The sequence below is a fragment of the Gossypium raimondii genome, chromosome 9 (assembly GCF_025698545.1).
Source record: "Gossypium raimondii isolate GPD5lz chromosome 9, ASM2569854v1, whole genome shotgun sequence".
NCBI lineage: Eukaryota > Viridiplantae > Streptophyta > Magnoliopsida > Malvales > Malvaceae > Gossypium > Gossypium raimondii.
In genome coordinates this window covers 32,334,609-32,478,787 of record NC_068573.1, presented here as the reverse complement: position 1 = coordinate 32,478,787, position 144,179 = coordinate 32,334,609, and the positions used below count along the sequence as shown (strand labels likewise).

General features: G+C 32.8%; 10 protein-coding genes and 2 long non-coding RNA genes across 21 annotated transcripts; 7 read left to right on the top strand and 5 right to left on the bottom strand.

The window, feature by feature from the left end:
* The first annotated feature begins 29,730 nt into the window (after positions 1–29,730).
* Positions 29,731–35,653, top strand: LOC105799064 (protein PAF1 homolog). Its single transcript, XM_012629414.2, has 12 exons — positions 29,731–31,375; positions 31,930–31,998; positions 32,278–32,385; positions 32,477–32,657; positions 32,745–32,821; positions 32,931–33,050; positions 33,927–34,032; positions 34,447–34,533; positions 34,652–34,720; positions 34,812–34,883; positions 34,976–35,119; positions 35,215–35,653. The coding sequence occupies exons 1-12, from the start codon at positions 30,522–30,524 to the stop codon at positions 35,356–35,358; spliced, it is 2,031 nt and encodes a 676-aa protein (XP_012484868.1). The 5' UTR covers positions 29,731–30,521; the 3' UTR covers positions 35,359–35,653.
* A 589-nt stretch (positions 35,654–36,242) lies between these two features.
* LOC105799063 (hexokinase-1) lies at positions 36,243–41,546 on the bottom strand. Its single transcript, XM_012629413.2, has 9 exons — positions 40,973–41,546; positions 39,702–39,852; positions 39,434–39,616; positions 38,538–38,612; positions 38,245–38,400; positions 37,907–38,005; positions 37,685–37,812; positions 37,393–37,474; positions 36,243–36,859 (listed from the first exon to the last, which is right to left on the bottom strand). Exons 1-9 carry the CDS (start codon positions 41,242–41,244, stop codon positions 36,515–36,517), a joined length of 1,491 nt encoding a protein of 496 aa, XP_012484867.1. The 5' UTR covers positions 41,245–41,546; the 3' UTR covers positions 36,243–36,514.
* Positions 36,535–37,159, top strand: LOC128032467 (uncharacterized). The gene is made up of 2 exons (XR_008188644.1): positions 36,535–36,675; positions 36,758–37,159. It is a non-coding gene; the product is annotated as an uncharacterized LOC128032467 (long non-coding RNA).
* A 7,777-nt stretch (positions 41,547–49,323) lies between the features above and the next one.
* Positions 49,324–54,155, bottom strand: LOC105799060 (nuclear poly(A) polymerase 4). The gene is given in 12 exon segments (XM_012629410.2): positions 49,324–50,052; positions 50,304–51,068; positions 51,187–51,351; positions 51,439–51,768; positions 51,852–51,914; positions 52,033–52,146; positions 52,671–52,832; positions 52,918–52,980; positions 53,205–53,275; positions 53,278–53,311; positions 53,482–53,559; positions 53,678–54,155. Coding segments are annotated over 12 exon segments (2,193 nt in total). The 5' UTR covers positions 53,813–54,155; the 3' UTR covers positions 49,324–49,839.
* Positions 54,156–56,451: 2,296 nt separating this feature from the next.
* Positions 56,452–59,366, top strand: LOC105799059 (F-box protein SKP2A). Its single transcript, XM_012629409.2, has 4 exons — positions 56,452–56,613; positions 57,751–58,099; positions 58,170–58,311; positions 58,796–59,366. The coding sequence occupies exons 2-4, from the start codon at positions 57,764–57,766 to the stop codon at positions 59,164–59,166; spliced, it is 849 nt and encodes a 282-aa protein (XP_012484863.1). The 5' UTR covers positions 56,452–56,613; positions 57,751–57,763; the 3' UTR covers positions 59,167–59,366.
* Positions 59,367–75,009: 15,643 nt separating this feature from the next.
* On the bottom strand, positions 75,010–76,694 carry LOC105799058 (protein OXIDATIVE STRESS 3). The gene is made up of 2 exons (XM_012629407.2): positions 76,294–76,694; positions 75,010–75,841 (listed from the first exon to the last, which is right to left on the bottom strand). The coding sequence occupies exons 1-2, from the start codon at positions 76,587–76,589 to the stop codon at positions 75,565–75,567; spliced, it is 573 nt and encodes a 190-aa protein (XP_012484861.1). The 5' UTR covers positions 76,590–76,694; the 3' UTR covers positions 75,010–75,564.
* A 14,095-nt stretch (positions 76,695–90,789) lies between these two features.
* On the top strand, positions 90,790–95,553 carry LOC105799056 (protein HEADING DATE 3B). 6 transcript variants are annotated; one of them, XM_012629404.2, is made up of 6 exons: positions 90,790–90,956; positions 91,664–91,722; positions 91,813–92,055; positions 93,198–94,012; positions 94,206–94,257; positions 94,404–95,553. In XM_012629404.2, exons 3-6 carry the CDS (start codon positions 91,825–91,827, stop codon positions 95,388–95,390), a joined length of 2,085 nt encoding a protein of 694 aa, XP_012484858.1. In that variant the 5' UTR covers positions 90,790–90,956; positions 91,664–91,722; positions 91,813–91,824; the 3' UTR covers positions 95,391–95,553. The 6 variants fall into 6 exon arrangements, with proteins under 6 accessions (XP_012484858.1, XP_012484850.1, XP_012484851.1 ...); XM_012629396.2 differs by having other exon boundaries at positions 90,790–90,975; XM_012629397.2 differs by having other exon boundaries at positions 90,790–91,020.
* A 2,271-nt stretch (positions 95,554–97,824) lies between these two features.
* Positions 97,825–113,539, bottom strand: LOC105799055 (isoleucine--tRNA ligase, chloroplastic/mitochondrial). 2 transcript variants are annotated; one of them, XM_012629391.2, is made up of 22 exons: positions 113,343–113,539; positions 112,628–112,826; positions 112,256–112,410; positions 112,080–112,193; positions 111,156–111,225; positions 109,679–109,791; positions 109,414–109,482; positions 108,833–108,940; positions 107,888–108,038; positions 106,141–106,372; positions 105,726–106,012; positions 105,416–105,552; positions 104,571–104,718; positions 104,221–104,352; positions 103,596–103,724; positions 102,377–102,504; positions 102,114–102,278; positions 101,244–101,369; positions 100,738–100,811; positions 99,003–99,252; positions 98,712–98,891; positions 97,825–98,422 (listed from the first exon to the last, which is right to left on the bottom strand). In XM_012629391.2, exons 1-22 carry the CDS (start codon positions 113,430–113,432, stop codon positions 98,180–98,182), a joined length of 3,300 nt encoding a protein of 1,099 aa, XP_012484845.1. In that variant the 5' UTR covers positions 113,433–113,539; the 3' UTR covers positions 97,825–98,179. The 2 variants fall into 2 exon arrangements, with proteins under 2 accessions (XP_012484845.1, XP_012484846.1); XM_012629392.2 differs by having other exon boundaries at positions 112,080–112,181; positions 113,343–113,538.
* A 1,002-nt stretch (positions 113,540–114,541) lies between these two features.
* On the bottom strand, positions 114,542–119,086 carry LOC105799054 (uncharacterized protein At1g51745). 3 transcript variants are annotated; one of them, XM_012629388.2, is made up of 3 exons: positions 118,919–119,086; positions 116,109–117,109; positions 114,542–115,990 (listed from the first exon to the last, which is right to left on the bottom strand). In XM_012629388.2, the coding sequence occupies exons 1-3, from the start codon at positions 118,999–119,001 to the stop codon at positions 115,020–115,022; spliced, it is 2,055 nt and encodes a 684-aa protein (XP_012484842.1). In that variant the 5' UTR covers positions 119,002–119,086; the 3' UTR covers positions 114,542–115,019. The 3 variants fall into 3 exon arrangements, with proteins under 3 accessions (XP_012484842.1, XP_012484843.1, XP_012484844.1); XM_012629389.2 differs by having other exon boundaries at positions 118,973–119,082; XM_012629390.2 differs by having other exon boundaries at positions 118,617–119,050.
* Positions 119,087–124,378: 5,292 nt separating this feature from the next.
* LOC105799053 (ubiquitin carboxyl-terminal hydrolase 6) lies at positions 124,379–131,371 on the top strand. The gene is made up of 18 exons (XM_012629386.2): positions 124,379–124,491; positions 125,310–125,455; positions 125,622–125,657; positions 125,761–125,868; positions 126,557–126,657; positions 126,765–126,891; positions 127,348–127,407; positions 127,505–127,572; positions 127,860–127,910; positions 128,419–128,527; positions 128,943–129,031; positions 129,242–129,311; positions 129,488–129,568; positions 129,655–129,747; positions 129,837–129,885; positions 130,439–130,558; positions 130,655–130,729; positions 131,140–131,371. Exons 1-18 carry the CDS (start codon positions 124,482–124,484, stop codon positions 131,193–131,195), a joined length of 1,449 nt encoding a protein of 482 aa, XP_012484840.1. The 5' UTR covers positions 124,379–124,481; the 3' UTR covers positions 131,196–131,371.
* A 961-nt stretch (positions 131,372–132,332) lies between these two features.
* On the top strand, positions 132,333–135,692 carry LOC105799051 (subtilisin-like protease SBT6.1). 2 transcript variants are annotated; one of them, XM_012629385.2, is made up of 6 exons: positions 132,333–133,287; positions 133,388–133,516; positions 133,645–133,797; positions 134,089–134,205; positions 134,611–134,800; positions 135,192–135,424. In XM_012629385.2, exons 1-5 carry the CDS (start codon positions 133,201–133,203, stop codon positions 134,797–134,799), a joined length of 675 nt encoding a protein of 224 aa, XP_012484839.1. In that variant the 5' UTR covers positions 132,333–133,200; the 3' UTR covers position 134,800; positions 135,192–135,424. The 2 variants fall into 2 exon arrangements, with proteins under 2 accessions (XP_012484839.1, XP_012484836.1); XM_012629382.2 differs by having other exon boundaries at positions 132,377–133,287; positions 134,611–134,795; positions 135,192–135,692.
* A 637-nt stretch (positions 135,693–136,329) lies between these two features.
* Positions 136,330–137,695, top strand: LOC128032465 (uncharacterized). Its single transcript, XR_008188638.1, has 2 exons — positions 136,330–136,929; positions 137,255–137,695. It is a non-coding gene; the product is annotated as an uncharacterized LOC128032465 (long non-coding RNA).
* Positions 137,696–144,179: the final 6,484 nt, after the last annotated feature.

Below are 144,179 nucleotides of genomic sequence, written 5' to 3'. Positions count from 1 at the left end.
GAAGTCAGAAGTTTTCTGGGATTAGTTGGTTATTATCAGAGATTTGTAAAAGAGTTTTCGATAATAGCTACATCGATGACACGACTATTACAGATTTGTAAATTCTGGTAATGCTCCGTAAACTTGTTCCGGCGATGGATACGGGTTTAGGGTGTTACAATATTAAATAGAGTGTTTAGATTATTTAAAACTTAAAAATGGCATAATAAAAAAAGAATATAAGTTGACTAATGACACAACATCACTATTGCCTCGTTAGAAAAACTCGAGGTTCATGCTCTCGCCCAAATACCAGATCTTCAAGACATGCAAGATCCATAGAATATATATTAGGAAGACCCCCTAACGATACCCATTAATCCATCACGTCCCATAGACCTCTTTGTCTAGCCTCATTAGGTCAACTCTAACAATGCCCTAAACTAACACACGCCACCTTATGTTGGTACCCAGGAGAAGATAACTCAAGTGATTAGGACCAATCTCAGCTTCCATTTTCCGATGAATACACCCTCGTCACCACGATAAAGGAAAAAAAAACATACAACTCTTGCTCTATCACAAACACTCAAGTCTAGTGGTTCTACGCACCGTTCATGGTGTAAACTATCTTCATCCTAATAGCTCTCCACATCCCCACGGTTTGAACTACCTCCATAAGCCACCTATACATTTTATGTTGTAACAATTGGTGTCGTATATAGGAATGAGCAAAAAACTATGTCTCTACCCCCTAAAAGCCATAGTCACCTAAAGTAGGAAGGTTAGATTGCTCTCTACGATCCAAATCAAAGTTGCTCTCTACGATCCAAATCAAATTAGGCTTGAAAAGCAAAGCCAGGACAACATGGTGGAGGCTTACCACCCAGTTTACTTGTTAATCCCAGAAATGGATAATAAACACGTTTGTCCTTTTATCCTTAGACCTCTCAAAAGACCATCAAGAAGCTGCGACATTGAGGAGGTTAGGTTAAGTTGAGGTTAGGTTCAACTTTTGTTGCCTTCTTCCTTAAATTATCATACCTTCACCTAAGCCTCATTATAACCATATAAAGACTTAGTGAAATTGATGCATAATTGGAACCAATTTAAAGGAGAAGTAATAGATAATGAACTTATTATTTCACAACGGCTATTTGTTTATTGTTTATTATCTTTTTACTACACTAATGTTATTGCACTCATTAACACAAAAGTTTAATTGTTTTAATATTTTCTATCTGTATGAATTTTCTAGAGATTATATGTGTCGTTGTTTTGTCTTCACTCCTTATAATGTTTTCATTAAATTGTGTTAAGTACCTTAGGATTACATGTTTGTATTTAAATTTGTTTTGTGTCATTTTTCTTGAGGACAAGTAAAATGTGAGAGTTAAGGTATGATAAAAAAATTTGCTACAAAATTTAGGCTCTTACTTGCTCACATTTGCATTATTTCTAAGTAATTTTTAGTTAGTTTTGATTTTTTTTTCGATTTTACAACTAGTTGTAAAATTGTCTTTGTTTATTTCTAGTGTTTTAAGTTATTTTTATTAATTTTTATATACTTTTTTTTTATTTAATAACATTTATCAAGATGTTTTGTAGGAATTTAGGTCAAGCTTTAGAAAAGAAGACTGGATTCGAAAGTAGCGGAGCAAGGAAAAATTTGGAAAATGAAAAAAAACCACATTGCTATCCAAGCCACAGCTTGGACCTTGTGGAGTTATGCCTCGTATTTTTTGACTTTTCTTCTCCTAGTTAAACTCTAATTTTGGTTTCCCATTTAAACTTTGATTAGTGTAAGTTATTTTAATATTATTTGACCTGCAAATTTAGCCTATAAATAGATCCTTTTTTTCACCCTAGAAAAATAACTCATTGCACATTTAAGTATTAGCTTTTACAAGCTTTTAGAGAATTTTGTATTTACGTTTTGAGGGTTCTTATTTCAGGTTTTGGGGTTTAATTTTATCTCCATCTTTTGTACTCTTCATTTTTTCTATTTTAGTGAAATTATCTTTACCTATGATTTTTTTATCCTCTTCAGAAAGGTTTTTCCACGTAAAATATGTGTTCAATTTTTCCAATTTCTTCGTTATTTCACTTGTTTATTGTTTAAACCGAGTTTATCCCCAACAAAATGGTATCAAAGCTAGTTTGATTTTCGCAATTAACCTATTCAAAGATGGCAGCAATAAGGTTTGATATTAATAAGTTCGATGGCATCACAAATTTCAATCGGTGGCAAGTTCGGATCATGACAATTTTGATTCAGAGCGATCTTGAGAAGGTCCTTATAGAGAAGAAGCCTACAGACATGGATAAAATGGGATAAGTTAAATAAAAAGCCTATTTCCACGATTCAATTATGTCCAACAAATAATGTTTTGTAGGAGGTTTTGATGGAGAAAACGACATTTACTTTATGGAAAAGGTTAGAAACCCTTTACGCAACAAAGTCTTTGGCTAACCGATTAGTACTGAAATAACGGTTGTACACATTTTGTATGAACGAATGTGAGCACATTAAAGATCACATCAGTCAATTTATTACTCTTTTGAATGATGTAAAGAATGTTAAGGTTCAAATTAACGATGAAGATTAAGCTATGCTATTATTGTGCTCTTTACCTTATTCATACAAGTCTTTCAGGGAAACCCTAATTTATGGCAAAGATAATCTCTCATTCGAGGATGTGAAGGGTCATTTGTTGAGTAAAGACAAACTTGACAATGAGTTTGGTTCAGATAGCAAGTTAGATAGGCAAGCCTCTATAACGTCTCAGAAATCTAATCTTGAATTTGATAAAATTCGTCACAAGTGTCTGCTTTAATGGTTAAGTGCTCTAAAGTGTTTGAGATCTTGTGTTCGAATCCCCGCGTGAGCAAATGATAATAATTTTTGCTTCTGTCTGTGCATATCGTTTGTGAAGTAGAAGTTTGGTGGAATTGAAATTCTATAGTAGTTAGATGAGGATTAGTGTGTTGGATTTTGTGGGATTTGGTTGGTGTGAGGGTAGTGGGGAGTTGAGATTATTATTTTGAATTTTATTTTATTTTTGTTTGGTTCCCAAAAATCCTCTCTTTTCCCCACGTTTTTGTTTCTCTGCAATTTTTTTTCTTCTGACAATTTTTTATCCCTTCCCCTCTTGCTTCTTTATTTGATTTTGGCCTCTAATTGTTCGTTGGAATCACTGCGTTTTGGAGTCCCTTCTATTTTTTTTCTCTTTCGGCTTGGTAAGTAGGGCTTTGCTCTTCTTTATTTTCTGGGTTTTTGTATGTTTGCTTGGTTTAGGGATTTTGGAGTGGTGAAGTTGTGGAGATGGTTTTTGTAACAGGAATTAATGGTTGTGAATCTATTGATTTAGGTGAGAATCTTGAGTTTAACGCTCATTCGGCGAATAAATACTCGTAGGGAAGTGTTGTTCGTTCAAGGGTAAGTGAATCTGTCAATTTGGTATAGTTGTGGTTTTTGAAGTTTTGATTCATTAGGAAATTGATGGACTTTAATTTTGTAATTGGAGTGTTCGTAAGGAATAATTGTTAATTGTGATTTTTTAGGTATTGGGTATCTTGTGGGAGAGCTCGAATCGAATCTAGACCAGGTGTGTGACGAGAAACCTGAAAAATAGTGAATGGCGAAAGCTGAAATTGGGCATTGTCGATGCCACACGGCCGTGTAATAAACCGTGTGCTGGATTGTGTGTCACAGACGGTCTAGGCTAATTTGGCCAGTGTAGACCACACAGGTGTGGGTGAGCCCTGTGGGCCACACAAGTTGGGTTATTTGGGCCGTGTGAGCCACACAGGCTTATGGGCCCAAAATTAAAAAATTTTCCCTAGGGCCATACACGTCATCTCAGTCGACCGTGGGCTTTCTGTAAGGTCAGAAATGTATTTGAGTTGTCATATGATAATTTAAACTGTGAGTAATGTTATGTATGTATATGATTTGTATCTAAAATGTTATGCATGATTTATGCTCTGATTTTATCTGATTCTGAGGTGGGATATATTATGGGGAGGAAGTGTTTCTATGAGAGGCGATATCTCGCCCATTATACTGGCAGCACAGCTGCAAATATTCTGAAAAGTGTCATATCAACACTAAGTGGTGTGTAGGGCTGGATAGGTATTTAGCACCCTATATGGTGTGTAGGGATGGTCGAAGATAGTTTGTAACGGATGGGGGTAGGATTATAAATTTTTATATGATTCTGATTTTGTATAAGATATATGCATGTATCTGTTCTACTACGTAATAAATCTGAAATTAAATCTGTAATCCTGTTTTCTTTAAAGTTACACACTGAGTTATGAAAAACTCACTTCCTGTTTGTCTGTTACTTTCAGGTAACCCTCAGACTTAGGCGGGTCAGTGCGACGAGATCGATTATAACCATTTTTTCGTAGATTTAATTTATTTAAATTTAGGTTGGAAGTTTTATAAATTTTGGACTGCCCGGACATTTTTGGCTTTTGCACTTTAATTTTGTTTTTCATAAAATACTACTTGAATGTTTTATCGACAAAATTTGTTTTCCTACGAAAGTAACGTAATTCAAACAATAGACTGTGTTTAAAAAAAAATCAACGTTATAGAGATCCCGCTGTAAAACTACAAGTTTTATTTAGAAACTGTAAACAACCAACGTTTTTAATTAAATAGTTAAAAGAAATACATTTTTGATAAACGAGTTTTTGGAGTAATAAGAGTTTATGACGTTTTCTTTCTAAACATACAAATTCTGGATTTTTAGACGATCTATGGTGACACCTCCAGATTTGGCCATAACATCTAGGCCATGTTTGGGGTGTTACAGCCTTGATTTTGGTAGCATCAAGAAAGCAAGACAAGAGATATTTTTATTGTAAAAAGTTAGGTCACGTCAAGGCAGATTGTTACAAACTGTGAAATAAAAGGGCTGCTAAGAGCAACGAGGAAGATTTAGCTATTGCTAATTTGGCCAATGACAAGGGTGATGATTTCTTATTTATTTCAACAAATGAAGGCTCCGAGCTTACATCCGAGTGGATTTTAGATTCGGGGTGTTCTTTCCACATGTGTCCTAATAGGGACTGGTTCTCCACATACAGTTCAGTTGAAGGTGGAGTTATGTGTATTGGGAATGGTTTACCTAGTAAGGTAACTAGTATTGGTACTGTTCAGATCAGGATGCATGACGGGACAATTAGGACACTGCCAGATGTCAGACATGTGCCTGACTTAAAGAAAAACCTTATCTCCTTCGAAATTTTGGACTTGAAGTGTTGTAGAATTAACATCAAGTCAAACGACATTAAGGTATCTTATGGAGCTTTCGTTTTGATGAAAGGTAAAAGGATTGGCAGCCCTTATGTTCTGGAAGGATCAACGGTGACCGGTGAAACAAGACGTCCCTTTGTTTGTTAAAGAGCCAAAGTCGACTCGATTGAAGCAGAGACAACCTCATCATAGGAGGGAAATAAGTATAACTGTTTCATATAAGAAAGGTTTTTTTTATGCAGGTTTTGAAAAGATAGGGCATTGTGTTCATGGAAATTTGACCCGGGCCAGTTTTGATTTGGCAGTGCACAAGTCAAAGACTAGAGGACTTCCAACTTCTAAACACAACTTTGACTCTGTAAATATCCTGCATAGTTCGAGATAAGCCTGTGGTAGGCCTTGGCAAAGATGATTTTGTGAAAATACGAGTCAATGTGGAGATTTGTAGAGTCATGCCTCATTTTTTTTGGTTTTCTTCTTAGTTAAACTCTGTTTTTAGTTTCTCACTTAAGCTCTAATTAGTGTAGGTTATTTTAATATTAGTTTCCCACTTAAACTCTGATTAGTGTAGGTTATTTTAATATTATTTGACCTACAAATTTAGCCTATAAATAAATCCTTTTTTCCAACCTAGAAAAATAACCCACTACACATTTAGGTACTAGCTTTTACAAGCTTTCAGAGAATTTTGTGTTTACGTTTTTTAGGTTTTAGGGTATACTTTTATCTCCATCTTTTGTACTATTTGTTTTTTCCATTTTAGTGAAATTATCTTTATCTGTGGTTATTTATTCTCTTCGAAAGGTTTTTCCACGTAAAATATTTGTGTTCGACTTTTTCAATTTCTTCGTTATTTTACTTGTTCGTTATTTAAATTGGGTTTCTACCCAATAGCCCTGAATTTTGTACTTAATTTTTTATTTGTTTTTATGAAGGAAATGTGGTCTTTCTACATTGACTTGTGATTTTTCCCTAGAAAAAATTGTATAAAATGTTTCTTTAGTTCTTAGAGAGGGAGGCAATCTTAGTTTTAGTTTAGTTCTCCTTCGTTCGTTTTTCTTTTCATAGTTTGTAGGAAGAAACTATTAAACTCTCAATTTGTTTGTGGATTGCAATAACTTAATTTAGTTTTATTTAATATTAAGTTATACTTAGTTTTATTTATTTTTCTCTTGTTATGCATTATTTATAAGAGTGTAAATAGGATCAAATTGACTAGTCGGACTGCGAATCGACCAGCGTACTAGTTCGAAGAGAGGAGTTAGACTGCTTAACCTACAAATCACTTGAAATCTGTTGGATCGGACTAAAAAACCTATTGAACCAAGTCTAAATTCTATTTTTGATAATTTTTATTTTTTTAAAAAAATTTTAGTCATTTTTAATAATTTATTTAATAAAACTGAATTAACTATTCAAACCGAAAATCGACAATCTCACTTGTTCGATCACCAATTTGATTCTATAGATCTTACCTATATACCTTCCTTTATATAATATATATATTATTTTAATAAAAAAATTAGGGTAAATTGCACCCAAGGTCACTAAATTATTAGTAAGTTTACATTTTGGTCACTCAACTTGGAAAAATTATAAAATGCTGACCAAACTATTCAAAAAAATTTATTTAAGTCACTAGGTTGTTAGTTTTTTTTTTAAAGAATCCCACTAGTGAGCTCCAAGCGACAATCTGACGATAAGTAGAAGAACATACATTAAATCCAAGCTGATTGAACGATCAGTGTTGGAGATTGGAGAAGAAATATACTTAGATTTTTGTTCGTAGATTCATGATGTTCAAAGATGTTTCATGAAAAATACTAAATTGTAGAAGAGAAGGAGAATGCGAGCTTTTAGTTGGTGCAAATGGTGCGAACAGAGAAAGCTATACAAGACCGATTTTAACATCTCAGTGACTTAAAAGAAAAGTTTTGAATAGTTCAGTGACCAGTTTGTAATCTTTTGATGTTTTTTTGGTATAAACCAAAAAAGGTTAAGGCCACAAAAAGCTAATAAAAGTTTTCAAAGCGCATATTGCCAATTGTTTAGCTTCCCTGGATAACTGGCTATTGTCTATTTTGTATGACGACAAATTGGAGAAGCTGTCTAATATCATTAAATGTTGGTTGTAGTTTCCATCCTACCTTAGTGTGTCCAAGTATGATGTTCTGCCATTTTTTGTCATTCACAAGAAGGCTACAAGAAGCAATATTGTGAGTTTTCAAAGTTAAAAGATTAGATCGAAGAGTGAGAAGTCTAGCCTGGAATTTGCTTGCATATTTGATGTTTCGAATGGACAAAATTAAAAGCCTCTAGGTTCTTGAGTAATTGTAGCTCCGCCAGCCATATCATTTCAGCCATTATGGACAATGCAAAGTGAAAGAGTTCAGTGGGAGAGTTTTCCTTAAAGAATCGCAGGTGCTTGGATTCTTAGTTGATGAGTGATACAAGTCTCAATGCTCAATTTCAGGCCCATGGATGTGATGGGCTTACACTACCTCAAGGCCCAACAACAAGGTCAAAGGTCAAGCAAATCAAATCAAATCAAGTCAAGATTCAACCAAAGCCAGTATGTGAGGATGAATCTTTTCGAGTAAACCAGGAATGATACATGCACAGAATTGGTGAAAAGTATTAAAGTCAATTCAACCAAGCTGTCAATTTTCAAGCTGAAAAGATTAGTCAACTTGCGACAAATTTTTGGATGATCCATGTATTTCTGGATTAAAACGTCTTCATAGCGTTCGAATATCTATTTTATCTTCGAAACGCACTTTGAATCACACTATTTTGAGTTTGAGAACTCAAGTTATGATCGTTTTAAGTGAAAATTGCGCGAGCAAAATTTCTGGAAGCGATTATTACGGCAATTATGAGTTTCAGGCTTTTAATTTGAGTTTACATCATATTGGGTTCGGTTTTTAGGCTTAATTTTTAATATATATATATATATAAGCCCAATATTGTATTTATTAGCTCTTATTATTTTATTATTCTGAATTTTCAATAATTATTAAGTATTTTAAGTTATTTAGGAGTTTCATATTTATAAGAAAGATTAGTTTAAAACTACTTATTGTTTAGATTAATTAGACTTCTAGTATACTTAAGAGTTTTATTTAAATTTATTTAGCTAGCTTATATAAAAGCCTTTCCATTGTACAACAAACAATTGATTATTGTTAAACAACTTCTTTTTTAAGTTAATAAATTCTCTTTTAGTTTTTCTTTTCAAAAATTTTTCTTAAGTTTTCTTTGAAGAGTTTTAACAATACTTTCAGATTATGGGGATCATCTTCATTTTTTTTTGCCAAGTTTTCTTTCTTGGAGGAAAAATTAGAATCGTTTGAAGGGGGTTGTGGATTTTTTTGTTTCCAAAGCTCTTTAGAACTTCTACACGTCACGTTCTATTTTTTTCATCTATCTTCTTTATTATCTTTTTTATTGTCTAATCTTTGATTTATTGTTCTATTTTATTTATCATAATTATTTATTTTAATTGTTTCCTTTAATTTTTTTTATCTAACTTGGATTCATTTGCATTTCAGGTTGTGTCAAAATCCAAGTTTCTTTCTGAACGTCTAGAGCCTTATGTCAAATCTGCGACTTGGACAAACTTATGATCCTCTTCCGCACTCATTCGTATCAATCGATATATGTTATCAAATGCATACCTAAACATACAATGATATATGAATTGCTATTTGTTGGAAGAAATGATGGTATTTGACATTTATATGACATTATTTAGGCAAGCATGAAATTGGTTAGAAAATGACTTTGAATACATGATTTGATTATTGTTTATGATGGTGCCCTGTGGTCTATTGGTTAGAACTAGATAAATGACATGTTTTGGTATGTTTTTGGTGTGATTTGAAAGGTTGAATGATTGAAAAATGGTATACTTGTGATCTAGGTAAGCATGAAATGATTTAACTTGTTTTTGAAGGTACATTTCAGGTTACACGAGCTGATACACGGCCTAACACATGGCTATGTGCCATACAGGGGTTCTTGACATGGTTGTGTGGTCTGTGTAATTTAGTTTTCATTTTGTACACTTGACCACAGTGAGTACACAGTCTGGAGACACGATTGTGTACCTCATTCCATACGGTTTTAGTCTTCACACATGGTTGAACAACACGACCATGTCCTTTAGCACACACGGTCTAAACATGTCACACAGCTTAGCTACAAGGTCGTGTGACCCTTGTTTTCTGTTTTTATCTTACTTTTCTATTTTGTTTCGAATTAGCCTTTACTTGTTTCCAAATTTATTTTAAAGTTTTAAAACCACAATTTAAGTCCCATTTTTGTATAAATAATATGATTCTTGAATGTTTATATATTAATGAATGATTAAATTGAATTTTTGGATTGAAATTGCATATTCTTGACTGTTTATTTGTCGTAGCATCTCGTAACCCTAATCCAATGACGAAGACGAGCGAGGGGTGTTACATTACCGCAACATTAGCATGAGGGTGAAGCTCCACTTGAAATGTGTACTGCATGTTGCTATCATTGTAACACCCCAAACCCGGCCTAGATGTTATGGCCAAGTCTAGAGTTGTTACGTAATATGATTGAAAATTTGGTTTTGTTGAGTAAATGGAAAATCGTCATAAACTTTCAAAATCCCAGTTTTTATTCAAAATCATTTCTTATCATTTTATTTACAAAAAAAATGTTGTTTTGTTTATATTTTCTAGAACATATAATTTTTGCAGCGGAAGACTCCTTAAAAAGAAATATTTCAAATACACAGTTCGTTGTTTGAAAGCCTTTAATTTTGTAGTGATATGGATTTTTTCGACTAAAACATTTGAGCAGTATTAAGCAAAATACGAAAATAAAGTTTAAAAACTAAACAGTCGAAAAAGTCCAGATAGTCCAAAAATTTTCAGATCAAAATACCAGAATTTAATTAAATCAATTTAAATAGATTATGACATTAACCGAGCTCTTGTTTGCACCGACCTGCCTAAGTCTGAGGATTACCTGAAAATATCAATAAAACATAGAGTGAGTTTTTGAAACCCAGTGTATAACAAATAACTTAAAACAGTTAAATGCATATTAGAAAGATTTATCAGAAGTAGATTTATAACATAGCAGATACAGACATATAATCCTACCCCCAACTGCTATACACTAACTCCGTTCATCCCAACACACCATATGTGTGTAACTCACCCATCCAACCCTACACACCGCTTAGTGTCATTAAGATACTTTACAGAATAATTGCAGTTGAGCTGCCAGATCATTAAGTGAACTATAGCCATTTTACAAAAACACTTCCTCCACATATTACTATACCCCATCCTAAATGCAAATACAAAATATATCATATATCAAACATGCTTACAGTATAAACATATAGCATAACTGATACAGGGTTTAACCAACATGTGACATTTTAGTTATACGAACAGATATCAGAATTCATGAAACTAGTTAGCCAGATTTCATATTTTACATCACATTTAATCACATACCGACTAGGCGAAAAGCTGACGGTCGATCAGAACAACATATACGATTTTAGAAAAAAATTTAGATTTTTGAGCCCATATGCCTATGTGGCCCACATGGCCTCACACACGCCCATGTGGTCCACACAGCCCAAATAGCCCAGACCGTGTGTCAAACACAGTCCAACGCACAGTCTGTCACAAGGTCGTGTGTCACACATGGCTGTGTGGTGTCGACGATGAACTTTTTTGGCCGTGTGTCAAACAAAGTAATACTTGACAAATAGATTATGACATTAACCGAGCTCCCGTTTGCACCGACCTGTCTAAGTTTGAGGATTACCTGAAAATATCAGTAAAACATAGAGTGAGTTTTGGAAACCCAGTTTATAACGAATAACTTAAAATAGTTAAATGCATATTTGACAGATTTATCAGAAGCAGATTTATAATGGAGCAAATACAGACATATAATCTTACCCCTAACCGCAACACACCACCTCCAACCATCTCAACACCCCATATAGGTGTAAATCACCCATCCAACCCTACACACCACTTAGTGTTATTAAGACACTTTACAGAATAATTACAGCTGAGCTGCCGGATCATTTAGCTAACTATCACCATTTTACAGAAACACTTTCTCAACATATTATAATACCCTATCCTAGTGCAAATACAGAATATAACATATATCAAACATGCTTACAGTATAGACACATAGCATAATAGATATAAGGTTTAACTAACATGTAACATTTTAGTTATACGAACAGATATCAAAATTCAAGCAACCAGTTGGCCAGATTTCATATTTTACAGCATATTTAATCACATACCAACCATGTAGAAAGCCCACGGTTGAACAACATATACGACCCTAAGAAAAATTCCTGATTTTTGGGCCGACACATTCACATAGCCCATACAGCCTCGCACACGCCCATGTCGCCCATATGCTTGTGTGGTCAACACGGCCCAAATAGCAACATACGATATGTCACACAGGGCCGCGTGGCGTCGACAGTGAACTTTTTCGGCTTTCGTCGACTACTATTTTTTTATGTTTTTGGTATACACTTTAACCAATTTTGAAACGAATGCAACCATGAAGGGATCAGAACCTAAAATCAATATTCAAAACGACTTAATTAGTAAAAACTCCTAATTAAAACAATTGTTAAAGCAACTAAAGTAATACTTGACAAAACCTTGACATTCCCTAACACCATTCCACAACTTACCCAATACGAATAGTCCCTTCCTACACGAATCAATTCACCAGAGGATCGTTAAACTCGAGATTCCTACCTAAAACTATAGATTGAAGAGCTTAGTAAAGAGAAAAGACATGTTGAGATTGAAGCCAGAAATTCAAGTAAGAGATTGACGGGAAAGTCATACTAGTCAACATCAAAGAAATCAAAGAAATATCATGATCCTTCTACTACTTCTACGGGATACTCCAGTAGAGACAGAAGTACTCGACACTCCAGTCCTATATCTCAGACTACATCCGTAGCGAGTACGGGTAGTGTCAGAAACACTAAACCCAAGTGCAAACACTATAACAAGCTACACTTTTGTGAGTGTCAAATGAAGAACGAAGCTTGTTTTAGATGTGGTTCCTTTGACCACTGTCTTAGAGATTACCCGGAGAAACCTGAAAAAGAAAATATTCAAACTTCGAAGGCTGAACAACACAGCTACAAGAGGTACAACACCTCGTAATCCCAGAAATACAAGTGGTAGTCGTGGTGTGATAAAAGATTCCACTGTAAGATCTGAAGCACGAGCACCAGCTAGGACTTATGCTATTCGTGCACGTGAAGATACTTCTATGCCGGATATTATTACTGGTACTTTTTCTCTTATTAATACTGATGTAACTACATTAATTGATCCTGGTTTGACTGATTCATATGTTTGCACAAATTTAATGTCTAGTAAAAATTTACCTGTTGAGTTCACTGAATTCGTGCTTAAAGTATTGAACCCTCTAGGCCAGTATGTTTTGGTCAATAAAATTTGCAAGAATTGTCCGTTAATAATACGGGGTTATTATTTTCTGACTGATTTGATGTTATTACCGTTCGATTAATTTGATGTGATATTGGGTATGGATTGGTTAACTCTTCATGATGCCATGGTAAATTATAAACAAAAGCATATTGTATTGAAATGTCAGAATGGTGAAATGCTCTGTATTGAATCAGATAAATTGGACGGGTTGTCTAATGTAATATCAGCTATGACAGCACAGAAATATTTGAGAAAAGGTTATAATGCTTACTTTGCTTATGTATTGAATACTAAAGTGTTTGAGTCGAAGATTAAATCAGTGCTAGTGGTTTGTGAGTATCCTGATATGTTTTCAGAGGAGTTACCTGGATTACCACCGACTAGAGAAGTTGGATTTGCTAGAGATCTTATACCGGGGACAACAACGATATCGATAGCACCATATAAAATGGCTCCTATAGAGTTAAAGAAATTGAAAGAACAGTTGCAAGAGTTAACTGATAGGGGTTTTGCTCGACCTAGTTTTTCACCTTGGGGTGCACCGGTTTTATTTGTTAAGAAAAATATGGATAATTGAGATTATGTATTGATTACTGACAACTCAACAAAGTTACAATCAAGAATAAATATCCATTTCCCCGTATAGATGATTTGTTTGATCAGTTGAAAGGTGCCACAGTATTTTCAAATATTGATCTTCGTTCTGGTTATTATTAGTTACGAGTGAAAGACTCAGATGTGCCGAAAACAACATTCAGAACCAGGCATGGACATTATGAATTCCTTGTGATATCGTTTGGTTTAACTAATGCACCTGTGGCTTTTATGGATTTGATGAATAGAATTTTCAAACTGTATTTGGATAGATTTGTTATGGTATTTATTGATGATATTCTGGTATATTCTTGAGATGAGACTGAACATGCTGAGCATCTGAGAATTGTTTTGCAAACTCTGCGTGATAGACAATTGTTTGCTAATTTTAGCAAATGTGAATTTTGGCTTCGAAAAGTTACTTTTCTAGGACATAAAGTTTTGGATAAAGGTATTACAGTTGATCCGAATAAAATTTTAGCAATTGTTAACTAGAAACCACCGAAAAATATATCTGAGGTCAAAAGTTTTCTGGGATTAGCTGGTTATTATCGAAGATTTGTAAAAGGGTTTTCGATGATAGCTACACCGGCGACACAGTTATTACAAAAAGATGTGAAGTTTGAATGGTCTGATAAATGTTAGCAAAGTTTTGACCAGTTGAAAGCCCTGTTGACCAAAACACCAGTTCTGGTTCAACCTGAATCGGGTAAAGAATTTGTGATTTCCAGTAATGCGTCATTAAATGGTTTAGGTTGTGTTTTGGTACAAGAAGGTAAAGTAATAGCTTATGCTTTCAGACAGTTAAAGCCACATGAAAAGAATTATCCGACATATGACTTAGAATTGGCAGCTATTGTTTTTGCGCTCAAAATTTGGCGAGACTATTTGTTCGGTGAAAAGTGTCATATATTTACCAATCATAAGAGTTGAAAGTATCTGATGTCACAGAAAGATTTGAATTTGAGACAACGTAGATGGATCGAACTATTGAAAGATTATGACTTAGTTATTGATTATCACCCGGGAAAGGCAAATGTAGTTACGAATGCTCTGAGTAGAAAGTCTCTGTTTGCCTTGCGAGCAATGAATACTCGATTGTCATTGTCTGATGATGTCTCAATTTTAGCTAAATTAAAGGCTAAACCGATGTTTCTACAACAGATCTACGAAGCTCAGAAATGTGATAATGAGTTACAAGCTAAACGGGTACAGTGTGAGTCAACTTCTAATTCAGAACTTCAAGTAGGATCTGATGATTGTTTGTTATTCAGAGGCAGAGTTTGTGTAGAAATATCTAGAGCTTATATAGAAAATTTTGCATAAATCTTATAATGGTAGTATGTCAGTGTTAGAGTATGCCCAAAGATCAATTATGAGATGGTTGTAATAACATACTTGATTTATCATGTTTATTAATATAAGGCGTTACCATTATTATTTCAGTTTCTTTTCTGTGTGTATAAATAAATTGTTTTATAATAATGTCCTAAGAATAATATGATTATTCTTAAAAGTTCCTTAGTCAAGTATTATTGTTGGATAGGACAACGATAATGCATTAAGACTAACATGTAGTTGGTTGATGATAAAGAGTTGTCATTGATATGGAATGTCAGAATCGATGCATGAATATATGTGTTAGAGAACAACATATTGAACTGACCTGTTATGAGTATGTTTCTTGGATTATTATATAATTGTCACAACATTACTCATAGTGATTAATATGTATATGATCCTCAGATTTGATATCATCATAATCCCAACATCGTGAGTTGTATATTTTGATACAGTCAAACGTACACCGTAACTGGTTCTTCTATAAAGGTTGATGTTGGATATACCACGATCTATGTAGAGGGATATGGTTGATCAAGATAGGATAAGCCCCTCCTACATAATGGGAGTAATATTTAGGCCACTTGATTGAGTGAGACTAGAAATGCATGGCCATGCTCAAATAAGTTGATATGAGATGTCATACTAATTTGTATATCGTAGTCTGCTTAAGATATCAAGGAACATGAAATGGACTATGCAAGTGTGACTATTCCATGAATTGTGTCCAATCCAGAGATAAATGACTTAAGGATTATTGCATAAAAGGTTAATCATAAAAGGTTATATCGAATCATGATTTCTTGTGACTTAGGTAGCAATGATGCATTGCTAGATGCCACTCATTGTTTGTAACATTGGAATCGTTCTAGTATTACTACTAACGTTACAGGAACCTACAGGGTCACACCCTATAGTTGAAATGAACGGAATAAAACATAGTTGGTATTGTGTTTGGTTGTCGCTTGAATTAAATTAATTATAGAATTAATTTAATTGGGTAATCAAATATCGAACACATTATGTACAAGGTTGTTGTACACATTATGAGAACATGAATTTGGTTAGTATATAAATTCAAATAAATATATGGTTTACAGAAATTATATTATAATTAATGTAATTATAATTTTCGTTTTAAAATATTATTATATTTATTTTAATTTCTAGAAACCCTAAAAAAAGATATATAAGAATCCTGTTTTTTCTTTGCTTGGGTCTAGCAGCCGTCAAAGAAAATTCTTTTCAAAACTGTTTTAGGGATTCCTTCCGTTCATAATCAACTGGGTGGATTACGTAGATCCCGCGGTCACGATAGATTGCAGCTTGGTTCGATAGCAGATCAGACTACTCGTTGTTGAGGCGTTGTTGTCTACTCAGAATAAACATTCGGTAATTTCGTAACCTTTATCACCCCGATTCGTTCCTTACACATGGATCAGTAGTTAGGGTTGCTGAATTTTTATTTTTTCGCTGCGCCGTAGGGGTGCCGGCGATCCAACAGTCTGTTCATCTAGGAAGTAATAAGATGTACAATGATTTGAAATGGATGTACTGGTGGCCAGGAATGACATGTGATATTTCTGATTTTGTCTGTAGATGTTTAATATGTCAGCAAGTAAAAGTTAAACATCAAGTACCTTCAGGACTGTTATAGGAAATGATGATACTGGAATGGAAATGGGATAAAGTTATTATAGATTTTGTATTGGAGTTACCCTTATCTCCGAAAAAGAAAGATGTCATTTGGGTTATCGTCGATCGTTTGACAAAGTCTGTACATTTTTTTCAGTACGTACGAATTTCTCACTTGATAGATTGGCTGAGTTATATGTTTCAGAGATTGTCAAACTACATGGAGTGCCAATCTCCATTATTTTAGATAGAGATTCTAGAAAAAGTAACAAGAAGCTCTAGGTACACAATTACATTTTAATACAGCATTTCACCCTTAGACTAATGGTCAGTCTGAGCGTGTGATTCAGATTCTTGAATATATGCTTCGGTGTTGTATTTTAGAGTTCGAAGGCAATTGGGAGAAATATTTACCGTTAGTCAAATTTGCATATAATAATAGTTATCAATCAAGCATAAAGATTGCACCGTGTGAGGCTCTGTATGGTCACAAATGTCAAACTCCATTGTATTGGACTGAGCTTAATGAGAAAAAGATACATGGAGTTGATTTGATTCGTGAGACTGAAGAAAAAGTGAAAATGATCCGAGATAGCTTGAAAGCAGCTTCAGATCATCAGAAATCTTATGCAGATCTTAAACATAAAGAAATAGAGTTTCAAGTTGGTGATAAAGTATTTTTGAAATTTTCGCTCTGGAAAAAAGTTCTTTGGTTTGGTCATAAAAGAAAGCTAAGCCCGCGATTTATCGAGTCGTATAAGATTACTGAAAGAATTGGACCTATTGCATATTATCAAATGATTGAACAATCGGGACCAATTTTAGCTTTACCTTCAGAACTAGAAAATATTCACAATGTCTTTCATGTGTCTATGTTACAACGGTATCGATCAGATCTTTCACATGTTATTTCTCTGACAGATGTTAAAATTCAGCCTGATATGACGTACAGTGAAAAACCAATCAAGATCTTGCCACGAGAAGTGAAAGAATTGAGAAATAAAAAGATAGCTTTAGTAAAAGTTCTTTGGAAACGACACGGAATAGAAGAAGCTACATGGGAACCTGAGGAAACTATAAGAAAGCAATATTCAAACCTCTTTATTGGTAAGATTTTCAAGGAGGGAAATTCTTTTAATGGGAGAGTTGTAACAACCCGTTTTCAGTGAAACTGAAACAATGGTTTCGGGACCACAAATTCAAGGCTGGAAGAAAATTTATTTTAATATTATTTTATGTTCTACAGTATGATAGAAATATCGTATGAAAATTTCGTTAAGAAATTTTACTACTTACATGTTTAATGTGATAAAAGGATCAAATTGCATAAAGGGAAAAAGTTGAATTCTAGTAGCTAAAAGCGTCAAATAGCTATGGATTTTAAAATTTAAGGTCCTTATATGGCAAATAGACCATTTAGAGTAGTTAGTAGATAAGGATGATTATTCATCATTGGAAATTGAAGAAAATATTAAGGTTAATTTTGGAAAGATGATAAAATAATGATGAAAAATGAAATAAATAATTAAATTAATATCTTTTTCATCATCTTTCCTAAAACAAAAAATGAAAACCCTAGCCATGGAAGTTGAGTTCTAGCAAACTTATTTGGCTTAATTAGGTATGTATTTTTGTCCCATTTTTAATGATTTTTATGTTTCTGAGATCGTAATAGCTCAATCTAACTATCTCGGAGATTTATTTGCAAAACTATTAAAGTATTAGGGTTTTGTCATGGATGAGTATGAAATTCATGGGCTGCTATTGATATTAATGAAAATCGGCTAGGCTTGAAATAAGGATTAAATATTATGAATTTCATTTTCCGAGCTTAGGGATAAAATCGTAATTAATTAAAAGTATAGGGGCAAAATAGAAATTTTTCCAAAAGATGTGTGTTGGATTGAATTGAATATGAATTATATTAAACCGAGTTAAATTCATTCATATAGATCCGGATATTCATTCATATAGATCCGGATAAACCTAATATGGAGTTAGATCGAGGAAAAAAGAAAATATAGGATTAGTAACCTTTGTAACTACGAACACTTGTCAAGGTAAGTTTGTGTAACTAAATTGTATATTTGTATGTTTTGAATTGAATATTGTTATGTGTGTGAAATGTGTAGTTGTCATGTAAAATACTGATCACATATCCGACGAGTACTGAGTCCCGTTTGAACCTTAGAAGTTCGATAGATACAAATGACATGTCATTAAGGGTTCCCGATTGGTTGTTGTCCTGCATGTGTTGCGAATACACCACAGCTCTCACGAGCTTCCCGCTGTTTAGCTCTTATGAGCATCCTGATATTTGGCTCTCACGAGCTTCCAGATATTTGGCTCTCTTGAGCTTCCCGATAAATGGCTCACAAGAGCTTCCCGTTTACATACTCGTATGAGTACATATGTATATAAATTGACGGATTACAGTTTTGTACATTTAGTGTGTACAACCCGTGTATCCAACGATATTTTAAATGGTTCAACAGGCAATGTTCTATTATGAGACAAAATGAGTTCAGTATGAACTATTATCGATGTATACATGAAATACATGGAAATGTAAATACATGATACAATGAAGCATGAAATCGATGATACATGAATGTGGAACTTGATTAGTGATTGTGTTCATCCATGATTGTTGAATATTACATAAGTTTCACATGACTAATATGTTGAGGATATGTGTTTAGGCTTTTGGCCAAAATGATTTGGATATATTTTGTATGCTTACCTTAAATGCAATTGAATGGTAAGTTAATTTTCGTGTTATACGAACTTACTAAGCATTAAATGCTTACTCTGTCTTATTTTCTATGTTTTATAGTAATTCAGAAGCTCATTTTGGTTGGAAGCTGGTTGGAGCAACTTCACACTATCCATCGGCCTTTTCGATATATTTAGTAAATTAATTTTGGTTATAATGGCATGTATAGATTAATTTGGCCATTGATGGCATATAAATGTTTTGTTGGAACTAGTCATTTGAATGGCTTGTGATAGACATATTTTGATGTGTATATAAGTAGTTTTATCATGTTTGAAGTGTGAGTTTGATCATGCATATATATACATTTGGTTATCTAGATAAATATGAATATTTGGTTGACATGTCTTTAAATTGTCATTTGAGGTGCCTAAGGACATGATCTTGGCTTGTTTTGATTGCTTTGTTGTGGCTTGTTGATGTCCAAAAATGTTGATTTAGGTTGATGACAAATTGGGTAAGAAATATGGCTAGGAAAATAGCCTATTTTTGTCCACACAGGCAGAGACACGGGTGTGTGTCTCAACCGTGTGTGATACACGGCCAGATGACACGGTCGTGTGTCCCCTGTATCTTTTAATTTGCAAAATAGAATGCTCTCACGACCTAGCACACGGGCGTTTCGCTTGGCCGTGTGACCCAAGTCAAAAAGTTCACAAATTTGGGCACGGGTTGGGACACAGCCATGTGCCCCTATTTCGAGCACCCATACGGCCTGAGACACGGGTGTGTCTATTGACCGTGTAAGCCACACAGCCTAGCCACACGGGTATGTGTCCCCTGTACCTTTGAAAAAATTTTAATGTTTTCCAAAAAATTCTTTGAGTACCCAATTTCGTCCCGACTTGTTTCTAATACGTATTTTGGGCCTCGAGGGATCACATAAGGGACATTATACTTAATTTCGATTGGTTTTTGATATGAATGCTATATGATATGAAATATCTATTTATTTGTTCTATAAATTCTGGTAATGTTCTGTAACCCTGTTCTGGCGACAGATACGGGTTAGGGGTGTTACAATGTACCTCATTTTTAGATCTAAGTAAGACTTATATATGATAGAAGCTTCCTTAAGACGATCTTGAATCAGTCTAACCTTATCCTCAGTCTTGGAAATCAAATCATGACCCAAAACTTGTCGTTCACCAAACTCAGTCTAACACAATGGAGTACGGCACTTACAATCATACATATCCTTGTAAGGTGTCATCTGAATACTAGACTGGAAATTGTTATTGTAGGCGAACTCGGCTAACGATAGAAACTCCTCCTAACTACCTCAGAAATCAATCACACAACTCTAAAGTATGTCCTCTAATATCTGAATCACCCTATCAGATTGACTATCTATCTGAGGATGGAACACAATACTAAAGTCTACCTTCGAACCTAGAGCCTCATGAAGCTTCCTCGAAAACTAATAAGTGAAGCGAGGATCCCTATCATAAATAATCGAGACTGGAACCCATGCAGTCTCACAATCTTAGAAACATATAACTCGGCCAGCTTCTGAAGAGAGTAATTTGTCCTAACAGGAATAAAATGGGCAAACTTGATCAATCAATCCACGATGTCCCACACAGAATCCTTCTTAATAGGTGTTAAGGGCAACTCACTAACAAAGTCCATAGTTACCTGCTCTCATTTCTATACGGGAATCTTAACGGGTTGAAACAAACCTGAAGGCAACTGGTGCTTAGCCTTAACCTGCAAACATGTCATACAATGAGAGAAGAAATCTGTCACCTCCCGCTTCAAACTAGGCCACCAGTACAACTCACGAAGATCCCGATACATCTTATTTGTAACAGCCCGATTTAGGACCTAGTTGGAACAGTGGTTTCGGGACCACAAATCCGACGAGGAAAAATTTTATTATCAATATATTTTTAAGGTCTACAATTTCACGAAAAGATTTTGTGAAAATTTCATTCGAAAATTTTGACATTTGGGCACTCAATTTAGTCAAAAGGACTAAATTGTAAAAGTGAAAAAGTTGAGTTCTATATGTTAGAGGTGTCCAATTGTTATGAAATTTTAAATTCGAGGTCCTTATATGGTAATTAGACCATTGGTTAAGCTGGTAGACAAAAATGGACATGGTTAGGCATGTTTCCAAAGATTTTCATTAAGGGCATTTTGGTTATTTAGTTATTAAAATGAATTAAAAACAAAATTAAAAGCCCATTTTTGCCCATCTTCAAGCTAAGGCCGAATTTTACAAAGGGGGAAACTATAGTTAGGGTTTTCAAGCTTCCAAGCCTCATAATCAAGAAGAACGTGGAATCAATCTTAATAGGGGAAAGGAAAAGATTTCAGATTAAATTGCACCGAGGTAAGTTGTATGTAAATAATACATTGTTTATAATTATTTTTAATATTTTGTTATAATATATGAGAAATGATTGAATATGAAATAGTTATTTAACAATTAGAAATTTAGTATTGATAGTTGAATTGAACAAAATTAGCTTGAATTATGGATATATGATTGTCGAGTAAAAATTGAAGTAGTTCGAATCGAATTATTTAATTTGTTATGGTATTGGACTGAAATATTGGAAATTGTGATTTGATTTCGTATAAATTGTAAAATATTGAAAAGTGAGAATCCCTGTTGGACCGTCGAAATAGGAAAGGTTTGAATAAAGTACCTATGAACACGTGTGTAGTACTAAGTGAAGGCTACTATGTGTATCGATAGATAATGGTCACATGTGTAGTACTATTTGCAGGCTACTATGTGTACCGGATGGCCTTGGTCACGTGTGTAGTACTATGTGCAGGCTACTACGTGAACCGGAAAGCTTGACCACGTGTGTAGTACTATGTGTAGGCTACTACGTGTATTGGATGACAATGGTCACATGGGTGGTACTATGTGCAAACCACCGAATATTCGTTATTATTTCGACATGTTCAACGAGATATGAGTAATTGCAAACAAATATGAATATGTGATTGAAATGTAATAAATTGCAAAGGAGTAACTGGAGTGATAAAGTCTCGTACTGTGCCTACAAATTAAATTATTATTGAATGTTGAATAAATTGTTATAGTGTTATATGAATGAGTGAAATTGAAACAAAACAGATTTGGGCAGTGACAGTGATGTTAGTTTGAAAAATCACCAAAAATTATAAGAATTGAGTTAGTGGTTGAATGATATATGTAATTAAATATTAATGAGTCCATTTTCATATAAAAGAGAAAGAATAGACAAAACAATTATATATTCTGAGATATTGGAATTTTAGTGAGACAGGGGCAGAATGATTTCGAAATCCCCTATTCTGACTTTGGAAAATCACTAAAAATTGTACAAAAATAACTATGGTTTATAATTTACATGCTTAAATTTCTAAATGAGTCTATTTTCAATAGAAACAAATGGGAACATCATTTTAATTCTTTACAAAGAGATAATTAATTTTTAGTGAAGAGGGGTCAGAGTTGTCGAGCAGTGAAACAGGGGAAACTTTAAAGAATAAGATATACTAATTGGCTAAACCAAAAATTATGAAAATTTTATGGTAATAATATATATGAGTCTAGTTTCAAAGAAATTTTACAGATCTTAATTTGGAGTTCCGTATATCTAGATAAAAATAATTTAGTGACTATGACGCGAATAAACAACTTGCTGGAACTTGAATAAAGAATGAATTTATGCGTGATTATGATTATATTATCTATGGAAATATGCTAGAAACTTGTTTATCAATTACATACTTACTTACTAAGCTATATGCTTACCCCTTTCTCTTTTCCCTTGTTTTATAGTGTTACTAAGCCAGCTCGAAAATCGGAGGTTGTCAGAGATCCAGTCACACTATCAACTTCCTTTCGGGTATTTTAGTCAAAAATATTATTTTGGAATTATGACATGTATAGAGGACTTGGTCATTTTGTTATGTGTCATAAATTGTTCTGTATATACTATATAATAGTTTATTTTGTATAAGTCATCGATATGGACTAATATGGATTAAATTCCACGTGTATGAAATTTCAATGTTGTGTTGATAAATTTTAATGCAAGTATGTAAATGTTTAAATGCAAAAAGGGACTTTAAAATAAAATATGAAAAAAATTAATTTTGTTAAAGTTCTGTAATGCCTCGTACACGGCCCGGGCGTCTGACACGGGTAATGGGGTGTTACATTATTTCTGCCAGGATGCATAACATAAGGGTTACTATGCATTTCCCTTAGAATGGATTGTCTCAAATCAGAATCATTAGTTACACAAACTCGTCCTCGAAAACATAGAACCCTATCACTATTTAGCCCAAAATCAGTTGTACTTCCTTCCTCAACCTGACGAACACGCAGAACCAAAAAATCATCCCCCAACTGTTTAACTTGAACCTGCTCAATCTAATTCGGCTTAACTTGCAACATTGTTAGCAGACCCCCATCATCAAACAAACTTAGGCGAGCAAACATCATTCTCAAATCAGACATTGCTCTAGGACTAAGAGTATCGGCCACCACATTGGTCTTACCAGGATGATACTCAATAGTACAGTTGTAATCCTTAAGCAATTCAATCTATTTACGTTGCCTAAGGTTTAACTCCTTCTGAGTAAGGAGATGCTTGAGGCTTTTGTGATCGGTGTAAATGATACACCTCTCACCATACAGATAGTGCCTCCAGATTTTTAGGGCAAAGACAACCGTAGCAAACTTAAGATCATGCGTAGGATAGTTGCCTTCGTGTGACTTAAGTTTTTGGGATGCATAAGCCACTACTTTACCATATTGCATCAGAGCACAACCCAAACCAACGTGTGACTCATTACTGTAAATCACGAATTCCTTATTGGATTCAATCTGTATCAAAACAAAAGCCTAAGTCAAAATAGATTTGAGCTTCTCAAAGCTTGATTGTTATTCATCAGTCCAGATAAATGGGGCGTTCTTTTGTAACAACTTAGTCAAAGGAGTTGCGATAAGTGAGATCCCATTGACAAATCTTCGATAGTAAACCGCTAGCCCAAGGAAACTGCGAATCACAGAAACATTTTAAGTTGTTTCCTCTTAAGCACAACCTCAATTTTCTTAGGATTAACTCAAATCCCCTCAGCAGAAACCACATTACCCAAAAAAGTGACTTTCCTAAGCAAAACTCACGCTTGCTCAATTTAGTGTAGAGTTGTTTCTCACGGAGTATCTGAAGAACTACTCTAAAATGGTCATAATGATCATCTTTAGTCTTAGAGTATACCAGAATATCGTCAATGAAGACCACAACGAACTGATCTAAATACGGCTGGAAAACCCAAATTATAAGGTCCATAAATGTAGCTGGAGTATTCCTCAAACCAAAAGGCATGACTAGGAACTCGTAGTGCCCATAATGAGTCCTAAAAGTAGTCTTATGAACATCAACCTCCTTAACTTTAAGCTGATGATACCCAGAATGAATATCTATCTTAGAAAACACAGAAGCCCTACGAAACTGGTCAAATAAGTCATCGATCCTCGGAAGTGGGTATTTATTCTTTACTGTTAACTTTTTCAACTAACTGTAATCGATACACATTCTCATAGTACCATCTTTTTTCTTCATGAACAGAACTGGTGCCCCAATGGAGATACACTAGGATGGATGAATCCTTGATCGAGGAGTTCTTGAAGTTTTATTTTTAATTCCATAAGCTCTTTTGGTGCCATGTGGTAAAGAGCAATGGACACCGGAGCTGTACCTGTAAAAGTTCGATACTGAACTTGACCTCCCGATCTGGAGGCAAACCTAGTAACTCTACAGGAAAGATATCCGAAAATTCTTTAATCGTCTAAATGTTTTCAACAGAATAACCCACAGAAGTAGAATCACACAAGTAGGCTAGAAATGCCTTACACCCCTTACGAACCAACTTTCAGCCACAAGAGCGGAGATCACATTGGATAAGTAATGCCGATGCTCATCGATCATAATTACTTCCACATTATTCTCAGATTTCAAAACTACCCTTTTAGCTGTATAATTTAAATTGACCCGATGTTCCACGAGCCAGCCTATTCCCAAAATTAGATCGAATTCCCCAAATGGTAGCTCCATCAGATTAGCCGAAAACACAACCCATTGTATCTCCAATGATACATTCCTATACAGTCTATTAACCTGAACTGATTGACCCAATAAACTAAGTACAGTAAACTCTTCAGAAGTGCTCTCAATAGGAATCCCCAAATTTACATAAACATAGTTAGCTATATAATAGTGTGTTGGTCTTATATATATCAATGCAAAATATGGAGCAATATAAATAAAAAATGTACCGGTGATAAAAACTGCGATGTCTCTGTCCTCAGGACATCTAGCAGCATATACTAGTGTAGGCTGTTTCGCCTCAGTCTAATTAGTACCTCTGCTTGGTGCTCTCTAATCCCTCCCTAAACCATTATCGCCCCTAGCTAGACCGTGGCCCTAAGCGGCTATTGAACTACTCGCTGAAGCTGAACAAATCCCAGAATTGGAGCTTGTATATGATCAGAACACTGTGGACAATCTCTGATGCGATGCTCCATCGACCCACATCGTAAATAAGCTCTTAACCTCTTCCAACATTCGCCCGGATGACGTCTACCACAATCCCTACACGACTGAGCCATTGTAGCGTAACTAGAACCTCAACCCTTAGAGGCCCATCAGATCTGGCCCGTTTCTTAGGCATCTAAACAGAACTAGAGGGCTCTAAACACCTCTTATTCTTACCTCTATCACGTTCCCTATTTTCGCGCTTAATACATTTAACCTCCTCAGTAATTTTTGCCTTGTCCACAAAAACGGCAAATACCCACTCCCTCTGCAGAGCTATCAGAACCCTTAGATTATCCCTCAATCCATCCTCAAAGTGAATGCACTTTTTATATTCAGTTGATACCTACCCACGAGCATATCCGCTCAACCTCATAAATTTAGCTTCATATTCGACCACAGTCATATCTCCCTGGGTAAGGCTCATAAACTCGCGTCTACGAGCATCCACATAACTCGCCTCCATATATTTACTCTGGAAGGCGCTCTTAAAATGATCCCAAGTAATCTGATCAGGCTGAATACCCTTATCAACCGTTAACCACCACTGATATTCCTCATCGTGAAGTAGAGATACTGCACCGTTCAGTTTCTACTCAAGGGTGCAGTCGATGTCATTCATAATCCTCTGTGTGGCCTCCAACCAATATTCGGCCATAGTAGGGACGACTTTAGTGACGCCTATAAATAGTTCAACACTGTTAAATTGAAGTTGTTCAGTTACCGACCCACGGCTCTCAGAACCAAAATGGGGCTCAACGACTCTATCCAAAACTCTTAGTATGGCTTAAGACAATGTGTTGTCCCCAGCCGAGTGACTTTGAGACATGGTCTCAACAGAGGGTGTAGCCGGTGTCTCACTCATATCCGTATTGGACATACTGCCCATAGAGAACGACTCATCACGAGCCCCTCTACGACACCTATTGCGCCCACGAGTACCACGACCACGAGTTTCGTGTGCACTCATAGCTTGTTTATCTACATTACAGAGTTTTATGTATCAGTTCTAATGTTTTATTAACGGACATTTTATGCTCAAAATATTATCAGAAGAGTTTACAGTGTTTCTTTTCAGTTTAACTATTTCAGAATAGTTCTAATGGTTTCAGAGTTTCTTAACTAAGAGTTTAACTAAGTCAGAATTACTTACAGGATCGGCGTCGGAGACTCGGTATTTCACAGATTTATTTTTTCAAATTAATGCAAAAATATACTTTACTCATAAAATAATATTCACAAAAATTTTGAACCATAAATTTCATAGCTCGAGTTTTGCAACCTAGCTCTAATACCACTAAATGTAACACCCTAAACTCGGCTTGGACGTTCTAGCCAAGTCTGGAGTTGTTACTTAATATGATTGAAAATTTGGTTTTGTTGAGTAAATGGAAAATCGTCATAAACTTTCAAAACCTCGATTTTTATTCAAAATAATTTCTTATCATTTTATTTACTAAAAAAAACATTGTTTTGTTTATATTTTCTAGAACTTAGAATTTTCGCAGTGGAAGACTCATTAAAAAGAAATATTTCAAAAACACAGTTCGTTGTTTGAAAGCCTTTAATTTTGCAGTGATGCGGATTTTGTCGACTAAAACATTTGAGCAGTATTAAGCAAAATACCATAATTTTAAAAACTAAATAGTCCAAAAAGTCTAGAGAGTCCAAAAATTTATAGACCAAAATACCATAATTTAATTAAATCAATTTAAATAGATTATGACATTAACCGAGCTCCCGTTTGCACCGACCCGCCTAAGTCTGAAGATTACCTGAAAATATCAATAAAACAAATAGTGAGTTTTTGAAACCCAGTGCATAACGAATAACTTAAAATAGTTAAATGCATATTAGACAGATTTATCAGAAGCAGATTTATAACAAAGCAGATACAGAAATATAATCCTACCCCTAATCGCTACACACTAACTCCGTCTATTCCAACACACCATATGGGTGTAACTCACCCATCCAACCCTACAATCCACTTAGTGTCATTAAGACATTGAACAAAATATTTACAGCTGAACTGTCGGGTCATTAGGCGAACTATCGCCATTTTACAGAAACATTTCCTCTACATATTACTATACTCTATCCGAGATGCAAATACAAAATACAACATATATCAAACATGCTTACAGTATAAACACATAGCAAACAGATACAAGGTTTAACCAACATGTGACATTTTAGTTATACGAACAAATATCAGAATTCATGCAATTAGTTGGCCAAATTTTATATTTTACAGCACATTTAATCACATACCGACCAAGAAGAAAGCCCATAATCGATCGGAACAACATATACAGCCCTAGGAAAAATTTTAGATTTTTGGGTCCTCATGCTCATGTGGCCCACACAACCTCACACACGCCCGTGTGGTCCATACGACCCAAATAGCAGCACACGATTTGTCACACGACTATGTGTCACATAGGGCCGCGTAGCGTCGCCAGTGAACTTTTTTGGCTTTCGTCGACTACTGTTTTTTTCATGTTTTCGGTACACACCTTAACCGATTTTGAGACAAAAGCAACCATGAAGTGATCAGAACCTAAAATCAATATTCAAAACGACTTAATTAGCAAAAAATCCTAATTAAAACAATCGTTAAAACAACCAAAGTAATACTTGGCAAAACCTTAACATTCTCCAACACCATTCCACAACTTACCTAATACGAATAGTCCATTCCCACATGAATCAATTCGCTGGAGGATCGTTAAACTCGAGATTCCCACCTAAAACAATAGATTCCATAATCAATAATTCTTGCCACCGAGTAAAAACAAAACATTCATAAATCCCTCATCAAACTTAATATAAACACTTACCCCCTTGAGCGAAACCAATAGTACAAAGAACTTTAATTCAAAAAGGAGTAAATAGAACAACGAAATTGATCACAGATTGGAATAGCAAGAACGTAACAGCTAGAGAACAAAAAGCAAAAGAGAAAGAAAAATAAAGAGAGAAAAAAAGGAAAAAAATAGAAAAAGAACATATAACTAAACGTGCAACAAAAAGTGGGAAATAGATTTTTGTTGGGGTTATTTTTAAAAAAGTAAAAGAATATGATAAAAATGAAATCCTTTGATAACCAACCATCTTTTAAGAGTTTAAAACCCACACCAACACCACCAACTTGACAGTTGATCTAAGACAAACAAAATAAAATCACCCCACACCCTTGCAAAAATTCAAACCAAAGACCTCTACCTACACTGACGCCACTTAACCACTAAAGCAAGTACCAACCAATGACAAAATTCATCAAAACAAAAATTTAATATTTTGGGGCGTTACAATCGTTATTGGATGAGGACTCCAAAGTAGAACTCTTCGACTAACTATAGTCACGAATGGGGCTCTTGCTCATTTTGGGGGTGGTAAGGGTGAAAAAAAAGGTTTTTGGTGGAAAAATGTTAGCAATAGTGAAAATTGGGGAGGAGGAGAGTGAGTGACAGAGAAAATGAGTGAATTTGCTGAAAGATGACTATGCTTGCCAATTTTTTGGCGTTTAAAATGATTCTGAGTCCTAGAAAGTTAATGGAGAGAGAAGGATAACGACAACCCAATATTAAGGGGGGAAAGGATCTCGGGAAGCTAGAACGACAATTAGTAAATATGGGGTAATAGTGATTAAGGGGGAAGAAGATGAAAGGTTGAGTAAAAGGGGTGAGGAAAGGAAACAAAGAAAGAGGGATATAAAATGGTAAAGATAGAATAAGTTAATGCAAAAGAAGGGGAGGTGTCTTTGAAAGGGAAGAAATCAAAGGAGTAAATACAATAATGGTGTAACGATGATCGAGGAGGCCCTGATGGTTGAAGGGTTTCAGAAACTCCAACCGTCGTCGATGTAACTTAAGGTTAGCTCCTTGGCATATGGCTTTAAAAGGTTCTCTTAGAAGATTTTTTTTCTTTTCTTTTTATATATAATATCTAAAAATTGAGTGACTAAAATATAAATTTATTAATAGCTTATTATCATTTAAGAGTAATTTACTCAAAATATTATAAGCGAGAAGACTTAAATTAAAAATTAATTTATCGGAAGACAACCGCAATAAAACCGAGCTGTAACTAGAACTCCCCCTTCCTCCGACAGGCTTTTTTCCGGTCACTCGCTCTTTTTTTTTTTTTTTTTCTGTAATAATCGCTTTATAATATACTAATTATGTCAATGCACTTTCTTTAATTTTATCCTATCTTTATATTCCATTCATTCTAGGGTTTTTCAATTCCTCCCCAATTTCACTTTCAAGTTTTTTTTTTTATGATAATTTGTTAGGGTTTCTCTACATTCTTCTTGATTTCGCCCTAAAAGATTCCTACTTACCCGTTCTGAATCTGTCTTAAATCTTTTGAAAACTATAATCGTTCGGATTTTATTTTTATTTTTTTTGTTAATGTATCTGGAGCTGGTTTTTGGATTCAAGTATTTTACAGGTTAGATTCGAGTTCTCACTTTCTATCTATTTCTTAGGGTTTCTGGGATTGGGAACTTGAATCCTTGCTCTATTTAGCTTCTTCAACGGTTTATTTCTTTACTTTCTTTTGTTTGTCCGGTAAAATTCAAAATTTTGGCGGTTGATTTTGCTAGGGTTTACCTACTTCAGCTGAATTTTAGAAATTGGGATCAGGTCTTACAAGTAGAGAAATTGAAACCCGGAATTTGAAATCTCAACCTTTTTTTTTTGGTTTTATCTCCGTTTTTGGACAATTTGGCTCAGTTTCTGTTGGAAAACTTGGAAAAAAAGAACACAGAAGTCAAAATTTGAACCCTTTTTTTGTTCATTCTGTTTTATCTCTGTTTTTGATACTGTGATCGAAAAAATAAGTAAAAGAGCAAGAAGATGGCTTCGTATAGGCCATTTCCTCCTCCACAATCATTCCCTCCACCACCGCAGAATCAAAACCCTCTTCAACCCCAACAACAACAGCAACAGCAGTATGGTCAAAATTACAATCACATGAATCCAAATTCGAATTACGGTTACCCTCCTAGACCACCCCAACAACCACCACCACCTCCGCCTCCACAACAGCAATATTCTTATCCTCCTCCACCACCGCCTCCAGATTCTTCTTATCCACCTCCCCCACCTCCTCCTTTGCCTTCAATGCCACAAAATACGATCAATTCACAGCCACCAATGTACTATCCACCTTCACAGTATTCATCACAGTATGGTAGTCAAGCAATGCAGCCACCTCCCCCACCGCCTCCTCCGGCTTCTCCGGGTTCTTCAATCCCTCCACCACCACCTCCTCCGAGTTCTCCTCCTCCACCACCTCCTCCAAAGGAGAATGCTGGGAAAACGGGGTTGAATGAGCGCAATAAAGGAGGGAATAGGGACTATTCAGGTTCTGGAAGGCGTGAACATGGGCATTCCAATCATGGGGGTGGAGGTAGAGAGCAGAAGCCGATGGTGCCTCCTGTGAAGAAGCCAAATGGACCTCCAGGAAGGGTGGAGACCGAGGAGGAGAGAAGGTTGAGGAAGAAGAGGGAGTTTGAGAAGCAAAGGCAAGAGGAGAAACAAAGGCAGCAAATGAAGGAGTCCCAGAAGACCCAGATGATGACTTCTGGGAAAGCGCATGGTTCAATTGTAGGGTCACGGATGGGAGATAAGAGAGCTACACTGTTTCTGAGTGGCGAGAGGATTGAGAACAGGCTAAAGAAGCCGACTACATTCTTGTGCAAGTTGAAGTGAGTATATGGAAATGCAAGTTTTTTTTTCTGTTTTGCAATTTCCTTTTGGTTCTTACGTTACATCATGTTTAGATATTAAAATTATTGAGATTTCATATTTACTATATTGTCTTAACAATTTTTACCTGATTAAGGTGAATGGTGTTGTCAGCTTCGCCCAAAGGAACTTTTTTTCCCATTTTTTTGTGGTTCTGATTTGGGGATGAAAATCATTTATGATGACAGAGTAGGGGGTTGCTGGAACAAGTAGGTTGATGGACCTTAAGTTGAAAATTATCAATTCTTGCTCCTTCACATCATATAACCCATGCATATTGTTGCTAAATTTCTGATTTGGTTTTGTGAACATTGAGAAGCGAGTTTCCTTCAAATGTGTCTCTCCAATGTTCCTTGCTTTTAGATGTGTAGTAATACTTTTTGCCTGAGAACTGTACTTTATCGTTATTTGCTGCAATTTTGCTATATTTTACTTCTTTTTCATGTAGGGAAGTGTTCCTTTTGATTATCTATATTGTTTACTTCCAATAATGATAAATACTTATATTCTGTAGATTCCGGAATGAACTTCCAGATCCTAGTGCACAGCCCAAACTCATGTCTTTGAAGAAAGATAAAGATCGGTAAGAACTCGCAGTTTTGCTTTTAAGAAAGATGAGTATGTATCTTATCTTTCTAAAAACCAAGTTCCAATATTTTTGTTGGTTGTCTGATTGAATGCATTTACCTTTTTCTTTTCTTTCTCCCATTAGTGATGTTAGTTTTACATCTGTGGTTATTCTTACTTTGTTTATAGATAAAAAAATATTAGACCTTTGAAATTTTAAACTTAAAAGCTGCTTTTAGTTTTTGGGCTAGATGTCATAGTTAATCCCTGGTTAATATATTCTTCTTCCTCACAGATTTACAAAATATACCATCACTTCTCTGGAGAAAATGTACAAGCCTAAGCTTTTTGTTGAGCCAGATCTTGGGATACCACTGGACCTGCTTGACCTCAGTGTATACAAGTATCACATTTCAGCTGCTTGAACTTTGTTCTTAATACTTTGCTCTTTTATGCCACTTTTTTTATTCTCTCTCTATTGTTTGTTTATCTAGTCCTCCTAGTATTAGACTGCCTCTTGCCCCAGAGGATGAGGAGCTCTTGCGTGATGATGCTGCTATAACCCCTGTAAAAAGAGATGGTATAAGACGAAAAGAAAGACCCACTGACAAAGGTGTTTCTTGGCTGGTTAAAACACAGTACATATCTCCACTTAGTATGGAATCAACAAAGCAGGTAATTGCTAACTAACTTTTTCGTATTTGGTGTTCTTGGCAATTATTGTTGGAATCTTTTCGAAACTAAATACATTTTTGCTTGCAGTCTTTGACTGAAAAGCAAGCAAAAGAACTGCGAGAACTTAAGGGAGGCCGCAATCTTTTGGTGAACCTTAACAACAGGTTTGTTATACCTTCGTTTTTGGAATTTTTATTAGAAGCAGACTTATGAGACTTCTCTACTTCCATTTACTAAATCATGTTGACAACAAAACATTGACATTTTTATTAGGGAAAGGCAAATCAAAGAAATTGAGGCATCATTTGAGGCATCCAAATTACGTCCTGTCCATGCAACCAATAAAAACTTGGAGCCTATTGAAGTTATGCCCCTCTTACCCGATTTTGAACGGTATGGAATTAGTTAGTGCTTTTACATTTTTATGTTTACTTTCTTTCCAGGTTCTCATGCATGAAGAAAATCTTGATTGTGCATATTCCACTTAATTAATTCATTGTTACTATGTCTCAGTTGATAAATAGAATGAAGGTTGCTCCGTCGAGGAATTGTTGTCGGTTGTTATGTTATGGTTTGTTGATATATCTGTTCTTGTGTAGTCTCATTTTGTTTCTAGCGGAAGAATCAACATAATGTGACAGAGATATACTTTACGAGGTTCCCTTCTGGAAAGAAAATTAATTAGTAATCTAAACACAAACAAGAATATCGATGGCAAGCCTGTATTAGGTAGGTGAATCTAACGTCTTTTAGCTGTGTGATCCTTCAGACCTATCATATTAGGTAGGCTTAGGATTTAGGATAGGCTTTGCCATACTGCTTTGGATTGTCCTTTAATTGTGAAAACAAGATGAAAATTTGAGATAAAGACCAAAGAAAAGCCTCTAGTGTTGAAGCTGCCTGTTATCATCCTCACTTCCATTCTCAAACCTCTTTTCCAACTTGAACCTAACATTTGTTTTTAGGCATACATATTGACTAGTTTGTCTTCTCTATAAACTTGTATATTATTATATCTCGCTTTGCCTTCCAAAATGCAACAAAACAGCACGGTAAGTACTATACAAATGTGTATTTGAATATGCATTTGTAAAGTGGGATTCGGGAGTGTGAAATTGATGATCTATGGTCTCTACTTGAATTGTGAAATAGGAATTTTTAAAGATTTGATGGTTTGATTAGATTATAGAACTTTTAGAATCCAATAATTAGTTATCATGCTATATTGCAGCATACTCATATTTTTTGCCTGTGACCTGGTTGTACCAGGTACGATGACCAGTTCGTTATGGTGGCATTTGATAATGCTCCTACAGCTGACTCAGAAATCTTCAGCAAGCTGCATGGCTCTGTACGTGATGAACATGAATCGAGGGTGAGTTAAGAAGTGGTTTTATGGCATGCATGCTGGCACATTGATTGTGTATTCTGCTTATAAAATTAGTTAATATCCTGATATTAACATTGCAGTAGGATTATTATAGTTGATTGGTATCTTGCTTCCTGGTAAGTAGAAATCCTGTGATCGGGGCTTTTAGCTTGCCCGAGGATTTCTTTAATACATGTTAATCACCCATTTTTGTGCTTTTTGTTGATGTTAATAGTGCACTCTCGACTCACGGCACCCTAATGTCATCAATGAGAATATCACAAATAGTTGATAGCACCACTGGAACTTTTATTCGGAGGATGATCATAGTTTACTCTTCAATTTTATTTTAGGCATTAGCTTTTCATATATATTAGTTCATTTGATAGTGGTTTTGGTTCTCTTTTTCAATAATTGCAGGCCATTATGAAAAGTTATCAGGCATCGAGCTCAGATCCTGCTAATCCTGAGAAATTTTTAGCATACATGGTGCCGTCTCTTGGTGAGGTAGATATGCCTGACATTCCACATATTATATATAAAACTGCATGCTGGCTCAACTTTCAATATGTTGATTTTAAGTGAATTATTTTGTCATTTCAATTGTCGTTTTGAATGGTGGCAGCTATCGAAGGATATGTATGACGAACACGAAGACATCACATATTCTTGGGTTCGAGAATACCATTGGGATGTACGTAACCTGAAATTTGTTATGTTACATTGCACAAGCTGGAGCTAGCACTTTTACATGCTCAAAAAGAATCTTTCTGGTCCCTTTACAGGTACGCGGCGATGATGCAAATGACCCAACGACATACCTTGTTTCGTTCGATGAAGGAGAAGCTCGCTATGTGGTACATACTTGAACAAAATTTACCTCTTTGTCAATCCACTTTTTGGCGGAAATTCTTCCAATTACGCTGACATTAACACACTTCTCTTGCAGCCTCTTCCCACGAAGCTTAATTTAAGAAAAAAGAGGGCCAGAGAGGGAAGATCAGGTGATGAGATTGAACATTTTCCTGTACCTGCTAGAATTACTGTGAGGAGAAGACCAACAGTTGCAGCAATAGAACTCCATGAGCCAGAGGTACGTTCATAGAAAACCGATGTCAGACTTTGCACCATGATTATACTGATCTTTAATTCTTGTACATACACATATTTTTGCTGTTCTGCAATCAGGTTTATTCCAACTCAAGGGGTGGTATTTCTAGCTCAAAGATGGCAAGGCTAGATGCAGAAGATGGCCTTGGAAGACCACACAAGCTTTCACGACACCAAGATATTGACCAATATAGTGGAGCTGAAGATGATTTGTCTGATTGATGTATGCATCTGTAAATGACGGTAAGCTTTGTTTAGAAGTTTTCGAGGCTTGTGCACTAAACTGACCTTGAGTTATTATCTTAAAAGCCACAACCAAATAAATCAAATACAATGAGATATCCCCATATTTGTGTTCTCAGAACATGTTTTTATTTTTGGGTCTTTGAGTTAAATTCCAGGTGAAATTTAGGGTTTTTTTCTTGGATGCAATAGTTGAATGAGTAATTTGTTGTATAAAGATACTTTGATAAATGTAAGTTAAAAATGTGCTGTTTTGAATGTATTTTCCCAGAAACCTTGCGTTTTGCCGCCTTGCCATTTTCGGTGGTATTAATTGTGTTTAAAGGTGGTGGTTGGAGGGATGACAATTGTGTTTAAAGGTGTTGAACTTTGTGGTTAAATTGGTAATTGGTTAGACTGTTTGTACAACAATGATTGAATAAGTAGTTATAAAAATTATAATTTGTTAAGTTTTTTATCGCTTAATCTCTATTCCCTGCTCAGTATATCGATCACCGATCATTTCGTTTCAAATAACGCCGGTTCTAGCACTTGAATTTTGCGTTTAAAATATCAGCTGGGTCTAGAGGCGTCTTAACGTTACCAACTAATATGTCAAGTAGAGTTTGTTAGGTCTTTGTATTTTTATTTTTAAGAATTTTACTTTTTAGAGTTTAACTTGTTGCTATGATCTTTTGAAAACTTGAATTCTATATTCATCCCAATTTTTTTTTTTAAATATATGAAATTCTCGAAAAGCATACTCATGTTTGTGGATTTCAGTTTGTGCAGTTTTTTCATTTATGGGTTCACTATTTGTCAGTTACTTGGCTTTGAAATTTCAAACCAACCCAACCCAACCGTAAAAACAAATTATAGGAATGTGAGAAAGAAAAGGGTTAGCAATCTTATTTTCATGGCTAATCAGTCAACACTGGCAATCACCACAAAGATTGAAAAAGAATTAATGAACAACGTCACAGGCTTCCATCTCCTGCTTTTATGCATTTAATCCAACCTATTTTTCAATTATTTAAGAATTTTATTAGAATTTCCCGGAAAATATGATGAAAAAAAATGCTAATCCCCCAGGTTAAAAATAAATAAATTTTGCTGATAAAAAACTGGCGCATTCATTTTCTCACATATAACTCTTTCAGGACTCGTCTTTGAGATACTGTGAATGCGAAGCAGCAAGAAGTGCAGCTCCGATTCCGGAACCATCATTCGAATGCTCGATTTTGATGGTTTTGAATACTTCTTCTCCAAGCAATTCCTTTAGGCAGTTCTCTAAGCTGTTACGGTATTCCTCGTAATGTTCGTATAGTCCACCGTCCATAGCTATTACCGTCTTTTGTTTCTCCCCTTCCTTGATCGTGTCTCTTCCCATTTTCTTCAGAATGCCAAGTAGCCCGGCAGCCGAAAGACGAGCACCGCGTGTTGCGACAATGTCACAAAGCTGAACAATTACTTTTCTCATCTTCAGAGAGGTATTTGATATCTGAAATAGAAAACAATGACTCAGTTACCATTCCAAAGATTCAAATGTGTCGGATACAAATATGTTTATAACCCAGATATACTCAATTTTTTTCCCAGGGTCGTACTCCAATACCTATATCTAAACGTCAATTCCGAGTACTAGAAATAAATATTTTGGAGAGAGTTAAAAGAGTCAGAGTAACATAAGTTGCAAAGAAGCTTTCGGGCCATTGATTTTTGTAGGAAATGAAAGGTCCTGTTGTAAAATCGACTTCAAAGTGATTTCGGTTTAACCAAAATCATGAAACAACTATGTTAATCTGATTCTTCATCTTTCTTTGTCCGAGACCAGTATACGGACATGATCCTCCAAGGACTCCAAATATACGAAATGAATGGGAAGTTTTAAAAATACCCATATCGAAATTTAAATGCAATTCCAAATAACATAGACAAAAATCCACGAAGAGAATGTGAAGGAAAAACAAGAAATTCGGGCAAGAAAATAATAATGACGGAAAAAGAACTAAGATTTACAAGATCAAAGTATACCTCGAGAATGTCTTTCAAGTTATTCGCTACCACTTTGAGATCAGGCGAAGTGTCGTGATGCATTGCGGACATAACTGGCGTCCTGGATTGTGAACAAAGCTCAAAATTTTAATTTTCTGCAGGGCTCGAAGAAAACAATAGAAAGGTGCAGGAAAAAAATAACCGAGAAAATTTAAAAATATAATGAGAAGAACCGAATGTTCACTGTGCCATGGACAAGAAATACAAGGCTAGTGAATTTACAAAAGAAAAAAAAGAAAAGGAAATACCCTGAGCTTAGAAAATTTATTACCCCAATATGAATGGCTCTTTGAGTTTTGGTGGAACGATGTCACCAAAAAATGCTTCCTTAGCCATCCTACACAGAACTCTGCGAAAAATTTCTCCCAAATACATACCAGATATTACCTTCTCGTAAATCTGTGACAAAACAAAAGAATATAAGCTAAATATATGTTAAAGAGACAATAAGGCAAAGCTAAAGGTACCGCACAGTATGACACTGTGCACTTACTTGTTCACCAGGGTTTAAACTCTCTGCATCGAGTGCTTGGTCATACTCCGTTAATGGAAGATGTGATGACCTAAAGTTACCCCACTCCATATTGATAACCTACAGCAAAATATTAAATAGTTCTATTTCAAACGTACACGGATATCTTTATCGAGTCCGACACCCATATCCGACACATGTTTGGACACAAGTATAGAATACGATCCTCTAAGGATTCTCCAAATGCAAGAAAACTTAAAAGAAGATGAATACACCATGTTGGACACATAGTAGTGTCCGACACTCACAGCTGACTCCAAGTAACATAGTTTACTAATAGCAATTAAAAGAGAGCTAACCATCTCTCCTGACTTGGGAAGTAGACCATGCCATTTCGGAATTGCTTGTGCACGTTCCACGTATGCCGCATTTGATCCGGTACCAAGGATCACAGAAACAACAACATCATTGTTGGCATACTTGCCTCCAGCTAGCGTTCCGACAGTGTCATTGACCTGGTTTCAAAATCGGTTCAATAAGAATAACAATATAATGAAAAGCAAGATAATTATACCGTATCAAGTTCGAAGGTCAATTGAAGTATATCGAGGTCATAAACTGTTGACAAAAGAAGTCCATAACATAAGCTTACCAAAGCCGAGACCCGCATTTCAAGGCCTTGTCTTTCCAAGGCTTTAGTCAATTCTGCTACCACGTCTTGGCCAACCTGTTAATTTGGTACCCAGAACAGTAAGGAGATAAACGTTGGGGACAAAAGAGCAAATGATATGACAAGTTGCATTAATAATAACAAAGAACCCGAAGAGCAGCAATGCGTTCTGGCATATATATATATATATATATATATATATATATTTCTTCAAAAATAAAATATATGAAAACTTCTTTTAAATAAATTATTGCTTTAGTTAAATCAACTTTAGGGGGAACTAATGCATACAGGTGTTCATGAGCCACCCTTAAGTTTGATATTAACACACTTTATGTTTATCTAAGCACAACCTAACCCGATATATGGGTTAATATTTTGCTCAAACCCACCTTTATTTGTAAATAACTAACCCAAGCCCACTTTAAGCCCATCCATATTTTTTTTTAATTTTTTAAAAAATATTTATATTATTTTTAATTTAATATTTTATTTTTTTATTTATTAAATTTATATATATATAGGAATTTTAACATTTATTTAATGTTTACACTATAATAATATATATTACTAGAGATTTAGTTTTTATGTGTTATAAATTATCCCATATATATAAAAATAACATAACAAAATATATTATAAACATAGAAAACCGGCCGGGCTAGACTTGGGCCTTGAGTGTTCGAGCTCGAGCCTGATCCATATTTTAAACGGGACCTAATTTTTTTGCCTAAGCTCGTTTTTCGGGCCTAATATTTTTGTCAAAACCCTTCAAATTTCGGCCAAGCCTTCAGGCTTGAGCGGAAAACCCGACCTATGAACAAGTCTACGGAATGCATAATAAGCATGAAAACAAAGGGTGAGCCATTATCACTGACTGTTTCATCTATGGAGAAGCCTTTCGTCCACCTAAGTAGGGTTCCCGAAGCAATGGATGTTTGCATCACGGGGAATGAGAAGGTAAAACCAAGCTCCCTCGGCCTACCAGAAGTTGGTTTAAAATCATCTTCTTCTTGAGCTACAAATTTAGCGAGTTCTGCAGCAATATAGTCGAATAGTGCCTGAAATAAAAATCACCTGTTAGACATTAGAGATCTTATGGCTTGACCTTTTTCCAGTCATTTCTTGAGAAGCAAAAGCACTTACAGCTGAACTCCCTGTCATCTTATTCGGAGGAATTGAGACCTCCTTGAATTGTTGTTTGAGGATACCACCATCTTTCCCCCCCAATAGCACTCGTAATACACGGAAGTTAGTGCCACCAAGGTCTAATGCATAAAATAATCCCTTCTCATCCCTAAAACCAGAAAAGAGAAAAAAGGATTAAATTGTAATCAACTAGAATCTCTAATGGACAACCTATACATATATGAACCAATAAGCAAAAACTAGTCGATGTGGAGATCATTGTTAACCATTCCAAAGATATGTTAAACCAAAAATTCACCTATGTTGTCGCCAATCCAAAAGGCGTACATACATCAACGAAAGGCATTCAAGACAAAACACATATGAATGAACATTGATCTTTGAATGAATGTTAGACATAAATGATAAAAACATCAACATAAAATCCTAACACACTGAGATTATTACATGGTGTTCTGGTTTTTACATTGCGAAAACGCAATATTAGCAAATATGAATGAGCATTGATCTCTTTTAATGAATGTTAGACATAACTGACAAAACTATCAACATAAAAATCCAAACAAACATATTGAGATAAATACATGATGGCTTGGTTTTTTACACTGCACAGACACTTATACTAGAAATATATGAATAAAAATTGATCTTTTAGTGAATCTTAGACATAATTAATAAAACATCAACATAAAAATCAAAACAAATATATTGAGATTAATGCACGGTGGTTTGGTTTTTACACTGCAAGGACGCTTATATTAGCAATGTATGAATAAACATTGATCTTGTAATGAATCACAGACATAAGTGACAAAAAAACCAACATAAAATCCAAACAAATATGTTGAGATGGTAGATTGGTTTTTATACTGCACAGACACTTATATTAGCAATACATGAATGGACATTGATCTTTTAATGAATCTTGGACATAAGTGACGAAACATTAACATAAAATCCAAACAAATATTGAGATTAATACATGGTGATCTGGTTTTTACATTGCAAAAACGCAGTATTAGCAAATATGAATAAGCATTGATCTTTTAAAGAAAACATCAACATACAAATCCAAACAAACATAATGGTTTGGTTTTTGCACTGCACAAACACTTACATTAGCAATACATGAATGAGCATTGATCTTTTAATTAATCTTAGACATAAGCGACAAAACATCAAATCAAAAGCCAAACATTTCGGATCAAGTAAATTGTAAATACATAATATATATATGCTTTAAAACAAAGGGAATAACATTGAAATACCCAGTAGGCAAACTGTCGACATAGGTGATGAGCATCTTGAGTTTACTGCCACCTTCAGAGGCAAGGCCAGCATGCATCTCAACAGTCATGGCATCAGCCACTTGTTTCAGCTTAGAAATCGGAGTCCTACAGCTTTCTTCAAACTCTTTCACTATCTCCATTGCTTTGACCCACTTCCCTGACTTCTTCATTTTCCGATGAATCACCACCGCTGCTGCCGCTGTCACCGCCACCCCACATACCACCGCCACACAAACTGTCACCTTCCCCATTTTCTCACCAAAAAAAAAAGGGATTTTTTCCTGTGGTCCCCTAAAAAAAAAAGATCTTGCAAAAATAAAAGGAACCCTTTTTTGTGTGTGATCTAATCACAAATGGGAGTTTGGAGTTATGAGATTTGAATAATGAATGGTGGTTGAATCTTAAGATTAGAGCTTTGTGAGAAGAAAAAGAAAGTTAAAAATAAACAAATCAAAAGTAAACAGAAAGCAAGGATCTTGCTTTGTTTTGGAGAATGGAGAGATGAAAGAGAGAGGGAGAGAGCACAATCTAAGGGAATTGGTGTCAAGCTCTTGGTAAGTGTTCTTTTGGGTTAGTTTTTGTTTGCAAAGGTTTTTATAGTCTTTCTATGATGGTCCACTTAGCTCACTTTAAAGTTTGAAGGTTAAATTACTATTAGGTGCCTAAATTTGGCAATAATTCTAAGTTGGAAGGTTAAATCACTATTAGTTGCCTAAATTTGGCAATAACTCTCATATCAAAATTTGAATTTTTTTCTAAATTAATCTTTAAAATTGATAATTGTTCTAAGTAATTATTTTCGCATTGGGATTTTAACTTTTTTTTATTTAAGTTAGTCATTGAACTTGACAATTATTCTTATATCGGGCCTAAACTTGATAATTATTCTCACATTGAGACTTAAACTTGGTAATTCTTTTCATATTGGGACTTGAACTTGGTAGTTATTCACACATTGGAGTTTAAACTTTTTTTTTATCCAAGTTAGTCATTGAACTTGACAATTGTTCTCATTTGTTTAAGGAAATATCAAGGACTAACTCAAACAAAAAGATTTCAAGCCCAATGTGAATAATTTCAAGTTTAAAGACTAATTTGGATAAAGAAAAAGTCCAGGCCTCAATGTAAGAAAATATTTAAGTTTAGGGCCTAACTTTGATAAAAAGAAAAGTTCAGGCCCTAAAAGTGATTAAACCCAAAACTTAACTTCACCAATGAAATTCATACATTTAGATATATAGAGAGAGAAGGCAATGATAGAAATTCAATGATTTAGATTAGATTTTCTAAGAATAAAATTTGGATTTATTCGGGTATGACTCTAAACGTAATTTGTGGAGTTTTTTTTTCTCATTTTGTGTCGTGGATTTTATCCGAATTTTTTTACATTAGTTTAGCTTTTGTTAGGTTTTTCATTCACAGTGCATTGTATTGAATAGATTTTACACTGGATTTAATTAAATTTGTCATTTCTACTTGTAATTATATTATTTATGTACAAGTGACATTGGTAGTCGATACCGTTCCAATACTACTTATATCGAGTGGAACGCTTCATTTCAGTAGTAAATCGAAATAACAAATTTTAAATTTCGTTATGCTGCAAATTTCGATTCGTTTCGGCTGTACCAATACGTACTGGTTAATTTCACCTATATCAATTAGAATATGGTGTACCAATCGGTACCGGTAAAGATAATTTTAAAACATATTTTAGATTTAGATTTATTTTATATTATTTATTTGTACCAAAAATATTTTTTATTTATTATTTATTTTAGATTTGTTAAATTGTAAATTGTTATATACATAGTAGACCTGCTCATGGATCGGGTCACCCGCCCAAGCCCGAAGATCTACCCGAAAAATGGGCTTAGATAAAATTTAAGGCTAGTTTTTATATGGGTCGGGTCTTGGGCTAGATTTTTTTACCTAAATCTAGCCCGGCCTGACCCGTATATATATTATGTTATAAAAATATTATATTATTTACTTATGTTAAATAATAATTATATATATTTATATTTATAATCACTAACTCAAAAACAATTAAACTCATTACCTAAAATATAAAATTTTAAAATTATATTTAAAAAATAAAATATTTATTATATTTATGGTAGTGTTTTTTAATATAAATTATTTTTAATTGTTATAAATCTATTGATAAATGGATGCTCATATTGTTGAGTATGTCTCATATTTCAGTCAAATTTGAGAGATAAACTTCCAGTTAAACTTCGTTTATTTATTTTAGTTGAACTCGATTAGTCTAGGCTATTTTATTATTATTTGACCTATGAATTTGACCTATAAATAGGCTTTTTTACAACCTTAAAAAATACACTCATTAAAGATTAGAACTCATAACACTTTTGGAGAATTTTGTGTTTACGTTTTAAGGATTATTTATTTTTAGGTTTTGGGGTTTAGTTTTTATCTCCATCTTTTGTACTCTTCGTTCCTTTGCCATTATGGTAAAATTATATTTACTCGTGGTTTTTTATCCTCTTTGAAAAGGTTTTTCCACGTTAAATTTGTGTGTTCAATTTTTGAATTTCTTCCGCTATTTTTTAAACTTGTTCGTTGCTTAATCGGGTTGATTCCCAACAAATGATATCAGAGCTAGTTCAATTTTCGTAAATCAGCCTGTTCAGAGATGATAACAATAAGGTTTGACATTGAGAAGTTCGATGGTGTCACAAATTTCAATCTGTGGCAAGTTCGGATGATGACAATTTTAGTTCAGACTGACTTGAAAAAAGTCGTTATCGGGAAAAAAACCTGAAAATATAGATAAGATAGAATTGGAAGAACTTGATGAAAAGGCCTTGTCTATAATCCAGTTGTGCCTCGCGAATAGGGTATTGCAGGAGGTATTGATTGAGAAAACCTCATCCGCCTTCTGGAAAAAGTTAGAAACTCTTTATGCGACTAAGTCTCTGGCTAACTGTTTAATGTTAAAACAACGTCTATTTATGTTTCGCATGAACGAATGTGAGCTTCTTAGAGATCACATTAGTCAATTTATTTCTTTTTTGAATGATTTAAAGAATGTTGAGGTTAAGATTGACGATGAAGATTATGCTATGCTATTATTGTGCTCTTTACCCTCTTCATACAAGTCTTTCAGAGAGACTATGATTTATGGCAGAGACAAACTCTCATTCGAGGATGTGAAGGGTCATTTGTTGAGTAAATACAAACTCGACAATGAGTTTGGTTCGGATAGTAAGGTAGATAGACAAGCTTCTGTTTTGGTAGCATCAAAGAAGTGAGACAAAATGTGTCGCTATTATAAGAAGTCAGGTTACGTCAAAGAAGATGTTATAAACTGCGAAATAAAAAGACTGCTAAGAGTAACGAGGAAGATGTAGCTGGTGCTAATTTGACCGACGAAAGCAGTGATGATTTCCTGTTAGTGTCAACGAGCAATAGCTCCAAGCTTACATCCGAGTGGATCCTAGATTCGAGATGTTCTTTCTATATGTGTCTCAAAAGAAAATGGTTCTCCACATACCGTTCGGTTGAAGGTGGAGGTGTGCACATAGGAAACGATTCATCCAGTAAGGAAATCGATATTAGTACTGTTAAAATTAGGATGCACAATGGGACGATTAGGACACTCTTAGATGATAGGTATGTACTTGATTTACTAAAGAATCTTATCTTCTTGAGTATTTTAGACTCGAAAGGTTGCAGAATCAACATCGAGTCCAGCGGCATTAAAGTGTCTAGTGGGGATCTCGTTTTGTTAAAAGGTAAAAGGACCAATAGTCTTTATATTTTGGAAGGTTATACAGTGACCGGTAAAATCGGATGTCTCTCATCCGCTACAGAGTTGAAGTCAACTCATTTGGAGTGGAAGTAACTTGGTCATAAGAGGGGAAAAGGTATGACCATTTCGTTGAAGAGATATTCTCTTTTGGATGCAAGTTTTGAAAAGTTAGAGCACTATGTTCGTGAAAATCAAACCCGTATTAGTTTTGATTTGGCAGTGCACAAGTCGAAGGCTTGAAGTCTTCCAACTTCTAAGCACAGATTCAACTCAGTTAACTCCCTACATAGTTCAAGATAGACCCGTAATGGGCTTTGGCAAAGATGGCGTTGTAAAAATACGAGTCAATGTGGAGATTTGTTGAGTATGCCTCATATTTCAGTCAAATTTAAGAGATAATCTCCCAGTTAAACTCTGTTTATTTGTTTCAATCGAACTCTAATTAGTCTAGATTATTTTATTACTATTTGACCTAAGAATTTAGCTTATAAATAGCCTCTTTTACAACCTTAAAAAATACACCCATTAAAGATTAGAACTCATAACACTTTTGGAGAATTTTGTGTTTACGTTTTAAGGGTTATTTATTTTCGAGTATCGGAGTTTAGTTTTTATCTCTATCTTTTGTACTATTCGTTCTTTTGTCATTATAGTAAAATTATCTTTACCCTAGGTTTTCTTTTTATCCTTGTTGGAGGATTTTTTTCATGTTAAATTTGTGTGTTCAATTTCTCAATTTTTTCCGCTATTTTTTAAACTTATTCGTTGCTTAATTGGGTCAATTCCCAACACATATAACTCTTCAAACCTCCAAATTCATTCTTTTAAATATCAAATTGACTTGGTATATGATTTAAATATTTGAGATGGTATTCCTTTTAAGTTTTGATTCTATGGACTGTTTGTTGTTTTAAGTATATTATTTTTCATGAAAATGAATATTGATTGACTTATTTATGTCGCTATAATAGGTCCTATAATTAAATAATATATTTGACTAAAATATATTTAGTAGGCAAAATTGTATTGGTAAACTAATGAATTTTATTACTGTTCATATTTGATTTAGTTCAAATATAGATTATGTTCCTCTAATGTCTCTTCTTAATTTGGTTATACAATTTGAAATTTTTCAATATTAATACATGCATGTTCTAAAGAAATTTTTGAGGAATGTCTAAATTGATTTTTGGGTTGATTCTATTATAAAATTTCAAGTTTAATCACTTTCATTTTTAATTCTTGAATTATTTTGGTTGGAAACATTTTGTAAATTTAAAATTGAAATTGTTTATATTAATTTGGCCATTGGCATTTCTATGGACCTCATTTGTATTAATCAATTGTTGTTTGATAAGAAGCACAAAAAAAACTCGTGTGGTTTAATTTTGTAAATGACTTATATTTTTTCTATTATGCAACCCTAATAAACTTGCTACTTCTGTAGAGTTGTTAAAGGTAATTCATACGCTTTATATTATTTTCATAAATTATCTTCTAACCATTTCATTTCTATTCAACTACCACAAAACTTGTTCAACACATTGCCTAATAGTTCATTTAAATTGCATTCCAATCTCCAAAGCACACTACCTTCGTAACAACTGGCTTATCAACCGATAAATCGAGTTGTAATACTACATCCTCGAGTGTAATTGCACACTCACTACACGGAAGATAAAATATGTATGTCTCGGGCCTCTATCTTTCCAACAAAGCGCTAATAAGTGTAGGCTCCAATTTAGTCTCCCCGAGCATACGAGACACGTGCAAGAATCCTACCTCTTCCAAGTGTTCAATAACACATGGTGCCCTTGCGCTTAAATTGTGTATATATGTCTCGATAATCCGATCTTTGGTTTACTTATATAAACATAAAAAATTTAAACATATTAATAATATTAATAACTTAATAATTATATTATTTAAAAGAAAGAATGTAACAATATTTTCTTACCATTTGTAATTGGACATCGGAAATGTGTTTGTGATCCAAATGAATTAGAGGCATTAACATTTTTAAAATTATGAAAATAAAATAAAATCAAAAAAATTACAAAATAGAAAATTGAGACAAGAAGAATTTGGGAGAAATCGAATGAAAAAATTGAGAATAAAATAGTTGAGAGGATTGAGACAATAGGATTGAGTGGAAAAGAGAGAGAGAGAGAGAGAGAGAAAATACGTAGGGTATATATAGAGAAAAAGTAGCCGTTTGAAAAAAAAATTGACCTTTGGAAGCTTACCATTGGGACAAAAATGCCTCCTGCAGGAGACATTTTTAGCTGAGGTGGCAACATAGAGATTGAAAGTGCGTCTAAAAAAATGGCTTATTTCCCTAAATTTTGAGAAAAACCGCTTAAAATCTTAATTTTTGTTTTAAAATGACATACTTTCCTAATTCTCCCCATTTAAAATCTTTTATTTACAACTTCAACTAAAGTTTTATTATTGATGAATATGTTATATTTCAAATTTATTTAATCTCATTATTTAATTTTTGTAAATAATTTTATATACATAAATAAAAATAAAATAAATACGAAATGGTATACCAAATGCAGTTGGTATCGATGCATACCAATATCAATAGAAGATCGATATGTCCATTGATATAATACTAACTACCTTGAATGAAGGTATGAAGCTTAAAAATATATATAACAAAGATGTGCTTTTAATTAAAAATTTGAGATTAAGTCGAGATTGAGTTTAGATAAAACTCGTCTCGCTTCACCTGAAAATTTATCAATGTACTCATCTTTTAATTTTATAATTAATTTTATATATTTTAATTGAAAGTTTAAAATTTTATATGATTTTACAACATTTTAACTATTTTATATTTTCTAATTAGATTTTCTATAATATGTGTTTTATTAAAAATATGTAATATTTCAACATAAATGAGGATTAAGTAAATTTTTTTGAGTGGTTAAATTTTTAAATAAATTTAGGTTGGAGACAAAGGTTAGAGGTAGAGTAAGAGATAAAGTTTATTTTTATACAACTAGTTTCTTATATCACATATGTTACATATGCATTTGTTACAATTAAATAATTTAATTTAACTAAATTTCATTAATGTAAGTAATTATTATTTAAATATACATGATTAATTATATATAAAATATTTTCTTAGTGTATAAATAAACAATTTATTGTAATTTATGGAGTGTGGCTTACATTTCGGACGAAATAAGGTTGATGTGGGGGTGAGGAAGAGTCGATGTCTCAACGAGAAGATTAACCACATCTCGACGACGCAATGAATGACATCCCGACGAGGCAACGTGTTACCCACTAAATTGGATTTCTTCTCATAGTTAAACTCTTATCTTTTTTCAATTAAACTCTAATAGCTCTAGGATATTCTAATCAGATTAGTCACGAATTTTAGCCTATGAATAGGGCTTTTAGCATTCCTAGAGAGTTAGAATAACAACAACAAAATTAAGAGAGTTTGTGGGAATTTTGAGAAAATATTGTAATTCAAGTTTGGGGTTTCTTTGTTTCTCCATCTTGTAGTCTCCTTTTTGGTTTTTAGTGAAATTTTCTTTATCTGTGATTTTTTTGTCTTCTTTGAAGAGATTTTTTTCACGTAAATATTTGTGTCCAATTTCTTCAGTTCTCGTTCGTGTTCATTGCATAACCCGAATTTAACCCAACATAATTCAAGATGATATAAAATGTAATTAATATTGATCAAACTTTATCTATTAAAATTGTTAGTTTTAATATGATAATATTTTCATATGTTTAAGTAAAGAAAAATTTACCTGAAACTAGTAAGAAATAATTTAAGATAATATGATATTATTTATTTATAGACTTGAATAGTCTAAATTATAATAAAATGCGATTCAACATGAATATATTATGGAAGACTGTCTATTCAATATATTGTTATTCTTAATATATTAATACGTAAAGTAAGAAATAATTTAAATAATAAGACATTGCTTTGAATAATATTATTATTAGAATAAAATGCAATTCAGATTTTATCTTTTCCCAAACTCTCTCAATTTGAGTAAGTTTATATCCAATTATATTTATGATTAGAATTTAATATTGTAAATTATATTATAAAAATTAAAATGGGATTGAAATAAGTACAAGTAGTTTTCTTATGGAAATTGATTTTCCTAAAATTTAAGATACAAATACAATAAGATCACCTTAACATGAGAAGAAGAAAATAGGCTACTTCGTTTTATTGATTCGAAGTAGTAGCACTAACAAAATCCTACCCACTTTTCCATCCTCTGCAATCAAAATCACTACTATTATTAAACATTAAATAATAAAACCAAGAAATGATTCTACTTCAATGGAAATACATGTATTAAGTACCAAGTTTATTTCAAATTAGCTAATTTACTAATAAGTTAGTAAATTATCAAGTTCAAATATTTCGATTCATGTCTTGTGATAACCAGTGTTAACCATTTCTAAATGAATTAGTTTTGCCATTTATCCATGATGGAATTTCGTATTCACATTATGTACAAATGTTAGTAATAATAATAACCTTCCATACAATCCAAAATCCCATCTAACAATGTTATAATATTATATTAAAAAAATAAGGTTTATTACAATACATGGCAGCAAGAACAATCACCTCTCTACCCAAACTAAAAACTAGACCTTCACCCTTCAACCTCACCTACACCTTTTTTTATACAATTTACACATCTCAACCTTTCCTCTAAAACCCTGCAACCTTTTCTTCCATAAAAGAAAGTAAAAAAACTAGATCAAAACCTTTTTTTTTTTCTTTTAAATAATCATTGATTTTTTTCCCTTTTTTTCTCCTTTTTTTTTTTTTTGTGAAAACAAATGTCAAGTGAAAAAAGCTGTGCAGACAAGGGAAAAAAAGGTACCCATATCCCAAAAGATCTTCAGGTTCTGCCAAGGGACGTGTGCCTAAAAGTAAGAAACAAACGCCGGTACCTAAAATACTACTTACCAAACTGCTGGCTTTCTCTGTCGGGTTTTTTTTCTTGTCGGATCAACAATGGTTGCATAGATGATACACCGATCTAAACTCGAGATCCTTGCGTCATGCTGTTGATGCCAAACTCAACCTGTTATACAAAGCAACAACAAAAGAAACACCAAAAGAAAGCAGTATAAAGAAAAACATTGCACATGGAACACAAAAAAAGAAGTCTATTAAGATTTCGAATACAAACCTTATCACAGGATTCTGCACAGATTCTGAATCAACAACTCCGTTCATGGACTTAAGAACCACGCCAACCACAGTTTTTGGCTTCACAACAGAAAAACAACAAACAAAAACATATAGCTTAGGTAAAGAAGTTGACTCAACGGATCAAAATATAGCACGAGGAGGGAGACAATAGGTTATTTGAAGCTTGAACTAGTAAGAGTCGTTCATCTCGAGGATCATGTAGTGCCCAACTTGAAGTTTATATACTACTATGGCAACAAACATAAAAATTATGGAGCAGAAAAAACATAATTTTCATTAAGGAAATTTATGGAACTTCAATCCAAAACCTCTAAATCTTTCAGCAATCCATCTTGGAACACTTTGTTCTGATCAGCATGTTCGTCCTCCACAGAAGATTTTAGATCGTCACTGGAATCACTCTGAGAAGACGATGGGTTATCGTCACCTACATTGCTCCCTTCACTACTACCTGCTGTAGATTCATTCCCAATATCCTCATGTGAGCAAGAGCTGATACCACTGGAATTTGATGATGTATTGGCTTCAGCTAATCTATTCATTTCATCTAGATCTGATGTAGAACAACCTGTGCAAGCGCTGCCAAGCTTGCGACTAACAATCTCGGGAGAAACTGATTGATTCCTATCAGGACTCCTCCGTTTATCCAGCCTACTTTGCTCACTATTTTCTCCATCGGGATCCTTCTTCCTTTTAAGGCATTTCTCACCAGATTCAGCTTGATATGCAACACCATTGTTGCGAGATATTTTGTAAGACGGCTGCTGGGGAGTAAGGTGTAGATTCCGAGAACGTTTACAGCCATCTGGGTAAACATAAGCCGGAAGCTGCTTTCTACGGACATGGGATACATAGATTTCCATCCCAGGCTTCCAAAACATGTACATACTTATTGAATGGCGGAACTCATCAACTGACCCACGAATATCAAACTGTTGACCTTCTTGAACTATTTCTCCATGTTTCCTTTGTAAACCCATAAAAAATGCACAATGGGCACATGGCTTGGAGGCATCTACATAATCCTGAGCATAAGGATGGCACTGCAACTTTCCATAAGTGTCTCGCTCAATCTGTGAACAATACACATAAAATACAGATGAGATAAAAACAGAAACATCAACAATGATGTCTTTGTTTCATGAAGGATCACAAAATTTAAAAACCATGCTATAAAGGCACAAAAATTACCATCAAAGTCAGCTGCCTCAGACGGGATTCCACCCAGCCTTTCCAAGAACGTAAGTCATCAGCATCAGCTGCAAGAATGTCCACCTGCAGATAGTTGGTGTAGCTTTGGAAGAACAAGTAAGGCTCAAACAGAGCACTCCACTTTGCTTTATTCAGCTCAATATTCTGGATTTGAATTTGAAAGGATAAGGATCAGTATAATTGTTTGGCCAAAATTATCAGTAAAGAGGAATTGGTTCTCCATTATCTCACCTCACACACGTTGTTACCATATTGGAACTGCTCCATCATGACTCGAAGCGTACTTGTAGACACATTATAGCTAGAATTCATGCATGGATAGGCAGGTGTGATAATTGGCATATGATGAGTCCTATCACGAGGGTTTTTACGAGGATCCCAAACAGAAAATCCGAGTCTATCTTCTTCAATTGCACAAAGCATAACTGGGTTTGGCCAACGCCACTGGGTAAAGACCCTAAAAAATCGTGAAACAAGCATACTTGGAGCTGCATTAGGATAAAGTTGGCAAATTCGAGCTACAAGAAGCGCCCAGTTAACACCCCCGAGAAATCCAGTCACCTGAAAATGGAGATTTATGTTAAAATAAATAGAGACACTAGACTGAATAAAATTAGAAGAGTATGAAGGAGAAGAAGACTTACATTGGAATAAACACCACGCCTTTTAGCCCAAAACTTCAGACATCGGAGTGTTGTGCGAAAATGCTACAACATTAAAAGAACATGCAGCTTAGTAGATGATATAGACCATCAACAATTATAATATAAGACAGGAAAATAAACTAAATTTTGAAGATCAAGTATTTGATTAGCAGCACTTCACCTCAACATTCGGCACCAGTTTCAGAATTTGATCTGCAACCCTGCAGCCATTAAGACTTCGAACAGTAGGCTCATCAACATTGTACAGTACTGAAATGTCCGAGATGTCCAGATCCTGTCCCCAAGCAAGCATTTATCAAATATATGCTAACCACATAAAAATCAAGATAGTCTTCACCTACTTGTTCATCACAAAGCATAGAAGCTCAAACAACTAGACAGGAGTGAGAAGCAAAATAACTCCCTAGAACACATTTTGACTACATAATTCTTAGAAAGGAAAAACAATCAAACAAATAAGAGTGGGAAAAAATGGTATATTCTAACAAATGAAACATATTAAGTCATATTAGCAGACTTCTTAAAAGAAGCAATGTGAAGGACTGAAGGGAGGTGACATAGGCAGATACGAACACCAACAAAGAGAGAAAGGGCACAACTTTAGATGCTTGAAGACAAAATAAAGATGGGATATGGAGAGAAGAGAAGCACATTCATAACCTTCAATACAATTCTTAAAATTGAGCAAGCACTGATGAGCAATATCCAACAACAAGACACTAGAAATTAATGTACAGTAGCATAAACAGGTGCTTATTTCAAATAGAATTTTTAAAGTAAAAGGTGGTTCAGACTCACATGAGGGACAACCAAATGAGAGATGCTTGCATAAAGAAGATCAATTGGTATTCCACTAAACTTGAATCTCAATACAGGGACATGAGCATCCGGAACTGGTTGTAACTCTGTAACTTCTTCCCTTTCTGCCAGGATGTTGTGCAGTACAAAGAAGAAATCTTCCTGGTTAAGACACCAAATCAAGGGGTGAATAAATTATTCGTGTTTGCAAATCATTCAAAGAGTCACTAATGGATTAAGTATTTACCTCTCGGCTCACATAAGATGGTCCCACACATAGAGCGTCTATGTCAGATCCAGGTCCATGAACCTACACACAATAAAACTTAACCAATATATCTTCACACAGAACATAATTACAGCGAAACATATCATAAATGTGTAACAAAAAACAATAAAAAGAAGTTCCTAGTAACATCAGCAAGCTTTCAACCCCATCAGTCAACATTGAAGTTATGTTATAGCCAGCATAGTTATTCAAGTGTGAATACCATAAGCGCCATACAACAAGAAAGAAAAACATAAGACACTCACCCCAAGTCGATAAGAACCAAAAGTAAAAATGACTGCCTTTGCATCCTCAACCATCTGATCAGTGTAACCCTCAAACGAGTAAGTTGCTTAACCCAATTTGTCACAATCTGAACACAGTGAAGAGAGATATCACCAAAACTAGGCTACATTGAACAAAAAGTTCAACATATTTCAAACCAAAGTAACAATAATTGCTTCCCATTACTTAAACAATCTAATTGTAGGTAACATAGCACTAACACTATCTCTAGAGGGAGAAAATATTGCAGGCAATTACCTCTTGAATTTGACCAAGAACTTCTTCTCTCTTTGATGCTTCCTCTTTACTCTCATATAGCCCAGCTTGCACCAAAAACTGTAAACAAATTTCCATACAAAACAAACAAAAGAACATGAATAGATAAATAAATAAAATAAACAATACCCCCACCCTCCCCCCCCAAAAAAAAAGACAGATATTTCCCTACATATACCTTTTCCAAATCACGACTTCTTTGTATGTCGGCTGCGGTGGGGCCCGCCATGGAAATCGGCTTTGTCACACCATACTGCGTCACTGGCGCTGCTATCGGCGCCTGCGAACCACATAATCCCTCTGAACTCACCATCTCTAATCAATAGATAACCGTTTACCGCCAAAAAATGAAAACCCTAGAATTTCCGACTCAAAGCAGAAACCAATCGTTGCCCAAAAAGAAAATTTCTTCGATCGAGTAAATCAAAGAAGACGCAAAAACCACAAGGAAATTATGGGAAAGAAAGGGAAAATTTTGAAGGAAAAAAAAAAGGAAAGTTTCTCAAAAGGCAAAATTGAAGCCAAGAAAAAAAAACAAAAGGAGAATGAAAAAAAAAAGGAGAAAATTGAGAGAGGTCGGCAACGATGGAAGGGATGATTTTTCGGGGAGAATTTGTAAACCTAAGAAGAAATAATAAAAATGGGTAGATTAATTGGTTTAAATATCTTTTATCTTATATATATAGATGTGTATAATATATAATATATTTCTAACTCGTAAAGGAGTCTATACCCTACTCGATTTCTACTTACTTCTTGTATTCTGGATAAGTTGTATATTTATTTTATTATAATATCTTTTATAGTTTTAAATTTCAATCGTCTTCAAATTATTATTTTAATTTTTTAAAATTTTAAATTTTTATATATTTTTAGAATTTTCTTAAAATATATATTTTGAATTTTTAAATATTTTAAATTTTAAAAATTATTTTAATTTTTTTGTAATTTTGTTGAGAGAGATTAATTTGTTTATTTTCAAAATTATTAGGGACCTAAAGAATATTTAGGCCAATTTTTATTCAAACTATTCAAATCTTGTAATAATGCTAACATAAAAGTAATTCTAAAATTTAATTAGCTATGTCATGTTTCAACTTAAATCATTTTATAATTTTTATATTTTTATAATACAACATTTATATATAATTTATATATTTTAATTTAATATCATTTAATAATATTTTAACCTTATTTATAATTTTATTTTACATGCAAAAGCTCATTTTAAAATATAATCATCTTTTAAATAGTTTTACAACTATTTCTTTAATGTTTCAATCATTTTAATTAATTTTAAGCACAATTAAGTAATATAGATTTTATTTTAAACATTTTATAGTAATTAAAATAAAAGCTGATAGGGCGGTGAAATTAATTAAATACCATATCTCCGTCCACATTTTTTAATTGAAAATTAATTTTGTTATTTAAAATTTAAAAATATCAAATTTTAATTTTAATTCAATTATTAATAAAAATATAACCAATTATTGAAGAAAAGGATATATATTGATAAAAATGAATATGCGTTACATTTAATTAATTTGTTTTATAGTAGTTAATGCATTTATAAATAAATTGTTATTGTATTATATGGTATTGTTATTGGATTATATGGTGCATAGGTGAATTGTTATTGGATTATTGAATTGAATTGTTACGGTTTAGATTCAATATCGAGACAATGACTAAATTGAATATAATAGAAAGTTGTATGAATTGATTGATATGTGGTAATTGGTATGAAATGTATTTAAAAGCATCACACAACAAAAAGATTTTGGAGTAAATGTTTATATCAAAAGAATATAAGAAATATAGTTATTTGGTTTTTTTTTAAACAATCTTATTACAGGTTTTGATCATATCTGTTTTTTTTTTATAGTCTCTCCCCAACCCATAAATAGGAGGATAATGCGCTTTAACGCATCTAAACTCACATCCTCTTGTATTGACAATATTACTCATCGAACTAAGACTCAATCAAAAGTTATTTGATTTTTAAATATTTCTTATTGAAATGATTTAATTTAATTAAACAGAATGCAATTTGGAAATTGATAGATTATGACTACATCTTTTGAAGATTAAAAGATAATTTTAAGAAAAAAAAAGAGAAGATTTCCGACATTTGAAAAATAATGTAAAGATTAAAACAATTAAATTTTAATCGTAATCGTTATAAAAGATAATTATATAATCAAAATATTTGATTTGATAATTGCTTTAATTTATGTAATTATAATAACTTGTCATTTAAAATTAATTTAAAACAAATAGCATATTTAAGGTTTACTATTAACATTTAAAATTGGTGGGAAAATGAGAAAATTTTAAAAGGGAAATAATTTAAATATATTTCATTCAGCCTATTAAAAAGATCCCATTTATACCGATTTACTTTAAATTATGAAAATTATTTGGTTTAATTCAATTTATAATTTTAATATAAAATATTTTAGCAGCAAGTTTTAAGTCTCAAATTAGAAGAAATATGTTTTATTGTACATGTGGTAAAAATTGAAAAGGACATTAGTCCAACTGTCCAAGAACCAAGAAGTTTGTGATGCTTAAAACCTCATACCTTGGAATTAAATATTGATGTGAAATTAGAGCAGAAGTTTGTAATGATTATCAAGATGATGATAAAAAAATTTAAATAGAAAAATGAATTTATAATGTAATAAAGCATAAAGGCTTCGACGTAAAATAATAATAAGGGAAATGAGGTAGATTAAGGCCCCATCCTTCTACACGTTTTAGAAGGACTTTTGGCTAAAAAAGTCCTTTTCCCATAAAAGGAATGAAGAATAGCCTCCTTTTCTTCAGAAAATTTCACCATTAGAAAAGGACTTCTTTCCGGATGAAAAGCTAAAAATTTCTCCTTTTCTTCAGCTTAAAATGCTTTTGGCTGAAAATTGACCAAATTAACCTGTCGTCTTATCCCACAAACTTTCTTTCCCCTCCTCTGCTGGTTCTTTGGAACTGTCTTCTCTCACAAACGTGCTTTTGGCTGAAAAGAATAGATATTTGATTTCTCATTCAGGATAGCTGCTACTGCTTTGAGGCAACCCTCCAGTGCTTAAGAGCTTAAAAGATACCCAGGAGAAGGTACGTTGGTTTGTTTAAATACATAGCTATTTTTGATGCTCCCCAATTTGTAAAACCTGTGCTCCCCAGTTCTGCTGGAAACGCTACAGTCTAACCTAAATATGTAAAACCTTTTTGTATCCTATTTATGAATTTACGAAACTGCTTGATCTTTTTTTTTTTTTGAAAATTCATTTCATTTCATTGATTGTTTTGGCTCATGATTTTTATCGCTTTAAATGTTTCTTTCCTTTTTTTCCTCATCTTCTTTATTTGTTGACCTTTCTTGGTCGGCTCATCGATTTCAATTATTTGAGCTCTTAGAGTTGGATATTTTTAGATGCAAGCGTGACCTGCCTAGCTCTTCAATGTTTTCGGCGATTTGTTGCATAATTTATGTCTAAGATTAAGATCATGTTTTGCCGATTTGATTTAGTTTTTGCATTTTCTTTGTCTGAAATTATGACTAGCGAAGCTTCATCTTCTTTTTCTTTAAGATGTAATTCCCTTTGATTGAACCTGCATTTCCTACCCATCTTGAGATGTCTGGGTCAACCTCATAAAGTTCCATTTTCAGTTAGCCCTTGATTATTGCCTTTACAATTGCCCGTGTCACTTTCTGTTTTAACTATAATTAACCAGCAAACTTGCATGATTTTTTGTTGAAGTACCATTCATTTGGCTATGCTTTTGATTTTTGAACCTTCATAAATGATACGAGTTTACAAATAATATATTTGCCATTGTTCCCTTTTATGAATCTTGAAGAAAGTATTTGGTTAATTTAGGAAGATGTATTCAGTGTTCTCCAAGTTTGTAGCACCTAGTACGTTAGTTTCTGATAGGTAGGATAAAATAATGCATGACTTTGAAAACACTCTCCTAGTCGGGTTTATCAATTCTTAAATATATTTATCAATGTATATTAGTGGTTATGGTAGTATTTTTGTCCCCCCTTGATGCTTATTAACTTGCTTAAAATTTAATCTTAGTAGTAATGGTTAAAGCTTGTTTGATGTGGAGATGTTGAAATATCTTATATCTACCTTATTGGTTGGAAACTTTTTTATATTATGCTTGGCTGCATTTAGATTTGTCATTTTACTTGTGGTAGTTTACTTCCTCGCTAAAATTGGGTTGTGTGGTATCTTGCTGCAGGTGCTGGAAGAACATGAACAACTTGGTTCTATCTCTTGCTCCTAAATTTACCAAATTGCTAACTCTCGTGCTACGCCAAGAAAATCCGCAGCTTGAGGACACTGCTGTTGAGACGATTGCGAAATTCTGTCATGATCTGCAGGATCTGGACCTCAGCAAAAGTTTCAAGCTTGGTGATCGCTCATTGTATGCTTTGTCCCATGGTTGTCGTAATCTTACAAAACTTAACATCAGTGGCTGCACATCATTCAGTGATGAAGGTCTTGAATATTTGACTAAATTTTGTCGAAAACTAAAAATATTAAATCTCTGTGGATGCATTAAAGCTACAACTGACTGCGCATTGCAGGTATGAACAATACTATTATTTACTTGCTGATTAGAATGTTGACTTACTTGAGTCAGAAATATTGGTATAGGCTATTGGACAGAACTGCAATATGTTGCACTCTTTAAATCTGGGATGGTGTGACAACGTTGGTGATCTAGGAGTTACGAGTCTAGCATATGGATGCCCTGATCTCAGATGCCTTGACTTGTGTGGCTGTGTCCGCATAACAGGTATTGCTTTCATTGGGTTCATATTCGGTATTTGCAATGTAGTATAACTTATTTCTTTGACATTGAAATTCAACATATTGTTTCAGTTCCAAATTCCAACACTCTAGCTTAATTCATCCCCTTTTGAAATTTGACATGGCATTTTGCTTCCACGTATATCTAGTGAAGTCTGGCAGCACCTAGTGCTAATGGTTGTCGGTAGACACAATTTAAAATTATGCATTCGTATTCTCAAATGTGGATACCATCTATTTATTGACTTTAAATTGGCTTCCCTATAATCCAATTTAAAACATATGTGAAGTTTACATGAGAGTGGACTACAATATCAAGAAACTTTTACCGTCATTTCTAGCTTCTGAAGCAGGTTGATGTTCAGTCTTTGAATAACTAAGCTTGTTTACCATTTTCACTTTCAAGAACGGAAGGCAAACATTGCATGCTTTAAAGATGAGGACTGATTAGCTTTTACATTGTATTGCAGATGATAGCGTGATTGCTTTGGCGAGTGGATGTCTCCATTTGAGGTCGCTTGGTCTGTACTATTGCCGGAATATCACAAACAGGGAAATGTACTCACTGGCTCACAGCCGAGTGAAGAACAAGGCTTCAATTTGGCAGCCGATGAAGGGTAGATATGATGAGGAAGGTCTTAGAAGTCTGAATATAAGCCAGTATACTGCACTGACTCCTTCAGTTGTTCAGGCATTATGTGACACGTTCCCCGCTCTTCACACCTGCTCTGGAAGGCATTCCCTCGTCATGAGCGGCTACTTGAACTTAACGTCCGTGCATTGCGCTTGTGCGGTCCAATCACACCGCACACTAAACAGTATTCTCCATACAGCTCATTGAAAGGGGACGTTAAATCTAATGTTGATATTGTAAGTAAATGTACTACAAGGTCTTAGAAATCTTCAGGCGTTGTGATCTGGTCTGTTGAGTTGTGAATTATGCAGTGTTTCTCTTTCGGAAGCCAAACTTTGCCGTTTTCACATTGCTTATGGTCTTAATGATGAATTTGGGACTTTCTCAATCGTAAATATAAAATTAGTTAAAACACATGATAAATGCATGAACTGCAAATCAATTTCTTTTATTTCTGTTGACGGACACTGATTGAAAATAATGCACTGAAATTTAGATGAAATTGAACACGAGAATCACAACATTTAAACAAATTTATATGGAATCTTCACTTTATTTAAGTACTAAATAAAATAATTTATAACTATTTTTATGAAGTGTTTATTTTAAAATAATAAGAGTTATATATTCAAATACATTTTAAAATAAAATAATACAAATGTGTTAAAAGCATTAATTAAAAATAAAAATAATTTTATAATAATACAATCGTGTCAATATCTAATTACAAATATTTAATTTTTATATTTAAATATTTAAATATAGTTTATATATTCTAATTAAATTTTATAAATAATTAATATTAATTACTTATAAATATTTAAAATTAATATTATATATTAAAATATTAACAATAAGTCATAATAAATTATTTTTTTATATTTTTGCTAAAATATCATAATATTAACTAATTTGAACATTATTTAAATACATATTTGTTACTTTATAATATCATGTCTAAAATGGACATTTTATTCTTCAAAAGCACTTTTTGACAGCAATGCCAAACACTCAAATTTCTCAAAAGCACTTCTCAAAAGCACTTCTCAAAAACAATAAATAACTGGCCCTAAGAAATTGAAAAGTAGAAATAATGGACGGATGAAAATGAAATAAAATTGTTAAATAAGGGAAGAAGTAAGAAAAGAGAAGGTGGAGATAAGGAGAGAGAGACAAGAGGTTAAAGGGTTAGTTCATCTGGAGAGACCAAGAGTTGAGAATGGGAAAGAGGAACGGATTCGGGGCTTAAGGGGTTAATCTCTTTTCTATTTTTGAAAGGGTATTTATAAGAGAGGTCTTTTTGTCCTGTAGTGTGACGTGGTAGGCTCTTATTGTGAGCATACAAACATGGTGTACGTGAGGTGCCGATAAAAAATAGTGAACCAAGATCGTATTCAAATTATTTGACTCGATAAATAAAGATTTGAATTTGACATGAAAAAAAAACACCAAATAAATTTAGGAAAACAACAAAAACATAAATAACTAAAATAAGAAATTTAAGAAATATTCAAAACAATAAATAAAAAAATGAAAAAATAACATAAAAGTAGAAGATGGATCGAATAAACCGATTGATAGATGGATAAGTGTCAAATTGAACCCTTTGAGATATAACTCCCAACAAACTCAATGAACGGCTCTAATCAACCCTCCAAGAAATTATCCTTAGTGAGTTGAAGGATAAGAATGAATTCCCACAACTCCATAAAGAAAATCGAGAAGAAAACTATTTCTAATAATCACAAGAAAGAAATTTACATAAAGAAACTAACTCCCAGAGTAGAAAACAATTGTGTCTCTAATGAACAATAAAGAGACCTTTATATAAGTTAGCTAAGTACATACAAATAAAACTCTAATTAATCTAAACAAGTAGTTTTAAACCAAACGTTCTTGTTGACTAAGAAATATAAAACCCCTAAATAACTTGAAATACTTAAATAAATCCAAAATTCGGAATAAATAACTAATAAAATAATAATACCTAATAAATACAATATTGGACTTATATATAAAAATTAAGCCTAAAAATCGAACCCAATAGGATTTAAACTTGAATTAAAAGTCTGAAACTTGTAATTTCCGTAATAATCCTATCTAAAAATTCTGCTCACACAGTTTTCACTAAAACAATTATAACTTGAGTTTCCGAACTTGAAATCAAGTGATTCAAAGTGCATTTCGAAGATAAGATGTAGATCTTAGAACAACATGAAGACATATTAACCCAGAAATGTCTGAATTCTATCCAAAAAGTCATCACAAGTTGGCTAGTTAGATCTTAGAACACCATGAAGACATATTAACCCAGAAATGCATGGATTCCATCCAAAAAGTTGTCACAAGTTGACTAGTTTTCCAAACTTGAAAATTGACACCTTCAATGAATGAAATTTAATAACTTTCACCCCATCAGTGCATGTATCAGGTGTGGACGTAGTGGTTTAAGCAGTACAAGGTTGTTGTTATTCTCTAGTGGGGACCACTTATCATTGGAGGTTCATTCACACTTGAGGAGTATCTATTCCTAAAAAGTAGAACTTACCCTATTTATAAGAGCAGTAGGATTAGTTGAGGGATAATTTTGGTTGGATGGTATGCTACCGAAAGGTCTATACTTCTTTAGCCAAGGCGAACGGCTAGTTAGGTCACAACATTGGGTGAAATCAATTAGGAGGTCAAAGCCATCTTTTCTGCTGACACATGTATAGGTTGAGGAGGGGTTAACAATAGCCCCCCTAAGTTGAATGGTAGGTTACAAAGTGACCTTTTGTGAGACATTTCTTTGCTCACATGTTTTGAGATGGAAAAAATGTTCATTTTCGTCGAGAAAGATGAAAAATTGTTTTAATTCTTCTAGAAAGTTTGCCATAAATGCCAAGTTTCATCCGACTTCACTTAGGGGGTAATGGAAATGATGAAGGGTGTTTGACATGGTGCATGTGGTCAAATGCCATTGGTCATGGCCCTCAAACCTAAAACGGTGTGTTTGTGAACACCTTTGAAACCTTTTTTGCTATATTCGATTTTCAAGGTTTTCCTATGTATTTTCAATTTTCTGAGGTTCTTCTTTGGTTGTTAGAGTCAAAGGCTTTCTTGTGTTCATCATCAAAGTTTCTGTAGACATTTTTTTCTCCTTATTTCATTTGTTGTTGTTGTAAGGATTTAACCATGTCTAGGAACTAGAGATCAGGATTTTCAAGTGGAAGGAGTTGTGCTAAGGATCAGTCATGGGAAATAGGTTCATTGTTGTGGAAGATAGGCCCACCACCGTGGCGTCGAGTTCAAAAGGGGAAACCCAGAATATGAAAAGGTAGTGGATAAATTGGTTGTTAGTGGTATGTACAAATATAGTACCACGAAGCAAGAGATGTGGAAGGTATTGAGGTGCAGGGGGCTCCTTCAAACAATGTACAAAATAAATATGTCACTTCCGACATAATAAATTCATAATTTCATCATTCAAAATAACTATTTTCAATTTTAAATATTCATAGTAAAATCACCCTCACCTTCTTACTTTCAATTATTCACATAAAACCATTCATCGAATTATTTATAATATCATTCACCATTTACTTCATATGTAAACATAATACTTTCATCACTTAAATATAGAAAATAATTTTGCAAACTTAATTCTTACAATTTCACATCAAATTATACAATTAATAAATATAACATAATAATTTAAAAACTTACCCATGATTTCTCTCACTTCCATCTTCATTTTCAAGCCTTCATGGTTAGTTTGATATGAACGGACACTCTTGAATTAGAATTAGATTTGATATCTCACTTTAATTTCAAAGAAATTTTTTGTTAGTAATATGCTTGAACAAGAAAATGATCAAATTAGGGTATTTATAGAAGAGAATTATTTCTCTTCATATTTCTAGAATTTTATTTGTTTATCTTTATTTAATATTTAATTAATTTTTATCAAGGGTTCACATTTAATCACATGATTTTAATCTAATGGTTATAATTTTCCTCATAAAAGTATCAAATCTTTTAAATTTAAAATTGAAAATTAATATTTAATGACAAAATAACCAAATTGCCCTTTAAAATATTTTGACATATTTAAGACATAAGGGTTAAATAGTTATTTTACCCTTTTCCATCACTCATTTGTTTGACACATGACATACTTATGATTCCTAAGTAATAATTACTTATGTAGATATTATTTATTTATGGTATAATTGCAATTAAGTTTTTTTGTAAAATGGTAAAATTGTACTTTAGTCCTTATACTTTTCACCACTTTCGAATCTAGTCCACATCTCAATTTTTCGAATCCATCTATCAATTCATATCCATGTCATATTCATACAAAATATTCCTTAAATTTTTTCCTTTTTTCTAGAATAGTAAATTTGCACTTTTAGCTCTTTTTCATAAAATTTCAATCTAATCTTTATTGAACTTTCGCTATTCATAATTTCTTTTCATTGTCAAAATTTGACTTTATTGTCATTATTCAATTGATAAACTCTTACTTTTTGAAAAAAATTACTATTTATCTTTTGAAATATTAAATGTTTCATAACTTAATTTTTATTAATTATTTATTTAACATTAAATTAATAATTAAATATCAAACCATAAAATTATATTCAATCAATCAATTCTATTCATTTTAAATATAAAATTACCATTTTTAACATTTAATTTAATGAACGAAAGGAATAAACACTTTCACCACTGATTTTATATGCATGGAAACTAATGTTTAATCTTCTTTACAATTTTTTTTTTGGTGAAAAGACAAGAACTTGAAAAAAAATTACAATCAAATACAATTAGTTCCTCAATAGGAAACGTCAAACACTTGAAGATTTTCTCTCCTCTCTTGAACTAGTTTTGTGATTCCATTGGCCTCTTCATTCTCCTTCCTAGGAATATGTTAAATGTCCCAATGTCTTACTTGGCCAAATTTTGGAGAATTCTCCTAACCAGAGTTGAGACTAACTCATTAGGAGCCCGATTTTGGATAGCTAGAACTGCCTCTATGCTATCAATTTGAATCAACACGCTGTCATAATTCGCTGCAAAAGAAGCGTTAATCTATCCAAGATGTCCCACAGTTCAAATTTCATAACAGGGCAAAAGCCCAAATACCTGTTGTAGCCTAGGGTCCATATTTCATTCTGATCCCTCATAACACCTGCAACTGCAGCAAAACCAATATCCTCTTCAATGACACCATCAGGTCTTAAGCGAACCCAATTATTGTCTAAGGTCAAAAGTGGTGATGATATTTGCAAAGCCCACTTAGTTACCTTCATGTTAGAGAATCCATAATGTTTAACCCAACTGTAGGATACTTTGATAACTTTATTTGCACTAAAATTTTAAAAAATACACTAAAATAATCCTTTACAAATAATCCTTCACAAGAAATTAAATTTCTACATCTGTCAAGTTAAATGAAAAGAACTCAAGAAGTGGCATTTATCCCCACTCAAATGGAAAATTCTTTATATAATCCCTTTAACTTTTAGGAAATCATAAGTTAATATAATGATAAAATTATACTTTGTCACTCCAAATTTTTTATTCATTTTCACTCAAAACAATTCTTCTACCTTTTTTTTGGAAATTATAGATTGCAAATTAATTATTCATGAGCACTATTCAAATTAAAAGTGATGATTTATCATCTTAATTAATTTTTCATAAGCACTATTCCAAATTAAAACTGATGATTTATCATCCAATGAATACATTTCCATGGAACATGTTTCTTTCAAGAAGTATGTCTAAAATGAAAGGTTGTGGCTCTTAAAAATTGTATTCATTGAGTGTATATCAATAGAGGGACTATGGTGCTCACAAATTACATTACAATCAATTCAATTTCGAAAATTAGAATAAGAGTTAGGGAGTTCTTCGATTTTGCTAATCAAATGAAATTAAAAACTTCGTTGTATTCTGGGAGGACCTTTGTCTTAACCTCTAACAACTTTGTGCAGTGGCAAATAGTTCTCTTTGAAAAGCGTCACCCGCGACTCGAAATCTACTATTTATTTCCATATAAACCTCCGGTTCTATCATTTCCACTCAAATTATTCAACAATCAAAGAGAACTAATTTAGAGATGGCAACGGAGGCTACCACTACATTCAAAATGATGAACCAAGAGTTTGTGAAACTTGATTGATTTGATGGTTCAAACTTCAATCATTGGAAGGAAAATATGTTGTTCCTTCTTATTGTCTTAAATGTGACGTACGTTTTGGATCCAAACCTACAACCCGTGGAGTATCCCGCCCCAATGAAAACCCCCAAAAAATTGTGAAACTGGTCGAACTCAAGAAGAATCGTGAAAAAGACAATTTCACATGTCGAGGAAACATTTTCAACACCTTGTTTGATCGATTGTATAATCTCTACATGTCGATGCAATCCCTGGTGGAAATATAGAAAGCTCTTGAAGAGAAATACAATACCAAGCGACAAGATTTTTAGTGAAGAAGTATTTCAAATTCAAAATGCTCGATAGTATCCCGATCATGGATTAACTCCATGAGTTATAAGTCTTTGTAAGTAGGATTCATGACTTGAAAGTTGTTATTCCGTAATTGTTACAAGTCAGGGATATCATCTGGAAATCACCTTCATCTTGGAACAATTATCGGAAGAAACTTCTACATATGGTAGAGGACTTCACTGTGAAGAAAATACTTAGGTATTTGTGTATTGAAGAGGAAACTCAGAAGTGTGATGCGATGTATCTTCCCCAAAGTTCTAAAGTGAACCATGTGAGTGAGTCTAATGACTCTCGAAATGGTAAGCGAAAGGCCACATCTGAGATTAAGGACGTGCAAGACAAGAAGAAAAAATCTCGTAATTGTTATAATTGCAATAAGAAAGGACACTATATTAAGGATTGCAGACTTCTTAAAAAGAAACAAGATGCCACAGCTTACAAAGTTAATATGGTGGAGGACATGGACTTAGTGGCCATGGTTACGGAAGGGATCAAGAGTTTGGAGATTGGTATGATTACTAAACTCAACATAGCCATGACTGATAAATCTTGTAATTGGTGGCTCTACTGTCCATGTGTGTAATGACTGACAACAATTCAACAATTATGAACTAGTGGCAAACCATGAAGTGCTTATCGGTAACTATCAATTGGTTAAGGTGCTCGGCCAAGGGACGATGGAACTTAACTTCACATCTGGGAAGAAATTGACTTTGGCCAATGTGTTGCATGTTCCCGATGTGAGAAATAATTTACTGTCCGCGAGTATTCTATGTAACAAGAGGTTCATGATTATCTTAGAATCCGATAAGTTTGTCTTGTTTAAGGGTGATATTTATGTAGGAAAAGGATATTGAAACGAGGGTATGTTCAAGTTGAGCATTGATATGAATAAAGTTAATTCTTCTGCTTATATTGTTGAATCTTATCCTTTGTGGCATGCACGTTTAGCACATTTTAATTTTAAAACTTTACAATATATGCAAAAGAATGGTTATATAAGTTTAAGTAATGATGAGTTTGTGGATAAATGTGAAATTTGTATTCAATCAAAAATTACCAAGAAGTCGTTTCCTAATAAGTGTTAGATTCAATTTATTCGGATGTTTGTGAATTAAATAGAACTCTAACAAGAGGTGGAAAACGATATTTTATCACTTTTATAGATGACTTCTGTAGATTTACTTATGTGTATCTCATAAGAAGTAAAGACGAGGCATTTGATATGTTTAAACGTTTTAAAAATGAGGTTGAAAATTTGTTTAGTAAGAAAATCAAAGTGCTTCATAGCGATAGAAGTGGTGAATATTTTTCAAATGAATTTAATATATTTTGTGAGGAACAAGTTTTGGTACATGAGTGTTCCGCGCTTTATACTCTACAACAAAATGGTTTGGTGAAAAGAAAGAACTGTACTTTAGTAGATATGGTTAACTCAATGTTGTTAAATGTTAAACTTCTATATAATCTATGGGGTGAAGCATTATTGACTGCGTGTTATATTCTTAATAGAATACCATCGAGGAAATTTAAAATATCTTCATATGAGTTATGGAAGGGTCGGATGCGAAACTTAAATTATTTCAAAGTGTAGAGGTGTTTGGCTTACTATAGAGTTCTCGTCCAACGGAGAACAAAGTTAAGTCTAAGAGTTGTCGATGGTGCATTCGTTGGATATGCCCAGGACTCAAAGGCTTATTGCGTTCTTGATTTAGTGTCAAATACGATAATTGAAAAAAAAAGATGTATTCATTGAAAATAAGGTTTTCAATAATTCAACAAATTTAGAAAAAGAATATCAACTAATGATCTCAAGTGATCAAACCAAAAGAAGTCTTTGTAACAATAAGGATATAGAGCCGAGGAAAAGTCAAAGAGTGAGAAAAGTAAAAGACTTTGGTCCTGATTTTATTTCCTCGCAATCTCTAGCATTCCTTGTTGAGGAAAATAGAGAATCCGTAATTAGGAAGATCCTCATAATGTTTAATGTGGATGGTGATCCATAATTCTATGGTGAAGTCATGACTTCTAGGGATGCAACATTTTAGAAATAGGCGATCAATGATGAAATGGATTCAATATTATCCAACAATACTTGGATTCTAGTTTATCTTCCTCAAGGATCAAAGCCTATCAGGTGTAAATGGGTGTTTAAAAGGAAGAATACTCCAATAGGAGGTTCTCCAACTTTTAAAGCTAGGTTGGTGGCTAAAGGATTTAGGCAAAAGGAAGGCCTAGATTATTTTGACACTTATGCACCAGTGGCTAGGATGACCTCCATTTGAATTCTTATAGCACTTGCATTTATCCATAAGTTACATGTACATTAAATGGATGTTAAGACGGTTTTTTTGAATGGTGATCTCGAAGAGGAAGTCTACATGGAGCAACTAGAAGGCTTTGTGCTTTCTGGAAATGAACATAAGGTGTATAAGTTGATCAAGTCATTATATGGTTTAAAACAATCGCCTAAACAATGGCATGAGACATTTGACTTGGTTATCTTGTCATATGGTTTTTTACATAATGGTGCAGATAAATGTATTTACTCTAAATTTACCAATAGATATGGTGTAAGTATTTGTCTCTATGTAGATGATTTGTTGATTTTTTATACGAACATGGAAGGTGTTTATGAGACCAAAAAGTATCTAGCCTCGAATAAGATGAAGGATCTCAACGAAGTACATACAATTCTAGGTATAAAGGTGAAAAAGTATGAAAAGGGTTTTGCACTAAGCCAATCTCACTACATTGAGAAAGTATTGGAAAATTTCAAAACACTTGAATATCAAGGATTTGAACCCTCCATACAATTCAAACTTTAAGTTAAGTAAGAATAATGGCATAGCTATAGTGCAACTTAAGTACGCTAGTGCAATTGGAAGTCTAATGTATGTAATGCATTACACTAGACCCAATATCGCATTTGCTGTGTACAAATTGACGAGATATACAAATTGTCCTAATACTGATCATTGGAAAGGAATTTGTAGGATTTTTGGCTAATTTGTAGGATTTTTGGCTATCTTAAGAAAACAAAAAAATTGGGATTATTCTATAGTGGTTATCCCGCGGTACTAGAAGGTTACTTGGATGCAAGTTAGATTACAAGTCTAAGTGACAATAAGTCTACATCATGATGGATTTTTACGATTGGATATGGAGCCATTAGTTGGGCCTCTAAGAAACAAACTTGCATATCTTATTCAACTATGGAGGCTGAATTTATAGCCTTAGCGGCTACTGGTAAAGAAGTTGAATGGCTAAGAGATCTCTTGCTAGATATAAAGTTATGGCCATAACATAGGTTCACCATTTCTGTATATTGTGATAGTGAATCCACCATATCTCGAGTATACAATAAGGTGTACAATGGAAAGTCTAGACATATAAGTTTGAGACAATTGATTAGGGACGGTGTGATAACTGTTACCTATGTTAAATCAATTGATAATTTAGCAGATCTATTGACAGAAGGTTTGTCAAGGGATTTGGTTAAAAGTACCACCACTAATATGGGATTAAAACCATTCTAATCGTGTCATTGATAATGGAAACCCTACCTTGTTCTAGCCAAAAGTTAGTTTCGAGGTTCAAAGGGTAATAACAAGTTATCGAATGACAGTGTGTGTAACACTCGATTAATTTAATCCTATTTTTGTGAAATTTGACACAAATGTGTATCTGTTTCAGTAGCTAAGTGTTCTGGGTGTGTGTGTGAGGTCTTGGGTTCAAGTCTCACTTTTGGCAAATTCTATTATTTTTTATCCTAGCATTATCCCTGCTAGGTAGGCTTAGGTAATATTCTTTGTAAACCCATATCAAAATGAGCCTGCTGGTTCGAGTGGTAAGGTATTAGCTTGCCCTGAGGTCTCTGACGTTCTCTGTGTTTTTTTCCCTATCAAAAGTTTCTTATTTCTTTTCCTTTGTTCTGTCAAAATCTTTTGTTTCAAAATCACTGTGATACGAACCTTTGGTCTCTTCGTGTGTTTAGGTAAGTGAAGGTGGTGAGTTCTTCCTCATTTTAGAGGCAGTGGTTAATGATAATCTTTGTCGATATTGTTTTTCGTTAGTTTGATTTCTGGGTTTTGGCAGTAGTGATTGTGAAGAACATGAGTCTCCTCGTGTGGAATCGTAGTTGGAATCGTTCAGGGAAGTGGGTAAGTGTTGAACACTTAAATTGCACCATTTTCAGTATTGTTGATTTGGTTTAATTGAGAATTAAAACTGATTGTGGGAGCGTGTCATGTCGATTTTCAGGCGTGTGGGTTTTGGGCCAGGCCGTGTGAGCCACACGAGTAAGGCCAATTTGGGCATGTGGGCCCAAGATTCTGAAATTTTCTCTAGAGTCACACTGGTCATTCTGATCGACTATGGGTCTATCGTAGGGTCGGTAATGTAACACTCATAACCCGTATCCGTCACCGGATTAGGGTTACGAGGCATTACCGAACAAGACACAGTTCAGCACAGTCATTTATCACCTTTCATACACCAAAGAATAACGATACATTTATAACATTATGAAACTTGAATATCCTCAATTCACTTATTTTAAATTCAAATATATAAATGATAATTACAAATCAAATGAATCATACCTTACTAAGCATGTATCACAAATAAAAACATTTCAAAATTCAAACTAATTCAATTTAAACATACATCAAAGCTCAATCGAACATATTCTATAATTAACAAATTTGAACCAAACTTGTATACATCGAGTCATATTAAGTTATATAATACTTTCAATATTCGATTTCCTAAATCCATCGTATTAATGATATTTTCATAATTAAATCATATTCAACCATATATCTTCACTTTTCATATACGAAAAATATGTTTGTACATAATTTCACTATCTAAATATCAAACATTACATTTCATAACTTCTTTATATGTACATAATGAAATCAATATGTATACAACTTAATGTCCAATCACATATACAACATTAGTAACATTATATTATGGCAGTACATACCTTTGATGTCATTATATTATACACATATGACCATTTCAATGAAATCATTCAATCATAAACTATACACGCTCAATACAAATCAACTTATCCTTTAATCGACTATTCCAATAAATTTATAAAAGCTAAATTCAAACTTGTATTACTCACTTAACTATCATTACCCGAATTTGTATGTATCTTATTCATAAATTTTAAGCCTACTTTAATATCATTTATATATATATCATTTAAAATACCAAAAACATGCATATTTATCTATTACAAGTTTAGCATATGAATACACCATTTTAGCCATATCCAAAAATCCATACAATTCATATAATTTTACAAATATAAAATCGAATATTAAGTCCACTTGCATAAGCAAATCGTACCTTTATTAAATACTCCACATTCCTAATTTATTTCATAACAAATTGACATCCATAAATAACCTCATAAATTGTACAAGATTTAGCCATTAAATCATAAGTCAAAATATGCCATTTCCTAATCAAACCATATCGATTCAAATAATAAAATCATACATATCAATTCACATTTTCCAAACCTATATCCATACACCAATTTATAGCATAAAACACACTTCCAAAATAGGTCTAGGTCATGACCAAATATACACATATTCTTCCATACCTTATAACCGTACATACATATGCACATTACTAGTTTCTTTCAAATCAATTTATTAAAATATACTCTTACAAACCAAATTTAACTGTCATTTCATCTATGATTTACTTAGCATTTCACCTATATGCCATAACCGAGTTCACTTAATTACTAAATTACATAACAATACCTTAACAAAGCATATCAAACAAGATTCACATATATTTACTTATAAATAAACCATAGCAAAACACAAAGACCAAAACCAAACATATCACACATATCATATATATATATATATAACACATAACCAATATTAATTAAGCTTGAATATCATTTACCTCATTACCAAGCACATGACTAAAACACCATAACATATATATACCAAACTCACTTCAGTTATATGCTTTAACTAAGCTCACCTATGCCGAATTATTTACCACCTTCTTAAAAAAACATATCAAACATAATTCACATAAATAAATATGCCATAGCCGAAATACCAAAATCAACATATCTATCACTTGATCAAAAGCATAAAAACCATGCTTAACAAAATAAATAAGCCATTTTCGCATGGCTCATATTTACAACCCAAAAATCAAACATATTAACTAGACTATACATGCCATAAGTTTAAATTCAAACTCAGTAAAATACCGAAAACAGTCGATAGTGTGATAGACTTCTCTGACGATCCCCGTGCTCTTAACCAACTTCCAAATCTATAAAATTGAAAGAAATTAAACACAGTAAGCTATTAAAGTTTAGTAAGTCATAAGCAAATAAACATTTAATCATTTACGTAAATTAAGCTAGAAAATTAGTAATAAACCATTATAATTTCACATATAATTCAATTTATCAACTTATATATCAAAACTTATATAATTTGTAATAACTTCCCTTTTTACCGAATAATCAATTGAACATTAATATAACCAATCATCACTTTCCTCAATGCACATATACATCAAAGGTCGAATACATATATATTCAAATATGCAATCACATAATTCATATTTCACATAACTTCATATCATCAATTCAAGTATACAACTTACCTTATTTTCAAATAGGTAATCAACTATCACATACTTGGTCACTTAGCCTGATTTATACATTCGTACACAACTTATCTTTGCTCGTTGAACCATTCGGAATTAAAAAGGATACTCGGATAGTCAGAAGACTCAAACAATGCCAACGTCCCAGACGTGGTCTTACATGTAATCACATATCGATGCCACTGTCCCAGACAGGGTCTTACACAAATCAAATACGATGTCAATGTCCCAGACATGGTCTTACACGTAAACACAAGTCGATGCCAACGTCCCAGACGTGGTCTTACACGAAAACACGTATCGAAATCCTATGTCATGACATATGTATCCTAACTATTCCTAAGGCTCATACGGGGCTTTCGGACGTTGTAACTCAGTCAAAACGAATTCATAAACATAGCTGCCAAGCTTGTACACATTCAGCTAATACATATATTTATTCACATATTCACTTCAGCACATATAATTCACATTTAATTAAAATTAACAACGTTTATTTGCTTATAAACTTTAGTCCCTATTGCATAAAACACAAAATACACAAAATTTCATAATACCCATGCTTGGCCGAATATCACTCTGGCTCATCTAAGTCCATACATTTCATTTATTTCACATTTTAGTCCCTCAAAAATTTATTTTCACAATTTAGTCCAATTTACTCAAATTCATCAAAAATCTAAAGACAAAACATGATAATTTAACACATAAATTTAATATTTCATCATCAAACAGCAAAAATCTCAAAAATTCATCAATCGCACATTTCAAAATCACCATCAATTCACAAAATTAAGGCATGGGTTTTAAAGAACACGAAGCAACGATCTCAAAAACATAAAAATTATCAAAAACTAAAGTAAAACATATCTTGAATCAAGCTAGATAATGTCGAAACCTAAAGAAAACATGGATGGTTTCTTTCTTTTCTCCATTCGGCCAACAAAGATGAAAATAGCCATCTTTTATGTTTTATTTTATTATAACTTAATTTATTAACTAAGTTACAAAATTAACCTTTTAGTAATAAATATTTATAACATAAGGCTAATTTTGACCATTGCCACCCACTAACATTAAAATGGCCTAATTTCCACATAAAACCTCCATTTTATAAAGACAACAACAATTAAGCACTTTCATATTTAACCCTCAAATTTTTACTTTATGCGATTAAGTCATTTTCTCAAATTAAGCACACAAACAATAAAATTATTTCACGAAACTTTCACACATATAATTTCACACATATTTAACACAGAAAATAATATTAAAATATTTTTTAGACTAGGATTTTTTGTCCCGAAACTACTATTCCAATTAGGGTCAAAATCAGGCTGTTACAGGTAAGGGCTAATCAAACTCTTTTTCATGTGATCTGATATTCTGATAGTCTGATTTGAGTAGGAAACTGATATGTATGTCTGACTGTACTGTGTAAGTATGTATGTTAACTGTATACGAGCATGTTAAGCATGTTAAATATGTTATTTCTGTATCTATATTTTGTATTTGTGTTTGGGGTGGGATTTGTATATGCAGAGGAAGTGATATATACGGTGACCTTTAGCCTATATTCTGGTAGGTTGACTGCATATTATCTGTTATGTGCCACTTTGACACTATATGGTGTGTAGGGATAGGTAAGTGTTTTTAACCCCACATAGTGTGATGGGATGGACGAAGATGGTATGTAGAGGATGGGGGTAGGATTTTGTATATCTGTCTAGATTATCTGATTCTGAAATCTGTATCTGCTAAGGACTTAGGTCAGTATTTGTATCTGTTCTGCGTATAGGAATACTGTCTACATTTGCATATCTATCTCTGTTGGGTTACACACTGAGTTTATGAAAACTCACATCTGTTTGTCTGTTCTATACAGGTAACTCTTGGACATAGGCGGGTCGGTGCGACGAAGGCTCAACGGTGACCACTAGTTAAAACTGCCTTTAAGTTTTCGGTATTTTAAAGATTTTGGATTTATCTAAGAGTTTGTAATTTTTGGAACTTTTTAGACTGTATGATTTTAACTGTTGGTTTTGGTTTTGATTGTTTTTTATCCTACGTTGTTTGCCAAAATGATTTATGAAAACGACGGTTTTATGCAAACAAAGGGTTTTCTGGTAACACGAACTGGGTTTTTAAAATATAATGACTTTTAAGATTTTCGCTGCAAATTATGTTTTGACGAATGAATAAACTCACGACAGTTTCGATAATAAACAAGTAAATGAATATGTTTTGTAAAATATGAACACTTTATAACAAGTAACTTTTTAAGGTTTTTGTCGAAATAAAAACAGTTTCAAAACCCTTCTTTGTAACACTCTCAGATTCGGCCATAACGTTTAGGCTGGGTTTGGGGTGTTACAACATGTACTAAGAATCAGGATTTAGTGTTAATATTTTAAGAGGATGAGTTTTACTCTTAATGAACTGACATTAATTGTCATGAAATCCATCTATATGGACATGAAGTGGTGCCGTTTCAACGAGATTTTCTTTATGGTTTTCTCTTGTACATGTTCATGAAATGAGATGAGCACATGGTTGTAACGATGCTAAAACAAATAAACTCTTACTCTAATACTTTACAGTTATGTACGAAATTTTTTCGGTATTGACTTTAAGAGTGATGGTTCAAGGGACTAGCCACTATTCACTTTGTTGAAACTCTGAGAATTTGCACTAAATGAAGGTTCAATCTGCTGACACCTTTCTTTATGCATAATCGTTGTGTACTTATTTTTTGGAATTAGCAATCTAGTGGGGAATTGTTGGAAATTATAGATTGCAAATTAATTATTCATTAGCTCTATTCAAATTAAAAGTGATGATTTATCATCTTGCAAATTAATTATTCATAAGCACTATTAAAATTAAAAGTGATGATTTATCATTCCATGGGACATGTTTCTTCCAAGAAGTATGTCCAAAATGAAGGGTTATGACTCTTCAAAATAGTATTCTTTGAGTGCATACAAATAGAGGGGCTATGGTGCTCACAAATTACATTACAATCAATTCAATTTTAGAAATTAGAATAAGAGTTAAGGAATTCCTTGATTTTGCTAATAAAAGGAAATTCAAAACTTCGTTGTATCCCGGGAGGACTTTTGTCTTAACTCTGTAACAACTTTGTGTGGGGACAAATAGTTCTCTTTGAAAAGCGTCACCCGCGCCTCAAAGTCTACTGTTTATTTCCATATAAGTCTCTGGTTCTATCGTTTCCATTCAAATTATCTAGCATCTCTCTTGTCTTGGATTTGAACATTGTAAATGAAAAAAATCAACATTGAGAGAGCTTCCATAAGTAAAGTTTTGGGGTTATAATCTTATGGATCTTCCCGCATTGAGGAGTCAATGTAGCTCAAGTTCAAATATAGTTGAAATTCAACATGACTATCTAATACCGAAAATCTCGAAAATCAAAATTTCTTTGGAATAGGAATTAAGGGAGGCCTACCACCTAAAAAACTACTTCTAAGCTTCCTCCCTGGACATGATGATGAAAGCCCATGATTTCTCCATAATTTCTTACCAATAGTGGCCCTTGGAGGAGTGCACAATTTATGGCTTTTACATGCCTTCAATTTCTTCCTATAAAATGGGGTTTCCTTCTTTGCAAGTTCTTCAATGGTGTTCACATTTGAAAGTGATGTAAATGTTTGTGATTTCCCTTGAAAATACTTGGAAAGTCCCCTCCTGTAACACGAGAAAAACTCGATCGTTAAGCATTTGATATAAAATCAATTATCGATAATAGAAGAAAATATCTAAACACAGGGTTGAAAGCAAAGGGAGGCAATGGCGTTGGCTTCCAAAAAAGGGTACATCTGCTATTTAACTCTTCAATATATATTTATAAAATTACATTTTTACCTCCAAAATTTATGTTTCATCTCTTGCTACTAACGCAAAATTTTAACTTAATTCCTATCTAAATATATTTGACTTGGGATCGATTATATATATATATATATATATATCAGTTCTTGTATATGCAGACATGTTAAGCATCCATTGGATAATACAAGTAAAAATCTAAGCATATAACTTAGATGATGTGGGATAACACTATTTCATGGTACATAAATGAAGAAATATGCATCGAGAAATTTGTAAATTAGGGTTTATATATGTATGTATATACTTACTTGATGGGGAGTTGGGCCATGAGGTCAGATAAATGAAACAAAGGTCCATCAATGGTGGAAGAAGATGAAGATGCATCATCCGCCATATCTAATGATGATGATGATGAACAAGTTCTTGAATATTCATCCCCGATGAATGATGATGATGATGAACTTGTAACCCCATCATCATCATCATCATCATAAATAATGATATGATCATCATGATCCTTCATGTTCATCCATTGATCTTTCTTCTCAACAAAATCTGGAGTACTTGCAAACATTCCATTATTCATATCAGCTTCTTCACCCATTTCTGCAAATTCTTAGGGAAAAAAATAATTTATCAATGTTTCACAAAGTGAAAAGAAAAACCAAAGCAATACCTATAATTATGAAGAAGATTAAGATTTATATATATATTTATGTGTATATAATTTGAGAAGCTGATATGCATGACATGAAAGCGTACATCTGGATTAGGTTTGTTGTTATCTTTTTTATTTATTTTCAGGATAATGTCTGTATGACAGCAAACACACACTTTTTCCATGATATTTAACAAAAAAAATACATGAGATTAATTTTAATATTCAATTTGGTACTTAAATTTTTTCTCTCAAGTTTGACATCATTTTTCAATTTAGTACCTAAATCAAACAATTTAATGAATATTTGACATGTGTATTCTAGTAAAAAAATCAGAACTTACTAAAAGAAAAACTCTGGTACTAAATTAAATATTGTAGTCAAATTCAAGTATCAAATAGTATATTAACCCAAGAAACTATGAAATGTGACCAAAATTAACATTTAAAATTAAAAAATTAATTAAGAAAGTGAATGGAAAAAAAGAAAATCATTGTTTAAGTGTTATCAAAGAATTTGGATAATTTCTAAAATTAAATAAATTAAAAAATAGCCTTGGTTTAAAACAATAATAAATTTCATGTAAAAAATAAAGTTCATTAAATATTTCATACAACCAATAAATAAGCTTAAAATATGCCCAAATTCAGATTTTAATTCATTTACTTTTAATTTTAAGAATTTAGTCTCTCTATTTTTAAATTTCAAAATTCAGTCTATCGATTAATCTTTATTAAAATTATTTTATTAAATTCATGTTAATTCGATGTCATTCTTTTAGTTACATTGCTACCAAGTAAAGAAATTCAAAATGTCACACCAACAAATTTAATAATATTAACAATTGGATGTGAATTTTGAAATCTGAAAAGTCTTGAAAATTAAAATAGAGAAACTAAATTCCAAATGTGTAAATAGTAGAGGGACTTATGGCAGAAATAAAAATTAAGGTTGAAGGATATAGACGTGTTGTTTGTTGGGAATGGAGGTGGATGAAGTTTCCATGCCCTAAGAGGTTAGATTAGAAGGGGTCTTTGTCAGTAGTAAATTATTAATAGCTTAGCCCTTATCCATAAGATTCGACATTATCTATTTTGATTTTTTTTTTTTGACAAAATTATGTAGTAGAATAATTATAAAAGATGATAAGCTTATTGCCTTTCAATGTCCAACACCAACATTTTCAACATCTTTTAATTCCAAATTTAATAAAATTAATAATGAGCACTAGCTCAATTATTATATTAAAACTACTAAATTTTAAATTATTAATTATAAGTAAAGGCTTTGATCCTAAAATTGGAAATTTGAATTTTGATATTTTAAATATATAAAGTTAATAATGATAAAATTACACTTTAATTCCAAAATTATAAGGGTATAAGGCTAAGGCATTATCTATTTTAATGATTAATATATATTATATAAATCTAAGATGATTTGAAATAAATTTACGAGATGTAATTCCTTTTTATACAATACATAGAATTATTCATAGCCCCTCCTCAACTCATAAATAGAAAAATAATGCGTTTCAGCGCACCCAAACTCACATCCTCCTACATAGACAACAATGCCCATGTCAATTTTTTCAAATCGAATTAAGTTTTGTTCGTCTTTAGTCTAATTAATAGATATAACAAAGCTTTCTTAATCGAACCTATAGATAAATCGATCAGACCATCGGCTCCAAGTTCAACCGATTTAACTGGTTCAATTGGATAAATTATTAAAAAAGAAAGAAAAAGAAAACATGTTGGAATCCAACCAATTTAGTCCACATAAAGAAATAATCGTTGAAGGGAGGGCCACATTGTTTTTAGTTTCGGGTGAGTTTGAATAGACGATACGTTTACCAACGGTTAGTGTAAAAACAGCGATAGCAGTGAGATTAGATACTATAATAATATTATAGCGTGAGACAAAAAATAAACTAAACGCATCGCACCCAATCGCTCATTCCAACCCACCTTTCCTATAATAAAAAATTCACAAGCCGCTCTGATATTTTCTCTCGTTATTTCAGCAAAATACTAACTGTTTCGCGTGGTGGGTGGGGCCATCATCACCATCATCTTCCACGTAAGCATTACTTTTTAGAAATTATATATTATCGGTGGGATACTACGAATTACATGTGGCAGATAATTAGGTGGTGACCTAAATGGATAACTATCACCCATGTGGAGAAAATCTAAAATTTTTTATTAATTAACGATGTTGACCTTTGACTTTCCCATTCTTCTCTTCAAATTTTAGGTCTAATTATGGTTTCAGTCCCTTAGTAAATTTGATGAATTTGTATTTAATTTTAAAATATATTTTTGAAAGAACCATATATTTGATACTAATATGTTTACATTGAATAAGAATACTTCCATCCCTTCAATATTTTATTTTATTAATAATAAAATGTTTGACTATGTTAATATTACGAATTAATCAAATATCAATGTGGGATAAAGTTTTAAAAATTATTTTTTATATAAAAATATATTTTAATAGTTTATATAAAAATATTTTTATCCATATTTTGGTATGCCAAATTCTAGTCAACCATGAATAAGTATTGGATATGAAGTATACGAGAATATGTATCGGGGATGATAATGGATTAGGGCGTGATGAATATTGCCAAATCCACTATTGTTCTATTGTTGGTATTCTTCGCCTTGCTTTGTTGTGGATGTTAAATTTTAAATATTACTACCACCTTCATGGAAGTTGGATATATCCATAATGTCCATTTGGCCATGGAAACCATAATGTTAGGCTCAAAGTTATTTGGAGGGGTTGAATTGGGATTTGAAATTTCTTTTCTAAAGTTAAGAGAGGGTAGAAAAACTCAATGAGCATCAACATTATTTTCAGAGAAGGAGAACGTGGGTTCAAACACGTTGAAATGCGTTTATCCTCCTACTTAAGGGTGTGAAAGGATTATGGGTAGTTTTATACGTTGTATCGATAAAAAAAAATAGGATAGAAAAACTTGACACGATTGATTTATGGTGGTTCAGTTCCAATTACTTACATTTATTACCTTAACCTCACTTATAAGGGATTTTCCCAATTCTCTAACTTGAATAAATACTTTTGAAGAAAAAGTATTATCTTTACAACTCTCTATTTTTTTTTTTGGTAAGGCTAAGATAGAACATTTTTCTTTATTTTTCAAGGCTAAACTAGAACTTTTCTAATTTTTATAGCTCAACTGGAAATCCTCCCAATTTACAATTCAAGAAATTAAAATAAACAAAGAAACTACTTTAAAATAAGTGTTTACAAGATTTAGGGTCACTAAAAACTAGAATATAACTTAACCCAAAATTTTGCAATGAAGCACTAAAAGACTACAAACAATAAAAGATGAAAAAATGAGCCTCTAAGTAATTTTATCTCTGATTTGGTGTTTGATATTGATCTCTTTCATCTTATAATATTTTTGAGGTGTTTATCTATCAAGGAATTAATTTGTAACCGTTGAAGACAAAATATAGCTATTGCAACCTATGCTAACGATACCTCTAAGAAATATAGCTATTAGATACATTGTAGTATCGATACCATGAAGCTAGGTATTAATTAGGAAAATATTAATACTTTTCCCTCTAGTATTATTTGTGGCTACTAACTCCCCAAGGTATTGATATACTTTAGTATTGGTATTGAATTGCTTTAAAACCATTTTAAACGGTTTTAAAACAATTTAGTATCAATGCCAAAACATAAAATACAAGATAAAACATATTTAGACCATGTTTTGAGTATTTTAAAGTCTTGAAAATGTATAATAAAAATATTAATAATATTACATAAAAATAATTTAAATATATATAATTTATGTAAAATATGATGCAAGGTTTTATGATCTTTGTTGTTTAAAATACATATCAAATATAAATTATATGAAGAAATAAGGCAAAAACATGGACATCGAAATAGATAATTGCAACAATGGACATAATAGTATACATTAAATTTGCAAAAAACATGATGCAATTAAAACTCGAATGTTCGACCTTTTGTATGCTGCCATTAATGTCCCATGTGCAGGGTCGTGGAAGGCCTCAGATTTTCGATAAGTCAATTTACGCCACACGCCAATAAATTTTAAATTTGGGTAAACTATTAAAATGGTTACTTATGTTTGAAATGTTACGTTTTAGTCACTTACATTAACGTGTTGTAACATTTTAGTCACTGAGCCATTAATTGCCGTTAACGGTGTAATGGTAAGTTAACGTGGCACGTTCAATCATCATAGGTATTTATACCAATACCTAGAACTACTCATAACCCCTATATATTCTTTTGGAATTTTTTTTTGAATAGTCTTATTATAGGTTTTAATCATATCTGCTCTTTCCAACACAATACCTAGAACTACTTATAACTCCATCCCAACCCTTAAATAGGAGACAATATGCTTCAATGCACTCAAACTCATGTCCTCCTATATTGGCAAAAATACCCATGCCAATCGAGCTAAGACTCAATTGGTTGATATCATTCGAAATTATAACATTCATAGTTGAATAAATTTGAATAAATCTAAGTTTAGGTAATTTTGGCTTTTGGATTTGGGTTATTCCAATTTTCCACTTAGATTTGTTGGATAAGACTATTTCAGGTGTTGCTTGTTTAGGTAATTTTACGTATGGGTTTAAGTTTTTGTTGAGTTTAGGTTGTTGACTTTTTATAATCCTTTCGTGTTTGGATTTTTATTAATTGATATCAAAATTGAGTTGAAAGCTTACATAATTAATATCTTTGTTTCATGGACTTCAATTTGAATGTGAAACACAAAAATAGACATGTTATTTACTCAAAGTTTTGTGGCTACTAGTGTAATAAAATAAATAATAGTTAGTATAAATTTAAACTTGAAATTAGAAAGAAGAGTAAAACTCTTATACAAAAATAAGACTTCTTCAACATAAGCGAAAAATTTTCCTTTTCTTTGCTAAAATTAAGTTATGGGAGTGGTGAATATTATCAATTGAATTAGTTTATTACTAATTTATATATAAAAATATGTGTAAAAATAATACTTCTACCAAACGTAATAATAAAGTCATGTAAAAGTATTCGTAATGGGATGTACAATTTCTTTTAGTACATTACAATTTTGGGTAAAGGGTAATAATATTCACTCAAATATTCAGTTCATTCTATTTTGGTCACTTAACTATTAATTTATTTCGTTTTAGTCACTTAACTTTCCGAAATTAAATAGTTTAGTCATTCTTTTGTTAGTTGCCTAACAAAAGTCTAATGTGGCTTTGTTTTATTGGCCTAATAACAAATTTAACCCTCTTTGTGTCATTTTAATCCTAATTATAAAAAAATTTAAAATATTGAGGGCTAAATTTGTCATTTTAAGTTTTTAAATATATTTTATAATTTTAGAATTAGAACAAAAATAAAAAATTTTGTAAACGTTGAGGGCTAAATTTGTTGAATTTTTAGATGTAGGATTAAATTGATAGAATATGTAAACATTGGAGGGCTAGATTAGTCATTAGACCAATAAAAAAAACCCATGTTAGACTTTCGTTACTAAATTAACGAGAAGAGTGACTAAAATATTTGATTTCGAAAAGTTCAGTAACTAAATCAAAATAATAATAATTGAGTGACCAAAATAGAACAAACTGAATAGTTGAGTGACTACTTTTATACTTTACCCTATAATTTTTGAGGAAGGAGATGAATTGCACATAGTTTTGGATCAAGGAATGTAACATTATTGGAGGTAGGATTTCTACGTTTGGATTTCTAACATTAATTATCTTGCGCGAGTAACTTTATTTTCCCAACAATGTTAAAATTTTAAAATATAAAGGTAATTCCAATACCAAGTAGTTAATCTGACATTCTCATGATATTGTCATTTTTTTTTTGTTTCTTTACAAATTTACCCATATTTTTAGTCACTATAATAGAGAAAAGGTAAACTATATTGTAGGCCATCCTAAAATACTTTCTATTTTGGTTACTCTATTTTTTGTTAATTTAATTACTCTAATTAAGATAAGATAATTGTTCGTAATGGTTATTGTCGTTAAAAATTCTGTTAATCCACTAACTAACATTTCATTTTTACTTTTGATTAAAGATAGGAACCTCTCTATAATTAATTAAAAATATTTTTTTTGTTTATTTGTAACATGAAAATTCCAATGATGATATTGTCAACATTTAAATCCTCTTTAAGAAGAAGAAATCCAACGACAACAAGGACGAATCATGACCATGACTCCACCCTTTACGATGAACCCACCTATCAACATAATATATACCACCAACCATCCTCTGATGTGAATAAATTCTTCATTAAAAATGGCCAATATTTGTTTTTGGCATTGTTTCATCAGAGGTCAGGCAGCACATTCTTCCCAACCGGCCAAAAGGATAGTGTATTGGGCACAATTTTTAGATAATAATGGTAGAGCTGAAATGGGTGTAATAAAGAGTAAAGCATGGTAGCAAGGAAAGAAGTTGAAATAATTTAATGATACCGTTACAACCATAACATGGAGAATCACAGCGTACATCAAAATGATGAACCCTCCAAAAGAAACAACATTCATAACCAATGCAGAGGAAACGTATCAATAAATTACCTGAAGCCATTGGAGGAAGTGGTCGAGTTTTGCTTCCTCTCTACGTGCCATTTGTTAGAACATTTTCAAATATTTATAGTATCCCAATAACTATAAATGAATGGGTGTAATTAATCAAAAGATAAATCTTTTGGTCATTGGTCAAAAGTTATATCATTTGATTTTTTTAAAAAGAATTATAATTATTCAAAAAATATTATTTGAATAGTTATAAAATTAAATGAATAATTATTATTATATATTTATTCATAAAGACACCTATTGAAAGATGTCTCTATGAAGAGACAAGAAAATTCCTATAAATAGGAATGGATTTTCATTTGGAAATATATCAACAAATTCTAATATTATTTCTTCTCTTCCCTCATTTTCTAATATTATTAGATTATTCTATAAAGTATTACTGTAGAAATCCTTTGTAGAAATTGAGTTTTTGTTACACATTACTTAGTGCATAGTGGACTATTCTCGTCAGTGCAAAACGCAAATAGTCATTGGCTTCATTGTATCCTCGAGGTTAATTTGCTTAGAACTCATTTGCACACTGAAGATAAGTGGGGGAGAATATAACCTTAAAGATAGTGGCTTGATACACGCCTTGGAGCCTTGTTTTATTTCTTCTTTTTCTTTTCGAGTTCCAATCGTGTGTTCGAGATTTTCCTTACCGGAGTTTTGTAATAACAATTTTAAGGTTATTTTATGATGACTACCACAACACATGAAAGTGGAACACTAAGGGAGTTGGCTTCCAACTTTGTTAAACTTGATCGTTTTGATGGTGGCAATTTTCGACGATGGCAGAAAAAGATGCACTTTTTGTTATCAACTTTGAAGATTGCTTATGTTTTGGATACTCCAAGACCTGAAGAGAATGAAAACGAATCTGTTGCTGCAACCCGAGAAAGACAAAAATGGGACAATGCTGATTACATGTGCATGGGCAACATATTGAATGGTTTATCTGATGGTTTGTTCGACACCTACCAAAACGACGTCACCGCTAAAGAAATGTGACAAATTGGAGGCAAGATACATGACCGAAGATGTTACAAGTAAGAAATTTCTTGTCAGTCGTTTCAATAATTATCAAATGGTTGATGGTCATTTTGTTATGGAACAATTTCGTGATATTGAAAAGATGCTAAATCAGTTTAAGCAATATGATATGAAAATGGATGAAATGATTGTGGTATCCTCTATAATAGACAAACTTCCTCCATCTTGGAAAGACTTTAAAAGAAGTCTAAAACATAAGAAAGAGGAAATATCTCTTGAGGCTTTGGCAAATCATCTTCGTATTGAAGAAGAGTATCGAAAACAAGATCAGAACCTAAATTCTGAAAATGCCAAAGTACATGTTACGGAGGAAGTACAGACTTCTAAACCATTCAAAAGAAAGTTCAATCAGGCTGATAGAGCACCTAAGTTCAAAAAGAAACAAAAGGGCTCATGCTATCATTGTGGAAAGCCGGGACATTTCAAGAATGAATGTCGATTTTTAAAGAAGAAATCATCTTCTAAGGCTGATAATAACGAAAAGTTTGTTGCAATGATATCTGAAATTAATATGGCACAAGATGATAATACATGGTGGATTGATACCGGAGCAACCAAACATGTGTGCAAAGACAAAAGCATGTTCACAAAGTTCACACAATGTGAAAATGACAATGTCTTGTACATGGGAAATTCTTCCACCACAACAATTAAAGGCAAAGGGTCTGTTGAACTACAATTCACTTCTGGAAAGGTTTTAACCTTAAATGATGTATATTATGTACCAGAAGTTAGGAAAAATTTAGTGTCTGGAAGTCTGTTGAATAAGTTTGGTTTCAAACTTGTTTCTGAGGCAGATAAGTTTATTTTGTCTAAGGGAGGAATTTTTGTGGGAAAAGGGTATATGTATGAAAGCATGTTCAAACTTAATATTATTAATAAGAATAAAATACTATTTCGCTTATATGGTTGAATCATTTTGTTTGTGGCATTATAGATTAGGTCATTTGAATTATAGAAAATTGAATGACATGTATAAATTAGATTTAATTCTGTTTTTAATAATAATATTGAAAAATGCAATACTCAGTATGTTGACTAAAATTACAAGAAATCCTTTCCCTAAGGTTAAAAGGAAAACAAAATTGCTTGATTTGATACATAGTGATTTATGTGACTTGCATAATACTCCTACATTAGGTGGAAAGAATTATTTTGTTACTTTTATTGATGATTGTTCTAGATATTGTTATGTATATTTATTGCATTCAAAAGATGAAGCGCTTGATAAATTTAAAGTTTATAAATCTGAAGTTGAACTTCAGTGTGAATCATTTATCAAGTGCTTAAGATCGAATAGAGGTGGAGAATACTATAATCCAAGTTATTTTGAACTCACTGGAATTGTCCATCAAGTTTCAGCCCCTTACACACCACAACAAAATGGTGTAGCTGAAAGAAAAAATAGAGTCTTGAGTGAAATGGTAAATTCAATGTTATCATATTCGTGTCTTGGACAAGGTTTTTGGGAGAAGTCGTTCTAACAACTTGTCACATATTGAATAGAGTTCTAATAAGGAAACTAAAATAACCCCTATGAACAATGGAAAAGGAAACCAAACCTTAATTATTTGAAGGTTTGGGGTTGTAGAGCTATTGTAAAGTTCCAACACCTAAACGTAAAAGTTAGGTGAAAGAGGAATTGAATGCATATTTATAGGTTATGCACATAATAGCAAGGCATATAGGTTCATGGTAATTGAACCAAATGATTCAATTTCAATTAATATTGTTATTGAATCAAGAGATGCTATTTTGATGAAAATAGATTTAATTCTATATCAAGACAATTACAACCACAACAATTGATTCATTCTTCAAATGAGAATGAGATTCCATTGAAACAAATTGATAATAATGATGAATCTTGTCAAGAATTAAGAAGAAGTAAGAGGATTAAAAGGTAAAAGATTTTGGACCAGATTTCATTATGTTTCTTGTAGAAGGAAAAGGTGAAAGTATATGCAATAAGATACCTTATTGTTATAATACCGAATCTGATCCTATTACATTTGAAGAGGCAGTGAAATCTCAAGACTCTGCTTTTTGGAAATAAGCAATAAATGATGAGATGGATTCAATAATGGGAAATCAAACTTGGATCTTAGTTGATCTTCCACTTGGTTCCAAACCAATAGGTTGTAAATGGATCTTCAAAAAGAAAATGAAGATCGATGGAACCATTGATAAATTTAAAGCAAGGTTGGTAGCAAAAGGTTTTACACAAAGACAAGGTATTGATTACTTTGATACCTATGCTCCAAAGAGCAAGAATTGCTACAATTAGACTATTAATATCACTTACCTCTATATATAATTTGGTTGTTCACCAAATGGATGTTAAAACTGCATTTTTAAATGGTGAATTGGAAGAGGAAGTGTACATGGAGCAACCGGAAGGATTTGTTGTTCCAAGACAAGAGCATAAGGTATGTAAGCTTGTTAAATCTTTATATGGGCTTAAACAAGCACCAAAACAATGGCACCAAAAGTTTGACAAGGTTGTTTTAGCTAATGGCTATAAAATAAATGAATCCGATAAGTGCATATATAGCAAATTTGATAATGGAAAGGGTGTCATAATTTGCTTATATGTAGATGACATGCTCATTTTTGGCACGGATTTGGAACAAATAGAAAACACAAAGAAATTCTTGTCAAACAACTTTGCTATGAAGGATATGGGTGTAGCAGATGTTATTCTTGGGATTAAAATAACCCGAGATGAAAGCACTATAGCTTTATCACAATCACATTACATTGAAAATGTGCTTAAAAAGTTTGATCTCTTCAACTGTATACCAGCATCTACACCCATGGATCCTCAATTAAAATTAGTATCTAATGCTGGTAGGAAAATTGATCAATTGAAATATGCAAGTCTAATTGGTTGTCTTATGTATATAATGACTTGTACAAGACCAGATATTGCATATGTTGTTGGAAAATTGAGTAGGTACACAAGTAATCCAAGTAGTTTGCATTGGCAAGCTTTAAATAGAGTACTTAGGTACTTAAAGAAAACTATTAACTATGGATTGTGTTATAATGGATATCCTCCAGTTTTAGAAGGGTATTCGGATGCTAGTTGGATTACAAGTTTGGAAGATCATGCATCTACTAGTGGATGGATCTTCATTCTTGGTGGAGAAGTCATTTCTTGGGGTTCCAAGAAACAAACATGTATTACTGATTCCACCATGGCAGCAGAATTTATTGCATTAGCCATGCATCTAAAGAAGCGAAATGGTTAAGAAATTTGCTTTATGATGTACCTTTATGGCCTAAGCCAATTTCACCTATTTCTATCCATTGTGATAGTGAGGCTACTCTAGCAAAGGCATATAGCCAAGTATATAATGGAAAGTCTAGACACATTGGATTAAGACATAGTTATGTCCGACAATTAATCTCTGATGGAGTGATCACTATTAATTATGTGAGGTCAAGTGAAAATTTGGCAAATCCTTTGACAAAAAGTCTTGCTAGAGATGCAGTAAAAAGGACCTCAAAAGGGATGGGACTCAAGCCTATTAATTAGAGTCACCCATGATGGAAACTCGACTCAACGCTTGGTATAACGTCAAGTCTTGAGTTCAATGAGACAAAGTACATCATTAGTATGTGACTGTTAGCACTATAAATAAATTCATCCTAAGATTAAAGTGCTAGGTACCCGTAATGATAAGGGAAGGATGAGTAATATACTCTTAATGGACCCATAACATAAATATGTTAGAGTGTTATAATTACGGGAACACTTTTGATGGGATCTACCTATGTGAGTGGAAGTGTGGCGCTTCTAGGAGCTTAAGGGCTTGGCTCGACAAAGACTCATGAAAAGAGGACATAGACACATGGTCATAATAGTGTCCCTAGATACTAAGCATTGACCGATGTTGAAATCATTGTGTGAGATGTGTTCGATTAATCAAATGGAATAGTTGGTTCAAAGCTTAGTCTACCATGCAATTTCGATTAACTTTAACATGTTTTTCACTAAGTGAAGGTTCAATCGTAAGACACCTTTATTTATGCAAATTGATTTCCAAGAATATCAAAATCTAAATATTTTGAAAATGGGGAGATTGTTGGAACATTTTCAAATATTTATAGTATCCCAATAACTATAAATGAATGGGTGTAATTAATCAAAAGATAAATCTTTTGGTCATTGGTCAAAAGTTATATCATTTGATTTTTAAAAAGAATTATAATTATTCAAAAATATTATTTGAATAGTTACAAAATTAAATGAATAATTATTATTATATATTTATTCATAAAGACACCTATTGAAAGATGTCTCTATGAAGAGTCAAGAAAATTCCTATAAATAGGAATGGGTTTTCATTTGGAAATATATCAACAAATTCTAATATTATTTCTTCTCTTCCTTCATTTTCTAATATTATTAGATTATTCTATAAAGTATTACTGCAGAAATCCTTTGTAGAAATTGAGTTTTGTTACACATTACTCGATGCATAGTGGACTATTCTCGTCAGTGCAAAACGCAAATAGTCATTGGCTTCATTGTATCCTCGAGGTTAATTTGCTTGGAACTCATTTGCACACTGAAGATAAGTGGGGGCGAATATAACCTTAAAGATAGTGGCTTGATACACGCCTTGGAGCCTTGTCCTATTTCTTCTTTTTCTTTTCGAGTTCCGATCGTGTGTTCGAGATTTTCCTTACCGGAGTTTTGTAATAACACCATTCTCATTGGTGGCTTGAGTTGGCCAGTGACCAAAAGCACCACAGCGAGGTTTAATAAGGGCTTTAGCTGTTGTTGGCGGTCGGGTGGCCACTGGTCTTCTACTGGTAGGTTATGGTTCGTCATCATCATTGTTGGATCCTCTCTTCTAAAAAAGATTCAAATGTTGATGATGACATTATTGAAATATTTATGTTGCAAATAAACAAAAAAATGTGTTTTGGACTAATTATAAAAGGATTTCTAACTTTTGTCAAAAATTTTAAAAAAATATCACATTAGCAATCCGTTAGTGGATTAACAGAATTTTTAACGACAATGACTAATTCAAACAATTATCTTAATTAAAATGATTAAATTGATAGAAAAACTTTAAAATAACACTATTTTAAGGTGACATACAATATAGTTTACCCTAAAAAATGAATCAAATTCTCTAATTATGTGATATATTCTTCAATTAACATTGCAATTCTATTTATTTATATTATAAGTTGAGAAAAATTAACATTTTGTTCGAAATATTACACTCATAACAATTATTTTTATCAAATTTACCCTTAAACCATTACCAATAAAGTTTTATTATTTTTGAAAGCTAAAGTTTTATTTAATTTTTTTCCTTTGAAAACGAGTTTTATTAGGTTAAATTAAAGGTTAAGGGTTTATTTACATACAAATTAAAAATTAAGGGCTTATTTGGATACTAAATAAAGTATAAGGGCTTGCTTGAATACTGATTAAAGTTTAACTGTTTAACCTCAAGTTGTGGTCAGGGTGTTCACCTTCCTCCTGTAAGCATAAGGACTTAATTAAATATAATGATAAAGTTAAAGGACTTATTAAATATATTATCCTATTATTTTGTTTTGCCCGTGAATTAATCACGTGTGATTAAAATATCTATATACACGCACAACCAAGTTAAAACATAAAATCTTTATTTCCTTAACCGAGATTTGAGTTTAATTAATATCTATTCAGATGTTCATCTTTAATCCCAAGCACTAATAAAGGGAGTGACTGTCACGCTCATATATGTCAAGCCATATGAATCACTATTCGTCCGTGTAAACCACGCACCAAACATCCACGTGAGTATCAACCACGCAACTTTCATTGTTTTCTTGCAAAATCTGGCGAGAAAGTTAAGGAAAAACAAAGCAAAATCGAAACAACAGATTGATTTTTTTTTGTTTTTGGTCAAAATTTGATGGTAGTCCCTGTACTTTGATGAAAATTATAAATTTAGTCCTATACTTTAAAAGTTAAATTTTAGTTCGTTTTAGTTTTTTGATTTAAAAAATTCTATTCCTATCATTAACATTGTTGAAATTTATCTTTATTTTTTTTTCAATCATATGCGAGGCCATATGAGGCTAGTTTAATCAACAGGCTAAGTTGATAAATTTTGATGAAAAATATTAACCGATATCGTTGATTGGACTAAAATTTTTAATTTTAAAAAATAAGACTTTTAATTAAGGAAACTAAAACTCAAATTTTAATTAAGTACAAGGGCCGACTAAATATTTTAACCTTATTTTATTTTTTAAAACGGATTTTTAGTTAAAAGATTGGCTCAAAATTTTGAATAACAAATCACATTTGGCCATTAAATCCCCACACACCATCTCGTTAATTACTCACATGTTAATAAGACTCAGTCACTTTGGTTCTTCAAATTTACATGTAAATCTTCTATTTTCCTTTTTCCTTTTTACTATTATTACTCCCTGTAAATTGCTTGGATTTTTTTCCCCTTGTTTTATACCCAATGAAGCAATGTATGTCAGCAACATGATGGGTTACAAAAAAAAAAGCGTTCTAGATTATATGGCATGATCTTGTTTGTTCCATGCAAATTCCTTCAATAAAGCCATGAATATGAGCAACATGATGGAATAAAAAAAGTGGGTTCTTGATGATATTGTAAGATCTTGTTTATACTCAGTCACTTTGGTTCTTCAAACTCAAGTAATCTTTTGTTTCCTTTCAAAAAAAAAGTAATCTTTTGTTTTGTTTCTCTTTACATATTCCCTGCAAATTCTTAAGCTTTTTTATTGTTTATATACCTAATGAACAACTGGATTAGAAAAAAGTGAGTCATAGGTGATATGGCATGATCTTTGCTGTTTTTAGCTCTATTTAGTTCAATGGTGAATTGGTGATGGGGCCTGTTTGGGTGATAAGAAAGAGAGAGAGAAAATATCTTTCTGTTTGTGGAATTTTGAAGGCAAACCCTTTTCTCTGACAGAACCATTTTCTACATATTTATGTGTCTCCACCAGCTGTTTGTTCTCTTTTCTATATTTTTATTTGATTTTTTCCCCATTTTACTGGGTTTATGTTGTTAAAAAAGGAATGTTTTTAATTGTACTATTGTGATAGTGGTGGTGTTGGAATCTGAATATATGCTCAAATTTGTTCTTTTTTTTTTCTAGCAATAGAGTATGGATATTGGTTAATTTGTATATTATCATTAGTAGCTTTAATTTATTACAAACTTAGGGTAGTGTTCTTTTTGGAGCAAAAGTTTCATGAACTATTGTTTGCTGTTTATGTTTTTCAGAACAATTTTATCTTCTTTAATCCCAATTACTTCTTTGTTTGCAAATAGGTTGATTTTGGGTGAGAAGCTATTCAATTGCCAGTCGCCAATGCCATCAAGGGATCAAGGTTGGCTTGAAATGATGTTAAAAGGAAGTGTTTTTTAATGGTGGAATAAGTATAACCAGTTTTTGAATTGAATTTTTTGTGGTGAAAAAGGGCTTTGAAAAAATGATGATGAAAGGAGGAAAAGATGAGGCAAAAGTGATGAACCCTATGTTTCCTAGGCTTCATGTGAATGACGCTGAGAAAGGAGGGCCAAAGGCACCTCCAAGGAATAAAATGGCACTTTATGAACAACTCAGTATCACTTCCCAAAGGTTCAACTCAGGATCACAATCCATGTTGCCTTTTCCACCAAATAATAGCAACATCTTGGTTCCTTCAATGTCATCAAGCCATGTAAGTTTAGTTGCTTTTTAGCGATTTCCTGAAGTCATATGTGATGCAATTGTCTCCTTCAAGTTGCCTTGTTTATTAGTTATCTCTGTTTGTATGTCTGTTTAACTATCTATGTTACTCGTATTTAGGTGTTACTGTTAGATGCAGGTATGTTTCAGACACGGATATGGATATGGGTACTTTAAAAGAAAATGTAGAGTAGGAGCAACATGGTTAACCATTTTAGCCTTTGAACTTTGAAGTCCTTTTTGATCAGATGATACATATTGTATCATACGCATATTCATATCCAACACTCACATTGAGTGTGAGGAACATAGCTGGATTTAATCAAATGTTATCAAGCCATGTAAGTTTAGCTGCTTTTTATTGATTTCCTGAAGTCATATGTGATGCAATTGTCTCCTTCAAGTTGCCTTGTTTGTAAGTTATCTCTGTTTAACCATCTATGTTACTCAGATTTAGGTGTTGGTGTTAGATACGGGTAAGTATTTGAGGGTCTTTGGACGGTCATGTCTTTGTATTTATACCCGTGTATGTGTTGGATACAGATTAGATATGGGTACTTCAAAAAAATGTAGAGTCCGTGTAATACGGTTAACCATTTTAGCCTTTGAGCTTTGAAGTCTTTTTTCATCAAATGATACATGTATCGTACGTGTATTCATTTCTGACACTCACACTGAGTGATTTTTGTTTATAAGTGATATTTTTGAAGTCCTTTTTGGAGTCATATGATGCATTTGTCTCCTTCATGTTGCCTTGTTTATAAGTGATCTTTGTTTGTATCTCTGTTTAACCATCTATGTTACTCATATTTAGTTGTTAGTGTCAGATAGGATAAGTATCTAATATAGGTATCTTTAATTTCCTTTTAAGTTTTTCTATGTATTTGAAGGTTTTTAGACGGTCATGTCTTTGTACTCATATCCCAGTATGTGTTGGACACGGATATTAGATATGGGTACTTGTACCATACGTATATTCATATCCGACACTCACACCGAGTAACATAGCTGTATTGAATCAACTGTCATTAAGCCTCAGTCTCTTCCACTGCATTCATGGTTCTTTACCTTAAAAATTTCCAGTTTATACAAAAGAAAACCGTATGAAGTTCTAAGTTATGTTCATATTTTTAGGGTGGTGGTAATGAAAGGAACATGTTTATGCCATTTGCAAACTCCCATGAATCTTCAGTTTTGGCTGATGAGAAGTTTGATTCTTGTTCCATCCCTGGGACTAAACTAAACACCATGAAAGGAAATCAAGATCGAAAATCCTCGAAAACTACCAAGTGTCGTAGTTTTGATCCATTGCAACCACTTCATTTCTTGAACTTCAAGAAATTTTCATATCGGTCAGTAGGACTCGATGATGACCTTACGGTCCCAACCTCTATTCTGCCTGGGATGGATCGAAATCATGGTTGCAGCAAGCAAAGTGAAGGTAGGGAAAGTTTTTCTAAATCGAACTTGAGCTCTTCAATGCAGTTTTGGGCTTCTAATAAAAAGCAGATGAAGGAAAATGGAAGATTATGTGAAAGTAGTCAGGACCTCATGGAAAGGTCCAATTCAATCGTGTCAACCAGGGATGAAATATTGGCCGGCACGTCATTGGACCTGTCAACCAAAATCAAGAACCCAGGATCGTTAAAACGACCACATGCGGTGATGAATCAAGAAAATAACAGCATCACGGTTGATATGTTGAATAGTGGCGATGTTCCTGATGCAAGGTTGATATGCTCAAGACAATCACTTGGAGTCGATAATGAAAACAGAAATCTGGTGCATGAAGAAAAGACACATGGGGCTACCGAAGTTGAGGGTGTTAACAGACATAACAATGTCCCGGATGCATCAGAGTACATATCTGCTTCCGATATATGTCCCGATGATGTCGTGGGAATAATTGGCGAAAAGCATTTCTGGAAAGTAAGAAGAGCTATAGCCAAGTAAGTATCCTTTTGGTGTTGCTATCAACTACAGCTAATGAACATCAAAAGGTCTATTGAAATCGGTTTTGCATGACTGCATTTTTGTACCGATATTGAATCATATGAACACCAAAACTCTTCCCGGATGCATTAACATGTGTTGTTAGTTGTGCTTCTTAATGGTATACTAACATTATGTCGTAATTTTCAGCCAACAAAGAGTCTTTTCCATGCAAGTCTTCGAGTTGCATAGACTGATAAAGGTAGACATCTTAACATGATATTAATCTCATTTCTCAGTTTCTTACCAATCGGTGTAACATGAAAGCTAAATCACCCTGCTCGATTTTCTTATTTCTCGGATAGAACTGAAAGAAAGGGAATTTACATTGCATTGCTTTTGGAACAGGTTCAGAGGTTGATTGCTGGCTCACCGCATATGTTGTTTGAAGATACCTTTCATATCGACAGACCATCTTTCGATGTTTCTGCTATCAAGAAGTTATCTGATGATGTTCCTCAACCACCATTGATTGTTAAAGTAAAAAGTAATTCTCGAAAACCTGATACTAACATTGAATGTGCGAATGATAATGCATTTGCAGAGCTTCCTTGTGCTTCTGCTAATGATGAGACCAAAGGACTTGTTATACATCAGCCTAAATACGAGTCTTATTCTGGAAATGCCTTCTCAACACTGATGACTGCCAATTCCGGGTTGTCTCCTTGGTGTGTCTCACCACCCGGAAATCAATGGTTAGTTCCCGTAATGTCTCCTTCGGAAGGACTTGTGTACAAGCCCTACACATGGCCTATACCTCCAACTGCTGGCTTACTTACACCAGTTTATGGAAGCTGTGGTATTGTGAACTTAGGTGTAAGCGGTCGGGACTTTTCGAACACGGCTAAAAATCTTGCAGCTTCTCACCAACACGATATTGAAATTCTTCGAACTGACCCTCCTATAAGTCAGACCAACTTTCCGCATTATGGCATGCCGGTCATGAATCCATCAGTTACTGGCTCAGCACTTGAGCAGATGAGCCGTGTTATTGCTGTCCAGTCTAAGGCCAACTTCACCATGGCTCAACCGAGTTCATGTAACACGTCTAGCCAACTGAGTCAAGCAATCTCGTATTCTACTCAGAAACTACCTGCACCAAATGAGACCGAAATACAAGGGACTACTGCCAGTAGTCCCTCTGATAGAGCTAAAGTGGATGCACTTCCTCTTTTCCCTACTGAACCACCAACAACGGCAGCTAATTGCGATGCTCGGACTCATCAACAACGAACAAAGGTGATTAAGGTTATACCCCATAACCGCGTATCGGCAACTGAATCCGCAGCTCGTATTTTCCAGTCTATACAAGAAGAAAGGAAACAGTATGATTAGTGTTTTCCTTTTTATCTAATGAGAGTGTTCTTGGTTTTGTGTCTGAATATTTGATGTGTAATATTTATATGTTAATTCATGTACATATATGCAACATAAGGTTGAAAAGAACCAGTTTTTGTTCTATTCTATCCAATGCTTGCTTCTATGCTTTTATGATCAATAGGCATTTATTCGAGAGCCTTTTTGCAGCTGGGCTGGACCGGCCGGTTCAACTGGAAACCGATGATTCTTATCGTCCAAGACATCCTAAAAACTGAAAATTCAATGAATCGGTAAAAAGTCGGATTAAACCGGTAAAAGCTGGTTTTTGTTAATTTGAGATTTAGCTGCTACTTGCCTTTAATCAAGGCACTCAAACAGGGGCAAGCCCCTCGTTGGCTAAATGAGCAAATTGCTCTTTAGCTCCTCCTAAAATTAAAAGATTCAACGTACGCTTTTTTAACCTTTGATTAAATAGAAAATAATATATAATTTTAACTCTTTAGAAAAATTAATAATTTAATATAAGCATTTTTATCATAAAATTTGTAGCTTCCTGTACTCAAACCTCCAATTTCAAATTATTGTAATAACAACAGTGTCAATCAACAATAAACTTAAATAAATTTTAAGATAATTTTTTTTATCTAATTAGTAGTACACGAGTGCCCCAACTTTTCATAAAACTTTCATTGCATAGATTAGTGAAAACAAGATGGATAAGTTGATGTTTCTATCCATTTTATGAAAGCTATCTCAGTTTTGAATGGATGACGAATATTCGCATTTGAGTTCGAGTAATTAAAGTGAAACAAGATCAAGAAAGTGATGTTTTCTTTCTATTGTGATAGCTAACTTAGTTTTGAATCTATATTTCCAACATCCACATTCGAGTTCGAGTAATTAAATATACATTTCCTAAAACATGTTTCTGTACATTTCGAAACTTCTAAAGGAATGTTTACATCTGGTTCTTATTTTTCAATCATATAGAAACATTGTACTCTAAGAACATGAAAGAATTTAGGAAAGAAAAAATTTAACTATAGCAATGTCTAATTTCTTATTTCCTTGTTCTACTGACAAGGTACTCATGGGTAGAGCCTAAGTATAATCTTAACACATTTTATATTTAATTAAATCAGTCCAATCCAAAATATAGGTCTAAATTTTTGTCCAAGTCTGCTCATATTTATAAATATTTTACTCAAACCCATTTTAACTCGCTCATATAATTTTTAATTTAATACTTAATAATTTTTTATTTTTTATTTTTATTTTTATAATTTTATATACCGTCATTTTAACATGATGTATACATTATAGTAATATATAACTTACATAATATATTTTTACTTCAACGTATTTTCGAGTTTAATATTTTACTCAAACACTCTCAAATTTCGTAGATGATAACGATCTTTAAAATCTAATTTGGTTAATTAATAATAAAGGAAAGGAAGGAAAGTTGAAGAGAAGGGTAAAGGAAATATATATATATATATATATATATATATATATATATATATTTGGATAACTAAAATTAATAAAAGAATGGGAAATAATTTTAACATATTTTTATTTGGTTAAGACTTGAAAAGGAGAGTTAATGTAAAAAGTCATTAAAATAAACAAAGTATAAAATATCGTTTTAGAAATAAAATATAATTTTATTTCATTTTCTCTCACTTTCTTTCAAATTAGGGTATTGAAAGAATAAATTGATTGACTCTTAGCTTGATTGGTATGAATATTATTGTCAATACAGGAAAGCTGAGTTCAAGTGCATTGAAGCACATTACACTCCTATTTATGGATTAAAAAGGAAAGTGTGTAAATATAACCCGTTGTTTAAGAACTATTCAAAGTTCCTAGTGCTCCCTGTAAAGCTTGTTGGAAAATCCGTTGTCGGACTTGATTAATCGCTTTTTGTTGTTCAAAGTAAATGGTTCGTTTTTATAATTTTTTAGTTGTTCCAAAATCTTATAAGTTGAATTAATCAAATTCAATTTTTCTCGTTCTATCTCAGAGTATCCATTCACTCAAAACTAATCTGCCTCCATTTCTATTTTCCGTAAGCGGACCTGAGCCTTTTCCAGCCGTTCAATAACCCCTCCCCCCTCCCGCGCATAGTTCTTTTGAATTTCAAATAGTATTCAAAATCTTCTCTTTTCAATTATCTAATAAACCACTTACTGAAAATAGATTATCTTTCCATTTTTTTTTTCAAAAATTCCATGATTACCTTTCCATCATGTTTTTACATTATTCGGGCTCCATGCATTCCATTTCTTCCATTTAAATTTAACTTTTGAATTTGAATAATTCTAAATTATTTCGAACCATTTCAATTTGGGATTTTGATTAAGATCAAATCCAGTTAATCTATGCTTTAAAATTTGAATTAGAAATGGAGTTATTTTCAAGTCATTTGTAAATAGAGGGTTGTGGATTGGAAGAAATAAAATGAGTTCTTTTTACTATTCAAGAAAATGTAAAAAATATTTTTATATTGTACAATTTTTAATAATTATTATTAAATAATCGCTCAAATTGGACACTACTGAATTAGAAAACAATCTTACCTAAATCCAGCTCTAGTAATCTGTTCTATATTTTGTGTGCAAAGTTTAGTAATTTTGCAGAAAGGTCACATGTACGCAGAAAAATTGATTAACACTCTTCTGCAAAGAATGGGTAATACTTTAGCTTGGACGTGAAATTAGCTACACTGGGAAGCTCGAAACGAAGATCGGCCAACTTCCAGGTTAACCTCATTTTCAGCCGGATTTGTTTGAGTTTAGGTCTCAGCTGATGGCTGCTGCCATTGCAGGTGTTGGTTGAATACCAACAACATTAAAACAACGGCCACAAAGGGTAGGGTGCTCCGTAAAAGATCCAACTTGAGGCGAGTAATTCCAACATCGCTCACACTTTGAGCCGTCGGCCCTTGATACTCCAATCCAAACCCTGTCATCTTCGACAACGTACTCTCCAGTATGTGAAATATTTTGAACAAGTTCATGGTCTAAAGATGGAACTACCTCTACCTGCAATGTTTCCATTGAGAAGAAAGAACATGTGTTGAAAAATTATGCGTGAAGAAGTGTAATCCATGAAGTTAATAATAAGGTTTTGTTTCCAACTAGACCTGTCCAAGGGCCGGACTATCTGTTCAGCCCGAGCCAACCTTGGACGAGGAGAATTCCGAGTATTGGGGAAAATGGACTAACTACAGCTTAAACCGATTGGTGAATTCCTATTCGAACATAGGCAAGCCATCAAATATAACAGATCACTCAGTTCTAAGAGTATATATGTAAATGAAATTAAAATTACCTGAGACGTTAAGAATATGCGGTGTAAGGCGTCTGCATCATTGTTAACTGAACACATTTCGAGTAATCTAGATGCCAGGCTGGCATCAGATACATGTAGATAAACCTTTGCTTCGAGACTGGAACCTATTAGCTTCCCGGTACGAGCAATCTCCAGCACCTTGTTTACCTCGGTTCTCAGCTGGTATCAACAAGATAAACATTAGCCCTTTGCCAGTCTTCAATTTTAGTGCATTTCTCAAATAAACAAATCCAAGATTAAACATTTTGTTACGTTTAAAAGATTGGTTACCTCAAGGACCTTTCCCCAGAAATCAACTTCTTCAGCTGGAAATGCGAGCCATTTTTCATTCACAGATGGCCATTTTGACTCGAAAACAAAACCAGCAATAGAACCGTCTTTGATGGTATACTGAAAAGGAAGATTCTGCCACGCATCCTCTGCTAAATGTGGCAAAATAGGAGCAATTACCCTGGATAGGGAAAGGAGATGCGCAGCAAGAACAGTTTGACAACTTCTCCTTGTAAAACTTGTCGTGCCGCTGAAAATTGTCAAACTTAGTAAGGAAAACAAGAGAGAAAGAGAAAGAGATACTTTTTCATGATCACTTTCTTTAAGACTAGAGAATCTACAAAAAGTAAACTATGCATAATGGTTGGTTGTGGTTGAAACTCTTTACTAGTTATAATGCGAAGTACAGCTGGATAAATCCAGCTTATTCTTTAAATAAAGAACCAGCACACAATCCCTTTCCAGAAAACCTCGATACACCAAGGGCCATACTTAGATTTATTGGATTTGTTACTGAAATATCAGTATTAATCCCAAAACTACCAGTTGATGGCCAGTGACCCAAGGAAATGAAAGACTCAGTCACATTTTTCAGACTGACAAATGATTTGTGGCTGTAAATAAGAAATCAGTTATCCAAAAATGTCTTAATGCACATGACACACGAAGATTCTCAATCTATAGATATGAAGTAAAATGTTCCTAAAACTTGGAGACAATTTACCTTTATATAAAAAGCTCGGCAATTTCAAATAAGGGAAACAATATAAAATTATATGAAAAGCTCAGCAATTTCAAAACGGAGAATGCTCCAAGCAGCTTAAACAGTGCTCAAAGAATCAGTTGGGCATCAATTCCGTCCAATAATAAAATAAATGGAAACTAAAATGTTAAGTGATGGGTAAAACATATTAACTCAGCATTTGACTACTCAACCTTATTTTCCTGAAATAAATTAAAGAACTTTCAGGGAAAGCAAGAAGAAGAAACATTTGAACATGCACTCCTTCACTTTTAAGACTAGTTCCAAGCATATGAACATCCCAAGCCATGACTCATACTACCAGTTTATGTTTCAATTCAATTGATCAATAGCATATAGAACTCTTATCCTGCATCCATATGCTGAATGTCTGTTGATCAAGTTTATTAAGCTAAATACAAATGCATCACAATAACAGCAAACTCATTCCAAAAAAATAAAAAAATAAAAATCTATAGATGCATTGCATTAAGCACGGAAATAAACTGTTGGGTTATAACTTGTTCATGCAGAATGATCATGCCTGAATTGCCTAGATATAAAAGAAAAGAACACTAACCAACTTTCTTTGCAAGTAAAATATTTTGAAGCAGTCTTGCTCTTGATTGTGCAAGCAAAAAACCATAATAATGAGAACTCTAGTTTAAACTACATAGTTACTGATGGTAAATTACTGCAACAATAAAATTACACAGCATAAGACCCACAGTGACCTGTCTTTGCATATAAAAAGCTGGTACTCTGTCAGAATTTGTTTATACTTGGAGTAAAAGTCATTCTTGTTATTAAATCAATGCGAACTCCAAAAACTTGTCCAAGATGTGGAAAGAGGCAAATGATATTAACCAATATCATACAAAGACTCACACTCTAATCATCAGTTCAATAAAAGGGGGTCTACTAGAACACAATAATGAAGAAAAAGTAAAGTGGAACAGCTATCTAGATATGATACATTAGGGAAAGAATTACCCAACATAAAGTCGATCTTTGGCAATATCAAAGTAGAAATTTGACAAATCAACATTCACAAACCGTTGTACGATCTGAAATAGGGAAAAAGTTGTAAGTATTAGAAAGGAAGCAATAATGTGCATTTAGCTAAATACAAGATCTACTATATAGCAAATGAGTCAACTGTAAGGCAGCTACCAAAAACACCCAAGACTACCGTACGCAACAAAAAGCTGAAGGTTGGAACCATATTGCGATTTCAACTTTTTACTCACAGTATTGTTACATTGTCCAATAGTAGGATCTCAATAAGAAGAAAAACATAGTAGGATGTCTGTTAGGGTGCCATTATCATTGAGAAAAACTAACAGAGAGGAAAGTGTGTAGAAAGCATTTTCTGTGACCAACAACTTTTCACTGATTGTTGCACTTTAGGGAATAACTAAAACTCCAAAATGCCAGTTAGCTTGAAGCTAAACTTGCCAGAAATCATGAATTCAATATACTATTTGAAATATATATACCTGGAATATTTTGAAAAACTGATAATTTTCATAACCCTCCCTTATATTCTTTACAACATTTTCAAGCTGAAACAGTGCATGCCGATCAATCATGGGCAGTTCCTGGTAAGAGACAGCATTTTCAACCTGCCATGTAAGTAGGCCAAACTGTAAATAACAAATGATGTGAAACAAACCAAGAAATACAAATACGCTTCTCAAATTCTTCTTCTGAGTGTATCATATATTTATTGTTTTTGTGTAAGGTATGCAGGTTAGGTAGTGAAAAATCAACAGAATTAGCAAGTAATTTAATCATCTACTGGAGAAAATATAAGTGTGCGTTTTGATGAGGGATTTAATTCGCAAAGAAATTCACCAAAAAGAAAAAATAATAATAAAACTTGTTTGACATGATAAAAATTTAAACTCTCAAAACTCTTAGAATTTGAATAAGGGAATTGGATGACTCAAATTCTCATTTCAAATTCCACCTCTTGAGGTTAAACCTGTCAAGTCCTTTAAATGAGCATCTGTTATGTTTCATATTAAGCAGCTTTTATTTTATCTAACTCTTAACAACAAAAAATTGATTTAAATTATCTTCTTTTTTCTTTTACATATTATTAATAATATTATTTCACAAATTAAATGATAGCAGATTGTTCTTTTTCTATCTATAACATCATTACTTTCTACTAAAATTTTTATATCATCATATTCTAGCACTTAAAATTTCTTTTAAAAAAATATTCATCTAAACAGAGCAATTTTAAATGTTTTCAGTTCAAAATTTCAAAATCCTCATCCAAACCCACTGTAACAGGGAAAACGGGGTAACAAGTGAAGCCGGGACTTTGAAGGTTGATTTTAAAAAGAACTAGAACATACCTTCCAGTCATGCAGATTCCCAAGGAGATATCTCAATGTTCCTCTCAGCTTCCTATATACATCAGACATTTGACGGAGGATCTGTGGCCCAATCATCACATCACCAGTATAATCTACACTAGAAACCCAGAGTCTCATGATATCAGCTCCATAGCCAGGTGCTTCCTACCACCATGAGATAATTATCATCAGAAGCTATATCTATTGAAAGAAACAGGGAAGAAAGAAAGAATTTGGAGGGGATTATATTGCCAAAAACTAACCTTCTGGTTCTTCCCTCCCTCAATAATGGTATGAGGATCTACAACATTCCCCAAAGATTTGCTCATCTTTAAACCCTTCTCATCCAATACAAATCCATGTGTTATAACACTGGAATACGGAGCCTTTCCTGGATGGTAGAGAAGAAAGAACAACCAATCAGGGTTACATATCCAAACTGAATGAACGACATTGCAACAAGAGACATGCTGGAATCTATTACATTGCAGTAATATAATTCTATTCAACAAGCAAGTTTAATATCAAATCAGAGAATTGGTAGCAACCACTAGTGCGCCGCAAAAGTTCATAAGGACTACTTATTATAGAAACCAGGTGTACTTACAGTCATTGATGCAGAATAGGAAGAAGCTGCATGAGATATTTCAGTATTATTAACTACATGGATATATTGTTGGGTTTACTCACAATTGTTATATATATTGAGAATAGCATATTATTTAGGAAATTTAGTGTTACTGTTTCGCTTATTTTGAGATGATAAGTCATCAAGGTTATATTTGGAATTTTGTTTGGTTTCTTGTGTACTCTACAACCTACAAATTGCTTCCTTATCTCACCAATTGCACTCGGTAATCATGAATTAACTGATATTTCGGTCCATTTTAATCATTGAGATTTTGAGATTTAAGGTATCGAAATGAAACTTTACCCTCTTGTTCTACTTTCCACTTTCCCTCAGTTTTCTCTCCAATCTGTATCTCCTTGCTCTCTATCAGACACTCTGTCTCATGGTGATCGCTAGTTATGAAAACATAATATAATAAGGTTTATTTTATTTTTGATAGTTGTATTTAAATGCTTTGCTAAAAATGGCAAGGAAAGAAAAATAAAATACAAGAATATAGTTACAGTCATTCTGAAAAATGAAATAACATTGTCATTTACTACTCAAAATGGAACAAGATAAGGTGACAAGTATCCACAAGGAGACCAATGCTAATAGAGTTAAATATAGTCTTAGGGAAATAAACCATCTCTGTTTCTTCCATTTTTCCTAGCAAAATTCACAAATGTTAACATATGGATGCACTTCTCACTTGACCTTATGGCTAGAATAATTCTTTTCGACAAAAGGATCAAACTTGAAAAAGAGACATACCAAGAAAATAAAAGAATGACACCGTGCAAAACAAAAGAATTATGCATTTTAAAAACCGTTTGATTATAGGGTTAACATTTAGTTTTCAACATTGATACCTTTTGCGGCAATACTTGTTAACAAGGAACTCTGGAACCACCCACGGTGCTGATCTGTACCCTCAAGATACAAATCCGCAGGAAAATTAAGGCCGTCTCTTTCTCCCAAGACAGCAGCCCAAGAGGAGCCTGACATATATGAGCAGCTATCAAACATCAGAAAACTATATAGGAAATATTTCACAGCATTAACCATTTCTCAACTATAGTAACAGAATTCAAAGCTAGGAACAGTAAATGAAAGAAGGGAAAATAATTGCATAACATTTAATGATGTCCCGGTGTTACCTGTAGTCTAACCAGAAAAGAGGTCCTATGAAGTTTAAAAACAATATAATCTATTTCATATCATAAATCTAGCATACAACACAAGTAAAGCTTTCTTCCTCATTGGTCAGCAACCTTCGGGAAAGCTTTGCTAAAACTCCACGCCAAAGAATTTCATCTAACCAGCTGTCCTGAGGTACCACAATCCCCTTCCAATGCACAACCATAACAATTTAATGAGTGGCAATGACAGCCCAACCTTGCGATGATGCTCAAGCAAGACCAAGCAACTTCTACATTCTAATCTATTTCTCAAAAGCAGCAAAGCACTTGAAGGTTGACCCCTAAGTGAACAAACCTGAGTCAAACCAGACATCCATGGTGTCTGTACCCTTTTCATACTCTGATGCTGTATCACGATATTCCTCAGGTAGCAGGTCCTCCACTGTCATGTACCACCATGCATCACTGCCTTTCTGGGCTATAATGGCTGCCACAATAAATGACCAAAATATCATGGCATGAAATCTTAATAACTCCACAGAAGTTTAAAAGTAGCGTACAAGGGCAATAATTACGGACTGTCATAGCAGTGGAAAATAATCCAACTTGAATAGAAATCCAAAAATATCACTAATGAATCCTTGAAAGATTATCAAGTGAGGGAAAAATATAAACTAAGGCAGTAAGGTTTAGAGGACATCTTACATTTGATATGATCAATAGTTTCTTTGTTCATAAGAGGTTCCCTTGAAGTGACATGATAAAAGACAGGTATAGGAAGGCCCCATGTTCTTTGCCTTGATATGCACCAATCAGAGCGGCTGGAAGTCATGGAAGATATTCTATTTTGTGCCTAAAATGCCATTAACAAAACATACCAACATATAATTGTCAACATAAATGATACCATTTTTCAAAAGATAAAATCAAGGCTTTGCTTGGTAAAATGGAAAGAAAATTGGAAAGATGAAAGATTGAAGGAGAAAAATGGAAAGAAAATATTTTTGTCCTTTCTGTTGGTGCACTAGACAGGAAAGACGGAAAAATAGAAAGAAAAGGTAATTATTTTCATCCATTGATTGATAGAGTAGAAAAATGAGAGGAAAGCAAATTAAAATTTAAGATGTGAAAGGCAAATTACCAATGAGCTTGAATATATTTTATTACTTTACATAGTGTTAAGCATCCAACCTAAAACTACCTGGCAGTATATAGGGAAACACAACTTGAATATAAGACAAGAAACCAAAGACTTAACAGACGTGAGGCCCTCACGAGCTCAACAAGAGCCCACATGTGAACAACCTCATGTTAAGCATCCAACATGAAACCAATTGAAAACAAGGTGGAGAGACTCAACTTGAATATAAGACTGCAGAAGACCTAAGTCTTAATCGATGTGGGATAACATTACATAACACAGAATTCATATTCAATCACATTATTCACATAGGCTCAATGAAAGGTGCGTACATCTGCTGCTAAAAGTCAGGTTTGAATCTCCTTCTCTCTACTCAAAGATTACTTCCAACGCCAATTAAAACAAATACCTGAGCAGGAATCCATTTTACATGACCAATAGCATCCATAGCAGCCTGACGAAAGCCTTCCACTGATGCAAACCATTGTTCAGTTGCCCTAAATATAGTAGGCTTCTTTGTACGCCAATCATATGGATACTTATGTTCTGCATAACAGAATAGGTATGGTGATTACTGGCATGGCTACCCTTTTTTGTTTAACAATACCTCAGAAAAAGAATAGCAGCCAACAACAGACCTTTATAAAATTATCACAAATAATAATAATAACAACAATAATAGAAGTAGTAGAAAGATGGGCTTTAAATGAAAAACCTACCATATGATTCTTCCATTATAATGGACAAATTTTCATCCAAGTATTTGACAACTGCAGCATTACCATCTCCAAGAACATCAAGCCCATTAAACTGCCCAGCTTCCTCAGTGAACTTTCCATCATCATCTACGGGAGAATATATAGGCAGTCCATATTTCAGACCAGTCACATAATCCTCCTGACCATGACCAGGGGCTGTATGAACCAATCCAGTTCCTGATTCTGTAGTAATGTAATCTCCTCCGATGACAACAGGACATTCCATGTTGTTAATTGGATGAACATACCTGAAACCACAAGTAAAATCTATGATCAGCAAATTGACAATTTCTTTAATTCCCCAAACATGCATTGTTAAATGATGCACTGGATTATTTAGTTCAAAAGTAACTACATATTTCAGTTTTAATTCAACCTGCAGTTTTCAAGATCAGAACCCGATAGTGTTTTCTTGACAATGAGCTTAATTCCCCATTTTGCTTCTAATGTTGGGACAAGATCAGAAGCCACTATAAAGAAAGGCATCTTTGGTTCTGTCACAATATTTCCAAGTCTTTTCTTTTTATTTCCAGCAGATGGGTGGACATCTTCTGACAATGATTTTGCTTCAACAACAGCATATTGAAGCTTGGCATTCACCGCAACAGCTGACAGGAAGTAGAAGAGAGATGTCAATTCTTTCTCCAGACTAATGAACAAAATACTTGTTATCAACCTAGACAGCACAAATTTAACAGGTAAGTACAGTGCCTCAAACATTCAAACAACCAAAGTAGCAAGAATTTATAGACTAGCTGCTTATGCATCTTCAAATTCAATGATAGTTTTCCTATAGTACCATTGGCTTAACATAGACATTGAACCAAAACCAAATAACATGATTTATTTGACAATAATTTGATTAAATAGAATTAGTAACACGTGACCTTTCACAAGTTAAAAGTAAAGCAATAACCATAAATTTGAAAAATCAAATAGTCATTAAGATCGCCTGTATCTTACCCTTATCATATCTGTGGCTAATAATTTGCAATTTAGATATACCTATAATGATTTTGTAGGCTGAAAGTGCATGTATAGAAACTACTGCTATGATCACTAGTCACTAGAATTCAATATATAACTTAAATACCTATACAAGAAAGTACCATGGTATGCATCCACCCGGTCACAATTAATATATAATTTTTAAAACCAATTAACACGTTTTCTTATATGTCTATTTATACATATTCTTTTTTACACAAATTATTTTTAAAGAAATCTGGTCTTTTAATGTGGATAATCAAACACTTGAAGAGTAAAAATAACATGAAATTTCTAGCAACATCAGATATTGATAGAGATAAAGTCATATCAAGGCTGAACAACAACAATGTAACACTAAACCCACATACCTGGTGACATAAGACCTATATAGACCTATCAATTTGGCAAGTAGAGTCGGTTTCAAGTTGCACCAATCTGGATCAGGTCAAGTCAGGTTTTGAAAATTTCAGGTTCAAGTCAGCTTTGGATTGGTTTAGTTTAGGTTTGTCGGTGGGATTTTCGGGTCAGGTGATTTCGGGTTTAACATTCAAGTTTGACACTTGAATTTAGGTCATTTTCCGGTTCAAGTTGCTGATTCTTTTATGGTCAAATTGAGTTCGGTTGAGTTCAGATTCAATGTTATGACCATGTGTTTGAGATTGAAACCTTTCATCTCATCAAAGGTGACTAAAACCTTAAGGTTTTGTCCTTGATAAATTAATTTTGACCACCATAAATAAAAGGAATAATAATTATCTATTTACACGGCTATTTACAGGTAATGTTAGTTTGATTGAAATTTTAAAAAGGTTAATGGGCCATTTGCTATACGAAACATAGAAGTAAGAACCAAAGGTAGATAGGTTATAAGCATATTTTCCTAATAGGATATTTGTACCAAAATCTCTCTTTAAAACATTTCAATGGTGACAAAAGACTACCAAAAGGCCCAAAAATAAGACGCCTACTCAAGTTTTAAAAAGGAGCCAAAACTGCCATAATTGTCATACAGACCACCATTCCAACTTAAAGAAAGGATGCGACATTTCTGTAAGATGCATGTCTAACAAGCTGAAAAGGACAAGTATGACAGTGATATGGGCAAATGCAGGGAAAAGTCAAAGAAGACATACCAGCATTGGCTGGAACAGTCCACGGAGTTGTAGTCCATATTGCTAGGCATATATCTGGAAAGAATTCTTCCAATAAGCTATCTTTACTTGAAGGTGTACTGACCATTCTAAAAAGAGCATATATGCTTCTTGAAACATGACCCTCTGGATACTGCATTAGGACATAAATGAGAAAATTAGAAACATAGCAATCCTAGAAGAAATGCATGAGGAAACAAGAATAAAGATCAGTACTGAAAGAAGAGTCATAAATCATTACAACAATAGTTTTAAAAATAGTAATAAGAAAAATAAAAGGGATAACTCTTTTACATAAATATGATATTCAACCCTCCAACTTTTATTCCATCCAAATAAGCATATATCTCTTTTCACATACTATTAGTCTTTAGCTACTATGATGAGTGTGATGCAGCATAACAGGAAAGTACTCTTTTTTGTTTCTTTTTGGATAAGCAACATTAACCCTTATTACTTATGCAGAGTTATGCTTGGCTGGCACCCAGATGGTAATTATAAACAGAAACAATTAAAGCTGAGAATTAAATATACTTTTTTTCATATTTCATTTCTTTGGGTCCTTTTCTCTTTTTTTAATGTGCCAGAAAAAAAGAAAAAAATCCAACAACATGCCAACTATACTTGCTGTTCTTAGATCTCCATAGTGAAACAGCAAGGGAAACCACAATGTAGCAGACATGTTTAAGTACAGTGACTAGTCTCTAACTACAATGGAATCTCTTTGGATACAATCTAGCATAAAACATAAAAGTAATACCAAATTATGTGATTCAGAATGACATGCTTATACTGCCCCAGTTTCCTTATTTCTCTTTTCTAGTTTTCTCTTCTTTCTTTTTTTGTAAGGTCTTTTTTATGTTTCTATGTGTTGGTTTTTTCTTTTTTTTTTTTTTTTGGGGGACACTAGGAAAATAGATTTTTTACCTCCAATTCAGCCTCTGCAAGTGCTGTAGATGACGATGGACTCCAATGAACTGGTTTCCTACCCCTATATATATGACCTTTAAGTGCCATCTCGCCAAACACTTCAATCTGGCAGATGTAGATACAAGAAAAAACAATTACTTAGTTAATAATACACCACTTTCATTAGAGATTTTATAAGGGTACCCAAAAGGCATCTTATCAGGGCATGTGCTAGAATCAGAACTTGAATTACACATTTTCTCATGGTAGATCAGTAAAAGAAAGAGTGGGAGATAATTTAAAGGTCTCAAAGAAGAGAAACAACAGTTAACTCTAATGTTGGAAAGAAATCATAGGAAGGTAATATTTTAGAATTATTTTCCTTTATAATTCACAGCAACTCTCCTTTGTATCAATGACCCACTTTTCTTCCTTCTTTCCCTTCTTTTTAGCAAAATATGCGAAGAAAAAGAAAATTCCCATCCTCTTACCAAGTTTTGACTTAATTTGTAAATCTTATTGCAGCACACAAAATTTGCACGTTTGTGATTTATGATTAGGTACTCGTTAGTAAAACGATGAAAGACTGTACCAGATACCTGGGCAGCTTCATATTTTGGATCTAATGTTAGATAAGGATTATTCCAGTCTGCCCAAACTCCAAAGCGCTGCAAAAATTTAAAATTCAAACTACTCAATTGCAAATTTTAGTCATCTATTACCAACATTAATAAATGGAAAAACAAATAAATATATCATCAATGTGACTATTAACCATGAAAAGCTTTAAAAGGTAAGTTCATTAAAAAATCAGTGATTCATTGATAACATGAATCAACTAAAACAAGCCAAACTGGTTAACACCTGAAATGATGACATTTGAGCTTTGACAGTTGCTTTGGCAAATTTCGCAGCCTTCGCTCTCAATTTCAGTGGTGTTAGATCCTTTCTGGCATCTTGATCCAAAGATTGAAGAACTGTTACAATTAGAAGTAATATAGTCAACTTAGAATTTCAACTGGGAAGATTTTGAGCTTCCTCATAAGTCAGGTATGAATGACCCTGCTATGAAGTTGTCATGAATGAGACATATTCCATTATGGCCAATATATCTATTATTGAAAAATAACATTCAATATTTACTGAAGTTGACCCAAACCAGAAATACCCGCCCCAACCCAATTTGACCCAGAAAAATAAACCAAAACCCACCTAACTTGACCCCAAAATTTAATGAAGTATAATTTTTAACATTTAAAAAATATTAATGTTATAAAAAATAATAAATATAAGATATTATATTAAGAAAATATAACTTTGATTATTATCTTCCATAATAATAATTCAAAATTTGAAAAGAAAATTTATCATTGTAACAATTTTTAACTTAACAAAATAATATATATCTTCAAAAGTAGTCCAAAAGATTACCGTTTAGTGAAAAAAAGTAAAACAGCATATATTATCTATTAAAAGATTAATTATATTTTAAAGCAAACAATGTTCATAGTTCTTTCCATGTCTTTTAGATGTTTTTTTTTAGTTTTGTACCTCTTAAATAAAATTCTACTTTATAAATTAAAACTAATAATTAACACCATTCAAACTTTTGGAGTTAAGTTTGATTGTGTAAGCCAAAACATACAAGTCTTAACAAAAATAATAATCAAGCCATGAAAATTGAAAACTAAATTAAATATCAATCCCTAAAAATCATTAATACTTTTTACCAGGAGCATATTGTTAATCTTTTCTATGACATAAACATGCATAAAGGAGTATAATATTAGCAATTTGCATTTAATGCACTTGTTATGATCTTAATTTTACATAATTCATTGACAGTTATGTTTAAGAAAAAAAATTATCTTTATGATACTAAAAATTTAAAAAAAGAAATTGAAAGTATGTGGCAGGTCCACATGCCCCTAGTTCACTTAAATAACTTAATTACCATTGATAAATTTGAACTTTATTTGAATAAGTTGTCCAAAACCAATCTGCACTGATATTAAAAGTTAACAAAATGGACACAAATTGACCCGTAACCCAAGTATTGAACCCGAAATGACTTGAACCTAAGACAACTTGAATAAAAAAAATGACCTAAACTTATATTCACTTTAAATAGAATTTACTATGGCTTGAAACAACTCAACCCGAACTCAACTCAACTTGCCTAAGTGAAAACTCTAGACATATAGATTCATTATCAATAACAATTCCAAATTTTATACAGCTACTTTTCTCAAATTTCTAGGTGCACCTTTTTCAGTAGCATTTGAATAAGGATCACTTTAACATCTTAATAAACAGAAGCAGCGACCTTAGTGATACTTGCCTTTCAACTCAATTGGCAGGCCATGACAATCCCAACCAGGCACAAAATGAACTTTATAATTTTGAAGAAGCTGTCCAAATAAAGAACAAAGTAAAAACAGATGATGACTGTTTGATTTGAAGTTATAAGAAAGAAAAAAATAAGGTACTTGAAAAGAAAATATAATGGGGAAAGATCAAAATAAATTACAGCAAATATCGATGATATGATGCCATCACTGCAGCAAAAAGTGTGTTTATGATCTGATAGTCAATAGTTTGGGCCAATACCAAACAAAACTATCTTGGTTAGACAGATGTTACAGATACAGAAACTTGAAGACTTCATTAACAGAATTTGAAACAAATTTAAAGTACCATGCTCCATAAATAAAGCCACAATTAAATCACTAGATCTAGACAATAGACAATTTAAACTGCCTCAGAAAAGTAGATCAGGCAGAGAGTTGAAGCAAGAGTGTTCTATAACAATAAATAAGTTCTCAAAATCTAAAGGAAAAGTGTCATTCAGAGATACTACAGCAACTTATCAGTTTTAATTGAGTTTGAGTTTCAAGTTCCTTATCTTTTCCATTATTTTTGCTGAAATGAGCATAATTGAGTTTGAGTTTCAGGCCCAAATTGGCATTGTGTTTGTGACTAAAAGCAAGCGGAATCACAACACAGATCTCTACCTGCTTTTGCGATTGCAAACAACACATGACAGATTCTCAGTCAAAACTTTGTCTTGTTTGACATTGTGTTTTCAATCAAATTCAGCGACCACAATAAAAAGCATTTAGATCACAATGGCTAACAGACTCAAATTCCTTGTTTTTATTGCTCTTCTGATCTTGTGCACCCCACAACAGAGAAAAAGCATCCATAAATCGAAATTCAAGGGCAACAAACTAGATTTCCAAGGTAAAGAAGCCAGAATACCTACCTTATAACGGTTAATTATATCCTTTAATATCTTATTTAATGCATGACCCATGTGTAGATCACCATTGGCATATGGAGGGCCGTCATGAAGGACAAAATTTCCCTGAAAAAGTAACTAAATCTAAGATAATAAGTCTATATAAATAAAACACAGGAATAAGTGTATGGTAAACCTACCCCGTCATTTTTATCAACAACTCTCTTGAACACTTGATGGTCATCCCACAGTTTTTGAATTTCAGGTTCCCTCACCAAAGCATTAGCCCTCATGCCGAATGTTGTCTTTGGTAAATCAACAGTATGCTTGTACCTTCCTTCTTCTTCCTTTTGACCTGGATGATTGCAAACAAGCTAATTAGTTATTAAAAATCTAAAAGTGTGAAAAAGTGTGTGATCACGAATGCACATTTGTGTATGTGCCATTGTCGTGGGGGTTGGGATGGGGGAGAGAAAAGGAAAGAGATTGGTGAACAAAAAGATAAGTTAACAGCCACTGTCTGATTAACTCGTTAATGTCTCCCATTAAAGAAAATATATGATGAACCTGACCTTGAGATGCTTTCTTTGCAGCCATAACAGGTCCTCTAGATCTTCTCTTTGAAGAAGAATAAAACTCCTCTCTGGAACAACTTGAATAGCGTGCAATATTTAAGAAAGAGAAAACTCTAACTGAAGAGCTTCCTCTGAAATAAAGTAAGTTAACAGAAGTGGTTTTCCTAAGAGATGAACCAGCTCTTTGCGACAATACCTGTACATACATAGCATGCTACTATTAGTACAAAAACTGCACTTATTTATTAACATATTCTGATGAATTTCTGAGGCTGAGGACCTTTCCACCATAACATTATAGTAACTTGCTTTGAACAATCAATTTGAATAATTTCAAGCAAAAAGCAACATCATAGTTCAGAGCAACTTTAATCGCTTTCAGTAACTCTTCATCTAAAAGGAAAAAAGCATGACACAAACACCGTGCATCTTACAAGGTAAACAAGTAAAAGACCAAAGTCCACAACAATAACAAGTAAACTGATTTTTTCGTTTTTGGGATTAGAATTCACATGCAAACAACACTATTTCTTGGTACCAAAGATTAATGAAGCAACATCAAAGTCAATAAAAGAGTAAGGCTGCATATGTATCGCAATTGTCAGTAAAAGAAATAAAGACCCAATGGCCAAAAAGAAAACCCTTTGCAGTCTCTACGGCATTTTATCGAACACTTTGCGTGGCACAAAGAATGGATGAAGAAGATGCTTACCCTATAAGTAGAAGGTTGCCGCATCGCCATTTTGGCTTCCCTGGGAGTGAAAACAGACGAATTTGCCGCAACTGATTTGAAGAAAGACATTATTGCTTTCAATTCTCTAAAAAAAATTGCTTTGTTTTTCAGCTATGGAAACACTCCATCTATTGCCAGGATTGAAAGGTGGAGTGAGAGGGAAAAATAAGTGGATAATTACGAACCACTTTTTTTATGGTACTCATTTTAGCTTTAGGACATGGAGATTTACACCCGACCCGACCCGACCCGAAATAAAATTTTAATAATAAAATGGTAGAACTGCATCTTCAATCCCTCTAAATTTCATATTAGCAAATTGATTCCTTTAAAAAAAAAGAAGCAATTTAATTATTGCCAAATTTTTTTATATCATGTCTATGGTTGGGGTTTGTCGTTCATGGTTGGCCCGCCCCACAATGGAGTCTCCAAGATTCAAACCTAGGTCTTTCCCTTAGGAGTGTAATGTGTTTTACTATTTTATCCAATCACTTGTTGATAATCCTTACTAATTTTGAAAGTGAACAGTTAAGGATAATTAATAACAAATTTAGCCTTTATTGTTTTATATATTCTACGCAAATGTGCTAATGTTGCAAGCTAAATTTGTTAAAATAAGACCAATTTGAGAAAATGTTGCGGACTAATTTTGTTAAATCAAAAATAAAGTGAGAGAATATGTAAATTTTGATGGCTAAATTTGTTATTATAGTAATAAAAAATATGTACCGATCGACAAAAAATTAACACTGTGATTAATTGTCTTTAATTGCTCACTTCCAAAATTGACACAGCTTTGGCTTTTTTTAAAGGGATCAATTTTCTCAATATCAAATTTGAAAGAAATTAAAAAAATCTTTTACCTAACAAAATTAATATTTTCATTACAAACTATAAATATGAACATATAATTTTAATTTATATATCACAATAGTACTCAGAAGTTACAATAATTTTTTATTAAAATCTCGTAATATTAATGTATTATTTAAAATGCATATTTTTACTTTCATGTTTGACGGCAGTACTAAATCAAGTAACTTTTAAAAATATTTTTCAAAATCACATTATTCACTATAATTTACGAAAAAAAGCTAAACAAACCCTAAATAACGTGAAAACCTTGTTTATGAGCCATTTATGAATAATAAACAAAGAGAGGTATACTTACAATGATGTAAAGCTCAAGTAGTTTCTTTCAAATTTTTAATATGCTTCAACCAGTTTTGACCAATGGATACAAGATTTTGATAATTTAAAATTTTAAAGATTTTGATAACCCTAAAATAGTACACCATTCCAACTACATACCAATATCAGAACAAAAAGGGTACGTCTAATACTACATTACTAACTACCTTGCCTTTACACCTCAACAAATGTTACATTTTCATGTATAAAAAGAAAAGCCTAATAAACCCATCTTCGTCATCCTTCATATTCCAACCATGTTCTTTTTCTACAACAACAAAATGCTAATTCAATCATACAACTGGGATTCCTTCTACCTCCCGCTGAATGCAACGGTTCGGGCCGCTGCTGCTTCTATTCGAGGCTTTGAAAATGAAACAGCTACCAGGTTTTTCAAATGAATAAAAACACCGAAATGGCGACAATCATTATAGTAAGGACTACCTATTCATGAATTGCCAGATGTTAATGACGCGGTGTGTTGGTTGTGTTGGAGTTGTTCAATGCTTCGTTTATCCTACTGAATGCTAACTTTACAGCAACGCAAGCTATTTCATGACCCTTGAACTTCTCTGTCACCAGTTTCCAGTCATCTACGCCTGGCTTTGGACCAGTCAGTGAAGACAATTTCCGAGTCTTCTTAGATGATAATCCAGTTTTCTTCACCTTAGCTGATTTACGTGGCGGGAAACGTGATTCCATTTTCATATTCCTTGTAGAGATTAGTCCACCGGGATTTTGCTTCACTAAATGACCAACTTCGGTGCACTCGATAGCAACTTCATGAGTCAAATCGCCGTAGTAACAATCATCACTTGAAACCTCAACTGTTAGAGGATGACCAATTAAGGCTTTCCCATTTACTTTACTCACAAGGGAAACTAATTGAACATGCTGTGGCCGGTAGTTAGCTTTCACCTCGATCCTAACATCATATAATGATGAATCAGTAGAATCAGTTATTCCATGAAATTCTGTCATCAGATATCTGGAGTTAACAGTATAGTGACAATGATCGGTCAGAAGTGACCTTCGAGGAGTCATAGAACGACCAGGTAGTATTTTTGCCTCCACCATCGGCCCCTTCACTCGAGGCTCCTGAGACATAGACTTACAGTCCCGGAACCCATCGAGCTGCTCTTCAACTTTCTGATCAGAACCCCGAGAAAACCCATACGAGTGTTTTGATTCATCATCCATGTCCACATATTTTCTCAAGCCGCGCTTATGAATTTTACTTATTTGTCTCACTTTTCTCTTTCCTTTTAACTGCCATTCCGTGGCACCTTCCTCCATTCTTTGGCTAGTACTATTTGTATCAATAGCAACTAATCTCGTAAAACCAGACTCATTATGTCCTTCAATTTTAGCTCGCCTTCCCAAATCACCAACTTCAGGTATCGCAGATGGACATGATACAAGTATCGGAGAAAAATCTGCCATGAGAGTAGAAGGTCAAACAATACAAATGTAATTTTATAAATGTTTATGCACAAAAAGAGATGCAATGATAAAAGAATGCTATATTTGTTATAAACGGTCAGTCTAGAATACCTGCAGATGGTTTATCTTCAACAAATGGGACATCAAATAGCTGACCTAGAATACCTGGTATGCCGAAAATTTCATCATCTTTTGTCGTATTACTAATTTGAGATACATCAGCAACATGTTCAAAAGCATTTGAGACACAATTCTCACATGAAACTCCAGTATTATCCGAGTTGTTATTAGTATTGTTGTTGTTGTTGTTGTTAATTACTTCATAAACACTTTCCCCGGATTCATTAAAATCCATTCCTGGAAACTTCTTGTCAGAGAGTCCCATAGGGGACAAACCACTTGAACTTGGAACTTCACCACAAACAACAGGAACCGACACCATAGCTGTACTTGCCAAAACCTTGGTTAATGGTCGCCAGTGATATTTCCTTTTCGAGAATTTGTGAACATTTGCCAGTTGTGATCTCTTTCTTTTTATCAATGATGAATGGTCTCCGTTAGAGAGGCAATGGCCGTTGTTTGAACCATATAATGAAGCATTATCTTGTTGAACTAGCTCAAGCAAGCCTGGAGCCTCAGCTTTTCTTTTTGATTCAACACCCAAGCCTAGATCCTCAAGTCCTCTCATTCGCTTGTTTCGTTCTGTTCCATCATCCTTGGAATCATTTGGTGTGTTTGTTCTCTTTACCAACATAGAGTGCATCTTAGTACCGTTAATATGATTTGGCTCTTCAAAGGATATGAAAGGGCTAGATAATTCCAGAGCTGAATCTGAGTCATTGTCGGATTCACTCATTTCATCAGTCAAATACTCATTTTCTTTCCCAGAATAAGAACCAGTAAGTGATTCTCGGGCCGAACTACAATGATCCTCAACTAAATGTTCACTCTTGATCTCAAGAGCATGGAGAATAGCATATTTTCTTTGAGCATATTTCACTGCTTTCTTGCTAGAATTTGTTGCCGCAGCCATTGCTTTCTCGATACATTCATCATAGTCTCCACTGTGAAAAGCCTTGACCCTCTTAGGCTTTTCAATATCACAGCAGTCCCTAAAATCGAAAAAAGCCAGGAAATTAGTCAACAAATTTGAGAAATAACAACACTATCAATGGTGATCATATGACCAAATTTGTATATTCCGAACTTCAAAAACAAATCATTCTAAAGGGAAGGGGGTTTCGATCATTGTAGAAAATAAAAGAAGAAAATGCATCACAACATGTGCTTGACTTGTAAACAATTCTGCATTTAGCGAGGTTTAAACTTTACATAACATAGATATAAGCTATAATGGCAAAACCATGAATCTAAATCGATATATGTAAATATAATTTTGTTATTTTCTATCGGATCAAGAGATAGTACTTAAGTTACACAAGGTGAAAACTGCAACAAAGGGATGGTTACATCCTCCTATGTAGCTCCAATTCTACATTTTCTTCAAGTACATGTGTCCGGTGCATATTTAGTTAATACATAGGAAAACTCAAAATAATTGAACAGAACTGTATCTGAACTTGTACCCAAGTCCCGGTAACATAGGCAGCCTCTACTGACAAATACTCACCTAATGAACTGATTTAGAAATTTATCTTTTGAACTTAATTAACCAATGCCTATACACTATAACAGTGTAAACCATAATGTACCACAGCAAACAAGCAGGCCTTTCAATGTGATGCAAAATGCTGAACTTTCCACCATATATTGCCACAAAAAGTAAAACAATATACATGTAAATGAAAGTGCGCCATATAGGTTGAAACTGCAAGCTTGCAATCTTCTCCTTAGAAACAATATATATATATGAACTTATATTTGATGCACTGACAGGGTATAGATTTACTATATTACTCAGACCTGAATGTAAGTGTTAGATACAGATATGTATTCAACACTGGTATGCTCAAGTTCCCCGTATATATGGAGCTTCCTTAAAGGGTCATATCTACCATGTTGAAAGCAGATACTTAAAGAAAAATAAAAAGTCAAAGCAACATAATAAACTTATACAGTGTCATGAAACAAATAATGCCACTTCACTACAAGTTTTTCACACACACATACACTTCACTACAAGTTCTTCAAACGCTCGTGTGCACACACACATACATATATACACATAAAGCCAATAGAGTAAGAGAAAACTAAATAGATCCAAGTGTTTTCACTTTTTTCAGGATCTTATTTATTAAACAATATCAAAAACAAAAGTTCCAAAAATGCTATGTTACTGTAAATTGAGTTTGAGAGTTGGATATGAAACTTGTCCAACATAGGTATGGTTAAATTTTTAAGTTCTTCATGTACTCGGAGAATCTTAAAGGTCAAGTCCTTGCATTCATGTGTCGCTCACAAGTAGTTCAAGAAAAACAAAGAATTCGAGTAACATAGCAAAAATGACAAAGAAAAAAACAACCAAAACTAGTAACAATCAAACTTGAATAAGAGAAAAGTAGAACAACGAATCATCAACATAAATGAAAGCTACTAAAATTACTAAGGGAAACAAAAATGCTAAACAGTGACCAAGAGATTTCAAAGAATGGGACTCACATGCTTGTTAATGCCCTTTATGTTGGATTCATTGGAGCTCCCCACAGGGAACCATTTCCACTAAATTGTTCTAAAAACTAAATGCCAAAGAAAAAAAAAATCTGATTTTTAAGAGCTGGTTCTTAAACTCCGTTTTGAAGCAAACCCACACTCTAAAACCACCAAAAATGTTGATTGCTTGAACAAGTGCATATGCCCTTTAAAACTTGGAAAAGAAATTTTAAAAAATAACAAAAAAAAATGCATGCAATTAAAACCCATAAACCAATAAAAGATAAGAGGCTTAAAAGAGAAATAGAAACCTAAACTCGAAGGGTTTTATGTAGGAAAAAGGTCCTAGCTGGAGAAGAAAAAACCTGTGTTCAATCATTAAAGAAAAAGACATCCGAGCTTTGCATTTCTATTTTCAATTAAACTATTCCTTTTTGGTACAGATAATGATGAATAGCAGAGATAGAGCGACGAAATGATTTTCGGTAAACTTTTTGCTTTAGTTATTGAAGTAAATAAAAGTTACAATTTGATACTAAAATTTTTAAATTGTTTTTTTTCTCACATTTTTAGTTGCTATAATAATTTTAGCCCTGATTTTTATACTTTCTATCAATTTTACCTTGATTATATATAAAATATTTTTAAAAATTAGAAAATTCTAAAAATTAAATAAACATAGATAAAGTGAGAGAATATAAGAGAAAATTGTTTTAAACCTTTCAAATTTTCTTTCTGTAATATCTGTGTAGAAATATCTAATACTCATTCTTTAGAAAAAATTTAAAAATATTAAGCAAAATTATTGGTTCTCTAGTTTTTACCTCTAATGATTATTTACTTAGCTTTTTCGTTATAAGAAAAGGAAAAATTCATAATATAATTTGTTTTCACAATCTGAGTTTTGAAAATTGATTTAAATGAATTGAAATTTTAAATTTTAAAAAATTATATAGAATCGGGTCAAATTGAAAAATATAAAAATCGAGGACTAAATTTATTATTGTATCAATTAAAAAGTATTACTCAATAATTAGGTGACAAAAAATTCGAAAACATTAGTGATCAAATTGTAACATTTCTTAGTTATGTGACTAAAATGAAAACTTACTCATAGATTAGTGAATAATAGTGTAGTCCCTATACTTTGTGAGAGTTATGAATTTAATCTTTGTACTTTAATTTGACCAATTTTAGTCCCTATACGTTTTGAAATTTGAAATTTTAGTCTTAACTCAAACAAAGAAGAGTTAAATTCAAATTGGTTAAATTCAATTACTAGTCTTGTACCTTGTGTACAATTGTAGATTTGGTCCATATTATCCAAATGAATAGTTCTAAATCTATATATTTTTGAATTTTGAAATTTTAGTCTTGACGTAAATAATAGTCATTAATCCATTAACTAGAATTTTTATGAGTAACATGTGGAAATGATAAGTTAATATGGAATTACACGTATGATAATATATAATTTAATAATTACCATTGGCGAGAATTAAATTTTAAAATTTGAAAAGTATAAAGACTAAAATCGACTAAATTAAAATATAAAGATTAAATTCACAACTTTTGAATAATACATAAATTAATAGTGGAATTTAACTCTTTTTTAAAGGATTTAACCATTTTTCATATTTAATTTTATTTTCATCACTTCTAAATTATCTTCTCCTTTTATATGAAAATTAGTAGAGTATAGATTAATACTTAAACTATATATATTTTTGTTTAATATAATATTTGGTACTTGAACCTAATATTTTCTCTAATTTAGTACTTAAACTTACACTTTTATTAAGTTGGTACTTACTCATTTTGGAGGTGCAATTTGGTATTTGAACTTGACGTTTTCCTAACTTAATACTTTTTTTGTTTGATTTGGTACTTGAACTTATTAAAAGTTTTACAAATTACTTTAATATACTAAGTACTAACAATATTATTTTTTATGAGGTAACAAAATAATCAATGTATGACCGACATGTGACAAATGATATGATATTTTTTATATTTTATATCTTCAATTACTTTTACTTTTATTTAATTATTTATTTATTTTAATAATTAAAATAATGAATTTCTTTTAATTTGGATTTTAAAACTCTTTTTTCTTATTTAATATTAATTCATTAAGCATAATTTAATATCTATTTTAACATGAATTTCAGATTGACAATACTTTTGTAGCATAACAAAAAAGTTAACACCGTTAGTGTTTTATGTAATTTGTATATTTAAATATCAAATTGAACCTAAAAAGCCTAGATACCAAATTAGGGAAAAAGTGCTAAGTTTATGTACCAAATTGAGCTCAAAAAAATTTAAGTACTAAATTAAAAAAAATGTTAAGTTCACGAATTCAGCCAAAAAAATTAGGTTCTAAATTTTTAAAAAAAATACCAAGTTTAATACCAAATATTATATTTAAAATATCAAATTTCCAACTAATTATAACATGTCATGTTATGTCATGTCATGTCATATAAACTTCAAGCTTAAACTAATTATGGGCAATGTTGTGTTGCCTTTGCCTTCTCAAATGACTTATATTCACTTCAAAGACAGCGATTTCGTTCCGTTTGTCGCCAAAGAGTCGACAGCAGATTTCGACCATCTTATTGGCGACCATTGACTACGTGTTGAGGAGATCCAAGCGCTTCTCCCGAAATTGCAGCCTGCAAATACGAACTCAAATGGACTGAAGAAGTTGCAAAAGCGTCTCACAACTATTCAAGTTACCATGTTTCCGAATGCAGGGATTGCATGCATTAGCTGTCTTAAACTACTTGGGAGGTAGTTGTATTATAGAGACTACATTAAATTAGTTCTTTTATTATTAAAAAATTAATTTTGTCTCTATATTATTATAAAAAATTAAATAAGTTTAAATTGTAATAAAGTTAATATTTATTGTATAAAACATGTTTTAATTTTTTTTCAATTTCAATTCAATTCCAAACAAATAATTTTATTTATAGAACTCTAAAACTTTAAAATATTAACTTCATTAAACAATAAATAATATTATTTAAACAGTAAATCTTAATTCTATACCAATTTGATCTTATTTGATTCTTTTATAATAGTATAAGAACTAAATTGATCCATTTAATATTAGAAAGACTAATTTTGATTAAGTCACTATAATAGAACTATCTCTCAAAAACATTCACCCACATGTAACCATGTTGTAGCTATCGGTAGCACGTTTATTCATTTAATGAAGTCATGTGAATTTATCCATGGATCCCAATAGGATACGAGTTTTCTCAACAATTCTCCATACGTATGTATGTGCACTTAGGATATTTATGCAAAGAAAGCAAAAGGCCTAAGGCAAAATTGAGAAATACATTTAACAAGTATTGCACTCAAATCCCAACCTTGCTAGAATCAAACTCTTAAGAGAAATGGCAAAACCATTTTGTAACAGTCACGTTTTGTCTTGGAGTTAGATACAGTGATGAATTGGATTACACGGTCATGTGACCCAAGTCAATGAGTTACACGGGCAGAGACACGGGTTGTAACACGACCATGTGTCTCAAGTCAGTAAGTTATACAGGTAGAGACACGGGTGGGATATGGCCATGTATCCCAACTTCGAAAGCCACACGACCGTGTGACCCCTGATTCTAAAATTTCTGAAAATTTCTCCAAACCCTTTTAAATTGTTTCAAATTAGTCCTTGTTTATTTTCTGATTATTTTTAGGGTTCTGAAAACTCGTATTAAGGATTGTAAGACTATTTTTACTCTAATTTAGAAATGAAATAGCAAATCTAAATTAGGTGAAGTAGGTCATTCTACTATTATAATCGAAGGTAATAGTCAGAGTTTAGTTCAATACTTTGATGCTAATAATTGGAATAGTCTTGTTATGTAGACAGTGGAAAACCAAGTTTAGTATTGCATATCATATCTCATCACTTGGTTGTTCAAGATAATTATATGGAAATATTAAATTAGCATGTACTGCTCATTGTATAATATGATGTTAATGGTCAGTTTGCACATTTGCTTATGTTGTAATTAAATGCTCTGATTGGTTAGTAATGCATGTGACCCTAATCTGATGACGGATATGAGTTAGGGGTGTTACACGGATTCAGGATTAATTCATATTAGGTTCACTCCAATGTATCATTCTACTAATGAATTCATCTATGTCTCTACTCGTGGAGTCAACTGCTCTGATAGCCAAGACTAGCCATCTCCCCAATTGGAATTATAGACAACATAATAATCCTTATCAGTATTTGAAACAATTGCTCACTTTGATTCTTTTACGGAATTACAGACTCATTTAGATTATCTACTGAAGTAAATTGACTTTCTCGTAATGTAAACATTCTTTACAATGCCACTTATATTTAATTTGAACTTTAGATAATCAATGAGCTAATATTTGTTTGTCACATTTTTTCTATGCATGCAAAATATAAAAGACATAAATACAAAAAATATAATAATAAAATGTGAAATTAATTTTATTTATTTATTCATCGTTAAAATAAATAGAAAACAATTATATATTTACTACAATATGGACACGTTTCCCAATAATCTCCCACTTGCCTTAGTGAAGTAAATGTGTCATGTTTCGTATTCTCATATCCTCGACGTGTTTGTTAAAACTCCTAGTTACAAGAATATTAATAAATGGATCGACAAGGTTACTTTCAGAAGTTACTTTCATAACATCTACAATTCCTTCAGCTACTGCCTTTCATATCAAGTGATGTTTCCAAACAATGTGTTTCGTCCTTTTTTGACTTCTCATTTTCTTGGTATTTGCTATTGCAACACTGTTATCACAATACAATGTTATAGTTTTTTTTTCCATATCAGGAATAACTTCAAGTTCGATTAAGAACTTTCGAAGCCATATTGCTTCTTTCGTTGCCTCAGAAGTAGCCACATGCTCAGCCTTCATAGTAGAGTCAACAGTGCAAGTTTGTTTTACACTTTTCCATACTATGACTCTACGGCCAAGAACGAAAACATTTCTCGAAGTCAATTTCCTTGAATCTTTCCAAGTTTGGAAGTATGAGTCTGTGTATCCAATAGGAGTAAGGTACTCCCCAGAATACACAAACATATAATATCTGGTTCTTTTAAGATACATTAATATGTGTTTTATAGCTTGCCAATGTTGAGACCTGGATTTGTCTGATATCGACTAATCATTCCTATTGCGAAATAAATATCTGAACGTGTGCAAAGCATCACATACATAAGGTTTCTAATTGCCGAAGCATATGGAACCTTACTCATATGCTCACTTTCTTCCTCTAACTTAGGACAATATTCTAAAGAAAAATGAAAACTTGATGTAGTCGGCTGAACGCTTGGCTTCACATCAGTCATTACAAAACGTTTCAGTACCTTATTGATGTATGAAGCTTGAGATAGAGCTATCATTTTATTCTTTCAATCCTTAAAGTTTCAAATTCTAAGAATATAACTTGTAACATCCGTTACCCGAGACCGTCGCCGAAATTTTAAAAATTGAAAAGTATAGGGACTAAACTTGACCAATTCAAAAAGTATTAAGGACTAAAATTAATCAAATTAAAACATAAAGACTAAATCCATAAATTTCTTAAAGTATAGGGACTAATAGCTAAGTTTAACCTAAAAAATCAAAACCTTAGACCCGTTGAAATGAACCAAACCGAATCCATGACAACCAACCCGGACCAATGAGAACCGGGTTCGTACGTCTCCTCTCCATCTATAAAAACAAAATATATCGCAAAAATAAAATACTTTTCCCCTTCTTCAAGCTAAAAGAAAAAACTTCAAATAAAAAAAAAAACCCTCGAAATTTCTCGTTCTATCTCGGTCGATCCTCAATACTAATCCAATCATGTTGACAGGTTCATTGCTCTAAGCTCTTTGCTGAATTTTTTTGAACTGTCGTTCAAAGTTAATGCCTCATTTAGGTTTACCTATAAAGGGTTTTCAATTCTGGTTTAGTATTATTATTATTTTATGAATGGAACTGTTGCAGCTTATTAATGGACTTCATTTTGGATTTTTTTTTGTAATGGGTCTTTTTTATTTTTCGATTTTCTATCTGGGTTTTTTTGGGTGGGTGGGTGGATGGGGATTCGATTCTATTGTTCCATGTTTGTTCCATCTTATGATGCGTGGGGCCGTTTTTATGTTGAGTATTTGGATTATACTATCTGATATTGAATGAAGCTAATCTGGGTTCCCGTGGTCTTAGTGTTTAATTTTGAGGGGTGTAATCTTCATTTATATTTTTAGAGTTAAGTGTGCATTATTAAGGTGTCTATATTTCGTTAAAAAAATTGGACTTAATATACTCTAATTCTGCAGATGGTTGATCCATCTGACATATTCGAAGATCTAATCTTTACGAACTGAGTTTTTACCATGGGACAGAGTTTTTAACCGTATAAATAGTAGGTTTTATAAATTGTATGGTGAAAATTAGATTGGCACTACTTCAGAATAGCTGGAACTTTGATCTAAATTCAAACGTCAAAACTTTGTGTTGTTAATTTTTGTAAATGTGTTTGCTTGGTGGTTAGTTAGGGAATGAATCATCAATCACTTTTGAGGTGTTATATGTTCCATGGTGCCCTTGGTTTTACCCTAATTTTAAAGGCATTTGTATTTATATTATAATTATTTTGGACTCTTTAAGTATCCTCTTTGAATTTTGTAGTGAGTGTGAAATGGCAAAAGGAACTCTTGAAGGCTGTGGAAATTGACACCAGTCAGCCTCCATATGTTTTCAAGTGCCAGTTGTACGATCTGACTGGAGTACCTCCTGAAAGGCAGAAAATTATGGTTAAAGGTGGCTTGTTGAAGGTACTTGGATGATTTTTTATGTAATAGCTAGCAGAGTTGCTTTATAAAGTGCTTTGTGCATTGCGATTAGTGTTGCTTACCCTTTATTTGTCTGGTCATGGTTTTCTAACTTGCTTATTTTGAGTGTGATTCATGAATTTCTAAAGCTTACCCTTTGACAATGTAGGATGATGCAGATTGGTCAACAGTTGGACTGAAGCAGGTGAGCTATCTTGATAGCATTTACCTTATTTCCCCTTCATCTCTAACTTATGGACAGTTTTCTAATGAGAATGCTGCGCCTTGTGCCATAATGTTTCTTCTAGGGTCAAAAGTTGATGATGATGGGAACTGCTGATGAGGTTGTTAAAGCCCCAGAAAAGGGCCCTGTTTTTATGGAAGATCTTCCGGAAGAAGAACAAGTGGTATCTTTGGTAAGTGCCAATCTAATTCCATGTTCTTTTTCGCTTTCAAATGAAAAATATGTTCTTGCATTGGGGATTACATAAAAAATGTAATATGGCATTATTGTAGTATGCCTTGGTATCATGGATGCTGTCTGATTTCATTATAAGTCCAGCTTGTATCTAATAGTTTACTTGTGATTTACGCATTATTCAATTGTTTCGTATCTTTCCTTTGATTTCATTGAACATGAATTCATGCTAATTGTTAGTTGACATGTACTTGTTAAAGAACTAAAGTTAAGTATGGAGCTATTCAAGATGTCAAACGAGACTTAGATGAACATTGTTTTTAGCTTTACCATGCTTGCCCTCCTGGAAAGCATGGCAACATAGTAACTCTTCCTCATATTAAAAGAATATTGATGGATTTGCCTATTCTTTTGTTAAAATATGGTTAGAGATTTGATAGTTATTATATTCTCAAATCAGGCTGGCCCAACTGTTGGTTGTTTGACCTGAGATTATTGAGAGCAATTTGTTGCTGATTTATGGGTTGTTAGGGATTAGTTGCAATAACTTGACTATGCTCTTGTTAAATATTATTTTGCCTTCATCTTGTGTTAGTACATGGTGGGTTCACTCTCAGTCTATAATTTGTTCCTTGTCTTTAGCCTTGCAACTGAGGATTGTACCTATTTGATTTTTGTACTTTTAGGGTCATAGTGCTGGTCTATTTAATCTGGGAAATACCTGCTACATGAATTCTACTGTACAATGCCTCCATTCTGTTCCAGAGTTGAAGTCTTCTTTAGTAAAGTAAGTGCCTTCTTTACCTAACAATGCATTATGTGAGAATATGGCGCTGGATTTGTATGTTTTTTGTATGATGCAGATGTAACGTGCACTGTCTTAATTGTGATCAGATATTCACATTCAGGAAGAAACAATGACGTGGATCAGACTTCTCATATGTTGACAATTGCCACACGTGATTTATTTGGTGAACTTGATAAAAGTGTCAAGCCAGTTGCACCTATGCAATTTTGGACGGTTTGTTCCCTTTTTCCTTGTCACTTGTATTTTGAATCCCTGTGTTCTCTTTGATCTCTGAAGCTATAGGATATCACTAGATGGAAGAAATGCATCTACTAGAATTTAGGTGAAATATTTTTATATTTCATGCAACATATTTGTAGGTGTACCCGATTTTATTTTGGTAATTTTATTCACATAAGGTGAAGTCCACGAAAACAGTATTATTGTGCCTTGTTTAACCATATTTGCTGATTCTGTTGAATTCTCTTTCCTTAGTGATCTAATCTTTTTACCATTTATTGCTAGAGGTTCATGCACATATTTTTCTATGCTGTTGTCAACAGAATTGTTGCGCTGTACTTCAAAGTTCATTAAAGGAATTTCTCTTTTTTTCTGTTTTTTGTTGCTATATGGCACTTAGTTTGATGGAAGGTATGGAGAACTTATTGTTTATGTGTATCTTGGTTTCAGTTGTTGCGTAAAAAGTATCCTCAATTCGGCCAGTTGCATAATGGTGTCTTCATGCAGCAGGTTTTGTTCTTTTCTAGTTTTTTTAGTCAACTGTACCCAATACTCTTTTGTCTTAGATTTGTTTAAATGCTGATATGTAATTTGGGGTCTTTTACAGGATGCTGAAGAGTGTTGGACACAACTTTTATACACCCTCTCTCAGTCTCTTCGATCAGCTGGTTCTAGGTAGGTTTCTTGTTCTTTGTCATTTAGATATACTGAGTTATACTTACTGGGAAAATTTGAGCAAGTCCATGGTGCCCTTAACAACTGAAACAGTTTGAAGCTGTTGCTTTTGGTTTATCAAACTTTTTCTTCAAAATTAGGGATCTTTTATTTGGAGCAGTGTTACCTTGCATAGTTCTTTTGCTACTGCAATGCTTCTCTAGCATATATCTTTCTAATTTAGTAGCAAACATCTCTTTTAGAAAAATAATTCTAATCTCTCACTGTCATTTTTTTTCTTTCTACAGTGAAAATTTAGATACTGTAAAGGACCTTTTTGGTATTGACCTTGCAAGCAGGTAGATATCTACAGATTTGATAGTCATTTTTTTTCTTTTTAATAATGATGACATTACCTAGTTAGACAATTTATATATGCTGATTCCATGTTCTATAACTGTTGAAGAATTGTTGCTGCTATTCAAATTTTCAAATACCACTGGTGCAGTTCATGTAAGAAATACACGTAAAAGTATATCATCTTTATACTGAGGGAAAAGATAAAGAATTTCAAATTTCAACTAGTCTGAACAAGCAAAACCAGAACATCCTTCTACTTATGCCTACATCGATATAGTTTATGCAGTTTTTAAGTTCAAATCTGTATTCCTTATTTGGTTTATGCTACTATTGAGAAAGTTATTTACTCGATATTTGGTTGATTTATCTGTATGCCCCAAGTTCATGTATTACTCATCAGTGCATTGTATTATTTGCTGCCTTTCCTATTTTTCTGCTTCTCTTTTATCTGAAAAGTTCTTGATAACTTTCCCTTCCTGTATCATCTAACCTATGTTTGATTGCTAGGATTCATTGCCAAGAGAGTGGTGAAGAAACCTCTGAGACAGAATCGGTTTATTCACTTAAATGCCACATTTCGCAAGAAGTGAACCATTTACATGAAGGTCTAAAGCATGTAAGCTATATCAGCTACCTTCTTTTCTGTTCTATATAACTACATCTTGTGTACGATGCTTTTTCTTGATATGGTTTTGTCAACTTTGTGGCCTAACGGAACAGCTTAGAGTTTGGAGCAGTTACTTTGATCAGTGACATTGGTGCTGTGATTGGACTTGTAATAGGCTTTAATTAAGCCTTTCTTCTCTTTTCCTTTTTAAAATATTGAATAACAAATCTAAGCTGTTGGAAATTTTTTTACCTTGGTTCCCCCCCCCCATGAGGGTTTTGTCCTAGCCACTGTTCCATGCAGATCTCATTACAAATTAATGATTCATCCTTCTGTAGCTTCATTGGCTTCCAAATGAAGAATACTATTCCTAATCATTAACGCATTTATTGTTAACATGAGTTAATAATATTTCTGTATGTAGGCTTTGAAATCAGAACTGGAAAAGGCTTCTCCTGCCCTCGGGCGCAGTGCAATTTACTTGAAAGAGTCCCGAATTAATGGTTTACCAAGGTAGCTAATAGCTTTGTTATCGCCCTCTCTCTCTCTCTATATATATTGTACTGTAGTCTGCTAAAATGAAAGGTGGCATTTCTTCCTCATGTCACTTCTCTGATGTAGATTCCATCTGCACTTATGATTCTTCATACCTTCCATGTTTTCATCCATATTTTTGAAACAAAGAACTATTTTGGTGACTTGTTTTTCTGGTGAATTATGAAGGTATTTGACTATTCAATTTGTTCGTTTTTTCTGGAAGAGGGAGTCAAATCAAAAGGCCAAGATATTGCGGGTATGTAAATTTTATTTTCCGGCTTAGTCTACATGATTTTTATAAACAAATATCTATTTTTGATTTAACCAGCTGGAGATGACTTGGTGAAGGCACAAGAAATGCCAAAACTTGTTTGTTTGCTTATCAAACTATGTTTGTAATTGCATTGTATGATATATGTTTCCCTTTTTCAGAAAGTTGATTATCCACTGGAGTTGGATGTTTATGATCTATGTTCAGATGAACTTCGCAAACAATTGGAAGGTCCTCGTCAGGTAGCCATTTTAACCTTGTCTTGATGATTAACTAAATTTTAGTTTGCTGTGCATTGACCAACAGTTTCTTGATATGCAACTTTTAGATCCTGAGGGATGAGGAAGGTAAAAAGCTCGGTTTGAAAGCTAATGAGAAAAGCTCCAGCTCAAAAGATGATGTCAAGATGATTGATGGAGAGGTGACTAGGCGACTTTGCAATAAGTGCCGATATCAGTAGCAATTCTGAGTCATTGTGCTTGATACTGTTTTTCAATGTTTTGAATGCAGGGGTCATCCAATGCAAGTGGAGAATCAACTGTGACTACATCTCAAGAAGGTAAAACCACTTTATGTCCATTGTTGTCAATCGTCCTCAACTGGTTTACATGAGCTATATGTTGCTTTGACTTTTTGTTTATTTTGTAATACCTGTGCCATCAAAATTTTGGAAGGGGTATGGGGATATAACCCTCCGAATACATAGAGAAACTTTAAAAAAGTTAACATACCTGTGTTGGACACATCTTTATCCAACATTGACACCTGAGTTTGAGTTGCATAGTATGTGAACACTTATTTGCAGTTCATTTTCCAGATAATATTCTATCAAGTAATTACGATGAATGCAATTCTGGTAAATGAATATCCGAATTCTGATGAATAAAATTTAAGTTTTTAAAGCCCATTTCACAGTGACAAGTTTCCTAGCATCAGATTATTATCAAGCTGCTATGTGTAATAATTTTCTAATTCCTTCTAGCTGTAGGGAATCTATTGCATACATAATTTGAGTAAAATTATTACCATAATTGTTCTGTGATAATGCAGCTATATTCTGAAATCAGATACTAACACTTTTGACAATGGTTTCTCATACTGTTTTTCTCCAGGGGTTCCCTCTGACAAGGAAACACGTTTAACCGGGATTTATGATTTGGTTGCTGTGCTGACCCACAAGGGCCGAAGTGCCGATTCAGGGCATTATGTTGCGTGGGTCAAGCAAGAAAGCGGTTAGTTCCCGGAATAGTTTGTTTGGCACTGTATTTCTATGATATTTAGTTTATGTATTTATTGTTTTACTAACTAGTAATTGTTGCTAATCACAGGGAAATGGATCGAGTTTGACGATGACAACCCTATCCCGCAGCGAGAGGAGGACATTGTTAAACTTTCCGGGGGAGGTAAATCACAGCCTGAACTTCTATGAAATTACTGTTTATAATTAATTGCATTATTCTGGTTTGGATGTGAGTGTCGGATGCGAGCATCTGTTCTCTACCAGTATGTTCTATTTTCCATTTTTTCTTTCATTTATTGGAGGGTCATGTGTTCAAATGCAGAATGTCTACTTCAAGGTTATGTTGCTCTAACTTTCCATTTTTCTTAAAAGTATTCATGCTAACACGTGTTTTTAACACATTCAAACTTGAACACGGGATGACTCTCCAAATACATTGAAAAAAAAAAGAACTTTCGAAGATTGCACATTCTCATATCTAACACTCGTCCCATAGATTGGGTATACTATTAACATGAACATACGCATTTGGCTATTTCTTTTAATTTTTTTTTTAAAATTTTTGGGTTTTAGGTGATTGGCACATGGCATACATCTGCATGTACAAGGCACGCACTGTTTTAATGTAATCTTTGTTTTTATTATGAACTGTACTTTTGGGTTTTTTCCCCTTTTTTTTATTTGCTTCGAACATGAGAAATTGTGAAATGGCCAAATAGATATTTACTAAATTGTGTTGTACTTTTACTTTTTTGTTAATTACATTCAGTTTGATTGAATGTTTAAAATAAACTTTCATTCCTCAGTTATGGCAGCTCTGATTAGATCTAAGTTTCAAACCATATCAATTTATTTTTTCTTTTAGATTCTTGTATCGTTTAAATAGTTTATTCGGATCAACTCGAATATAAAATTAAAATTTTGATTTAACTCAAATATGAATTATACAATTTGAGTTATTCAAAATTCGAATAAGAAAAGATTATGTCGTTTTGATAAATGTTTACTTATAAACTTTATTTTTGTAGTGAAATAATGCTATATGTCAACTAATAAATAATCAGTTCATATAAGCGTAACATTAAGTGTAAATAATAAGATTTATTAACTCGACTTGATTTGAAAAAAATTCAAATTGAGTTTGGTTGTTAAAATATGAGTCGTATTCGATCGGATGTTCATCCCTACTTAAATTATATATTAATTTTTAGATTAGCCCTTTTTGTCAGAAGTAGTCTCTAAGATGTTATGGTCCTTGAATTGTAACTTGTTAATCAAACCGTAATCAAACCGTGACAGTGGTTAAAAAAAATTATTTTACGTTTCCCATCTTCCCCCCAAAATCTTTTCTTCTCCTTGCTCTCTGTCCCTAGTAAATTTCCAAGCAATATTTCTCGAAAATGTGCTTGCAATGTATCATTCATACTCATTTTATATGGACTTATCTAACAATCAAATATGCCTCAAGTTAAATGCGGGAGGAGCAAAATAAATAACGATGGCAGCAAGGGATAACAAATGCCAACTCATGCTTTAAAGGTTGTACCGGAGAAAGACTTAGGCTCTGCTAGTGCTCAAGTAAAGAGACAAAATATGCAATGGTGTGTGCAACACTAAAGCGCTCTATGTCATTAGTCTTGATCAGGCTGTAGGTAACTTGAAAGAAGCATATTACATGGAAGTAGCAAACAGGTATTGCATTTGGTAATTCTTTTCTCCATCTTTGAATGTTCCAAGCTAATTAAGTTTTGTTCGATACGGCGTTAGTTTCTTAGAGAACATCACGGACGTTTCTTTGTATAAAGTAGCAACAAAAGGCCAAATTGAAGAATTCAACGGATATCGGAGCTGAAGACCTCAAACCATGACAACATACTCCATGTTAACTCGGCAAACCACAACATCCAAATCATATTTTGTCGAACAAATTCTTACCCAGTGTCCATCACTGCTACTCCAAACAATGCTAAACGTCAATCTCCGTTTCATGTTACAACAAGGTATGGACATTCTGATTCCGTGAAATTCTCACCAAGTCTGGCACAAAAGCTATCATTTGGTTGGGTGTATTGGATTAGCCAATACATCCCTAATCCGTGGGCCCCACTTAAGCCTCTCTTAAGCAGGTGTTTGGTTCAATGTATTGCCTAATACACCCCTAATACGTTACGCCCTTAATCCCCGAAATTCTCTGTTTTCTAATCCCTGGATTCTCCTCAGTTTACATCCGTTTTATTTTTCACGCCCTAATTTGCCCTCTGTTTCCTGGGTCTGTCTCTTTATCTCCTTCATTGCTTGCTTCGCCTTCGGCCAGTAGCCCCAATTTCTTGTCGAGCATGCCATAGAGAAAGGCAAGAAGAGAGCTGCTTCTGTTTTTCTTTCTTTGTTTTCTGTAACAGACCCAGAAGTTTTAACCCAGAAGCCCCAAATTCTTCTCTTTTCTTTCTTTGTTTTCTGTAACAGACCCAGAAGCTTTAGATTGACGAGGTTGTCGGAAGCTGAAGATGCAACAACTCCCTCTCAAGCTTTAACCGAAGAAGGCAGAGAGTTACCTCTTCCTCTTCTCTCTATCTGAGGAGGGCATTTTCCCACCAATGCAATCCCGCCACACCATGCTCTCTGCTCAATCTTTTGATGTCGTTTAGTGAAAAAGAGAAACATTTCCACCATTCGGGTTTAAGTAATTCCTCACTTAATTGGAGTCGCCATCTTTTGATGCAGGTAAACATTTTAATTCGATTAACTAAATTTCCCAAAGCCAAATTTATGAGAATTTAAACGAGGGAGGAAAGTTATGGAATTTCTTATTTTTATATCGCAGAGGTCTCAAGTTACTTCCTTGTTCGGAGCGGATGCTCTTTGGAGAAAAGGGTATACCGGTGCTAAAGTCAAAATGGCTATTTTCGACACTGGAATACGTGCTGATCATCCTCACTTCCGAAACATTAAGGTACATCATTAGTGGGAAAATGAAGTTAGTTGAACTTTTGTTGGTGTGAAATTATTTTCTTATTGAAAATAACTTGTTGGTCTTCAATAGGGAGTTCTGATAATCACTCTTGCGAGTAAATTTTTCAGGAACGAACTAATTGGACCAATGAGGATACTTTGAATGATAATCTTGGACATGGGACCTTTGTGGCTGGTGTTATTGCTGGTGAGGACGCAGAATGTCTTGGCTTTGCACCAGATACTGAAATTTATGCTTTCCGTGTTTTTACTGATGCACAGGTAACACAAGTTGGTGTTGGATATTTTGTTTGTTTTTGTATTTTGATTGGATGTTGCACCAGGCCTTTGCAAATCTCACCCTTTTTGTTGTTGGTTTCCTTTATATTTGATCCATTTGAAAATTCCTAGCATGCACTACAGAAGTTGGAAGCTCTTTTGAACTGTTCATTACTATAATTAGAAGATATATATCATACAGTATATCCATCAACCTAAGGACTTTCCCTTTAACATTTGTTATTCTATAAAATTTGGCTGGATTATGAGAATTTTGCTCTCAGCTTATTGCAGGTATCATATACATCTTGGTTCCTTGATGCTTTCAACTATGCTATTGCAATCAACATGGATGTGCTAAACTTGAGCATAGGTGGACCTGATTACTTGGATCTCCCATTTGTAGAGAAGGTATGATTCCCATGGCCTGTGGTTTATTGGTGTTCATTTGTCAAGCATCATTAATAATTTTGTTTCAAAACTGCAAAATTGTCTAAGTTTGGTTGTAGTGGCATGCGGAAATGCTTCAATCATAATGCATTCACTTGCTTCCCACAGGTTTTTTGGCCTCTCTTAAATCCCATGAACCATGCTATGATCATTCAAATTCATGAGTTGACTTCCTCTTTCAATATTTTGCATTTTGAAGAAGTTTGCTTGTTTTCTTTGGACATTTATTTCCAAATATGGAAGGATTAGCCAGTGAAGTTACCCACTCTGCTGTTGAAACTTCCACATTCAGTTTTGCATGCTTATCCTTACATACAATGGAGCTGAACGTTTTTGGTTAATGCTTGCTGCTTTATGGTTCTCCAGGTTTGGGAAATAACAGCCAATAATATTATTATGGTGTCAGCCATTGGAAATGATGGGCCATTGTATGGCACTTTAAACAACCCAGCAGACCAAAGTGATGTTATTGGTGTTGGTGGAATCGATTATAGTGATCACATAGCCTCATTTTCATCACGTGGCATGAGTACTTGGGAGATTCCTCATGGGTAGTGTATTGCTCTATTCTACGATATTAACTGTTCTTCACTTTGTTCAAAACATGCTCTTCTAGCCCATAATCATTTTCATTTTAAGAAAAAAAAAAGAGGCTAGGACGCCTCTCCTGGAAAGTTTATTTTGGTTGGGGGTGTAATGGTGACAGTGAAACTTAAAATATATTTAATTTTGGAGTAGTCACTTATTAATTTAACTACTATACTATACTTTTTCTCTGAAGGTATTGAGGTCTTGTTATCGGCCCCTTCTTTTTAGTGTTGATCGTATGAAGGCTTTAAATTATTTTCAATTTCATGTACTTTATGATATTCCATGTGTAACTCCCTTATTAAGCAAGCTTTATTATCCTGATCATGAATATTAAACTTGTTTGATTATCTTTGCAGTTATGGTCGTGTCAAACCAGATGTTGTGGCATATGGGCGGGAAATTATGGGATCCAAGATCAGTACTGGTTGTAAACAATTATCAGGCACTAGTGTGGCAAGTCCTGTGTTTGCGGGTGTTGTATGCCTGCTTGTTAGTATCATTCCTGAGAACAGAAGAAAGGAGATTCTAAATCCTGCAAGCATGAAACCGACGATCAGCGGTGTCGAAACTATTTTTTTGAAAACAAAAATTTAGTTGTCGACTTTAAAAAACAAGAATTGGAGTCGCCACCGATTCTTTATTAAGGTGTGATCGGCTCACCTTAAAAACGATTCTGGTCTACGAAATTTAAAAAAACGGGTTCGGGAGTCAGTTACGCACGAGGAAGGGTTAGCACCCTCGTAACGCCCAAAATCGGTACCAAATTGATTATTTTATGTCTTGGTGTCGAAAATTTAAAAAGATTTTGTTAAACTCAAATTTTGAAATCTGAAAAGGATAATCAATTATTCAAGTCATGCGAAGAAATTGAGACCTAATACGTTAGGGTACAATTTCTCAATATCCCCGAATTTTGAATATTACCTTTTAATTAATTTTTTAAAGAAAATCTTCATTTTGAAAAAGCAATATGTCATGCCAAATGCGTTAGGACATAACATATTGAATTCTTGAAAATGATTTTTGTTTATATATTTTAAGTAACGAATATTCTCGGTTATTTGGAATTAACAAAGAAAATCGGAACTCAATATCGTTTTATTTTGAAAATCTTTGAATCATAAAAATAATTTTAATGTTTTGACAAAATCAAAATGTATTTAAAAATGTATTAAAAATGTCAATGCGATATGGAACAAATATTTTAATTTAAATTATATATATTTATAAGTATAATATATAAACAATTTTAGCAAATAAATATAGGAATATGAGGGAAAGGAAAGAAAAAAAATGCGCAAGTCATAAAAATAATAATAAAATAAAACACACATAAAATATATTAATACATGTTTTTTTAAAAAATATATAAATATAATGTATTAGTAAATATAAAAACATGGAAAATGTTTATAAAAGCGTTGAAAAGAATGCAAAATTATATGTACACGTTATAAAAATGTATAAACATATGAATTATAAAACATGAAAATATAAACCATAAAAATATGAATGTATATAAATGCGTACTACATATATGCATTTAAAACATTTAGAATATACATATATATTAACATATATATATACGCACATATATACGTACAATAATAATATATTAATAATTATACTAATAAACAACATAAACAATATAAATAATAAATAAATAAATAAACAAATTAAAGATTAAGTTAAGAAAACAAACAGAATTTGAGAGCTGGATTTGAAAATCAAAACAAGAAAGGGAGTAATTTGAAACACGCGTAACAGGGGAAGGGCCGAAGGAGAAAATTACCCAAAAATACTGCACTGCACTGGGCTAAAATAAAACAGATTCGATATTTCATGGAAAATTTTGAAAACAAAAAAAAAGGTTTTGAAATGATAGGATAAAATGGAAGGATTAAAAACATAAATAACCCATAAATAGAATCTCATTTCATTTGCAGCCAATAAAACCCATTTCAAACCCCTAAAAGAAAACTCCTCTGCCATTCAAAATCGCGCCGCAGCAGTTCTCCTCCGCCGTTCCAGTCCCCTCCCATGTCCGACCAGATGACGACGAAATGAGGACGCTCTCCGACGAATCTCGCAACGGTAAGCCCTCCTTTTCCTTTCCCTTTTGTTTTTGTTTTAAGAAATAAAAAGAGAAACAAAATCCAATAGAAACAGTAAAAAAAAACAAAAGAAAAAAAAAGAACTAAAATCTGTCACCTTAAAAAACTTGTTCTCTCTTGTATTTATTTTTCCAGTTTTTCCAATACAAAAATTTGCTAAAAACCCAGTTACAGAAATCTTTTTTTTCCTTTTTTCCCTCTACCTTCTTTTTTTGCTGTCTCTCTTCTCTTAGTATTGTTCCTAGTTTATTTGCTGCCACTATGTGAAAAAAACTGCCCAATGTGCTGATCGTGACTTGTTTCAGAAACACTAGAGGAGACGTGTATAACGTGTGAGGCTACTGAACGCGAGAGAAGCGGCATGCGAGGGAGTCATGCAGCGCGTCCTGGGGTTTCTGCCTCATTTGCCAAAAACATCTTGTGGGCCAATTGGGCCAATTTCTGCTGTTTGGGCTAAGCTATTAGGCCGATTGGTTTATTTGTAAAAATGGACTGTTTATTGTATTTGCTATTTTAAGGTTTATACATTTGGGCCCGGGCTAAAATGGCCTATTACAAGCGGTATGATGCTTTGAGTAAAATTCCCGATCATCCAACTCAAATGATCGTTTTCTTTAGTTTACCTTCTATTGCCCGATTGGAATGGGTCAGAAGATTTCTTTCTCACCATTAAAAATCAATGTTCAAACTTTTTGATGTTGTAAAACTATATAACATATGGATTATGATGTACAATTTTATTTTCATTTAACTTTTTTAATATAAGTTAATTATGTTTATGCAGAATATAATTCTCAAGGTATATATTGATTTTAGTAAATTCATATAAGAACAATTTATTATTGAGAATTTTATGAAATTATATATCACTATTAAATTATATTTAATATTAATTATTTTAAATTGTATAAATTCATATAAGAAAATTTATTATCAAGTATTTTATGAAATTTAATATTAATTATTAAATTATATGTAATAATTATTATTTTAGATTATACAAATTCATAAAATATAATTTATTAGTTATAATTATTTTAAATTATTTTAAATCATATATTATAATTAAAATATATTTAATATTAATTATTTCAAATTTTCATTTATAGTATCATATATTATGATTTGAGTAAATTCATATAAGAATATTAATTATTAAGAATTTTATTAAATTATATATTTTAATTAAAATATATTTAATAATAATTATGTTAATTTATATTTTACAAGATCATATATTATGATTTGAGTAAATTCATATAAGAATATTAATTATTAAGAATTTTATTAAATTATATATTTTAATTAAAATATATTTAATAATAATTATGTTAATTTATATTTTACAAGATCATATATTATGATTTGAGTAAATTTATATAAGAATATTAATTATTAAGAATTTTATTAAATTATATATTTTAATTAAAATATATTTAATAATAATTATGTTTAAATATGGTTAAATTATTTATTATTGATATTAATAATCTTATTAAAATTTAAATAACAATAACAATAATAATTTATCAAAACAAATTTCGCTAATTATAAGAATTTTATTAAATTATATATTTTAATTAAAATATATTTAATAATAATTATGTTTAATTATGATTAAAATATTTATTACCGATAATAATAATCTTATTAAAATTTAAATAACAATAATAATAATCATTTACCAAAACAAATTTATGCTAAGGGTATTCTAGTCATTTTAGTATTTTCCATTATGCTATTACACCTCTATTCCATTCAACCAAACACAAGATTACTATTACGCCTCTATTCCATTACATTCAACCAAACAGTTGATTTGCTATTACACCTCTAATCTAATACACCTCTAATCCCAATACAGCGAACCAAACGCACCCTAGAGATGGGAATAGATCAAGCCAATGTAGTAAGGGAGATACAAAAGCATATCCCATATAGCAGCATGATATGGCTATGTTGAAGTGGTGCCAGAATCGCTGGAGTTCGAAGATCCTGATTTTTCATATTTTGTCAACATAGACCACATGACCCCATTCTACATAGCAGGAGAAGAGATGTGGACTTGCTGATTATATTATTAGAGAAGTTTATTGGGGACAGGGACAGAGGAGGAAAAAGAAAAGAAAAAAAGCAAAAAATGTGAAGAGGGTGAGAGAGGAGGAAGAAAAGGAAAAAGAAAATTAAATTAAAATTTTAATCGCCGTGTTGTGATGCATTAAGGAATAAGGAGCCATATAAAAATTGGGATATAGTTAAAAAGCTAAAATCATCTTTAGATATTTGGAGTTCGAATTCAAAAAGGAATTTATTAAGAGAAATTATTTGATAGATTATGAATTCATACAAGATGTCAAAAAGCATTATTATACAACATTTAGCTTTGTAGGCACCAAGACGTTCAAAACAAATAAACCAAAAATTGATATTTTTCTTGTTCGGTAAATATAATTGTTGCTTTCGATGTCGGGTCTGAGGAAGATTGTGTTGTTGATGTGTTGAAGGGTTTCATGTGAAAGTACATGCCATAGGAGGTTGGCTTTGTGTGATCGCCACTCTAGGTGATTGGGAAGTGTTGGTGGTATATGAATAATGAAAGAATTTGGACTAAGTAGATATTTGGGCAGCTGGGTTTTCCATTGCTAATACCTTGGCCTTCTCCAAAAATCGTGACAAAGTCTTGTTGAACATCGGCAAACACAAGTTTGTCTAGTATGATATGAGACGGGAAAGAGTTAGCAATGCAAGGGTTGGACATCTTCCAAGTTTATATGGAGGCATGAATCTTCATATATTGGTTTTTTTTTTTTTTTAGGGATGATTTATTATCTAAGGGGTTTCACTTTGTATTATAAGTAGAGAAAGGGTGTGAGGTAATAAAATGTTTGTTTCTTGATTGCCATGTGAGTGTAGGGTGAATCATTTCATCATATCTATGTTCGAAAGCCGGACACATGAACAATTGAAGTAACTTAACTTATTTGTAATCGTAATTAGTGCAAGAATTTTTCATATTTTATAATTAGTTAAACAGGTTTCATAGTATCTTATAAGCACTATAAGTAGAGCACTTACAGCCATTTTATTTTGTTTCAACTTACAGTTTCCTTAAACCATTGGTAATTGGAAAACCAGTTTGGAATTTGGATACTTGTCTATAGATTTCTCTCGAATTAGCTTTATGAATTTAGTGACAGGAGACTTGTCGGTGAGTTTCCTTTTATGGGGTCGTGGAGATTGTTTGTGCTTTTGTTTCTGCTTCTAGCTATATCAGGTATAATGGTGTTTTCATTTCCGGTCTTATTAGCCTGCTCGGAGATGTGTTAGGAGAGTGATCTCTCAGCTGTTGTGTGGAGTTTTATTGAATCAAAGAGGTCATGGGGGGTTTTATCTCTTTGATTGACTTGTTTGTTACACTGGAAGCTTCCTGGTTGATAGTGTGGTTGGAAATATTTGAAGAAGCGGTGTAGGGCATGGCTCGTCGGGTATCCAACGACCATTGGATTTCTTTTGCCAGTGGTGGTTCTTAATTGTGTTGTGTTCTTTTTCTTGCTCTATAACGTTGAATTTGGCCAATTTGTGTGTAATAGGCTTGTAGCTTATATTAACAAACTCTTGACTTAGCAAAATAATATTTGCCGGTGATTTGTTATTGAAAACTGGTATCACCCATTGAATGTGGAGTAATTAAGAGGAGTTATTTTAGGGTTAATGTATTGTTTGGTATCTTAATTTAGTTTTTATATTTATTTTGGTATTTGAATTTTTTTTTGTCTCTTTTTAGTACTTGCGTTTTGCTTTAATGATCAATTTGGTGCTTAGGTTTTTTTTTTTTTTAATTTGATACTTGAGTTTTTTTAAATTAAGTACTTAAGTTTGACTTCAATATTCAATTTAGTTATTTAGCGTTGTGTTTTCCCCAAATTAAGTATCCATACTTTTTTACTACCGCTGGCATGTCAAATATTTTTTTGGTGAATAGAACAAGATAAACAACTAGTTACATGGGTATATTTTGAAATAAAACACCTTTAGCTCTATCTGCTTCTAGGATTACTTGAATCTCCCTAGTAGGAAAATAAAGAATATGCAAGTCTTCCTTTCTTCTAAAAGCCAATTTGGCTAAAGCATCCACAACATGGTTGCGTTCCCTAAGTATATGTCTTAAAAGCAAAATTCGAAGTAGTCGATGCATTATCTTGAATCGTTCTAACTATCTCCAAACTATTAGCTTGGATTATCACCCTGTCATGTCCTCTTCGTTGGATAAGATTGAGAACATCCAAAATGCTCAATAATTCAACGTTGAAAACTGAGTATTTTCCCAAATGTCAATTATATCCAAAAATTCAATCCCCATTTTCGTCTCGCACAATACCCCCAACAGTAGCAAGATCAGAACCCATCAAAACAACACCATTAGTATTTAGGATAACCCAATTCCATGTTATAAGTTGCCCAATAGTATATTCATGACATCAATCGGAAACATCTTTAGACACAGTAGAATGCTATTTGGCCCAGTTATCTGAGGCTTTGATAATCTCATTCGAATTCCAAGTTATACCTTGAAAAATAAAAAAAAAATTACGATTCTTTCAAATACGCCAAGCAAGGAGTCCAAATAGGCAAATCCAATTAGCTCCTCCCCAATGCATTTTCAAAAGGTCTTGCAAATTAGAAACTAGCCAATCATGTAAATTATTCGACAAGAAACTCCTTTGTTGGTGTACTGGTATAACATTTAGCCAAACATCTTTTGCTGCTGAGTAATCTCTAAGAACATGTAAGGCATCTTTCGAGCCATGACTACAAATAGGACATGAAGAGTCAACCCCAATTCCCTGCTTAACTCTTTCCACATTTGTAAGAAATATGTGTTTAAAAGTAGTCCAAATAAAGTACCAGACTCTTTGAGGTCCTGGATATTTCCATACAATTTTCCATTTTGCCTCTCTTGAATTTCAAGAGCCTTCCTTCAACATCCTATTAGCACTTTTGACAGAAAAGTCACTTGTAACAATGTCAAATATTTATTAGGCCACATGATCCATTTGATTTAGGTACCAAATTAAACATTAAAACTAAACTAAAGTAGCAAATTGAAAACTAAAAACCCGATACCAACCATTTATTTTATTTACTATTATAAACAAACAAAAAAATAAATATAAATCCAAAGTAGGGATGGTACTGTATAATGCAGATATCCAACTTGCTTTTGCATATTCAAAGATTACAAATTTAGAATAAGATTTGAAACTTAATATTTTAATTACTATCTACAAGGAATTTTAGAGTGGATACAGATATTAACATTTATAACTTTGGTAAATAAGGGAATATACAAACCCACCATATTTTTGTAATTGCATCAAAAGTACTTATGGAATGCAAATATTTAATATACCTGAATATTCAACAAATAATTTAATTCTAATACTAAAACTCAAATCAGATTTGAGTTCGAATCTTATTAGTAATTTTTATTTAAAATTTAATTTTAAATAAAACAATTTAGGTTAAATAAGTTTTTGTATTTTTTACAAATTCAAAATTTAGTTCATATACATTTACTCTAAAGAATTTAATCTTTTTACTTTTCAAGACGTCCAGTTGTATTTGTAGCTTATATTTTTCTTCAAAAAAGTACCCATTAATTATCATAAATTGACCAACCCAATTTGAAAACACTCTCAACACAACAATGGTTGAATTTCAAATTTGGTCCATGTGTTGCACTCGAAGTTAAAATATAATCTTTATACTTCAATTTTTTTATATGATTTGATACTTTAACCTTTACAATGTTATTGATTAGTCAAAATATTTTATTTTGATTAAAAGCTGATGTAACTTTTAGGAGTTGTAAACATGTTTAAAATCATTTGTTAAATTCAAGTTCATTATAATTTTTTTGTTTTATGGTAACTAAGTGGGGTTTTTTTAAATTTTAAAATGTCACAACAACGAATTTAACAAAAAACTAATAATGTTAACAATTGGATCTGAATTTTAAAATTAAAAAATATAAGGACTATATTCCTAAAAATAAAAGTATGAAGACTAAATTTCAAATGCACGAAGAATACTAAATGCCTTCTTTTTTCAACACGTGTACCACCATGGTGCTTTCCTTCTTCCTTTTGCATTTTTGAAAACTGGTTAAATTCCAATTTTGGTCCCTCTATCATGCCTATATTTAAGATTTAACCATTACACTTTAATTTCTAATGTAATTTGGTCCATGTATTTTTATAATGTTATTAATTAGTCCAAATAGTTAATATTGTTAATTTTTCGATTAAAATAGTATGTGATTATATATAATTTGAATGCATTAAAGGTATTAGAAACGGATATGTGGCTTTCTATTTATTTTAGTTTTGCCTTGCTTCTTTCTTCTTCTTTTTTTTTTGACATTATAAAACAATGATCAAACTTCAGTTTTAGTTCTTATACCATGCTAAAAATGGGATAATGTCGTTAGTTAATTTATAACATTAATTTTGACATAATTTAATCCTCCTACTTTTATAATATCATTAGTTAGTCTAAATATTTAATAGTATTACTATTTCAATTAAAATGCTTACGTCAATTTTTCTTAGGAACACTATTCCAACAAAATTTTTTTATCATGATGAGTTTAAATTGATGTTTTAAGAGAAAAAAATCCACATAAACATTTTCAATGTTATTTTATATGACTACCAAGTAATTTTTTTAAACTTCAAAATGACATATCATAAAATTTAATAGTTGGATCTAAATTTAAAATCCAAAAAGTAGAGAGTCCAAGTGTCTAAAAATAAAAGTAGGATTAAAGTATATTTTAATCTTCAAATTTTACTTCATAATTTGACATTAACAAATAATCAACCTAATGAAGTTTTTTACATCAATAATACGAAAAAAATAATTAGGAAAATGAGGTGGAAAGTAGATTAATTACGAGAATGAGTCATTTTCTACAGTAATCTAAGGTGACACCATTTGACAAAGCACCAACATAATTACAAAATGATTGCATTAGTAAAAAAAACAATTTTAAAATGGTGTCGCCCAACAGCTTGGAGATGCCGAAAATTTTAAATCAAATATATATATATTTTTTTTCCCCGTATTTTTAAAACTTTGTACTACTGAAATATCAGTGTCACTGTATAAAGTAAGGACAATTATGCCCCTTTCACCCCTCCCATCTATGGGTGCTCATTGGTCGGGTTG

Bases quoted from the DNA above. Each gene is read 5' to 3' on its own strand.
- LOC105799064 (XM_012629414.2), top strand. From the start codon at position 30,522: ATGGCTTCGTATAGGCCATTTCCTCCTCCACAATCATTCCCTCCACCA. The intron at 31,376-31,929 runs GTGAGTATATGG...TATATTCTGTAG, and splicing joins ACATTCTTGTGCAAGTTGAA to ATTCCGGAATGAACTTCCAG. The intron at 34,033-34,446 runs GTGAGTTAAGAA...CAATAATTGCAG, and splicing joins GTGATGAACATGAATCGAGG to GCCATTATGAAAAGTTATCA.
- LOC105799063 (XM_012629413.2), bottom strand. From the start codon at position 41,244: ATGGGGAAGGTGACAGTTTGTGTGGCGGTGGTATGTGGGGTGGCGGTG. The intron at 37,813-37,906 runs GTAAGTGCACAG...GTTTTGTCACAG, and splicing joins GTTTAAACCCTGGTGAACAA to ATTTACGAGAAGGTAATATC. The intron at 37,475-37,684 runs GTAATAAATTTT...TTCACAATCCAG, and splicing joins AAAGAGCCATTCATATTGGG to GACGCCAGTTATGTCCGCAA.
- LOC105799059 (XM_012629409.2), top strand. From the start codon at position 57,764: ATGAACAACTTGGTTCTATCTCTTGCTCCTAAATTTACCAAATTGCTA. The intron at 58,100-58,169 runs GTATGAACAATA...ATATTGGTATAG, and splicing joins CAACTGACTGCGCATTGCAG to GCTATTGGACAGAACTGCAA. The intron at 58,312-58,795 runs GTATTGCTTTCA...ATTGTATTGCAG, and splicing joins TGGCTGTGTCCGCATAACAG to ATGATAGCGTGATTGCTTTG.
- LOC105799058 (XM_012629407.2), bottom strand. From the start codon at position 76,589: ATGGGTGAAGAAGCTGATATGAATAATGGAATGTTTGCAAGTACTCCA. The intron at 75,842-76,293 runs GTAAGTATATAC...CTCGTGTTACAG, and splicing joins ATGGCCCAACTCCCCATCAA to GAGGGGACTTTCCAAGTATT.
- LOC105799056 (XM_012629404.2), top strand. From the start codon at position 91,825: ATGATGATGAAAGGAGGAAAAGATGAGGCAAAAGTGATGAACCCTATG. The intron at 94,013-94,205 runs GTAAGTATCCTT...CGTAATTTTCAG, and splicing joins GTAAGAAGAGCTATAGCCAA to CCAACAAAGAGTCTTTTCCA. The intron at 94,258-94,403 runs GTAGACATCTTA...CTTTTGGAACAG, and splicing joins AGTTGCATAGACTGATAAAG to GTTCAGAGGTTGATTGCTGG.
- LOC105799055 (XM_012629391.2), bottom strand. From the start codon at position 113,432: ATGTCTTTCTTCAAATCAGTTGCGGCAAATTCGTCTGTTTTCACTCCC. The intron at 108,941-109,413 runs GTATCTGGTACA...TACATCTGCCAG, and splicing joins CAAAATATGAAGCTGCCCAG to ATTGAAGTGTTTGGCGAGAT. The intron at 98,892-99,002 runs GTAACCAATCTT...TGTTGATACCAG, and splicing joins TCTGGGGAAAGGTCCTTGAG to CTGAGAACCGAGGTAAACAA.
- LOC105799054 (XM_012629388.2), bottom strand. From the start codon at position 119,001: ATGTCTTTTTCTTTAATGATTGAACACAGGTTTTTTCTTCTCCAGCTA. The intron at 117,110-118,918 runs GTTTCTATTTCT...TTTCGATTTTAG, and splicing joins ATAAAACCCTTCGAGTTTAG to GGACTGCTGTGATATTGAAA. The intron at 115,991-116,108 runs GTATTCTAGACT...CTCTCATGGCAG, and splicing joins TGAAGATAAACCATCTGCAG to ATTTTTCTCCGATACTTGTA.
- LOC105799053 (XM_012629386.2), top strand. The intron at 125,869-126,556 runs GTAAGTGCCAAT...TTGTACTTTTAG, and splicing joins AAGAACAAGTGGTATCTTTG to GGTCATAGTGCTGGTCTATT. The intron at 128,528-128,942 runs GTAAGCTATATC...TTCTGTATGTAG, and splicing joins TACATGAAGGTCTAAAGCAT to GCTTTGAAATCAGAACTGGA.
- LOC105799051 (XM_012629382.2), top strand. From the start codon at position 133,201: ATGTCGTTTAGTGAAAAAGAGAAACATTTCCACCATTCGGGTTTAAGT. The intron at 133,517-133,644 runs GTACATCATTAG...TAAATTTTTCAG, and splicing joins CTCACTTCCGAAACATTAAG to GAACGAACTAATTGGACCAA. The intron at 134,796-135,191 runs GTAGTGTATTGC...TTATCTTTGCAG, and splicing joins ACTTGGGAGATTCCTCATGG to TTATGGTCGTGTCAAACCAG.